Source organism: Suncus etruscus, chromosome 17 (assembly GCF_024139225.1).
Source record: "Suncus etruscus isolate mSunEtr1 chromosome 17, mSunEtr1.pri.cur, whole genome shotgun sequence".
Classification (NCBI taxonomy): Eukaryota; Metazoa; Chordata; class Mammalia; order Eulipotyphla; family Soricidae; genus Suncus; species Suncus etruscus.
Window position 1 is genome coordinate 44,113,296 of NC_064864.1, and position 142,446 is coordinate 44,255,741.

The window sequence follows — 142,446 nt, forward strand, 5'->3', positions numbered from 1 at the left end:
TGTTATGATAGTTTTCAGTGTAGTCATCTCTCCAACTGCACTCATCACTCTATGTGATGAGCTTCATGTCATGAGCTGCACCTACCAGCTCTCATCTCTCTTGTCTCTGAGATACTGTTAAAAATGTCTTTTGGGGCCGGCGAGATAGCATGGAGGTAAGGCGTTTACCTTTCATGCAGAAGGCATTCGGTTCGAATCCCGGCATCCCATATGGTCCCCCGTGCCTGCCAGGAGCAATTTCTGAGCACGGAGCCAGGAAAAACCTCTGAGCACTGCCGGGTGTGACCCAAAAATCACAAAAAAAAAATGTCTTTCATTTTTCTTAAAGCCCATAGATGAGTGAAACCATTCTGCATCTTTCTCTCTCCCTCTGACTTACTTCACTCAGCATAATAGATTCCATGTATAGGAAAATTTCATGACTTCATCTCTCCTGAAGGCTGCATAGTATTCCATTGTGTATATGTACCACAGTTTCTTTAGCCACTCATCTGTTGAAGGGCATCTTGGTTGTTTCCAGAGTCTTGCTATGGTAAATAGTGCTGCAATGAATATAGGTGTAAGGAAGGGATTTTTGTATTGTATTTTTGTGTTCCTCGGGTATATTCCTAGGAGTGGTATAGCTGGATCGTATGGAAGTTCAATTTCCAGTTTGTGAAGGAATCTCCATATCGCTTTCCATAAAGGTTGTACTAGACAGCATTCCCACCAGCAGTGAAAAAGAGTTCCTTTCTCTCCACATCCCCGCCAGCACTGCTTGTTTTCCTTTTTTTGTGATGTGTGCCAATCTCAGTGGCGTGAGGTGGTACCTCATAGTAGTTTTGATTTGCATCTCCCTGATGATTAGTGATGTTGAGCATCTTTTCATGTGCCTTTTGGCCATTTGCCTTTCTTCTTTTTCAAAGTGTCTGTTCATTTCTTCTCCCCATTTTTTGATGGGGTTAGTTGTTTTTTTCTTATATAGTTCTGTCAGTACCTTGTAAATTTTGGATATTAGTCCTTTATCTGATGAGTATTGGGTGAATAATTTCTCCCACTCAGTGGTTGGCCTTTGTATTCTGGGCACTATTTCCTTTGAGATGCAGAAGCTTCTCAGCTTAATATAGTTCCATCTGTTTATCTCTGCTTCCACTTGTTTGGAAAGTGCTGTCTCCTCCTTAAAGATGCCTTTAGTCTCAATGTCCTGGAGTGTTTCACCTACATGTTGTTCTATATACCTTACAGTTTCAGATATGATATCAAGGTCTTTAATCCATTTGGATTTTATCTTTGTACATGGTGTTAGCTGGGGGTCTGAGTTTGCTTTTTTGCAAGTGGCTAACCAGTTGTGCCAACACCACTTGTTGAATAGGCTTTCCTTGCTCCATTTAGGATTTCTTGCTCCTTTATCAAAAACTAGGTGGTTATATGTCTGAGAAACCTTTTCTGAGTACTCAAGCCTATTCCACTGATCTGAGGGTCTGTCTTTATTCCAATACCATGCTGTTTTTATAACTATTGCTTTGTAATACAGCTTAAAATTGGGGAAAGTAATGCCTCCCATATTTTTTCTCAAGGAGTGCTTTAGCTATTCAAGGTTGTTTATTGTTTCAAATGAATTTCAGAAGTGTTTGATCCACTTCTTTGAAGAATGTCATGGGTATCTTTAGAGGAATCGCGTTAAATCTGTACAATGTTTTTGGAAGTATTGCCATTTTAATGATGTTGATCCTGCCAATCCATGAGCAAGGTATGTGTTTCCATTTCTTCGTGTCCTCTCTTATTTCTTGGAGCAGTGTTTTATAGTTTTCTTTGTATAGATCCTTCACATCTTTAGTCAGGTTGACTCCAAGATATTTGAGTTTGTGTGGCACTAATGTGAATGGGATTGTTCTCTTAATGTCCATTTCTTCCCTATCATTATTAGTGTATAAAAAGGCCATTGATTTTTGTGTGTTAATTTTGTAGTCTGCCACTTTGCTATATGAATCTATTATTTCCAGAAGCTTTTTGGTAGAGTATCATGTTATCTGCAAACAGTGAGAGCTTGACTTCTTCCTTTTCTATCTGGATTCCCTTGATATCTTTTTCTTGCCTAATCGCTATTGCAAGTACTTCCAGTGCTATGTTGAATAGGAGTGATGAGAGAGGACAGCCTTGTCTTGTACCAGAATTTAGAGGGAAGGATTTTAGTTTATCTCCATTGAGGATAATATTTGCCACTGGCTTCTGGTAGATGGCTTTAACTATATTGAGAAAGGTTCCTTTTATTCCTATCTTGCTGAGAGTTTTGATCAAGAATGGGTGTTGAACCTTATCAAATGCTTTTTCTGCATCTATTGATATGACCATGTGATTTTTATTTTTCTTGTTGTTTATGTTGTGTGTTATGTTGATAGATTTATGGATGTTAAACCAGCCTTGCATTCCCAGGATGAAACCTACTTGACCAAAGTGAATATATCTTCTTGATGAGGCACTGGATCCTGTTCGCCAGGATTTTGTTGAGGATCTTTGCATCTGTGTTCATCAGGGATATTGGTCTGTAATTTTCTTTTTTGGCAGCATCTCTATCTGGTTTTGGTATTAAGGTGATGTTGGCTTCATAAAAGCTATTTGGAAGTGTTCCTCTTTTTTCGATTTCATAAAAGAGCCTGGCCAGGATTGGTAGTAGTTCCTCTTGAAAGGTTTGATAGAATTCATTCATGAATCCATCAGGGCCTGGGTTTTTGTTTTTGGGAAAATTTTTGATTACGGTTTTAATTTCCTCAATAGTGATGGGGGTGTTTAGATATGCTACATCTTCTTTATTCAACCGTGGAAGGTTATATGAGTTCAAAAATTTATCCATTTGGTCCAGGTTCTCATATTTAGTGGCATAGAGTTTCTCAAAGTATTCTCTGAATACCCTTTGAATCTCTGCAGTATCTGTAGTGATCTCCCCCTTTTTATTTCTAATATGTGTTATCAAGTTTCTCTCTCTCTTTTGCTTTGAGAGTTTTGCCAATGGTCTATCAATCTTGTTTATTTTTTCAAAGAACCAACTTCTGCTTTCGTTGATCTTTCGGATTGTTTTATGGGTTTCCATTTCATTGATTTCTGCTCTCAGCTTTGTTATTTCCTTCTGTCTCCCTATTTTTGGTTTCTTTTGTTGATCATTTTCTAATTCTATAAGCTGCGTCATTAAGCTATTCATGTATGCTCCTTCTTCCTTCCTGATGTGTGCTTGCAAAGCTATAAATTTTCCTCTCAGTACTGCTTTTGCTGTATCCCATAGGTTCTGGTAGTTTGTGTTTTCATTGTCGTTTGTTTCTAGGAAATTTTTGATTTCTTCTTTGATTTTATCTCAGACCCACTGGTTGTTCAGTAATAGGCTGTTTAATTTCCAGGTGTTAAATTTTTTCTTCTGTGTCCCTTTGTAGTTCACATCTAACTTCAGAGCCTTGTGGTCAGCAAAAGTAGCCTGCAAAATTTCTATGTTTTATCTGCCAGCACGTGGTCTATCCTGGAGAATGACCTATGTACGTTGGAAAAGAATGTGTATCCAGGTTTCTGAGGATGGAGTGTCCTATATATATCTACTAGGCCTCTTTCTTCCATTTCTCTTTTCAGGTCTAGTATATTTTTGTTGGGTTTCCATTTGGTTGACCTATCAAGTGTTGACAAGCCTGTGTTGAGGTCTCCCACAATTATTGTGTTATTATTGATATCCTTCTTCAGATTTGTCAACAATTGTATTAAATACTTTGCTGGTCCCTCATTGGGTGCATATATGTTTAGGAGAGTGATTTCTTCCTGGTGTACAAATCCCTTGATTAGTACATAATATCCATCTTTGTCCCTTACAACTTTTCTGAGTATAAAGTTTGTGTCATCTGATATTAGTATGGCCACCCCCGCATTTTTAAGGGTGTTGTTTGCTTGAATGATATTCCTCCAGCCTTTGATTTTGAGTCTATGTTTATCCTGACTATTCAGGTGTGTTTCTTGTAGGCAGCAGAAGGTTGGCTTCAGTTTTTGGATCCATTTCGCCGCTCTGTGCCTCTTAATGGGTGCATTTAGTCCATTGACATTGAGAGAAATAATTGTCATGGGATTTATTGCCATCTTTGTGTAAAAGTTCGGTGTGGTTTTTGTTCTGTCTTGTCTTTAGAATAGATCTTTCAGTTTTTCTTTTAAGGCTAGTTTTGACTCTGTAAAGTTTTTGAGCTGTTGTTTATCTGTGAAACCATGTATACTTTCTTCAAGCCTGAAAGTGAGTTTTGCTGGGTGCAGTATTCTTGGCGAAGCATTTATTTCATTGAGTTTTTTCACTATATCCCACCACTGCCTTCTGGCCTTGAGTATTTCTGGTGACAGGTCTGCTGTAAATCTCAAGGATGCTCCCTGGAACATAATTTCCCTTTTCTTTCTTTTTTTTTTTTTTTTTTTTTGGTTTTTGGGCCACACCCGGCAGTGCTCAGGGGTTACTCCTGGCTGTCTGCTCAGAAATAGCTCCTGGCAGGCACGGGGGGACCATATGGGACACTGGGATTCGAACCAACCACCTCTGGTCCTGGATCGGCTGCTTGCAAGGCAAACGCCACTGTGCTATCTCTTCGGGCCCGTAATTTCCCTTTTCAATCTTGCCGCTTGCAGTATTCTATCTCTATCTGTGGGATTCATCATTGAGACTATAATGTGTCTTGGGGTGTTTCTCCTGGGGTCTTTTTTAGCTGGTACTCTTCGGGCATGCAGAATTTGGTCACATGTTTTCTTTAGCTCTGGTAGTTTCTCTGTGATGATGTTCTTGACTATTGATTCTTCCTGGAGATTTTTTTCTTGGGTCTCTGGGACCCCAATGATTCTAAAGTTGTTTCTGTTGAGCTTATCAAAGACTTCTATTTTCATCTGCTCATATTCTTTGAGTAACTTTTCCATTGTCTGATCCTTTGATTTAAGCTTTGTTCCAATCTCTTCTGCTGTGTAATTCTATCCTCAGCTCCTTTTAACCTGTTGGAAAGCTCATCCATTATGTTCTTCAATTCGTCTACTGAGTTTTTCAGACTTGTTATTTGACCTGATATTTCAGTTTGGAGTTTTATGATTTCTATCTTCATATTCTCTTGATTTTTATTAGTGTTTTGATTTATACTTTCTTTGAGTTCTGTGAGCAACCTCCATATTTCTTCTCTAAACTCCATTTCTGAAAGACTGATTAGGTGGTTGGCCATTGTTGGGTCATTAGAGTTTCCATCTTCATTTTCTATGGCTGAAGTTGGTCTGCGTAGTTTCCCCATTGTCACGTTTATGCTGTGGGGTTTTCTACGTGTTGTGGTGGTATTCATTCGCTTCACGGCCTAACTCCTCTGCTTCTACTCCTTATAGGTAGGCTTAAGGGGGCCAGCAGACACACCTCAGCAGAGGCACGCCCTCAAGGGATTAATGCCAGAGAAGATCAAAGTTCCCAGGTTGAAGCAAGCTGGGGGAGGCCCCAAAATGTCTGCCGAGCCTAAGCAGCCTAGCAGTCAGCTTTATCCACAACTCCGGCCCGGAAACACTCACCTCAGCCGAGGCAAGCCATCAGGGGATAAATGCCAGAGAAGATCAAAGCTCCCAGGTTGAAGCAAGCCCGGGGAAGCCCCAAAATCAGAACTTGATAATTTTGTTTTGCCTCATCTTTCTATGTCATCCTTGTCTGGCTGCCTGGGCTGCCACCCCAGAAGGCCTGGAGGCTGGGGGCCAGCTTGGTTTATCAATACTTTGCAGCTACACTGCTTCTTCAGACCCGCCGCCTGGGATTGGAGATAGGGTATGTGGAGTGATCGATCTCACAATGTGGGATTTATTTTACAGTCAACCACATGCAAGATAACTGTTCTACCCACTGTACTATCTCTCTTGCTACCCCTAGTAATTAAAATAAAATTCCCCTCTCCCACTTCTCACCACTATTGTTGCAATTACAGGAAGACAGGGTCTCTTCTTCTTCTTCCTCTTCTTCTTCTTCTTCTTCTTCTTCTTCTTCTTCTTCTTCTTCTTCTTCTTCTTCTTCTTCTTCTCTTCTTCTTCTTCTTCTTCTTCTTCTTTCTTCTTCTTCTTCTTTCTTCTTCTTCTTCTTCTCCTCCTCCTCCTCTTCTCCTCCTCCTCCTCCTCTTCTTCTTCTTTTCTCTATCTCTGTCTCTGTCTCTGTCTCTGTCTCTCTCTGTCTCTCTCTCTCTCTCTCTCCTGGATGTGGTGCTTGTCAGGGATTGCACGTCAGGTTTTGATGCTCATCATGGTGCTTGCTAAAACTTGCTCAATGAGTGCTTTTATTGTGGTGCCTGTGCATATGCTGGCTGGGAGTCTTGTGTTTTCTGTGCTCACTGGCAGCCAATCTCTTTTGTGAGACCCCCATACACCTGGCTGTGGTGCAGCCAGAAATCAGTTGTGACCCAGGAATCACAGACAACTGAGCTATTAGAGTGTCACTTATTTCATGTGGGGCACCAGGGGTTTGGACTCATGATACTGTTCTTGCAAGGCAGGCATTTGGCACCCCTGTGTGACTCCTTCAGGTTCTCTGAGCTGCTTTTAATCTATTTTCAGTACTCAATGAAGGAAGAGTCTATACAGGACATTTTTATATAAGTAGAGTAATACAACTTGTAGTCTTTTGTTTCTGGTGGCTTTTACCTAGAACAATATTTATAACCTTCCTCTATGCAGTAGCAAGTATCAGTATTTCCTTCTTTCCTTCTCTTCTTCCTCCCTTTTTATTTACAAATAATATTGGGTCAATAGAATGCATTTTATTTATTCCCTAATCAAATAATAGACATTGTGTTGTTTTAATTTTTTGCCACTAATAACACTGCTAAGGCTTATTCATTCATAGGTAAGTTTTCATTTCTTTTTACAGTGTTGGGTATTGAACTGAGGTATTCACACATGCAAGGCAAGTGCTCTACAGCTGAGTCCCATTTCCACATATGTAAGATTTTATTGGACACATTTATTTTTGTGTTTTTTTTTTTGGGCCACACCCAGTGGCACTCAGAAGTTAATCCTGGATCCGTGCTCAGACATCACTCCTGGCAGGGGACCATATGGGATACTGGAAATTGAACCCAGGTCCATCCTAGGTCAGCCATGTGCAAACATCTAAACTCTGTGCTATCTCTCTAGCCCCTATTGAACACATTTTTAAATTCCCTTTAATGTATACTTAGGAATAGAGCTGATGGCTCATATGACAACTCCATGTTTAAACTTCTCACATGATTCTTGAACTTAGCTGCTCCACTTTACTGTCACATCTCCTGTCACATATGAGATTTCCAGTCTCTCTTCATTTCTGTCAAGACTTACTAATGTCTCTCTTTTTAAAAAAAAAAATGTTTAGGGGCCAGAGAGATAGCACAGCGGCATTTGCCTTGCAAACAGCCGATCCAGGACTTAAGGTGGTTGGTTCGAATTCTGGCGTCCCATCTGGTCCCTTGTGCCTGCCAGGAGCTCTTTCTGAACAGATAGCCAGGAGTAACCCCTGAGCACCGCAGGGTGTGGCCCAAAAACCAAAAAAAAATTTTTTTTAATGGGCCAGAGCAATAGTACAAAGGTTAGTGTGTTTGCCTTGCAAGCAACTGACCTAGGTTTGATCCTCATCACCCCCTTACGGTCCCCAGAGCCTGCCAGGGGTAATTTCTAAGCACAGAGTCAGGAATTATCCTGAGCACTTCTTAGTGTGGCCCCCCCCAAAAAAGAAAATTAAACAATATTTTGAGGAGTATATACCTGGAAGTTGCCATGAGCTACTCCCAGAAATTGTTGCTAAACCATGCTGGGAGGATCCCATGATACCTGGAATCAAACCTAGAGCTCACACATGCAAGGCAAGTGTTACTGTGGGGCCACATCCTTGGACCCAAAGTTTTTAATTCTGATGAAGTTTAGGACCAGATAAATAGTACACATTAAGCTTGAGATGAAACATTATTAAGCATTAAACATTAAAATGGAGATGACAAGAATATGAATATGGGTATGTGAATCTGGATTTCAAGAAAAGGTCTGTGAGTAGTTTAGTGGGTCCAAGAAGGCTTAACCTCTTTGAGTGATATTCAATTTGGGTTATATCATCCACATAGAATACATGGGGAATGGAACTTATACCTCTCCAAGAATAGCCTGTTTACTGTGTTCAAGAGAGCTGTCTTTACCTACTGAATAAATAGTCGAATAGCCATTACTATGTTTATTCCTTTCTTTTTTTATTATTTTTTTTTATTTTTGGCTTTTGGGTCAAACCCAGCAGCGCTCAGGGGTTACTCCTGGCTCTACGCTCAGAAATCACTCCTGGCAGGCTCATGGAACTATATGGGATGCTAGGATTTGAACCACAGTCCTTCTACATGCAAGGCAAACACCGTGCCTCCAGGCTATCTCTCCAGCTCCTATGTTTTATTATTTTTTAATTTTAGCATCCTACCTTCAATCTGTGACTGTTCCCAGGTTGTACCCATGCTAACACTTAAACTATTGCATCTTTGGCTCTCTTCTTACCATCTTATACCATCAAACTATGCTTTTGGTAGTTAATATTGTATTTTAACCACACAAGGAAGAGTAGGGTGCTTGTCTTGCAGGCAGTCAACCCAAGTTCAATCCTGATATGGTCCCCTGAGCCTGCCAGAAATAACCTTTGAGCACTATCAGGTGTGGCCCCAAAACAAAACAAAAATTCCCCATAAAATTTGCAATGATATGATATCATTTCTTATTATATAGGAAGTAACATAAATGCACTGTAAAATTATGTTTCAAGAGTATGTCACTAAAAAATCAACACATACAAATATTGTATTAAGTTTACCACTAAAATACAATTCTATCTACCATGCAATTACCCTCTTTGTCCCAATTTACACATCAACTGATAAAAACTGAATAACCACTAATTGATTTTGTAGTCTAAAGATTATTATTTTATCTGTTTTTTTTCTTCATATGTCATAAATGAATGAATTAATACACTGTCTTTCTACATCTGGCTTTTTTTTTTTTTTTTTTTTTGGTTTTTGGGCCACACCCAGCGTTGCTCAGGGGTTAGGCACGGGGGACCATATGGGACACCGGGATTTGAAACAACCACCTTTGGTCCTGGATCGGCTGCTTGCAAGGCAAACGCCGCTGTGCTATCTCTCCGGACCCACATCTGGCTTTTTTTTAATGACCATAATGCTAGCCCTCTAGGCTACCAAATCAAATAATCAAATCAATTACAGGATTTCATCTTTTGGGAGGGTTGTTGGGCTACACCTGGCAACAATCAAGGATTACTTCTGGCTCTGCACTCAGGAATCACTCCTGTCAGTGCTTGGGGCATTCATAAGGGATGCTGGATCACACCAGTGTCAGACCCATAGAAGGAAAGAGCCTTTATAGTTCTTGGCTAATATAAATAATGCTACAATAATAATCACAAGTTTTTTCTTAATATAGAATATTTTGGATTTGAGTAAACCAGTCTTTGTGACTTTAATATAGCTACATATGACTTGGGAGCATGATATAAGTGATGGCGATGCTATCTAAATAAGGCCCACATAAGCTCTTCTCTGTGAAGGTGGAAGGGATAGATCAGGGAGGGAACCACTTCGATGATGACAGAGGGAAGTGGTGACTCTGGATGAGGACTGGGTGCTTGAAGGAGGTGAAGTGACATGACATGCATGATATCCTTTCAGGAACAGTCTAGTAAACCACAGTGTCTTCAAGGAAAAAAGCAAAATTATAAAGTGCCTGCCATAGAGGCAGTCTCGGGGGTGGACAGGAAGAAAAGTTGGAGGCACTGTTGGAGGGAAGTAGACACTGGTGATGGGTATGCCTGAAGCTCAATCATGAGTAACTTTGTGACTTTGTCATTTATGATGGTTCAATAAAAACAATTGTTTTAATAAAAATTTAAAAATAAATCAGTAATTCCTATAGTCCTATATAGCACAGCAGGTGCTGAATTATATCTCATCAGTTCATCACTAGGCTAGACCAGAACATCATACTTATCTCTGTGTCCTATAAGACTTTTGAGCAAAGAGAAATATGGCACTATTTCCCCCATTATTTCCAGTAGCCCCAACTTCTTTCACAGGGAGTACCTATCTCCATCATGAAAAAAAAAAAAAAAGCTTCTTTTGTTTCCATTCATTTTTTCTCCTTTTGTTTTTTCTCTTCTGCTACTGCTTGGTAATGCCAAAGGCTTTTTGAAAGTTATTCCCAACAGGGCTGGAGCAATTCTCAATGGGTATGATTTTGGTCCCCACAAGACCACCAGAGCCAGAAATAACCCCTGAGTACTGCCAGGTGTGACCTCAAAACAAAATAACAACAAAGTTATTCCTTATCAAAACTGACCATTAGGGCCCGGAGAGATAGCACAGCGGTGTTTGCCATGCAAGCAGCCGATCCAGGACCAAAGGTGGTTGGTTCGAATCCCGGTGTCCCATATGGTCCCCCGTGCCTGCCAGGAGAGGAGCTATTTCTGAGCAGACAGCCAGGAGGAACCCCTGAGCACTGCCGGGTGTGGCCCAAAAACCAAAAAAAAAAAAAAAAAAAAAAACTGACCATTAACTCAGAGGAAATGCAAGATCCTTTCTCTGGGGTTAAGGGCCTGGGTAAACTCACACCTAGGTCTTTAAGGATTATATGTATCCTTTTTTTTTTAATATCTACTTTTTAAAAATAAATGTTTTGTTTGTTTCTTTGTTTGATTTTGGTTTTGGGGTTATACCTGGCAGCGCTCAGGGGTTGTTCAGAAATCACTCCTGGGGACCCGAGAGATAGCATGGAGGTAAGGCGTTTGCCTTTCATGCAGAAGGTCGATGGTTCGAATCCCGGCATCCTATATGGTCCCCTGAGCCTGCCAGCAGCAATTTCTGAGCATAGAGCCAGGAGTAACCCCTGAGCTCTGCCAGGTGTGACCCCCAATAAAAAAAAAAAAACAGAAATCACTCCTGGCAGGCTCGGGGGACCGTATGGGATGCTGGGATTTAAGGCTATACCTTACCTCCATGCTATCTCTCTGGCCCCCAAAATAAATGTTTTCATTGAGTCGATGTGAGATAACATTACAAAGTTGTTCATGATTGAGTTTCAGTCATACAATGTTCAACATCCTTTCCTTGTGCACTGGTGAGGGCACATTTCATGCCATCAATGTTCCCAATTTCCCTACTGTCCTTTATTATGCCTTCTATGACAGATATTCCCCCCTTTTCTCTCTTTTTCTCTTTCTCCCCCTCTCTCACATTTCTCTCATATTTATCTTAAGCCCACAGTGACCCCAACAATTTTGAAGTTATTCAAATCAATCCATATTTGGTTTCTTGTGCTTTACTGGCACTACTATCTCCAAAAGAACAGTGCTTTCTTTTTGTCAACTTATTTTTGCCTTCCAAATTTTAGAAGGAAGGACTAAAGTTTGTTGGTCCTTGTAATCTGATTTTATCAATTTTTTTGTTCAGTTTTTTTTTTTTGCAGGGGGGGGGGGCAGGCACACTCGGCAGTGCTCAAAGCTTATTCCTGGCTCTAAACTCAGGTTTTGCTTCTGGGAGGACTCGGGGGACTATATCCAGTACTGGGAACCAAACCTGGGTTGGCTACATGTAAAGCAAGTGCGCTACTCATTGTACTGTCTCTCGACCCCATGCCATTGCTTTTGAACAGTACTCTGTGGTTAATACAAGTTGCAGTATAAATCAACATTTCATCCCATTTTATTGCTGAGGAGTATTCCAAGTAACCAAGGTAACCCATAAGTTATTTTAGTTTGGTTTTGGTTGGTTTTCTTTTTGGTTTGAGGCCATATTTGGTGATGCTCAGGGGTTACTGGCTCTGCACACATTAATTACTCCCGGAGTTTTTCATGAGACCATATGGGATGCTGGGGATCAAACTTAGGTCAGCCATGTGCAAGGCAGATGCCCTACCTGCTATACTATCACTCCAGCCATCCCACAGTGTTTTAAGAATATCAAGCTTTAATAACAGAGTTAATCAGGAATACTGATTCTTCTGAACAACTCAACCTTTAAAAGGTATTTGAAGGGCCGGAGAGATAGCATGGAGGTAAGGCGTTTGCCTTTCATGCAGAAGGACGGTGGTTTGAATCCCAGCATCCCATATGGTCCCCTGTGTTTGTCAGGGGCGATTTCTGAGCATAGAGCCAGGAGTAACCCAAAAACCAAAAAAAAAAAAAAGATATGTGAACAGTTACTAATTTGGTGTTATTATAAATAAATTTGGTTTGAATACCTGAGTACAAACTGAATAAAAATAAGTCTTCATGGGGCTGGAGAGATAGCATGGAGGTAAGGCAATTTCCTTTCATGCAGAAGGTCATTGGTTCGAATTCCGACATCCCATATGGTCCCTCGAGCCTGCCAGGAGCGATTTCTGAGCGTGGAGCCAGTGACCCAAAAACCAAAAACCAAAAACCAAAAAAAAACAAAAACAAACAAACAAAAAAAAACAAAGCAACTCTTCATTTCTCTGGAATAAATCCCCAAGAGCAGAATTGTTGAGTCACACAGCAAGTGTGTGACTGGGCTGTTGTGTAAGTTTTTCATGTTGGACACCCAGGATCTGGTCCCCAGCACTGCAGGTTTCCCAAACACCACTAGGTGAAATCCCCAAAAACTGAGCCTGAAATAAATGAACATTAAACACCACCTGGTGTGCCCTCCCTCTCAAATTCCAAAAAATAATAATTCTAATTTCTTTTGTATCTATTTTTTCTGTTGTTTTTTTGGGCCATACCTGACTGTGCTTAGGGAAGGGATTATGGAACCATATGAAGCATTAGGGGGTTGGACTTGGGTAAGCTGTGTCCAAGTCAATTGCTTTACTTGCTGTTCTATCAGGTTCTACACATTCTAATTTGATTTTGTTCTTTGTTTTGGAGCCATACCAATACTTAGTATTCACTCCTGGCAGTGCTTGGGACCATATGAGTTGCCAGAAATAGAACCTAGGTTGGCCACGTATAGGGCAATCACTCTGGCCACCATGCTTTCTATCTCTCTCTTTCTCTCACCCCCGAGACTTCCCATCAAGTATCTTTGAAGTTATTCTCACATTAGACAGTAGAAAGGAATGAGCTATATAATTTGTTGCACTGTTTTTTTTGTATCTTCTAGGTCAGTGAACAATTTCCTCATGACTGGTCCAAAGGTAAGGAAAAAATGCTATGATTTTCTTGGTTTTCACTAATCCTAGTTTTGGCTAATTATTGTTGAGATGGTACATTTTCTTGTACCCACATTCTTTTTTTTAAGTGCTGTATATATTATAAATAAGTGAACCATATCCTAAGTCATACAGTAAACCAATGCCAGAGTCAAGCTAAGAACTTCAAAGTATGATGCTGAATGTGTGGGGAAAAGTTTCAGGTCAGAAAAGTCAACATCTTCTCCCAGTGTCTTTTATTTATTTATTTTGCAGTGCCAGGGATCGAACCCAGGGCCCCACACATGCAAGGCAAGTGTGAGCCACCTCTGTTGTAGCATTGTTCATCTTAAATACCAGAATTGTGCTGAGTGACCTTAAAAGATATTTCCAACTCCAAAACATTCTTTTCTAATCTAGTAATGAATGACAAGCTGATAAGTTGTGAATTATGTAATTTAGACTAACTTTTAGAGGGGTGGTATGGTGAATAGAAGCTAGTGGTATCTAATATCTGGTAAAACTGAGTTTCAGGGCCAAGGGTTTGCATACAAGAGGCCTGGGTTGATCACCACCACTGCCTGGTTCCTAGCCATCATCAAGAATAATCTCTGAGCATTGAGCAAGAAGAAGCTCTTAGACATTTCTTGGTGTGTTCCCCCCCCCAAAAAAAATTAAAATTAAAACACAACTTAGTTTTATTTCCAGTTTTACCATTGATGGTTTTGTTTTTGCTTTTGTTTGGGGACTAAACCCAATGGTTCTCAGGGCTTAGTCTTAGCTCTGAGCTCAAGTGGTGTCAGTGATTAACCTGGATTGACAGCATGGAAGGCAAGTGCCTTACCCATTGTACTATCTCTCTGGTCCCCTTAGTTCAACCATTTGCTACCATGAAACTTTGGAAAAACTGTTTTACTGTGTTCTCTGAAACCAGGTCCCACACTACAAAACAGTAGCTATTCCACAAGCTTATTTGTGAGGCAAAGTCAAACAGCATATTTAAAGTGCTTATTTTATTTAGCATTATGTAGGAGGGATGGGAGAGTGGGCAGGAAGAGGAGTACTTGACCACTGTAGGAATGCCTCCTCAGGTGAGTGGTTGGGAGGCTGAATCTTCAGACTGTGTCCCTGCAGGCTTACTTGATCTACTCCAGCAGCGTGGCGGCTGGGGCCCAGAGTGGTATCGAAGAATGCAAATACCAGTTTGCCTGGGACCGCTGGAACTGCCCTGAGAGGGCCCTGCAGTTGTCCAGTCATGGTGGCCTTCGCAGTGGTAAGAAAGGCCTCGGCTGCAGCTCCCAAGACCCCTGGCCACAGGTTAAAGCCCATTCTTCAGAGATGCCTCCCCAGGTTTCTATGTTGTCATCCACCCAGGCTCAGCTCTGTCCCTCATTCCTATGCAGAGAGCGTGTCTGCTCTCTCCCGCACACTACACACTACACTTTTTGGTGAATGGGTTCACTACACTCTCCATTCCAGTCCACCTTTGGCCTTGAGAGGTTAACAGCTTCCTCAGTCCCATTTTCTTACAAGGTACGTACGGGTCATGATACTTCATGCCTCTGACCCCCCTCCTACAGCAGACTTGACAAATGAGAAATGACCTAGACAACAGACTCCCAAGTTGCAGAGAAAGGGTGGCTGAACCAGTCCATCAGCACTCCAACCCCCATTAGCTTGCCTTTTACATTTCAGGGGCCTAGAAGGAAGTGGGGAGCAGCTCTTTACAACATGGCGTGTGCTTCATCTCCCCCACTTCTTCTGCAGGCTCTTTCCCACTAGCCCTCACCCAATTATGTCAGCACTAATCTAGGCCCCTTATTCTGCAATCGGTGTGTGGGAAAGAAGGACGGGAGAGTCACCCCATAACAGGACTACTCCTGAGCCTGGAAGAGGGCAGCTTAGACAGAGCTGGGGAAGGGATATAAAAAGAGGATGTCAGGTGAGGGGTTGGGATAGGGAAAAAAAAAAAAGAGGTTGTCAGTCTTGGGGATGTCAGTTCTCCCTCTAATGTGTATGGGGTTCTTGCCAGCTAATCGGGAGACAGCTTTTGTCCACGCCATCAGCTCTGCCGGAGTTATGTACACCCTGACCAGGAACTGCAGCCTTGGGGATTTTGACAACTGTGGCTGTGACGACTCCCGCAATGGGCAACTGGGTGAGTAGTTTGTGTGCTGAGGGGATGGTGTCCAGTTCATTCACAAAAGGAACTGATTGGGCTGGAAAACAAGTGCAGGGGGCTTAAGGTGCCTACCTTGCACATAGAGGGCCTCATTTCACCATATATAGTCCCCTAAGAATTGCCAGGGACACCGCTTTGCACGGAGTCAGGAGTATGCCGATCATACTTCTGTATGCCAGTTATAGCCAGACACCACACCACCACCACCACCCAAAGAATAAAAACTTGGTGAGCTGTTATATTATAACCTTCTAAATCTTTTTTTTAATTTTTAATTTTTAATTATAAAAACAAAGATGCAAAGAAAGAAGACAAGGTAAAGTTACAGTGGAAGGACAATCACCCATAACATAATTCTCAGAAGAAGTCCCCTTGCTGATATCTTAACTTTGAACTTTCAGCCAAAGAACATTAAGATAAATAAAACAGAATCCATGTACAATTACTTTGTCCCGCAAGTCCCCAGATTGTAATACATTATAATATTTCTTAACAGCACACAAGGCAATCTAAAGCCATAAAATTTACGTAACTCCTTAAACATTAGAGGCATAGTATTTTTTTTTTGTTTTTGTTTTTTTTTTGGGGGGGCCACACCCTGTGACGCTCAGGGGTTACTCCTGGCTATGTGCTCAGAAGTTGCTCCTGGCTTCTTGGGGGACCATATGGGACGCCGGGGGATCAAACCGCGGTCCGTCCTAGGCTAGCGCAGGCAAGGCAGGCACCTTACCTCCAGCGCCATCGCCTGGCCCCTGCATAGTATTTTTTACATTTCCATGTACATGCATATTAGCTTAAGTTAACCTCAAATTTTAAGTGTGTTTTTTTTTTAAGGATTAGAGTCAAAGGAGCACAGTAAAATCAGTGTTAGAGTGGCAATTGTTGTTTGCATAGGCCCACCAAAATATGAGGGGCATGGAAAGGAATAACCTTGGCCTAAATACAAAGAGACCCTACCCTTGAAGTTTTCTGGCATAAGACCAACTCTAGGCTCCAGGCAAGTTAGATCGTCCAATCCAAGACATTGTTCGTAGTGCCAACACACTTTTCACACAGTCTCTGTTGTTGGTATCATATTTCTGTATTAAAGATCCTGGAATCTGCATATCCTACATTGAAGTCAGGATGTGGAGCGTCCTCTCGTTTCACCTCACCATTATAGGGCAATGCAGGAAGCCCTGTCCTGTAAGCAGGTCGTTGTTGTTGTTAAGTCTTCTCAGTGTTAAGGGAAGTCTCTTTTGAGCAGGTCGATGTCTGAGCAGTGGCAGGGTCTTCCATGGTAGAGGATTGCTTCCAGGTGATGTTATAGACAAACCTGGATGTTTCGTGGATGGCTTCCCTGGTTCAGGGGTGAATGAAAAATGCCCTTTCTTCTGAGGCCTGTGCCACGTCATTATGTCAATGTTCAGGGTTTAAGGTCCCTTTGCACTACAAGATTTGTGTGTTCCAATCTCTATTATATAGGATCTTGTTTGTATGTATAGTATTTTCCCATTTTAATGTGCCTATGCAAAAAAAGCAATGCCACGTGGCGTTATTGGTGCATATGGGGGCCATAAGAACAAGTTCAACAATCCCCATGACATGGTTCAGTCATAAGGATTAAACCGGGGGACTCTTTCACCAAAATTCCTTGTTGAACAGCTCATAAAGAGAAGATAAAAAGTGGTTAGAATCGTCACTGTATAAGAGAATATTTAGTACGACATAGTTGTCAGAGAAAAAACACAAAATATTCTAAAGAAATACGTGTCCATTTTATGTTTTTTGAAACAGTTTGGGGTTGTTACACACAATGCACGGCTTTAGTCTGTGATTAGGATTGTGCAATACTGAAGTTAAAAAGAGTAATGTGGGTTAGTGATGTTTGAGGGGGGTGAGAGAGTTAAGGAGTAAAAATGAGCTTTGTAGGGGTGTGGGAAAGGGCAGAATACAAAATGGACATTCTGGATACACAAAACATAACATAAAGATAAGGAATACTCTTAATACAGCCCCCCCGCGCGGTTTTCCATATGCAGAGTGGTCAGAAATTGCCAGTGACAAACTTAGGGCAACCGAGCAAATCTCAGCACACCCCAAGTTAGGACCAACCATTTCTGGCCACCTGGGCTGCCACCCCAGAAGGCCTGGAGGCCGGGGGCAGAAGAAGGGAAGGCTGGGGACCTATCAAGGTTCCCAGCGCACCCAAGTTAGGGAGAAGGCCTTCCACATGGGGTCTCCCCCAACCCCATGCCGGCTAGAGCTAGCCTCCAGCTTAAGAGAGGATCGAGAGAGAGCTATAACCTTCTAAATCTAAGACAATCTGGGGCTATGGTGATAATTATGGAGTTAAGAGATTTACCTTGCATGCAATCGACCCTGACCCTGGTTTAATTCTCAGTACCAAAGGGGGCCACACCGCCACACCGCCTTACCCTACTTAGGACCTCCAGGAGTGATCCCTAAGCATGGAATCAGAAGAAAATTAGTGCGGGGAGCTAGTTGAACTCCAAGCACACAATGACAAACCAAACTACATGCGAAGTAGTCTAGGGGTGGGGTGAGGGTCTCCTTCCCCGGAGTGGGGTAAATCAGGAGCCCTCTCCACTTGCCTGCAAGTTCCATCTCCACCTGCTGCCAGGTTCGAACTCCTTCCAGCAAGAGCGGGCAGCCCTATCCCTGCTGCCCTCACCATCTTCTCTCCATTCTCCCTGCTCCACATCTCCACTCTTGGAGTCTTTCCACGCTATTTCCACTGTGCAGACCCGAATGCGACTGCACACGCTTGGCACAGTCCTCGTCCTCTCCCAGCACCCAATATGGCACCCCACAGCATGCTCGACTCTTGCTTAGCTTTAACAGCTAAGACGAAACCAGAAGTGCTGTAGGGGGGCGGGCCCATCATGGAATCTCGTGCAGGCGATTGGCTGAGGCCACTTGCGGGCGCCCAAAAGGCAGGAAAGCACCTCTAAACCTGGAATTCAACGGGGCGCCCGGGCCCTCGCCAACTGGATGTAGTCCCTCAACCAGTGAGGAACGGTAGAGGCCCCAGATGTCTCCTCATCTTCGACCCAACCACCCTTCCTCCCCTCTCCCTGCACTTTTCCAGGAGGCCAAGGCTGGCTGTGGGGCGGCTGCAGCGACAACGTGGGCTTCGGAGAGGCAATCTCCAAGCAGTTCGTCGATGCTCTGGAGACGGGACAGGACGCCCGAGCTGCCATGAACCTGCACAACAACGAGGCAGGGCGGAAAGTGAGTTCTGAAGTGAAGCCCAGGGGTTCAGGCACAAGAAGAAACTCTGGAAATACCAGGATGATAGGACTTTTGCCTATGACACAGACCCAATCCCCGCTGTAGGAAAGAAATGCTTCTGAAGCAACTTAAATTTTTTCTTAGATGAGAGCATATTTTGGATCTGTTACAGAAACTTTATTTTTGTTTTGTTTTGTTTTGGCAATGCTATTTATTGTTTAGATTCCCACAGATGGAGCCACTCTACAATGAGTCATAGTATTCATTCTTTTTTTTTTTTCTTTTTTGGGTTTTTGGGCCACACCCGGCGGTGCTCAGGGGTTACTCCTGGCTCAGAAATAGCTCCTAGCAGGCACGGGGGACCATATGGGACACCGGGGGATCGAACCGCGGTCCGTCCAAGGCTAGCGCAGGCAAGGCAGGCACCTTACCTTTAGCGCCACCGCCCGGCCCCTTCTTTCTTTTTTTTAATAATTTTTATTTTGACCAAAGTGGTTTACAAATCTTTCACAGTAATATTTTAGGTACATAGTGACATTTTAAATTAGGGGCATTCCCACCACCAATGCTGTCCTCCCTCCAACCCTGTTCCCAGCATGCACCCCATATCCCCTTCTGTAGAATTAAATAATTAATGATGGTGCTGGATGGAGATGAATGGATGGAGAGACCTTTCTCAGCCATTCCAGGCCACGTGTCTTCATCTCCCATTAAATGGTGGGTCTGTGGTCCAGGAAAGCGATGGGTATTGAACTCACTCACAGGCAGGCTTCAGGAAGCATCAACTTTATTCATGCCCTACATTTATGCATGCTATCCTTAGCTTGCCCTGCGTCTTAACTTGTCCGGCCATGTCTTTTCCTCATACCTCTCCATTCTGGCAGAAAGAGGCAAAAGGGCTAAAAGCCCTAATCCTCTCTGGTCAAAGCCTTATCTACCCCTTCCAAGATCCCTCCCAGGAAATGGGCGGGGTCTTGCAGGTATGGTTAACGTAACATCTGGTTTCCAAGATCCCGCCCAGAAATGGGCGGGTCTCAGGTAGATACATCTAAATCCAGGGTGGAGTCACATCCGCCTGTTTTTCTTTACATAAAGACAAAAGGCATAATTTATGTGACTTCCGCCTATAGCCCAAGGCGGGTCATATTTCTGTAGCAACAACGTAATAAAGTGAAAATTAACATACCAGCCCTTTTCAAAAACATAACATTTCTGCAAAATATACTATACACCTGTAACTTAAAATTTTCTTAATGCTTTTTACCAAGCACTATCCCGGAACTTTCATGTTCCTATACCTATTAACCTATTTTGAGGGAACTTTCTGTTCCTATTAACCTTCCCTACACACAAATACTACAGCATAAATGCATAACATACATTTTAAAAACAGGCTAAGTACATTAAAATACACCGTAAAATATTTTGCAATTAAAAATATTAACTATAAAAACAATAAGATACATTTAAATTATAAAGAAAATGACTTAATCAGGACAGTTAGATGCAGGCAGTTAGAAATCGATCTTTAAATGGGCTAAGCTGTTATTATTCCTCTTTTTTTTAAACCCAGGGTGGAGTCACACCCTTCCTTTGCCCCCCGGGGCTGCTAGCATAAGTGGTCCTCTCTGTGTCTAGCTTGTTAGAGATTGGGTATCAATTCTTATGTCGTTGGCTTTGGCTTTGGTGTTTAAGTCTGATCACTTTTTATTTCTACTCAATGTTCAGGCGACTGTTTGGTCTTGGTACCCTCCATTATTTCCCCCTCAATTTGTGAGGCAGAACAAGATGGTTCAAGTTATGTGGTTCTGTCAGAAGGAAGAAAAAAAGGGAGGGAATCAAACAAACAAAAAAATAAAATGGAAGGAGTCCTTTTAGAGGCTATATATGAGAGCATTTTTAACACAAATAAAATAATTTGTTAGCAGCTTTAAAATGTTGGATGAGTAGTTATAGGTCAAAAGCCCTTCACTCCCCGGAGAGATAGCACAGCAGTGTTTGCCTTGCAAGCAGCCAATCCAGGACCAAAGGTGGTTGGTTAGAATCCCGGTGTCCCATATGATCCCCCGTGCCTGCCAGGAGCTATTTCTGAGCAGACAGCCAGGAGTAACCCCAGAGCACCGCCCGGTGTGGCCCAAAAACAAAACAAAACAAAACAAAACAAAAAAAAAGCCCTTCACTCCTCACAGGAATCTTAAGATTTTGAGGTTTTGCTCTCTCTCCTCACTTCCTTCCTTCCTTCCTTCTTTCCTCCCTTCTTCCTTCCTTTCATCCTTCCTCCCTCCCTTCTTTCTTCCTTCCTTCCTTCCTTCCTTTCTTCCTTCCTTCCTTCCTTCCTTCCTTCCTTCCTTCCTTCCTTCCTTCCTTCCTTCCTTCCTTCCTTCCTTTTCTCCCTTCCTCCTTCCTTCTTTAAATTTGGTTTTGGGGCCATATCTGATAATGGTTCTCAAGGTTTACTCTTGCTTCTGTGCTCAGCAGTTCTGGCATTGCTCAGGAAGAGAATATGCAGAGCCAGATGTCAAATGGAGGTCAGCTGTATGCAAACCAAAATCCCTGTCCTATCTTCAATCCCAAAGAAATGAAGTTAAAAAAATAAAAAGATTTTGAGGTTTCTTCTCAATAATAGGCTGTTTGCCTCCAGAACCCCTGCGAGCTGTGGAGATGTGAAAAGGTTCTCCAGAGTCACTGAAGAAGAGATTGAGCCCTGAAATGATGCTCGAGCCCCGGGCCTGGCTCCCCCAGGTGCTGCCTCCCTGGCCCGCTAACTCCTGCCTCCCTTCCTTGTCTCCCAGGCCGTGAAGGGCACCATGAAACGCACTTGCAAGTGCCACGGCGTGTCGGGCAGCTGCACCACGCAGACGTGCTGGCTGCAGCTGCCCGAGTTCCGCGAGGTGGGCGCGCACCTGAAGGAGAAGTACCACGCCGCCCTCAAGGTGGACCTGCTGCAGGGGGCCGGCAACAGCGCGGCGGGCCGCGGGGCCATCGCCGACACCTTCCGCTCCATCTCCACGCGGGAGCTGGTGCACCTGGAGGACTCCCCGGACTACTGCCTGGAGAACAAGACGCTCGGCCTGCTGGGCACCGAGGGCCGCGAGTGTCTGCGGCGCGGGCGCTCCCTGGGCCGCTGGGAGCGCCGCAGCTGCCGCCGGCTGTGCGGGGACTGCGGGCTGGCGGTGGAGGAGCGGCGCGCCGAGACCGTGTCCAGCTGCAACTGCAAGTTCCACTGGTGCTGCGCGGTGCGCTGCGAGCAATGCCGCCGGCGGGTCACCAAGTACTTCTGCAGCCGCGACGAGCGGCCGCGTGGGGGCGCGGCGCGAAAGGCCTCGAGGAAACCCTAAGCGCCAGGCGCACCCCCTAGCCTCCCGCCGCTTTGCTTCGTTTAGACTAGAGACACCCCAGTACTAGAGGCACCTAGGGAGGAAGGGGCTCCACACTCCCGAGCCCGGGGGTGTCGCAGAGAAAGAGCTGTCGCCGTCGGCCTCGAGCTCGCCAAGGAACTGACTGTCCCTGCGCTCTGTTGGACAGCTGAAGGACTCTGCGGGTCCACATGTAGATCTGGAAAGTCTGGTCCGAGGCCCCCAGCTGTCCCCACAGCCGCGGGGGTTGACCTAGTGTTGCATGCCTGCTCACAGGCCAGCGGCGCCCATCCTTGACCTTCCCAGGACCAGCACCCCACACACCCCTTTACATTTTTCATTTCGTTTTTGCTGGCAGGGCTCCTCCACAGCGGGTCTTCTGAGAGCCCTTCGCCCTTTCTGATTCGCCTGCTAACCTGTTGTTACAGATGCCCTAAAAACCTTCTCGTCTTTCACTTTCTGAGAAGAAACTGGGGAAGTAGACCTGGGTAAAATCTTGGGGGCTGGTGGGAGAACTGACTTGAACCCAAGGGCTGATTACTAAGCCTTGTGGCCCCCTCTCTCTCTTCCTTCTATTTTTTAATAGGCCATGAAACACAACTTTATAATTTATAGTTCAGATCAAACTTTTTTTTTTTTTTCAAAATCTCCATGTATTCTTGAGATGTTTTCCAAAGTAGATCCTGAATTAGATTTTATTCTTCAATAGATCCTGGAGGAGAGCAATAGGATACAGTTTCTAATTCAGCAGCTTCTTCCAGGTCTCTTGTGATATTTTTTTTCCTACTCTTGCTGCCTGTTGAACAAGTAAGTCTCCATGCTGCCATCTGGAGGCCTTGGATTAGCAGAAGGAAACAAGATGTTTTCTCTCAGCGCCAGATTTCTCTCCAGCCCTGAACTGTTACTGAGATTTCCAATAAAAGTAGGTTCCAGAACTGGCCTGGCAGTCAGGGTACTGAACACAGATATGCTTTGCTGGTTCTCCACAGTTTAGTGCTGATGATCTCTGCAAGCCCCTCATTTCTGTGAAGATTATTTTTTGGCTTATTTGCCAATGATCTTCTTTCATTTCTTCTAGGAAGAGTTGCTTATATTTTCCCAATTCTGTTTTATTGCACTCTTCCTGAGATTTCATTTTGATGGATTCATGTTACAAAAGTTTAATTCGTTGCTTGTCATTTTCTAATTTTGTACTATGCAAGTCTTCCTGAGAAGTTTTCATTTTCAGTTCAGATTCCAGCTCTTTAACTCTGAGTTCCATTTGACTTCTCAATGAAGTATTATTATTCTCTCTGACCTTCTGAAGCCTCACTCAGGCTACTCCAGAACTGCCATCAGTGTTTGGGAGCAGGGCTAGGACAGCGCCACAGTTATTCCCAGTTATTTGGACTTCTTGTTTCCTCCTGACAACCAATCTCCTCACCCCACCCCACCCCCAAGGATCCTGATCTAAATTCCACACTTTCCATTCAGACCCATTTGCTCCTCTAAAGATAGGTAGAAGGAAGAAGGAAGAAGAACTAGGCGCATTCCTTTTCTGACTGGATTCTGGGCATTTCTTCCAGGACTAAACTTCCTGCAATGAAACTTGCTACTGAGAAGTTCAGCACTTTGAATCTTAATTTATTGCAGTCACTGTGGTTGAACTTCTGGGGGATGGTGGGAGGCAGAACCTCAGCTACTGCCTTGCCTAGTGCCTCACTCCTTTCTGGCATCACCACCCTCAACCCCTGTGGCTTGAGTAGTTATCTTGACCCAATGGAGGCTTAACCTTTCATGGATTATTAGTAAAATATCTACATAAATCTTTTACTCATAATCCCTTGAGTAACAGAGTTTACTACTTGTATTTAGGGCTTTTCAGGTGGTAGGCCAGGGCTTCTTGATGGACCTGGGAGCTTCCCACATGATTTCCTCACCCTCACTAGGCCTGGGGGTGGTGTAGAGCAGGTCCCCTGGAGCTGAGCTGCTCAGGCTTAGACAATCTCATCCCACCTCTCCAGCACAGAGGAGGTGCGGCTTCAAGGAGGTAACAAAAAAGCCCACCTGGGAGAGTGAAGGATGTGCCAGAGGTGTGGGTCAGGCCCCAAAGACCAGCCTCAATTCCTCCACAGCTTCTGGTCCTACTAATATTTTCTCTTCCTCCTTTCAAGACTCTTCCGGTGCCTCCAGGTGCTTCATTTGCCAATTCTGTCCAAAAAGCCTTTTGCTCCTTTCCTCAGCTTTGGGTTGAGCTTCCTCAAACTCCTAACTTGCCTAATCAAGTGGCAGAGACTGCTAGTCAACCTGCCTATCCTACTTGGCCAAATTTCTTAATGGTGGCCAGTAAGAAGTTCTAGAAAATATCAAAAAGATACCATTATAAAGGAAATCTGATTTCTCCAGCTGTTTTCTCAGCATATGGTGGGAGAATTCACTGTGGTACCTGAGGGACAAATCATAGTCAATATTCAAAAGATTTTTATGCTGCAAGAAAGTTCTTTCCTGGGTTATTGTTTTATATGCCTAAATGGATACAACTGCTATCAGATGATCAGATTTGCTTGAGTCTGACAAAGAAAAAATTACTGACCTGAACAAAGATCTGTATTATCTTTTTCTGCCTCTCGTATTAGTTCATTCATTCACGCATGCATGCATTCATGCATTTCACCTGCTGTGGCACTGAGTGCTGAATAACTCAGAGCCCAGCATGGAGGAAGTTTAGATTCTCTCTTAACACACACAATCCCCAGAGCTGGACTCAGTTGACCAGTGTGGACATCGGGAGAACACTTGAGAAGTGTTTGGGAAGACACTTGAGAGGTCAGCTTGCCAAGCCTTTTGTTCTTTTCCACAGATTAAACTGTTGCTGAGAACCATGTCTGGCTCATTCCATCAACTAGCAATTTGCCAGGGGGTGAGGCCTGGGCTCTGGCCCCCACCACCCCCCCTCGAGCAAAGCCCATCTGTCTTCAGCAGAGGACAGAAGCAGAGGGGGGTCCTGAGAAGTGACAGGGACACTGGCCAGGGTGGGCAAAACACTGTCTTCTTCCTGTCCCTGGCGTGCGAGCCTACACACAGGCAAGGCTTTATCTTCCTGAAAAGAATCCCAGCTGCGACTGGCCTTAGCAGCAGGTTGGGGCAGAGACAGAGCCAGGGTCGCGCTCGGCGCTGGTGGTGCGGGTGGTGGTGGGAGGGGAGGGCAGGCCAGGGCACTCGTCTATTGTGGGTCTGGATTGGATGCTTCCACTCATTCATTTCCTTTTAATTAACCAGCATTCCTGGAGGAGAAATATTTATGTTGGCTCCCATAGAGGCAATCTGCAGACTGGAAAGAAGGGGGAAGAAAGCCTGCCTTAGCAAAACAATATCTCTAAAGAGCTCAAGGAGAGAAAATAAGAGAACAAAATGCCATTAAAATAGCCTTCTACCCCCACTGGCGTCAATGAAAACTTCATTTCACATGCTAATCCCCACTCCGCCCCCTTCTCTTCTCACAACACCTTTCCGAAAGTGTTTGGGAAAAGTCCTCGCAGTCAGTACACAGCTCCCTGCCGCTCAGACTTCTCCTTGTGTTAGTTCAGGGCCCCAAGTGGGGCTCTCGCTCCAGCAGCGGCTTTTTTCTCCCCCACTTTAATTTAAACAAAGGCTCCGGAGTTCATCAACCTCCCACTGAAATTCACAGCTGCTGAACAAACTAATCCCCTCTCCCGGTCTTTCTTCCCTTCAATGGGCTCTTGGCTTCAAAGACACTTTGGGAAAGGACTTTGCTGGGGCTCACACTGCTTCATCAATAGAAGTTAGTGCAAGTATTGTCTGAAGAGCAAGTGGCTTTACAAACAAATACTGCCTAACAATCCCTTCCTCCCAAACACACACATCCAGCCTGCAGACATGATGGGATCTACAACAGGATTAGAGACAGTCCTTCGGGCTTCACACCCAGCCCCTTTGTGCAGCTAAGCTCTGCCCTGAAGTGGTGCATGGAAATGCCGGGAGCTGAGAGTCAGATATGCATGGACACACACACGCAGATACCCACAGCTGATTCCACAACCTCTCCACCTCATTCATGGGCACCCTCCTTGCTTCAACTCTTGATACCCCCAATCTATTCCCACTTTACTAGGGTGCAAGGGACTAGAACAGAGGCCCTGAGGTGAGAAATAAGGGCAGGATAGGACTCAATAGAGAGAGCAGTAGAGAGAGAGGCCTGAGGAAAGCATATTAACACAGTCTTACTGCCAACAGAGTTTATTGCCAAATGCAACCAACAGTCGAAGCCTCGAGGTGCCATGTAGGGGGAGGGGACAGTCTAAGGGGCATCCAGCCACGAAGGAACAGTACTTTTGAAGAGAATCTTTCCTGTCAGGGGCCTCCTTTCAGGATGGGATTTGTCACTGTAGAATGAAGAGTCCAGGGCCTGGGATCTAACAGATGAAGTGGGGGGAGGGGGGCATTCCCCAGAGATAGCAACTCCTCTGCTCCTGTCAGAGGCCAGAGTGCTTTCCTTCCACCTTGCGCCTACCCCCCAGTCCACCCTGATACACTGGCACATGAGAAGCTACTCGTAACCAGAGCCCAAATCTCTTCTCTTGGTTCTTTCTGCTTAGCACTCCTGGCTCAAGTCTGGCTCAAAGGGTGAACTTAGGTTTACCCCAGCCTGATCCAGGACTAGGAAACCTCAAGAAAATATAAGAGGGAAGAAGGGGAGAACAAAAATCACAGGAAGTCTGGAAGTAGCCATCCTGCTAGGCGAGCACAGACTTCTGTGGAGCGCCTAGAGCAGGTGTCAGGAGGGAGAAAGGGAAGAGGATAGGGGACCACAGTCCACATTTTGTGAAACCCTCCTGATCCCAGAGTCAAGGCACCTGAGGCCTCCACCAAGGAGGCTGCCCTAATCAGAGGCTCAGCTTGTGTGCAATGGTGAGAACAGCCTTCAGGACGGGCATGAAGCCGGACACCTCGCTGAAGTTGCTACTGCCCGCCACCTGCATGTGCACGGCAAGGCCCTGCTCGAAGTTTCCAGCATCCACACAGCGGGCCACCTCGTGGAGCCCAGCCAGTACCTGAGGCGAGAGCTGTGGAGGGAGGCCTGCCGGTTGGTACAGGGAAGCAAAGCCCACAGGTTGGTACAGGGAAGAGAGGTCCTGTGAGTTGGTACAGCCCCTCCCTGCCCCTTTCTTATGCTGGAAGGAGGCATCCCAGCTCTGGCACCAGTGTAACCCAGGGGACTAGAGGGGATATCCTGAGGAAAAGTGGAGTCACTTACTGTCCCCTCACAGATCTGCTCATAGAGACCTTCCAGCCTGCAGGTGGCCTCCTCCAACTTCCGCTTTGTTTTCTGCAGGGACCAAGAAGGACTTGACTCTAGTTCCAAAGCTTGATACTTACCCAGGACTGGAAAGAGCCACAGAACCCAGAGCTAGAGGGCCTCAAGTTTCCTTTCACTTCACAAGTGGAGCCCCCCCACCCCAGCCCAATCTCAGCATAGGTTTCCTTATTTCTGATTCCGCCACTTCCATGATTGCACCCAGTTTCCTTACTTCACTATGCTCAAGTCAAGCCCACCCAGAGCAACAGCTAAAGAGCCCTGGAAGCCCCCAGAGGCTGTGAGGGGATCTCGCTCCTGTCTCAGACTCACTAAGTCTGTGGCAGATGAGCAGCGCTGCAGAAGAGCCTCAAAGCTGGTCCTCAAAGACTGATGCTCAGGGGGCAGCTGCTTCTTTTCCTTCTTCTCAGGTGCTCGTTGCTGAGGAAGAAGCAACGGAGGCAGAAAAGAGATGAGCTAGTGTCCCTGAGGTCTCACCCCTAGGACTCCCTACTGCCCTCTCCCTCTGCAGGATACCTCCTTTTCTGCAGGCGGAACATGAATGTGGCCCACCTCTGCCATGAAGAAGGAGGTGCATCCATTATGTACCCCTAATGTCCTTCATCCAAGAAGAAATGAGAATGTAGTTACCTTTAGGCTGCGTTCTCTGGGTGTGCCTGAGGAAGGGTGACCCACACCTGGGATGAGTGGCTGTAAGGAAAGGCCCCCGTGTGGCTCAGGGAGAAGGCTCAGAACCGGAGCAGTAATTGGTGCTGGGGGCACAAACGTCTCTGGCAACTACAAAGAGAAATCCAGGCACATGAGTCCTAGCTGATGGGGCCTTGAGCCCTGGTTGGAAGGCATGGCAGAAGGATAAATTCAACAAGGAGACAGAATAGCCAGGGCAAAGCAGAAGTGGGCAGCAGGGAGGAGAGGAGAGAGAAGTTGGTGGGTAAGGACAAAGTGTGACCGAGAATGAGAAGGACCCAGCCAAACCTTGTATGAACCAATATTGTGCAACATTGGAGGGTGTACATAGATGAGGGAGAACACACACTGACCTGCTTCCTCTGAAGGCTTCCCTTGGCAACTGGAACATTTTTCAAGGAATCTGAAGGTCCTGTTTAGTATTTAAATACATATACCTAAATTATTCATAGTGGTGCTCAGGATAGTATGGAATACCTGGGGTTGAACCCATGTTGATCATGTAGAAGGAAACACTCTATCTACTGAACTATCTCTTTATCCCCAGTACTAAAATATTCTATGGGGTAAGAGAGATAGAACAGGGATCTAGACACTTGCCTTTTGTAAGGTCGACTGCAGTTGCAATTCCCAACACCAGTGGGGATCATTCCTTCTTAACACAGAGCTATAAATAGCCCTAAATACCACTAGGTATGGCCCAAAGATTGAAAAATTAAAAACTTTAATGGTATTTAAAGGTATAACCAGTTATACTGTTATATGTGGTATATGTTATATGTGGTATGAAGGCCAACAAAATGATTTAGTAGGTTCCATCTCATCCCTCTGTAAACCAAATTTCTCATTAATGCTCTCTCACCTATTATAGGCCCCAGCATTATATTGAGGAAAGACATTCCCAAGAAGTAAAAGGGGAGAGAATAAAGCCATTGCCCAGAGTGGAGAAGAAAATGTACCTGGTGGAGGAGCAGAAATGCCAACCTTGGGGAGGATGCTGAGGCAGGGAGTAGTGGGGCCTCCGGGGGTATGTGGCCCAGGGAAGCTGGCAGGAGGGGTGAAGGGCTGGGAACCAACAGGGTTGAGACCCACTGGCCTCACAGAAAGCGGCGAGAACAGCAAGGGAGTCTCTGAGAAGGAGGCGGAGCCAGGCTGCTGGAGGTCTGGGGGGGTCACCAATGGAGGCCACTTGCCAGTGACACCCACGGGGTGAGGAGCCTGTGCCCTTTGTCCCTCGAAAGGCTGCGGCTGAGGTAAAGCTGAAGTACAACAGAAACAGGTCAGTTGCCACCCAACTTCAGTCTGAGGGAGACCAACTGTGCTTCTGATGGGAACAAGGCCATAAAATAAATCAGTGATTCATGCAGGTGGATGGAAATCGACCATTTCCAGGGAGGCTTTACTAGACTTTTCAAAACAGTCCTGGGGAGCTGAAGAAATGCTCTGAGATTCCAAACAAAGGAGTAGAGAAGGTTCTTACTCACAAACACAAAGCTAGAAATTCACACAATATTGAGTTCTGAGACTTCAAATACCAGTTCCTCTCATAAGACATATTGCCTCCCAAATTCATGCCAATTGTTTCCCCAAAGTCTGATGGAAGGAGCCCCACCCACTCACCAGGCATTACTCCAGGGCCCAGGGGCAAAGACTGAGGTGCCTGGGGCCCCGGGGTTCTGTAGACACTTATATTCTGCATTCTAGGGTCCTGGTAAGGGTTGGGACTGGAGTGCATAAAAGGCATCACTAGTGGTGGCTGAGGTGTGAGAATCCTTGGGTGAGGAGGTGGGGCTGGAACCTGTGAAGATAAAAGGACCAATATCTGGAGGGGGATGTCAAGGGAAGTCACTGCCAAGAGAAACAGCAGAAAAGCCAATGACACAAAAATCTAGATTTTCCAAAAGATCAACAGTATTGATGTGTCTCAACAAAGACTGACTGGGATAAAAAGAGACAAGAGACAGACTGTCTAGGTTAGGGTTGTAACAGAAAATATAACAATTTTTATTAAAAGGATAATGAAGAAAAAGAAACGGATAATAAAAATAACTGTACCCTCATATATCTGAGAACTTAGAAAAAATGGCTTAATTCCTTAAGACTCACAACTAGTCAAAATTAGATAACCAAATAGTCTTATAACTATTACAGGAGTTAAATTTGAAATTTAAAATCTCCCACAAAGAGAAATATCTGGGCCTAGATAGTTCTACTAGAGAATTTGTTATTTTTTGGGGTCAAACCCAGGAGCATTTGGGGACTATTCCTGATTCAGGGGTCACTCCTGGCATGGTCAGGAGTACCAAAGATCAAACCTGGGTTGGCCATGTACAAGGCAAACATAGTACCCAATGTACTATTGCTCCAGCCTCTAGAGAATTCCTTTAAAAAATTGAAAGAACTAACAAGAATGTTTACACAATATCTTCTAGAAAACACAAGAAACATTTCCTAACTCATTTTATGAGTTCAGTACTATCCTCATACCAACACCAAAGAGCACAAATGAAAACTCCATAACACTATTTCTCTTGAACTTAGCCACAGAAGTCTTCAGGAAAATTTTAGCAAGTCAAATCCAACAATGTTTATAGAACATATACTATAACCAAGTAAAGTTATGAGCAGCTTGTTCAATATGTTTAAAAACCAACAAATATAAGCTACCATCACAAAGAATAAAGAATAAAAGAAAACATGGTCACATAAAGTGGTTCAGGAAAAAAAGCAGGTGACAGATTCAACACTGGTTTGACCCAATATACCAAAGGAAGAGGGAGAGGAAAGAAGATCCTCAGACCCACAGCTGACAGATCAGGGAAAGGCAGTGTGCTTTTCCCACTAAGGCTGGAAACAAGGCAAAGATGTCCACTCTCATTCTTGTTTTAATTACTCCAATAAATCATGAGAAAGAAAAAGAAGGAAGGAAGGAAGGAAGGAAGGAAGGAAGGAAGGAAGGAAGGAAGGAAGGAAGGAAGGAAGGAAGGAAGGAAGGAAGGAAGGAAGGAAGGAAGGAAGGAAGGAAGGAAGGGAGGGAGGGAGGGAGGGAGGGAGGGAGGGAGGGAGGGAAGAAGGGAGGGAGGGAGGGAGGGAAGAAGGAAGGGAAGAAAGAAGGGAGGGTGGAAGGAAGGAAAGAAGGAAGGAAGGGAGGAAGGGAGGGAGCAAGGAAGGGAGGGAGGGAGGAAAGGTGGGAGGGATGGAAGGAGTGAACCATTTGAAGATAATGTGACTATTCATGCATAATATCACAAGGAATCCAAGAAACACTCATGGAACTAGACCACTAAGTTCAGGAAACTCAGTAATACTGGAAAGTCACAGGATACAATACAAGATCAACATCACCAAATCCTTCACATTTCTATACACTGACAATGAACCAAAATTAATACAATTCCACTTGATTTCGGACTGTCAGGACAAAGTTAGATATTTGTGATAAACTGAATAGTCCTGTACATCAGTATCCATCTGATCAAAATCATAAAATGCAGATGGAGACAGAATTGGAGGGACATACAGTACCTTTGGGTAGAAAGACTCAACAAAATAAAGGTAGTTTTCCCCATATCAACCTATAGTTTTAATGCAATTCCTGTCAAAATTACAGCAAAAATTTTGTAGGTGAGGGGTTGCAGGACTAGCCCAGTGGCTTAGATCTACATTCATCAATATTTTTACACCTGTGGGCAGACATGTGTCCTGCACACACACATCAGTGACTGGCAGTTTTGACTAGGTGAGAAACCAGTGTCAGTTCCTTGGGAGTGCTTTAAACAATGACTATGAGCAATACTGACATGGCATAGGGTAGGTGTATATAAAGTTTCCCAATATGTTCCTTATAATTGTGCATTTAGTTAAGAACAGATAGTGAGGGGCCGGAGAGATAGCGTGGAGGTAAGGCGTTTGCCTTGCATGCAGAAGGATGGTGGTTCGAATCCCGGCATCCCATGTGGTTCCCCGAGCTTGCCAGGAGCAATTTCTGAGCATAGAGCCAGAAGTAACCCCTGAGTACTGCTGGGTGTGACCCAAAAAACAAAACAAAACAAAACAAAAAAAACCAACAAAAAGCAAAAACAAAAAACAAACAAAAAAACCCCACAAGAGATAGTGAGGGGACCGGGGAGATAGTGTGGAGGTAAAGTGTTTGCCTTGCATGCAGAAGGATGGTGGTTCGGATCCCGGCATTCCATATGGTCCCCCGAGCCTGCCAGGAGCGATTTTTGAGTGTAGAGCAAGGAGGAACCCCTGAGCACTGCTGGGTGTGATCCAAAACCAAAAGGAAGGAAGAAAGGAAGAAAGGAAGGAAGGAAGGAAGGAAGGAAGGAAGGAAGGAAGGAAGGAAGGAAGGAAGGAAGGAAGGAAGGAAGGAAGGAAGGAAGGAAGGAAGGAAGGAAGGAAGGAAGGAAGGAAGGAAGAAAGATAAGAAAAAAGAAAGAAAGAAAGAAGAAAGAAAGAAAGAAAGAAAAGAAAGAAAGAAAGAAAGAAAGAAAGAAAGAAAGAAAGAAAGAAAGAAAGAAAGAAAAAGAAGAAAGAAAATGAAAAAAAAGAAAGAAGAAAGAAAATGAAAAAAAGAAGAGAGTGAAAGGGGCACAGACAGTAGAGAGAAGGAAGAGGAGAGGCAGGGAAGGTGGGGAGGGAAGACAGAAGACTGAGTGGGAATTGAAGGTGAGACAGGATGAATCATCTGCTTCTACAGTTGCCCTGGATCTTGGTTTTCTAGTAGGTTCCTGGCTTTATTAAGTGCAAGTACCTATGGACATAATAAGTTTCTTCTTATGGACATAATGGCTTAAGTTCACAGACTATGTTTGGTGAACTATCATACTGTTTTAGGGATCTAACAGGCTGAGGGGATAGGGAGAAGGCTCAAAAGACTGGGGTGGGTGCTTTGTGCATGGGAGTCCCAGGTGTGATGCTCTGAACAACACTGGGAGTAGCTCCAGGTGCTACTGGGTATAGCCCCAAACACACAAAAGTCTAGGGGCCCAGGAGATAGGGTGTGGTGAGGACACATACCTGGCATGTGTCCAACCCAGGTTCAATATTCTGCACCACATAGCTCCCCAAGTGTTGCCAGGTGTGGCTTTATGGCTCCCACCATTGGGTGACTTGGGTATACCTGGCACTGTAGTGCCCAAGCAGCAGCATTAGGCCCAGTTCACCAAGAATTGTCAACAGACCTCCAGAGCACCATTTGGGAGTCTTCCAAAGAGTCTGGTAGTTGTTCAATAAACCACTATGAACAAATTTTTTTTTGTTTTTTTTTGGGGGGTCACACCCTGTGGTGCTCAGGAGTTACTCCTGGCTGTCTGCTCAGAAATAGCTCCTGGCAGGCACGGGGGACCATATGGGACACCGGGATTTGAACCAACCACCTTTTGGTCCTGGATCGGCTGCTTGCAAGGCAAACACCGCTGTGCTATCTCTCCGGGCCCTATGAACAAATATTTGATCTATGCTTTATAAATTAGAATGTTTATCACTGTTCATTAGTATATTCTGAGTGACTAGAACCATGACTGGCACTGGCAGACACAGGGTAAACCAAACGAATGAATAGGCAATCTTACCTGGTGAGAAAGCTGGAAGCCCGATGTGTAAGATGCTGTATTTTTAGGGTGAGGGGGAGTTCCCACAACAACTCGGGGGAAGGGGAAAGGGGAAGCCTGTTGGCCCAAAACATCAGAACCCTGGGCATGAAACAGCCGATCTTTCAGCTGCAAGGCAGGTGGCTAGAAAAGTCACAACAACGAGAAGCCATGTTAAGTAAAATGAAGTCGCAAGCAGAAATCCTCTCTTAGAAGCCTGCCCCTAGGGAACATTCAAACTCCAGTCTCTAATTCCTACCAATCCTCCCTCTTTGCTGTTCCTTCTGCCTACAGCACCCCAGATCTTCGAGGAAGCTACTTCTTAAAAGCAGAGCCACTGTTTTAGGTTTTACTGATCAAAGCCAGCTTCTTCCCCAGAGCCCTGAAGAGTTCCCAGGCTATTAAGACTATGCGTCATGAATGCAGAATCCCCTCCCCACTGCTGGAGGAACTAGATTACATATATCTCTGGAGTATTATTTACACAGTGTCTGGAACATGCAAGTTTGAGATGACTAGACGTGATGATTTACTCCCTCCATGAGGCCCCACTCACCTGAGCACAGTCTCTGGGGAGATAGCTTAGGGCAGCAGCCAAGCTGCCTTGGCCTGCCAGAAAGCTGGCATACTGGATGATCCTGGAGGTTGCAGCAGGGCCCAGGCTCACTTGTTCTGGTCCCCACAGTAGCTCGAGTCTCCTGTGAAGGACCATCACCTTCTCCATCAGGTCCTGCATACAGGCAGAACAGTCAGTTCTGGGAAAGCACCTCCTGCTTTTCCAGACAGGAGATCTGTTTGTCCCAGTATAAGAGCTTTGAGGAGGCAGTTGTAGGGAGGGGCTGCTGGGCCTCATCCCATGTGTTAGGATGGGGTTTGCCTGGGTCCATTATGGCCTTAGAATCTGACACTCTAGAACCTGCCTTATATCTCCTTGACCCTTTCTGCTCAAGTGGCAGAGATGTCAGACTCTCCCATGGCTTCATGTGTGTTTCTGCTCTTCTGTGAGTCTGTCACACACACCACCCTTTCTTGATCTAAGAGACAAGCTGACAATTATATCACATGCAGAGTCTGGAGAGCCACCACCAGAGTGGATTAGAAGGGTGCAAATGGGCGCCACACCATCGCCTCTGGCTGAAGCAGAGAGAAAGAAGTGCCAACAGGCCTCTGAGAGAAGATCCTGGACAAGGAGGCTGGTCTCTCTTGCTCATCCTCTCCTGCCTTTATGTCCCTGCATGGTCCTACCTCTAGCCTCTTGCAAGGGCTGGAGTCCTGCAGAGCAGGAGATACCTGGAGAGCCATGGGGGATGGAGCCTGGTGGCCTTTTGCCCAGCACTCCACCAGCCGTTCCACGTTCCCGGAGCACACGTAACAGAGCCTGGCTTCAGCAGCCAGTGCCCCGTTTCCCTCCTGCTCCAGGCGAGTGCCCAGCATGTCTGCAGAGAGGGAAACATCTCTAAGGCCCTATTCCCTCAAAGCTCCTCCTGGGTGGAAATGTGGCAGTCATTAGTTATGGACAGTTTTAAAGTCCCACTGAGACTTATGGTGAAGGGCCAAGTTTTTGTACCAATATGCAACAAGTAAAAACCCAGGGCCCATAAGACAGTTTGTCTTGCACATGCCAACCCAAATGGTTACTAGACGCTGCCAGGAGTGATTCCTGAGCTTGGTGACAGAAGTAATCCCTGAGTACAGCCAGGTGTGGGGGAAAAAAAATTCCAGGTGAAAGTGACCTTCGATAAAGACAAGGCACAAGGCCCTGATAACATGGCCTACCCTTAGCCCCAGGCTCAGGCCCATCCCTCAGTGTGGTGACTGTTCACACTGGTGTCATCTGCCTTTGCACTGTAGAGGTCACCTACCACAGAGTTCAGGGAGTCTCTCTGGCACTGAGTAAGTCAGAAGCATGGCCAGCGCCTCCCTCCAATTCTTCAGGCTGCAGGCACCCACCAAGGCCTCCCAGTTCTTTTGCACGACACAGGCTAGAAGCTGGGTAGAGAGAGGGGAGGGCTGTCGGCTCTCTGTCCCACTCTCTGCAGATCCTGCACCAGTGGAACCAGGAAGGCCAGCCCTGCCCAAACCTCCCTGAGACCAGACTCAGGGCCAAGAGGGAAGCAGAGTGGTAAAAGGGGAGAAAACAGTGGGGGCACAGGCAGAACTTCTAAATCAAGGCAGTGCTTCCACCTGGCAAGACCCCCACCCCCTTCTTCCTCTCTCAACAGGGTGGTTACCAAGGAAATGTTGTCATATTGGGGTCACATCCAATGGAAATCAGGGGCCATGAGCCCTGTTAATGCTGGAGGTGTGGGAAGAGGGGGCAGGAACCATGTGTAGTACTGGGGATCGAACTGGGAACACTAATGTGCAAGACAAGTACCTTAACCTTTGTATTATGTTCCTGGCCCTACCGGGGAGATTTTTGATTTCCTCTTGGCCAAGTAGCGCTTCTGGGTTCGCTTTAAGAGGTCTGCACCCCCAACCTGGGCCAGCAGGATGGCCTCTGTGAAGTTCTCTTCCTGCAGACACAGCTCCACAGCTGCTTCCAGCTCTCCCAGCAGGAGCGCCCGGCTCAAAAGCCCGTCAGCATCTGCGGGGAAAGTCCTGAGTGTGAGCAGGGCTCCAACTTCCCATTTTTCCTGCCTGAGGCTCTTCCATCTCTATTACACTCCCTCCTGAGACCCATTGCTACTCCCAAGTTCCATTCCTTGGTAGCAAAGCATAGCAGGGCTATCTTGGGGTGCTCAGGCTAGTGGTCATTCTCTAAGTTGAGAAAGACTTATGGTGGGATCACAGGTATGATACACACCACTGAGCCAGGACAGCCACAGTCCTTTCAGTAAGAGGAAAGCAGAGTTGAGTCAAATCTGTATGGCTACAGGCAATGGGCAAGCAGAGCCCTGCAGGGCTCTCCCACAGCTAGGCAGAGGAGCAGGAGGCAGAGGCAGGGACAGAGCACCCACATTTTCTAATCCACCAAGAGTAGTTATGTTTTCTCTCACTCAGATACCTTCAGTGACTGGGATCTCCCAGGGACCCAGATTCTGGGGGAGCAGCTCATCAAAGAAGGCGGAGGAGGCAGTGGCTTTCTCAGAAGTCTGTCTGGGGGTCTGCATGAGGAAAGACAGAGGTGGTGACTTGGAAATGCATCCTGAGACAGAGAAGGCTCAAAAGAGGAGCAGGCCTAAAGGGGGAACAGGTTCGAGGGAAGTGTTACTACATGGCCCATAATGGATCCATCTAAGTGAATAATCAGGGAAGGTCTGAAAAGGTGCCTTGCCCTGGTTAAAGACAAGACAGCTGAACTCCTAGCCCTGATGCTTAGACTCCACAGCTCACTGTGTCCAAGACTCAGTCAGTGAGAGGCGTGAAGACCTCACAGAAGCTGTGCTGTGAGAGATTGGAAGACTGGGAGCAAAGCAAAGGAGGGGCTGGAGCAGTGGACACCGAGTGCACCCTGACATTGCACCTGGCTGCAGAAGAGTCGTTGCTCGGTGATCGTGGGTGTGTCCCCCTTGGGTGCAGTGCTCTCTTCAGGCTGCAAGTCCTTCTTCAGCCACATGGCCACCTGCCGGGAGAGCCCTCTGAGGACCACTCGGACAGAACTCAGGAGATCTGACACCTTTGTCCCACTTCTGCACTACACCAACTGGACTCACTCAGACTAGCTATTCTCTCAGCATCAAGTTTCACTCCAGAAGGAAAACCACAGGGAAGCATAAATATGTCCTAGGAGGTTTTCTGCAACCCTTTCTTGTTTTGATTTTTGGAGAGGGGTCAGGGGGGCACACCATATGATGTTCAGGCTCTGTGCTCAAGGATCATTCCTGACAGGGGACCATATGGGGTGATGAGATCAAACCTGGATCAGTCACATGCAAAGCCAGTGCTCTTCCTGCTACACTTTGGTTCTGCCCCCTTGAAAACCCTCTCAGCTGGCAAGAGCCCCTTCTCTACACTGTATGTGTTTCCAGTGGGAAAGTGGCTTACCTTGTCCTGCAGCTCCTCCTTACTGTGTCCTAAGAGCTTTAAGAATTTCACTCTGGAGTCTTTCTCTAAGGCCACCTAAGGAACCACAGAACACAGGTATCTTTCATCCAATGAATGCAAGTGGTCTTCCATGGGACTCCATGCTGGAGTATTAGTCCTCAACAGCACTTTTTGTTCTATCACTAGTGCCCTGTTCATTTCTCCCACTTTATGCTGCAAATTCAGTTTGTGTTGTGCAGTAGGTACAGTGTGAACAAGACCTCTTTTTGCTTCTGCAGGAGAAGAGAAATGGGCTCTGGGAGATTTCTAAGCCAACCTGAGATTGGCCTGAGATTTCTAAACCAACCATCTACTAATGTCCCTCAACCATCAAAACAAGTCCAAGGGAACTGAAGACAAGACAGATTCTAATCTGCTGCATGGACTCCACATAAGAACTATGGCAAGGGCCCAGAGAGATAGCACAGCGGCATTTGCCTTGCAAGCAGTCGATCCAGGACCAAAGGTGGTTGGTTTGAATCCCGGTGTCTCATATGGTCCCCCGTGCTTGCCAGGAGCTATTTCTGAGCAGACATCCAGGAGTAGCCCCTGAGCACCGCCAGGTGTGACCCAAAAACCAAAAAAAAAAAAAAAAAAAAAGAACTGTGGCAATGGTGCCTCTGAAGTTTGAGTTCCTCCCTATCCCCTTCTGAGGAAGCCAAAAACAAGTCTGCAGACACCTTCTAGTTGTAAATATCTGGGCAAGAAGATCCTTGGAAGGGGCTACACAGGAACAGTGCGTGAAGTCACTCTCTACACCCAAGTGCTGGGTGCTGAGGCCCCCAGAAGCTCCAACCTGATCTTGCAGCAATGGGCCTTCACTTCTCCCACCATTCTATGAAATCTGCCAAGTATCTTTCTCCTTCCCTGCTTTTCCCTTGACAGGTCCACCCAGCTCCGCCTTCAGGACTCTTACATAAAGAACAACACATGGGATGGCTTTTCTACCAGCCACCTCCTCCCCTCCTTTGCCAAGGCAGAGTAGAGAGGGGACTTATGCTGACCCCCTTAATCCTTCCATCTCTTTACCATATACCATTTCTGGAGCTATGCTGTTATCCTGCTAGAGCCAAACCTGCATTTTTTCCTTTTGTCTCAACTACATCTTTTCCTAGTTTCACTCTGTAGCCAATGGGCTTTCTCAGATTGCTAATATCTACTTTATAAATTCTGAATCCAATGATTCCAACTCTTTTGGGTCCCTAAAGATAGCTATTTTATTCTATACACCTCTCCACACACCCAAACTCAAGAGACCCTTTCACTGCCTGTTCAGCCAGGTAATAATACCCTTTCTGCCTTCAGCTCTCTCCTCTCAGGGTTGCATTTTCCCTCTGCTGGGCCCAGCTTGTCTCTCTCCTTTTGCCCAGGGTCAAAGTTTCTGTGAAATGAAGGGCAGCTGGACCTAAAGGATTCCAGAGTCCTCAGGGGGTGAGCTGAGTCCACCACAATAAGTGACTTTGGGCTGCTTAATACAGACTTAAATGCTTCTCAGGACATGGACACCCCCTTTTAGCCAGTCCTTCTCCTGCCCTCTGTGATGGCCTATAAGAGACTTCACCTTGGTTTTGGCAAAGCATCTGGGATATCAGTATTAGTAGCCAAAAGCACAAACGACACCTATGTTTCTGCTTCCCTCACAGCAAAGGGTCTCTGGGCCTCTGGGTAAAGGTAAAGATCTGTGGTCACAGAGCAGGTATCACATAGAGGCAGAAACCTAAACCTAAGAGGCTCCAGTGTGCTTGAACACCTCTGAGGGTGACAGAACTGGGGGCCTGACTCTGAGGAGGCCCCAGGGGCTGACTGCCATGAGGCTTCCTACCTTCAGAAACTGCCAGAGCAGCTTCTCACTATGCCCTGGAGCCTGCTGGATCTTGTTCTGACAGAAACTCGAGAGGGTCTCGGCCCCCAGCGCCTGGCGCAGCTCCGCTGCTCGCTGTAGAAACTCTGTCTCAGTGGTGACTTGGCTGATGAAGACGAGGCGGGGGCAAGGCTGCCTTCTCTGAGGACCAGAGTTGTTAGGAAGGCCAAAAGTAACCAGCTTCCCTCCAAACTGGAGAGAAAATAAGAAGGGTCAAGATCATACCTGCAAAGCAGATGTCAACCCCAAGTCAAGATTCTGGGAGTTCCCAGTCAATAGCTAAAGAGGAAGTCAGAGGGAGAAGCTCCAGATGGGCCAACCTGAGAATCTCAGTGGGGAAATTTTCCTCCTCATCTACCTTCTCGGCAGCCTCACCTGTTAGGGTAGCACCGTTCCTTCCTGGACAGCCCTGAGCACCTCCATTCTCCTCTAACCAGGACCTAACCTGTGGTCATACCACAATCTTCACACACCCCACTTTCTCGTCCATGCTTGGCCTCAGCCTGGATCTCTCAACTCAGCCTGGCAGGCCATACTGCCCACTAGTCACCCTCCCCCAGCTAAAGCCTTAGTTGCTGCCTTCCATGGGTGAGTGCCCAGGAGCTTCGATTGTCGCTTATACCCCACAGACCACCCCAGTCCAAAATCCTCACAAGACAAAGCCAGACTAGCTGTTGCCACCCCTAGAGCACCCACCCACAGCAGAACTTGCACAGATTCCTTCATCTAGAGCTGCTTCAGCTGGCTGTGGCTGAGCACTGAGTCCCCCACTCTCAGTGCTCCCCAGAACACTAGGCCACTCCAAGCAATAAAGCCTGACTCTCTGGAGAGGGCACCCAGGTGGCTGGACTTCTAGAAAGTTCTCCCAGTTATTCAAGCACAGCCAAGGCTGACCCTCCACTCCCTACCTAAACTTCTCACACTTACTTCTCTTAGGAGCCCCATTCCTGAGAACTCTCCCATTTTAGATTCTCAACTCCCAAAGCCCTAAATTCTTCTGAATAAACCCTCCTGATGTGTCTGGAACTTGACAGTTTGACAAAGTGCCAGATTCACTAGAGTAAGGTGACAGGAAGGGGAGGGGGGTACCATTTCCCTGTGTCATAGAGACCAGCTCTCAAATCCCAAGTTCAAACATGCAAGGGAAGTGTGCTGTCACTGACCTAACCCCCCAGCTCTGTACTGCAGAATTCTTTATTCCACTGCCTGTTAAGTGTATTGGCTCCCTGGCAAAATTGTTAGCTCTGAAATTAAGAGGTTCTGCTTTTGAGAAGTCAGGAGATGACTCTGAGGACTGGAGCACATGCTTTGTACTCAGGTTTAATCTCCAACATTGCATTGGGTCCTGAGGATCATGCCATGAGGCAAACCCTCAGCACCGCTGGATATGGTCCCTCCAACAACAAAAAGGATGCTTCATTTTTTTTTTTTGTTTTGTTTTTGGGTCACACCCGGCAGCACTCAGGGATTACTCCTGGCTCTATGCTCAGAAATCGCCCCCAGCAGGCTCGTGGGACCATATGGGATGCTGGGATTCGAACCACCGTCCTTCTGCATGAAAGGCAAATTCCCTACCTCCTCCATGCTATCTCTCCGGCCCCAGGATGCTTCATTTTAATGTTTCTATTATTTTTGGTTTTGCTTTTTATTTTTTGAGACATACATGGTGGTGCTAAGGGCTCCTGGCTCTGTGTTCAGGGATCATTCCTGGTGGGCTTGGGGGCCAAGGAGTGCCAAGGATTGAACCTAGGTCATCCATGTGCAAGGCAAGTACACTACCCACTGTGTTATCTCTCCAATCTTGCATCAATATTTAAATTCAAACTTGTATTTAAAACCTTATGCTGGCGCCTCAGGACCACGCTGCTTCTCTGATCAGCAAAAACAGTGGCCTCTTTGGCTCTGCCCAAACCAAATGACCCAGAATTTGAACCTGAATCAAAGACTCAGGTGGTTTGTATTTATGTTTAAAGTTTGAAAAGTACTTACTGCTTTAGGGATTAAAGATTAAGAACCCAGTCTCTGCCCTCTCGGGGTCTATAATTGAAGGCCTCCAAACTGGATATAAGTAGCATAGTTACAATGTACCATTTCCAGGAGTTCCGATCTGGGGATTAAAGAACTGAGGTGGAATCTGATGGGTGGCACCAACTAGATGGTATTTAAGAGGGACCTGGCAGGGATGCCCTAGAGAAAAGTTGCAGGGAAGGGCCTGGCAGATGGAGCAGAAAGGAGCCTCTGGAACCCACACAGAAAGGACACACAGAGAAGGACAAAACCCATAGAGGTTGGAGGAGTCTCTGGACATGTGGCCTTAAGTTGTTTTTTTTTTATTTATTTATAAACCACCTTACACATACTTAGAATAAATGAATGATCCGCATAAAGTCCCAAAGCAAATCAAACTCATACAGACCAGACACACAGCAAATGAGCTCGCTTCACATATGCACATACACACAGAGAATGTAAACCACCTTTATACACACATAGAGCATATGAAACTCCTGCATGCACACACATTTACACAAATAAAATACCTACACACACAAAGAGCAAATGAAACACCTGTATACACACACACACACACACACACACACACACACATACTTACAGCAAATGAGACCCCTGCTGGTCTTCTCATCCACTTGGGTGGTTTCTTCAGGGGAGGGATCAGTGAGGCCTGGGCCAGCTGCTCTGGCACCTGCAGTGGGGGAAGAGACTAGCCTTTGCTGAAGGACCAGGAGATCTGGGTACACAGGTCACCTGTGTTAGCACCTGAATCATGGCTCACTAGACCCTACAGGAAGAATCCTTGTGATGCCCACTCCAGCCCACACTTCAGGGCATGGGCACAGAACTGGGTATGTCTACAATGAAGTGGAACAAAATGGACCTATGAGAGAAACAGAGGGATGGCAGCTCATCCTTCCAAATCATCTGTCCCAGCAGACCTGAGACACTGCAGTACCATCCAAAGAGAAGAATTGAGGGCCAAAACAATAGCACAGTGGGTAGGGTGTTTGCCTTGCATGCGGTTGACCCAGGTTCTATCCCCAGCATCCCATATGGTCTCTTGAGTCTGCCAGGAGTGATTCTGAGCACAGAGCCAGGAGTAACCCCTGAGCACCACCAGTTGTTCACCCCCCCCAAAAAAAAACCCACAAAAGAATCAAGATGAAGGTTTTGTTTGCAGTGTGGTAGAAAGTGCAGCCTCCCAGCAGAGGGGCACTGGAACAAGGGCAACCCTTCTGGACCCTGGCCTCCTCCCCCTTCTTCCAAACCCCCACCTTGTAAAGATAGCTTCTGCCCTCCAGCACTCTCCACCGAGCCCAGCAAACCTTGTCTGCTTGTCTCATCTGCTGAACTTCCCAGCTCCTACCCATCACAGAGTAGAGAGTGATCCAGCCATCGAAGGAGGTACCAGAGAACACTGAAGGGTCCCGAGGGCACCACTGCACGTCAAAGCACCAGCTGCTTGGGGTGGGCAGCTGACAAACCACCTAGTGGAAGAGAACCACCAGTAGGAGACCACAAGTCTGGGGAACACAGCTGAGGGCAGCTGGGCTTCTCTAGCACTCCTCCAGCCAGTACACTATCAAAGGGCCAACCTACATCACCACTCCCCAGGTCCCAGCACAGGATCTGGCTGTCCTTGGCACTACTCAGCAGCAGCTCGGCATCAGCCTGATTCCATGACACAGACAAGATCCCCCTGAAATGATGGAGAGAACAATGAATGCTTGTAGAGTGTCAGTGCTCCAGAGATACTAGGAAAATCACATCTCTGTAAATTGACCAGCCTGGTTCAATTTGACAAATGAGGCAATGAGAATTTGGAAAGCTGAGGAACTTCCAGCAGCCCTGCAGCCAAATTCAAGCCACATATGAGAGACAGTGCACCAGCCCTTCAACTGGCTGCTTCACCCCACTCAGAGTAGGGACCCTGAATCAGTCCCATGACTGTGGCTACTTCCAGCTCAGGAGGCCAGTGAGAATTAAACTCTCAAAATCCCTGAAGGACTCAGCAGCTGACTTGACAAAGAAAATAGGGCCTGGGTACCCAGAAATTCTACTCTGCCATTGAAAATAGGGACATTGTGGCAGGGGGATGGTTTAGCGAGCTGGACCACAGGCTCTGCATCAGGAGGCCAAAGTTCCATCCTCAATACCTCCAGGAGTGACCCTCAAGCACTGAGCCATATAGCTCCTGTATCCCTTCAGGTGTGACCCCAAACAAACCAAACAAACAAAAAAATGCAAGTGAATGTGCCTTTAGAGACAAAATAGTTTCTAAGTGCCTGTGCTGACTATGTCAAGTGAAATAAGTCAGGTAGTGAAAGATAATGACTAGGTTATCTCTCTCAGATGTATGATATAAATAAAGCAGAGTCAGGAGCGATGTGCAGTGGATAGAGCACTTGCTTTGCACACAGTTGACCAAGTTCCATCCCCAACACCTCATATGGTCCCATGAGCACCACCAGGAGTGATTCCTGAGAACAGAGCCAGGAGTAAGTCCTAAACATTGCCAGGAGCTAGCAGGATATAAATTTCTTTTTTCTTCTTTTGACAATAATGATTTAAGCACCATGGTTACACAAATGTTTGTAGTTGGGTTTGGGCCCCAAAAGCAAATAAATAAAGTAAATAAACTGGCAAAACAACAATAAAACTCCTAGACTTGGTAAAAACTGTTATATTGCAGAGGAAAGTGGGGTGGGAGATAGGAAAGGGAAGAGGGGCATTTTGATGATTTGGGGCACTAGAACTTTGGTGCTGGTCTAGACTATTAGAGAGGAATTTAATTATATCCTGGAAGTTCTATAAAATGTAAAAATAAAAATATAGATACAGGAGTTCCATAGCATAGATTGCAAACTATAAATCAAAAAAAGAGAGGGAAAAGGGAAAAACTAAACAAACAAAAACCCAAGATAGCATACAGGTAAAAGATACCCCCCCCCCCCCGCCGCACAGACTGGGGGCTGGGACGCAGCTCTGTAAGCCAGGCAGAGTTGGCTGATCCCCAGACAAGCTAATTAGGGTGAAGTCTTGAGGGAGATAACACCATCAGCCATCAAAGGGCACCTCGCACTATCAAAGGACCATCCTGGGTTCACACAAGGCCCACGTTTTCTGGTACCCATCCCTGCCTTCCGGCACCTGGGGCAGACAGAGCTTCTCCCAGGCCTATCTGCAAGGCATCTGGGTGGAGCAGAGCCCCTTAAGCTAGAGTCAGAGAGGCTGGGAGCAAAGCCAGTCTGCATTGCCCCTTCACCCTCCTCTGCCAGCGTGGATGGGTCTAGACTGCTACCTGCTGTGGCTCTCCAAAACCTTCATCGGGGAAGAGGCAAAGCGCAGGTCCCACAGCTGGATCACAGGGAGTGCATCTTCTTCCGAGCACAGCACCAACTGGGTGGCGATGTCCGGGTGCCAGGCCAGGCCTGAGCAGTGCATCTGGGGCAAAGCAGAGCCCCCTGAGGAACATGAAGCTTGGACCCACATGGTAGGTGGATCTGGGGCCCCTTCTGGGTGAGAAGCACCAGTTAGGGCTAGGAATAAGGAAGGTTGCATCAAAGCTGCACCCTGGGTTCTGTGTGACTTCCCAAGTGATCTTTATCAAAGGAAGGATCTGGGGCAACATGGGGCAGAAGTCCCAGCTAGTAGACCCATGTGGAGAACTCAGCAAGGAGCAGGGATCCTGCCCCACACTCACCCTGCTGCTGTGGGCGCTAACTTGGATGATAGGTTCGTTCTTCCTGAGGTCCCACACCACTGCCTTGCCACTGGGGTGAGCTGAAGACAGAATGTGCTGCACTTGCCGGTTCCAAGAAAGGGCCTTGATGTCTTCTGGAGGCTGCTAAAGGCAGGATGATGATGATGATGATGATGATGATGATGATGATGATGATGATGACTCTGTGTGTGTGTGTGTGTGTGTGTGTGTGTGTGTGTGTGTGTGTGTGTGTGTGTAATGTATATAGGACAACTTGTCACCTCCTGGACCAAGAGACATCTGCTGCTTTTCTTGTTTGTTTTTGGTCCACACCCGACAATGGTCAGGAGTTATTCCTGGCTCTGAACTCAGGAATCACTCCTGGTAGTGCTAAGCCAGGAGGTGGCGGGAGATACCATGTGGAATATTAGAGATCGAGCCTGGGTGAGCTGTGTTCAAAGCAAACTCCTTACCCACCGCAATATCCTTTAGTTTGGTCCTGGCACTTGCTGTTTCATTACTACCAGCCACCTCCAAGAAGTCTGTGGGCTTCCTAAATCCTACCTCAAGTTGCTGAATGTGGAGTTTTCCCTAGAGATTCCTCAAGAATTCTAATGTGGACACAGAGGGTACAGCAAACACACCTGGGTTTTATTCTGACACCTACATGCTCCAGAGAGGACAATCATGAATTTGAAAGAGACTTGAGCAATTGTATAACACTTAGGCTACGTGCCTTGCACATCGTCAACCTGTATTCAATTCCACCTGACATCTCATATGAGCACTACCAGGAGTAATTACTGAGTGCAGAGTCAGGAGTAACCCCTGAGCATCACCAGGTGGGTGAACAAAAATAAAAGAATTAGAAACAGGGTCAGAGTGGCCGGAGAGATAGCACAGCGGTGTTTGTCTTGCAAGCAGCCAACCCAGGACCTAAGGTGGTTGGTTCGAATCCCGGTGTCCCACATGGTCCCCCATGCCTGCCAGGAGCTATTTCTGAGCAGACAGCCAGGAGTAACCCCTGAGCAACGCTGGGTGTGGCCCAAAAGCCAAAAAAAAGAAACAGGATCAGAGTGATAGTAAAGCAGATACAGAGCCAATACAAGTTTAGTCCTTGGCACCACATATGGTCCACCAAGTCCCACAAGGAGTGATCCCAGAGCACAGAGCCAGGAGTTAATCCAGAGAACAGAACCAGGAGTGACCCCAGAATGCAGAGTCAGGAGTAAGTCCTGAGCCATGAACCATCCAGCCTGCATAGCCAAGCCAAGTATTGTTGGGAGTGGCCCCATGACCCCCTCATCATTGCTTGGGAGGCCCCCTCAGACCCACCCCAATAAAAAGCAGTTCTCTATGACAGAGAGCAGAAGGTAGGCAAAGGAGGGAAGGACAAAGACCTCTGAGAGAAAGAGGCAGAAAGAAAAGGTGCTACTGCTTTTTTTTTTTTTTTTTTTGGGTCACACCCGGCAGCGCTCAGGGGACATTCCTGTCTCTACGCTCAGAAATCGCTCCTGGTAGGCTTGATGCCAGGATTCGAATCACCGTCCTTCTGCGTCTAAGGCAAACGCCTTACAGCTGGTACTACTGCTTTTAGGGTATAAGAAGCTCCAAGTCCTGTTGAACTTACTTCCCAATCCTGCAAGGGTAAAGCAGAAAATCCAGGGAGCAAAATGATGGGCCCATTAACAGATTGGTACAAAGTGGTACAGTGAGCTGGAAGGTACACCGTCTGCCCCCAGCACATGGGGATCCAAAGACAAGAACAGTCCAGAGGACACAGGGTATCTTTGTTCCTCTCAACCAAAGCCTAAGGCCACACTCAGCCCGTCTAATGCTACACTATACAACACGCACTGAGATCTATAGTGTGTTCTTCAAAGTCTTCTACTCCAACCTCTTACGCTCCACATTTTCCTTCTAGAATTTCTAGGCTAGTTTCTGACCCCCACCCCCTTGCCTCCCTATCCATTTCCCCCTTCCATGAGCGGCCTAGGAGTTTTGGTCTGTAGAGCTTTAGTGCCCTCCAGTGGCCAAATCTGTAATCAACTGTTCTTGGGTTGCCTCCAGAATTCCAGCTCTTCCTTGGGGAAATTGCGGTTGCATGGTGGGGGAGGGAAAGGGTGATTGTCAAGAAGTAGTTGGCTTCAGGAGCTCCTCACCTGTGACTTTGATCCAGGGGTCATTGGCGTGCTCAGATTATTCAAATCCCAAATGAAGATTTCAGAATCGCTGGCCCCTGAGGCCAGGAGGTTGGCCTGTGCAAGGAACAGGTTTTGGAAACATGCAAATGGGGGGTGGGGGGGAGACACACACCACACACCGGGGCCGGCAAACCTCCCCTCTCACCATCTGGGAAGGCTCTAGAATACATCTTTTCAGACCCGTGGCGCCCTGGTTTGGCCATATGTGACCAGATGAAAGGCAGTACCTGGAAAGGGTTAAAGTCGAGGGCTCTGACAGCCCCCGTGTGCTTCTGAGTTTGGGCAATCACAGGTTCCTTCCCAGTAGACAGGATGTGGGTCACGCTGTATACTGTAATCGTTCCATTGTCCCCACCGCCTGCAATAGCCCCGGAGCCTTCTAGAAGCCCATTGCCAAAGCTCCCCCAGATCAGCTTGTGAAACCTACAAAGAGGAGGAACTGGCATCAGCATCAACTCTGGTCAACAACTTCCAACAGAAGGTGCATCTCAGCCAGCCTCTGCCATCACCTAGCCAGTGCCCAGCCACAAACAGAAGTTTAAACTGGTACTGCCCTTTTTTATTGCATTTTTTGGGGGGTCACACCCGTCAGGAATAACTCCTGGCTCCACGCTCAGAAATCGCTCCTGACAGACACAGGGGACCATATGGGATACCGGAATTCAAGCCACCGTCCTTCTGCATGCAAGGCAAATGCTTTACCTCCATGCTATCTCTCCAGCCCCTGGTACTGCCCTTTTTATAGGAAAAAACCACATCCATATTATGCTGGAACTTATTCAGAACTGTGCAGGGATGCTCTGGGGCAGGGGTGTGGTGTTGCTAGCTCACACCTAGCAATGCTCATGGGAGTTTTCTAACTTTGATCCAGAGTGATAATAGGTGCTGCTCAGGAAACTAATATATCCTGTCAGAGATCAAACCTGGATGGACTATACAAAGCAAGTGACTTGCCCCTGTACTGTCTCTCTGCACTAGGGATACTTTTTGTTTGGTTTTTGGGTCACACCCAGCAATGGTCAGGGATTATTCCTGGTTTAATGCGAAGAAATCATTCCTGCTGGGGCTCAGGGGACCAGGTAAGATGCCGGAGATCAGACCTGAGCTGGCAGCATGCAAGGCAAGCGCCCCTACGCACTGCACTATGGCTCCAGCTCTAAAATGTTTTTTTTTAGAGGAAGATTCAAATCCTTCCCCACCTGACTTAAGTGGGGTTCCCTAGACTAAGAACTGTTGTCTCTCCTTCCCTCTCAGACTGGCAGTGAGAAAAGCCTCGAAAGGCCCTCTATGCCTCTCCACCTAGCTGCTGCCCCAGAGATGCCACATAGGATCAGTGGCTGAGAACAAACAAGCTTCGTGGGCTTCTCAGGGACACAGTGAGTGAGGTCTAATCAGTGTCTCATACCAGAGAAAAGTGGAACTCCTGCAGGGAACTTGGATGCTCTGCAGAGCCCCAAGGGAAAGTCCCCTTAAACCCCTGGGCCTCAAAAGTTGTCTGTCTTCTACTTCAGAGCTGCAAGCCAAGGACATTATCACAACCTGGCAAAGATGCCTGATTTCACAGTGAGTGATGTCACAAGATCCCACCCAGAGGGCATTAAGCAAAGCACTCAGTGGGGTGACTGGACAGAAACCAGTCTGACCAGTGGTTAGAGCAGAAGCAACCTGTGAGAAGAGCTAAACCAGAGTTCAGGCCAGGTCAGCATCCAGCTGAGGCAGTCCTGGCTGAAAAGCGGCTGTCAAAGAGGCTTTGTTCTCAAAGATGGTGTTGATCCTAAGAAGGCAAAAGATTGCATTCTAGGAGCACTAGAAGCCTGAAACCTTCCTACTAACAGCATTGGAAATCACAGTGCCGATGTAAAACCTAAAGAACGATTTAACTTAGTTAAGTATAATACTTGAGAAGAAACCACAAGCACACGCATGTATAGAATTTGCAAAGAAAGACAGTGTGTTCCATTTGCATTTCACAAGGTAACAAGAAGCTCCCATGTTGTCAGAGGATTCTGTCTGAGCAAATGGCAAGTCCAAAGCAGCCAAACTGGACAGAGGCTTGTCTGGACAGTGGAAAACTAGTAGAAGGACATGACATACAGACCAAAGTAATGTCCCTGAGACCTTGGGGGATGGGAGGTGCCACCAAATGGTCTGGAATGCTGGATGGGCCAGTTCCATCAAAAAAGGCCTCACTGGGGCTGGAGAGATAGCATGGAGGTAGGGTGTTTGCCTTGCATGCAGAAGGATGATGGTTCAAATCCTGGCATCCCATATGGTTTCCAGAGCCTGCCAGGAGCGATTTCTGAGCATAGAGCCAGGAGTAACCCCTGAGCACTTGCCAGGTGTGACCCAAAAACCAAAAAATAAAAAATAAAAAAATAGAAAGGCCACACTAACAAAGTCAGGATATACAATGAGATCTTTGTCAGCAGGAAGAAAGCACATCCCTGCCACCAACCACTGTATCAGAGGAGGCGACACTGGTGTGGAAAGGGGCTAGGGTAGAGGGCAACTGGGAAATTGGGAGCATCTAGCACATGCCATGCAGGAACAGGGACCTGCTCACTCAGGTCCATCAGGTTCACAGTGTCCATCTTGTCTGGAAAGAGACAGGAAACAAGGGGTGGCGCTGTGGGTAGAGTAGAGAGTTTATAGACAAACAGGATGCTAGAGAATAACGAACCTAAGTGAAAATTGAGTGAGCTGTCCTTAACCTTTGTTTAAATATTTTTTTTTGGTTTTTTTTGGGGGGGGCCACACCCATTTGACGCTCAGGGGTTACTCCTGGCTATGTGCTCAGAAATCGCCCCTGGCTTGGGGGGACCATATGGGACGCCGGGGGATCGAACCGTGGTCCTTCCTTGGCTAGTGCTTGCAAGGCAGACACCTTACCTCCAGCGCCACCTACCCGGCCCTTGTTTAAATATTTTTAAATAGGGTTGGTTTGTTTTAAGAAAAAGATCTAACAATAGGAACAATTTTATTTTCTCTTTGGTGGGTCTTTGGAGATAGTGTTCGAGGGTGCTGTGTAGTGCTTGGGGGCTTTGAACTAGGTTTATGAACACCATAACTCCTGTACTATCTATCTTTTTGTATTGGAGCAAAATTATTTAAAAAGAAGAATATATATACATATATATGGAGAGAGAATGGAGAGAGAGAGAGAGAGAGAGAGAGAGAGAGAGAGAGAGAGAGAGAGAGAGAGAGAGAGAGAGAGAGAGAGAATACAGTTAAGGCTCTGGGTTAAGTGAGTTAAGGCTCTTGCCTTGCAAGTTGCAGATTATCATTCAATCCCTATCATTGCATTGTTCCAAAGCACTGTTGGGAGTTCCCCCCTCAATCCCAAAACAGAACTGGGAGAACTGAGGGTAACTATGAAGTAACCCTCGTATAGCGCTGGATGTGCACCAAAACACACACCCCTAAAAGAAAGCCAAAGAATAGGGAGACTCTCTGTAGAAGGTAAAAAAAAAAAACTTCAAAACATGAGCTAGGATGAAATCTCTCTCCAGGATGATGACAACCATGAGTTTATAGAAATCACAGAAGGGTTGTTGGAGTCAAGATAACTCTAGCTCCCCCCACCCCAGCAGAATCCCAGGGACAGGCCTTCAGAAGCAAGTTTTTTTGTTTTGATTTTGGTTTTTCGGTCACACCTGGCAGTGCTCAAGGGTTACTCCTGGCTCCACGCTCAGAAATCACTCCTGGCAGGCTCGGGGGACCTGGATGCCAGGATTCAAACCATCATCCTTCTGCATGCAAGGCAAATGCCCCACCTCATTGCTATCTCTCCGGCCTCCGAAGAAGCAACATTTTGACAAGAGCCTGTAGGTGTTTCTAACCAAGAGACAGGGTTGAGAATCACAGGAGGTTCATAAGACTACATGCCAGCCTCGAAAGTAAGAAAAGTAGGAGCCGAAGTGATCACACAGTAGGTAGGGCATTTGCCTTGCACGTGGCAGACCCAGGGTTCGAGCCCCAACATCTCACAAGATTCTCTCAGCCTGCCAGAAGTAATTTCTAAGCTCAGAGCCAGGAGTAGTGCCACCAGGTGTGACCTAAGAATCAAAAAATAAAAAACAAAACAAAACAAAAAAAAGTAAGAGAAGCAGATCAGCAGCACAAAGACTGAATCAGCCTGATTATCAGTTAGCTCATGGCTATGCCTGTGGCAGAAAGGACAAACTGCAGCAGAAAAAAAAAAAAAGAGTGATCTCTGTGTGAGATCAAAACCTTGAGCTGGTCATGAGCTGCATCCCCAGCCAGAGGTCACACCTGGGTGTGTTGTACAAACCCTCTTCCACGACAATGCGTCTCTGTTTCAGGCTCCTACTGTATTTTCTTAGCCAGCTTCCTTTTGGAAACTCACCTCCATCTCATGTTAGTTAACTATAGTCCGAATTCAGGCCAAAAATCCAGCTCCAGAAATCAAAATGTCTTAAGTTGAACCAAGCGGTAAAGGAAATATTTTAAATTGGAGAATGTAGGGACAAGAGCGCAGTTTCTTCTGAGTGCCTGCCTTGCCCCCATCTACTTTGAGCCTTCTAGGGAACACAGGCCTACAGCAGAGAAAACAGAGCCAGCGAAGTTCAAGGTTGTGGCAGAGAGGAAAACAAATGGGAGAGTTGGGATTGGAATCCAGATGAGCTCAAAGCCCATGATCGGTCTGCTCTGTGATCTTTTTTGTTGTTGTTGTTGTTGTTGTTTTTGGGTCACATCCAGCAGTGCTTAGGGGTTACTCCTAGCTCTGCACTCAGAAATTGCTCCTGGCAGGCTTAGAGGACCATATGAGATACCAGGAATTGAACCCATGTCCGTCCTGGGTCAGCCATGTGCAAGGTAAACGCCTTACTGCTGTGTTATCACTCCAGCCCCTGTTCTGTGATCTTGGTGCCTTATAGAGAAGGCAAGGAAAACTTTGCCTTAGGAAAACTGAGGACACAGCTGTCTCTCTTAGATGGGCACGCAATGAGAGAGCACAGTGTTCAGCAGGGGTCCTGAAAGAGTTTGCCTAGGACTGGAACCTAGGAGAGTTAAAACCTTGGCTGAGGGAAAGGAAATTGCACTTTGGACTCGTCCATCATTCACTCCCAGCAGCCAAGCCCTCAGTTCGAAAGTCAATGAAAAACATAAATAATGTATTTCCCCTCAGAAACCTTTCTTCTTAAGTGAAATTCATCTTACAAACCAAACAGCGCTTGCTTCGGTGCACTTGCTAATCCAGATTGATCATGATTGTACCAGGAGGCATTTTTCTCTACACTCTTGTCAGTCTAGTTATAACCTGCGGCTGTTCCTTATCTGCACCCTTCCTGGTATTTCAGGACGTTTCATTTTCAGGTGGGTATGTCTCAACAGCTATCCCTCTAAGGCACTGAGACTAAGTTCAGCCCTGGTTCAGGCATGTGACTAGTGCAAAGGCAGCTGAAGGAACAGGGAGTTGTTGACTATATGTTTATTTAGTAATGAGATGAGTATGAATTTTAAGGAAAAAGGAAGTGAGACCAGCCTAGAAATAAAGAAAGAGAGTAGAAAGGCCTAAATTCGGAACTAGGTAGGTTCTTAGAAGTCATCTACAGTGGAGCCAGAGACAAAGTACAGTGGTAGGGTGTTTGCCCCATATGGGGCCAATTGGATTCAACCCCTTGGCATCCCATATGGTTGCCAAGAACTGCTAGGAGTAATTACTGAGTACAGAGCCAGGAATGGCCCCTGAGCACCTCCAGGTGTGGGCCAAAAATAAAAGCAAAAAAAGTCATCACAATCTCTTTTACATATAAGGAAGGAAATTAGAGACTAAATCCAGAGCAAACCCAGAGGTACATAGTCTTATGAGTCTGGCAGTCTATGATGCAACCTAATCCAACTGTGTTTTCCAAGACACTTTGCAGATGATATCAAAAAGAAAAGCAGAAGAGCAGGGTCAGGGAGATAGTACAGGGTTTAAGACTCTTGATTTGCATGCGGCTGATCTGGGTTCAATCCCTGGTACTACATATGGTCCCCTGAGCAACACCAAAAGTGATATCTAAGCACATAGCCAGGAGAAAGCCCTAAACATTGCCAGTGTGGCCCCCAGACCAAAACTGAACACGCAAAAACTAAAAAGCAGAAAAGCAAAAAGCAGAGAATATATAGATCTCTATATGATACACATAACTATAATACAAAACTTTGGAGGCAATTGATTTTGAAAATAAGCCCCTTACATACAAAATCTTATATAAGAACAGTTGAATAATGGAAAGAAGACAGGTTCTGGAATAAGACAATGAGACTTAAATTCTGATTTTGGGGTCTTTTCCCTGAATAAAAAAAAAAAAAAGAGGGGCCGGAGAGATAGCATGGAGGTAAGGCGTTTGCCTCTCATGCAGGAGGTCATCGGTTCGAATCCCGGCGTCCCATATATGGTCCTCCCGTGCCTGCCAGGAGCAATTTCTGAGCCTGGAGCCAGGAATAACCCCTGAGCACTGCCGGGTGTGACCCAAAAACCACAAAAAAAAAAAAAAAAGAGGGGTATAATGGTATTCATGGCCCAGGCTCCCTTTGAAGCATAAACTCAATAGGCAGAACTCCTAGCACAATGCTTGGCACACACACCAGTACCCAGTGGCAAGAAGCCGACTAGAACCAGGAAACGCAGGGGAGCCGATCCCAGCCTGACAGCGATGAGAGGACCATGCACTCTCCTCTATTGTCAGAAAAGGAAAATATTGTTCAGGCTGTTTTCTTTTTTTCTTTATTTGTGTGTGGGGAAAGAGGGAGCACACTCAGTGGTGCTCAGGGCCTATTCCAGGCTCTTCACTCAGGGATTATTCCTGCAGGCCCTTAGGAGGATCATATGGAGTCCCAGTCATTGAACCCAAGTCAACTGAGTACAAGGCAAATCCCTCCCCACTGTATTATGCTCCAGTCCCAAGGCTGTTTTCTTTACAGGAGCCAAAAGAGGAAGAAGCAAAACATCTGCGTTCAGATAGAGACAAAAGGACTTTGGGTGCTGTCATTGCAGGAGACTTTGCATGGCCTGATTAGTTTTGGGCCACACCTGGCAGTGCTTAGGGATTACCCCTAGTTCTACATTCAAAAATCACTCCTGGAAATGCTTAAGGGAAGATATTTGGGATATGGTTTTGTCCCCATGCAAGACAAGTGCCCTACCCACTGTACTATCCCAGCCTGACACTGCTGCGGGCTGCCACTGCCACAGAAGTGGGCGTGGGGGGGGTAATCAAATCCTTTTGCAAAACATAGCCAAAGTTAGCTTCTTTCTAACTTAGAGAAGATTCTCCCCTTTGTCACCTCAAGACTCCTAGAAGCAGTCCTTCCCACAAGAAAACTCATCAGTGGTTCAGACATGGTACCTGCTGGAGACAGAAAGGACTCCCTTGCATTTCAAGTCCAAAGAAGGGTCCCTGAAATCAACTTCAAAGATCTCCAAGGTGCCATTTGTGCTAAAGGAGGCATCTAGCTGCTGGGCAGATGTTCCTAGGCATAAGAAAAGTCAAGAAGAAGTATATGAACAAAAGAACATGCAGAGAATTGGGGCATAAATGGTTAGGGGGTAGCACAAGTGGGGGTGATGACACAAAAAGTAACACACCTTTTCCCAAAGAAAGCAAAAAAGCATGAAGTGATTAAATCTGTGCCATATTCAAGGTTGCCCCCTTGGTGCAGGGGAAGGGGAGGGGGAGGAAGGACACAAACACCACATTTTCCCTTGCTAAACCCACTTTCTGGGACATAAAAGCTGTCTCTTAAGCACAGCACAGCATTCTAGGTATTTGGCTCCCCTCTGACCTGTTTTCTGTGCGTCCTAATCCACAACTACACTGTACCTGTGGCCAGATACGCAGGATATTGGCTGGCTGGGCTCCATGCTTGGACAGCCGGCTGCTTCAGTTCCTTCAGCTTCATGGTCATCTTGTGGTGGCAGAAGACAATATGCCCACAGCCCACTGAAAACAGAAGCCAGGTAGTTCAAGGGAACCCTTGGACACAGATCCTAATTCTCTCTTTTTACCACTGGATGAACTTTTCAAAGGCAACACAGACCATCTTCAGATCTGCTGAGACAATTTATTTGGTCAATTACTGAAATCTAATGAAAGATACTCAACTGCATTTGCTGTCAGATTAAAACTATCAAACAAAATTATCTTAGTGATTTTGCCCATTCACTTGACTTTATAGTGAATCATCTGCTAGTTGCAAGTGATTCCCAAGTTGACAAATCTCTTTGTGCTCAAAGTTACGATATACAACTCCAAATAGAATTGCTCCACTTGCCTATAGCAAAGGCACCTAAAGCTTAATCTAAATGAATTATCTATTCTACCATCTCTTCTGCTCACCTCTGTTCATGTCAATAAATGGTTCCACAATCCACACAATGGCTCAACACAGAAACTGGAAGCGCAACCTGAGTTTTGCCTTCTTCAGTTCTGGCTACAGTATATTATAATTTACTTTTCTCCAACATGACTCCCCCCACAGGTGGATTCTACCATCTCCCATTGGGACTTAATAACCTGACTGATCCTCTCTTTGCTATTCAAACTACTACCCAAGTCAGTATGTAACAGCAAGAGCCAATGTTAAAAGAAAAGGGGGGGGGGGTGAGGCTCTTGGTTATTCTATTTGCTTCAAATATTCCAATAGGGTTGGAGAAAGCTGAGGCAGAGTGCATGTCTAGTACATTCCCTACCCTGTGCTACAGCCCACCACCATGTGTGGCGAAATATTGAAAAATATTTCAATGACTTCTATTATCCTCAGAATAAATTTCAAACCTCTTGTTATGGAATGTTAAAGGGCTACAGTCAATCACTTTTATTTATCCCTTACTCCTCTCTCCCCTCTTCACACTACTCTAGCTGCCATCAGCCATTGGTCATTTGCTGGCCTGTTCTCACCTTATTTTATAAATGGTTTTCTAGCCTGATATTCTTATTTCTCTTCTCAGCAGAAGGGACTTTGTCTCCCATCTTTCTGACTCATTTTCTCACCTTCCTAGACGTGAGACATCCCACCCAAGGCTTTTATTCTTAAGATTATGTAACTACATTTCCTGTTTGATCTCTTCATGCAAACTCTACAAGACTTAGAAACTAAATCTGCTTTAGTCACATGCCACAGACAGCAGAAAAACTGACTGTACATACTAAGTAATCAATAATATCATTGCATGCATGCAGACAACCCTTTTTTATTTCTTGGGTAGGGGTGGGTAGAGGGAGTGCTAAGTGCCAGGCAGAGTACAGAGGGAGGTCACACATGGCTCTAGGAGCCAGATGATAATACAGTGGGTACTGTGTTTGCCTTGCACGCAGGCAAGCCAACCTGGGTCCAATCTCTGCACCCAATATAGTTCCCAGAACCAGCTATGAGAGCAGAGCCAGGAGTAAGGCCTCCCAGCACTGCTGGGTATGGCCCCAAAGTAAAAACAAACCCCAATATGGTTCCAGCCCTTTGAGCTCTCTCCCTACCAGAGAAATTTTAACAGCTTTTTCCCACTCAGTTCTACCACATACTGCAGGGCCAATCCCAACAGGCCAGCAAAATAGCAAGAAAGTCATTGGATGGCCTGAAGAGTTAGTACAAAGGTTAAAGTGCTTGTCATGCAGATTTTAGAAAAGGTTTGTGGTTCATGGAAGCCCCTCCAGGAGTGACTCTTGAGCACAGAGCCAGGGACAGCCCTTTAGCACTCACGGTTAATCTAAAAGCCAACAAAAACAGAAAGAAAAGTTGTTGGGTTGTTGTTGTTTAAAGTAGCACTAGAGGAAGCATAGGACGCATTGGGTCCTGCTGAATGCATACAGGTGGGCCTCGTCCAACAAAAAAACAGGAGATACTACTATTACTTAATCTTGAATGTACTTTCCAGAGTGCAAAACGTGTAAGGCCCCCGAAGCTTCCAACAATTCCGGTGGAGCCCTGAGGTGAGGCCAGCTATAAAGATCTCTCCAGCACATAAGCGGCAGCCACACGCCACAGTGACCAGTGAGTGCCACCTGCTGGCCACGGTCATCTTCGCGTTCCTGGGGGCGAGGGCGCATGGGGTTGGGAGCTCTTGGATCACAAAAAAATAAGGAGCGATGGCTCAGCGGTAGGGCCTTTGCCTGGCACGCGGCTGACCCAAGACGGACCTGGGTTCGATCCCCCGGCGTCCCATATGGTCCCCCAAGCCAGGAGCGATTTCTGAGCGCATAGCCAGGAGTAACCCCTGAACGTCACGGGGTGTGGCCCAAAAACCAAAAAAAAAAAAAAAAAAAAAAAAAAAAAGGTAAGAAGAGCTGGAGCGTCTCTGACCCTCTCTCTCCCCGGGCTGCGGAGAAGCAAACTGCTATCCACCCCGCAGTTCGGAGAGAAAACTAGCCAGGCTGGAAGTGAGCCCGGGACACTGCAAGGCCCCGCAGGGCGCCCCTGGCCTCGTCTAAACAGAGCCGCACCAAGAGTTTCTAATCCTGGACGGTCTGCACGCTGGGGCAGGGCAGATGAGGCCTCCGATGGCAAGCCCGGCTCCCCGGGGTGGGACCCGGCCGCAGCGCGGCTGGGAGAACCGGGCGGAGACGACCCGGGCCGAATGGGCGGCGCGCGCTGCCCTTGACCGCGCGTCCCTCGGGGCGCCCAGCACCGCAGCTCCAGGGTTGTCCCCGGAGCGCAACGTGCGGGGACAGCAAGGCCGGGACCTCCCCGCCCCGCAGCACGCAGCCACTAGGGTCCGGGTCCGGGCCAGGGAGGACGCGGGGGTGAGTGGGTGAGTGGGGTGGACGGGAGTGGGGGAGAGCCCCTTCTGGGGTGAGCGTCAGGGGGTTCCCAAAGGGACAGCTGGAGCAGAGAACACCTTGGGGGGATGCATGACACCCGAGTCTTAGGGGTCCCAGAGAGGTGGGGCACACCAACCTGCGCGGAGCCCAGGTCAGGGGTCAGGTGCCAGCTCCCTGCAAGGGCTTTCGGGCTCCTTGGGGCGCTGTGACGGCGGCCGGGGTAGGCCAAAGCAGTTGCGCCCTATCCCGGTGACCCACCTCGGACTGTCGTGTCCGTCCCCCGTCCCCTCCCCCAGCGAACGTTTTGATTTCCAGCCTCTCCCCTCCCAGTCCTGGCGCCCTGGGTCAGCGGCTGTCACCACTGACTTAAGGTTCCTGTCCCCGAAGAGGACGTCTGAGCCAGACTCAGGGGCAGGAGACGAAAAGAAGAAAATTTAGAATTCATGATCTACTTATCCAACCTGGTCCAGGAGCGCTCAGTTGGAATCCACTTAGTTGAAAAGGTAAACAAGCAAACAAACAAACAAGTTGGAAGTTCTACTTAGCGGTGAGTGACGCTCGGAAGGGCATCTGGAAGTGTGGTTGAGCTAAGTAAAGGCTGTTCTGTGTGCCCAGGGCTGCTTGCTCTAGACCCGGACTGCCCACGATGTTTCAGAGACCCTGCCTTCCACTCCTTGGAGCTGCAAGCAAAAAAGGGGCCGAGCAACCCGAAGGAAGCGGCCCTGCCAGCTGGTAGTTCCAAGTCTGGGAACTACCATGTGATGGATGAGAGGCATTGCAAGATTGTACACTGAAACCAGTTCAACTCGGCAAGCCGGCGACCAGGAGTCAGTGTCCATTCTGGGTCGGTAGCAGTAAGACTGCATTTTGAGACGAGAAGGATAAAAAGAGACAGGGATTAAAATTAGGAGGAGCCGCTAGAACCATCCAAGCACCAGGTGATGAAAATGCAGTGGCAATGACCATAAGCAGGAGCTGGACGGACTCTTGTGACTAAGGAGTTAAAATTTTTTATGGCTTAAGCATGATGAGACTGGTAAAGCAGGGATCTGGAGGAAGTGGGGAGATAAAGATGAAAAGGACTTTATTGTGGCCAGCGTGATTGATAGTACTACACCGGGTAGAGTGCTTCCCTTGCACGCGGGCAACTGGGGTTCAATTCCTGGGACATTGGTTGGTCCCCAGCCAGTAAGGAGTGAGTCATCCCTGATCACAGAGCCAGGAATAAGCCCTGGGCAATTTCAGGTGTGGCTGCAAGACCAAAAAAATTTTTAAGTATACACACACAGGAATTATGTACATTTCCAAATAAAAATGTTCAGTAGATAGCCCAAGCTTTTCGACCTAAGTTGAGTCCAAACTTGGATCTAGCAAGACTTATCACTCTGTATTGTGACAAGCTATTGTGATGCAACTAGATTTCCTTTTTGTTGGACTTGGCAGGACAGAAGGTAATTTAGGGCATGGTCTGTACCTTCCCGCTTTATGTTAAAGGTGTTCAGTGTTTCTTAACTTCTTAGCACAAAATAATAGATGTGGAGGAGAGAGAGACAGAAAGGGTTGCAGCGCCAGGGCTGTAGTTCAGCAGTGGAGCACAAATAGGAGGTCCAGCTCCAGCATCAGTGAAAAGGGAGGTTGGGATAGAGTTAAAAGCAAATCTTAAACTATACCCCAGATTAGGGAATGAGACCGAAGTTTTATTGCCGAGTGCTCTGAAATGTTAAGGAATGGCATAATGGGTTTCACTCAGCTCACCTGGCTCAGAAATTCTTTCACCTTGTGTTGTAACTGTCAGCATCGTACTCTTCTAGGTAACCACTTGAAGGGAATTATTTTGTCTTGCTCAACTTTATATCCTCAGGGCCTATCTGATATATTTAGACACACAGATGTTTGTTAAATGACTATCAAGTGCTCAAAAGCAGCATTTCTCAACGGGGGCCATATGGCCCTCTGGATACTCCAAGGAGACCACAGGTGCAAATGGGTCCAATGTGGAAAGGGAGCAGGTAGGGTGTTTGCCTTGCACGTGGCCAGGCTCTGGTTCAAACACAAGGAGTGATGTACAGAGCCAGGAGTAATCCCTGTACACTGCTGGGTGTGGGTACCAAACAAAACCCAAAAACCTACCTACTGTGCTATTGTTGTGTCTCCTCTCAAACATTATTTTTATTTTGGTTTTTGGGTCACACCCAGCAGTGCTCAGGGGTTACTCCTGGCTCTAGGCTCAGAAATCGCTTCTGGCAGGCTCAGGGGAGCGCATATGGGATGCCAGGATTTGAACCACCGTCCTTCTGCATGCAAGGCAAATGCCATACCTCCATGCTATCTCTCTGGCTCCTCATACACAATGTTTAAAAACAAAAGATTATGAAACTAAAAAAATTTAACAGTCTGAGATACATGCAGGAAGCCCAGGTTTGATCCTTAACAAGTGGTCTCCAAATAAATCAATGAAGCACATTGAGACCCTCAGAAACAGTATTTTCCTCTTTATTAAGTCATTATAAGATTTTGAATGTATCATTAAGATTGCAAAAGCTGGGCCCGGGAGAGATAGCACAGTGGCGTTTGCCTTGCAAGCCGCCAATCCAGGACCAAAGGTGGTTGGTTTGAATCCCGGTGTCCCATATGGTCCCCCGTGCCTGCCAGGAGCTATTTCTGAGCCGACAGCCAGGAGTAACCCCTGACCACCGCCGGGTGTGACCCAAAAACAAAAAACAAAAAACAACAACAACAACAAAAGATTGCAAAAGCTATAAATACATTCAGTAACTCCTTGAACTGCCCCCTAATTTCTAAATACAATCGATGTCAACTTTTTTGTTTGTGTTTTCTTGGGCCACACCCGGTGATACTCAGAAGTTACTCGGGGCTATGTGATCAGAAATCGCTCTTGGTAGGGGCTGGGCAGTGGCGCTAAAGGTAAGGTGCCTGCCTTGCCTGCGCTAGCCTTGGACGGACCGCGGTTCGATCCCCCGGTGTCCCATATGGTCCCCCAAGCCAGGAGCAACTTCTGAGCACATAGCCAGGAGCAACCCCTGAGTGTTACCGGGTGTGGCCCAAAAAAAAAAAATCGCTCTTGGCTTAGGAGACCATAAGGGATAGTGCAGATTGAACCTAGGATTGTCCTGGGCCAGCCACTGCAAGGCAAACGCCCTACCACTATATGTCTCTCCGACCCTGACGTCAACTTCTAAGCACTGGACTCAGAAGCTGCCTTGGAGTAAAGGGCATGTTGCCACAGCCCTGAGACAGCACCAAAACATTCTCTATACCTGGGCGCATGTGAGGAAAATCTGGATTTTCAACTTAGCAATACCACAATTTCTGTGGGAAATACATTATATTACAACTTGGGACATCAGGAACCTTGTTCTTTATTCCTACCCTAGAAATGGGAAAAGGAGCCCCGACACACTTGGAGGCCTCAATCCCCAAAATTCCTAGGAGAACAAGTCCTGTGCCTCCCTGCCCCCACCTGCCCGGCCCTCCAGTAGGGTATGTGTGTGTGTGTGTGTGGGGTGTCCAGGAGATAGGAGCAAAGGAGAAAGATGTGGTGCTTTAGCACATTGGCTATTGTTAGGGAAATGAGGCGAGGAGACCGTAGCACTAGGTTTTATTAGGGATTCCACTGAGATGGAACCTCGAAGAGTGAGAAGGAAAGGAGGAGGCAGAGAGCCCAGGAAGCCTCCTCAGATCTCATAGTGAACCACCGGCTCTGGCGTTTTGGTAGGATCACCGCCTCGTTCCAGGTACAAGTTATTATAAGGATACTGCTTTGGACCCTAAAGGGAAAAAAAAAATACATGTCAGCAAGAACCACTGCCTTAGAGCTAAAATCACACTCACTTGGTTAAAGATGGCACAAACCCAAGTCAGCTAGAGCAGAAGAAAAAGCACCCCTCTTCCCGGTTTAGAGCAGGGCAGACTGAAAACCTAAGATGTCTGAGAATTGTTGCTGGCAGATAGTGGGGAGAAAAAGAGGGAAAGAAAGAGAGAGGGGAGGAGGGGAAGTGGGGGGGGGGGGAGAGAGAGAGAGAGAGAGAGAGAGAGAGAGAGAGAGAGAGAGAGAGAGAGAGAGAACCATGCAAGAACAACCCCCAAGAGGGGGCAGAGGGAGGGAGGAGGATGAAGGGGAGGAAGGGACAGAGAAGAAGGAAGGAGGAGGGGGACAGAGGGACAAGAGCAATCGCACAAGCTTTCTAAATGAGATGATGCATCCATCCATCCCACTCTCTCTCGGGGTCGAGACAGACTCAATCTCCTTTAAGTCACTCAGCCTCTAATGGTTCCACCACTAAAGTGGCCTAGCAAATGAGGCGTGCAGGAGCAGCAGTGGGGGAAAGCACAGAGGAGACACGGCTGGGACGTGCTTTAGGGGCTGCTGGCTTTACCAACAAACAGCTGTCAGAGAACACCGCTCAAGGGGAGGAGAAAGGGTGATGTGCTTACAGAACTGAAAAATGGAAGAGCCACACTGTGTTTCTTGCTCTCCTGAAGTGAAGTTAGTGCTCACACCAGCCCAACGTGCACGCTGTAGCCCGGAGCCCCTGAGGCTTGGTAGGAGGTTTGTCAGCAGCTCGTACCAGTGCACAAAGAGAGCCCAGCTACCTCAGGACACTGATTATCTCCACAGAGGTAGCACTGGGCAGCTAACTGCAACCTCGAGTCCCCCTGTGTTCCCCGCCTTTCCTCACTCCATTGTAGGGTGTACCTTCAGATGCACATCCTGGGAGCCTTTAAGATCTCATTCTTCTGTTCAGAAGCCCCATTTAGCTCTCAAGTGACTGACTCGTCACTGTGCCCCAACACCTAACACCTTTTGCACCTGCCATATAGTAGGGGGTTTCATGACTAGTGTTGAAATTTTGGAAACCATGGTGTTTAAATTAAGTAAAAAAAAAATAGTGTTGAATTCATAGGACAAATCTCTTGCCCATGCTATAATTTTTATTTCTTATTTGGTTTGGAGACTACACTCATATCATTAAAGCTGTCAGCCTAAGCGATCAAATCACTGCTCTATAGTGCACAGTGATTTCCAGACACAAAATTTCCCTGGATATTAAAGTTACCTGGGAACATATGTTTTTGTTTTGTTTTGGTTTTTGGGCCACACCCGGTCACGCTCAAGGTTTACTCCTGGCTATTCGTTCAGAAGTCGCTCCTGGCTTGGGGGACCATATGGGATGCCAGGGGATTGAACCACAGTCCATCCTAGGTCAGCCGTGTGCAAGGTAAACAAATGCCCTACCACTATGCCACTGCTCTGGCCCTAGAACTTGGTGTTTTTGTTTTTTTTTTTTTTTGGGGGGGGCCACACCCGTTTGACGCTCAGGGGTTACTCCTGGCTATGCGCTCAGAAATTGCCCCTGGCTTGGGGAGACCATATGGGACGCCGGGGGATCGAACCGCGGTCCTTCCAAGGCTGGCGCAGGCAAGGCAGGTACCTTACCTCTAGTGCCACTGCCCGGCCCCTTGTTTTTTTATTTTTAAAAAATTGAGTCTAGGGATACATGTGACGGACCCTGGTGTGACCCCTGAACAAAGAACCAAAAGAAAGCCCTGAGCACTGCTAGGAGGCCACCCTCTCCACAAAGTATGTGGATTCTAGGGCCAAGAGATGGTGCAAAGGACTGGAGAACAGGCTTTGCATGAGTCCCAGGTTCCATCCTCAGCCTCACAAGGTCCACTGAAAAAAATTGAGAATGATCCCTGAGCACTGAGCCAGTAGTAGTAGACCTCTCCTGACCTTCCCCAGTCAAACAAAAAGACTGCTTCTAGAACCTCTCCATGAAGCTAAAATAGGTTGCACTAGGAGTAGAGCCCCCAGGAATTTGAATTTTTAACTCTCCAGGTAACCAATGCACTACTATCCAGGAAATTAGTTTTAGGTGTTTGGGGCCAGATGCTCAGGGGTATTCCCAAAATGGTACTCAGAAGTGCTCTGGAACCCTGGGTCAGCCGCATGCAAGTTAAATGCCTTAACCACTCCCTAAACTACTGCTTTGGCTTTGTTTGTATTTTGGCTTGTGGGACACAATGGTTGGTGTTAAGGGGAATACTGCAGCGTTGGGAGATCAAACCTGGGATTCCCTTGCATGTATTCCAGTTTTTTGAACTAGTTCTCTACCTCTGAGAACTAGATCTTCTGCCCATCTACTTCAGTGAACGCTCTTTCCTTTTCTGTCAGTTCTTTTCTCTTGTCCTAAATGTACTCTTCAAATTTCCCACCACTATTCAGTCTATGTATTTTTAGTATCTAGTATAACCTCTCTCTATCATATCCTTTGAACAGTCACTACACATGTATATCACAAAAACTGTATCTATTCAACTGTGGCTGGCAAGTGCAAAGGCCTGCATTTGATCCTGGCCACAACATGTCCTCCACGGCCTGATATGGCCCCTGGAAAAAATTTAAGATTAGCCTGCAGGAGGCTTTGATTGAATCCCTATCATCACATGTCATGTTCTCCTGAACACCACCAGGAACAAATATACAGTCAGGAGAAGTCCTGGAGGATCAGATCAGTGCCAACCCCCACCCCCAAGAAAAAAGTGAAAGGTGCCATAAAGATAGAATAGCAAGTAGGGCACATGACAGACTGGTGTGTCTGGTACCAGTCAATACTAAGCCATACCAGGAGTGATCCCTCAATACAGGAGTAAGTCATGAGCACTGCCAAGTATGGCCCCAACAGCAAAATAAATAACAAACCACTTTAAAAGAAAAAAAAAAAAAACTCTTGGGAATGCTGAAGCAGTAGCACAGCACATTTTACTTGCACACGACCAACCTAAGTTAGATCCCAGGCATCCCATTTGGCTCCCTAAGCATGCCAAGAGTAATTTCTGAGCACAGAGCCAGTAGTAAGCCCTGAGCACAACTGGGGGCAGCTCCAAAACAAACAAACATTCCCATACAAAAAAAAACAAAAAGCGGGCCCAGAGAGATAGCACAGCGGCGTTGGCCTTGCAAGCAGCCGATCCAGGACCAAAGGTGGTTGGTTCGAATCCCGGTGTCCCATAGGGTCCCCCGTGCCTGCCAGGAGCTATTTCTGAGCAGACAGCCAGGAGTAATCCCTGAGCACCGCCAGGTGTGACCCAAAAACCAAAAAAAAAAAAAAAAAAAAAGAAACCCAAAAAAAACAAAAAGCACTTGCTGAGATACTATAATATTCAAATGGAATCTAGAGGTTAGCTGCCTTGCACATTCTTATTCCTCACCTAGTCCTAAACTATCTCTTCTTGACACTGATCCCAGATGCAAGCATGGTGCGCAGCTGTTATTTATGCCACACCCGTGGGGGTCAGCTAAGGCCTTACAAGAAAGGCAAGCTTGGAACAAGATGGCCAGCTTCTTAAATCAGGGACTTAATTCCCTCAAGAAATGGAGTTTAGTAAAGGTATGGAAGGGAGTATTTCTCAGATACTTACCACTGGTTGGTAGGTGGGATAGATCTCACCCAACCAGAACATGAACACCATGAAGGCCACAAAGCCGAACAGATGCTTACACATGACATCAAAAGAAACTTTCGTGGGGGTGGTGTCCACACGGTTCCTGATATACATGTCTAGGTCCCAGTGCATCTGAGGCAGAAATGCAGACAAGTGTCACATACCAGCTGGCCAATCCAAACAGTTCAAAGTGTCTGACAATGCTTGACAAAGGCTTACTGCTGCCCCAGGAAATATTCTGAGAGTGTGAGATACTCTCACAACCACAAAAGTTCCCAACTTTCCTAACAGGAGCTCAATTATTCCCAGTCCCAGTCCATGTGCTGGACAATGGGATCGGTGGGAATTGCATTCCTTCCTACATTACTTAGAGAAGTGCCTGTGGAGAGACAAACAATCTCCAGGAAGATATAAGGGAGAAAGGAGGTAGGTCAAGGATTCTCTCACCGGTTCACCCCAGTTCAGCCTCAGGTCTGTGTGGTCCCATTCATACCACGGATCTCTCTCTTGCTGAGAGCGGTCAGGAAGCTTCGGGTAGTCGCCATACCTGAGAGAGCAATAACTTCTGGGAAGGGGCTCTGAGCAGCCTCAAGACAATTCAATCTCCTTATTCCAGATAAGAAACCAAGTGAAAGCTAACTGCCTCACTATGGACTTTCCAATCAAGATCTCAAGTTCTGGTGACTAGACACAGAACTATAGACGTTCAAATTCTAATTACTAATCCTGTCAGGAGCTGAAGCAATAGCATAGTAAGTAGGGGTTTGCCTTGCACGTGGCTGAGCCAGGTTTGATTCTCACCATCCCTATGGTCCCCCGAGCCTGCCAGGAGCAATTTCTGAGCTTAGAGCCAGGTGTGGGCCAAAAACCAAAAATCACAACAAAACCAAGACAAAAACAATACAAGTCCCTGTCAAACTGAAACTTTTTCTTTCTTTTGGCTTTTGGGCCAGACCTGGTGGTTCTCAGGGTACTCTTGGTTCTCTGCTCAGGGGTCATTCCTGGTGGTGCACAGGGCACCATACGGGATACCAGGAATCAAACCCAACTGTCATGTGCAAAGCAAACACCTTACTCCCTGCGCTATTATTCCGGTCCCTAAACTCTGAAACATTTTATTAGTTCTTGCCTTCCCTCAATACCAATACCAATACCAATGCTATACTTTTAGTGCTGGAAGGGATTTTTAGCAACTAATCTGATACCCTCATTATAAAAAAAATAAATAACAACAACAGCAAAATCTTTTCTGTCTGAACCCACAGTCACCCAGATAGTTGAAATAAATACAAAAAGGGTAGAGCAATAATACAGTGGGTTGGACACCTGTGAGACATAAGGCTTATGGGGTTTGATCCCTGGTACCCCAAATGGCCCCCTGAACACTGCCCAAGTCAGTGTCTAAGCAGTGACTAAGTCCTGAGCACTGTTGTGGGTACCCTTCCCCAATGGATATATATTACAGACAGATTCTTTTCATAGCAGCTTATTCCTCTGGTGCCCAATTGGTACACACCTCAGAGTCTCAAGCACCACCTGGAATAGTGTTTCCTAACCTGGGTTTCCCTCCAATACATCCAGACTCAATGACACAAACTGTTGCCAAGGTTGCTCTTGTCCACCACAAAATAAGAGATGTGAAAAAATGAGGACAAGCAGATCTATGTCAGAGAAAATGAGTGGCAAACAACAAGAAGAATAGGAGCTGCTGCCAGCACGATTGAAAGAGTGATGCTAGAACACAAAATGAAGGTGTTGCTGATGACACCATGTCATTAAATCCAGGAACACTGTGTGGCTATGAGGAGGGAAGGTAAACATCAACTAAAAGAGTAGTTTAGTCTGCATAACGGTTGCTATGATCGCCACAGCCCCAATAGCAAGATGTGTTTTGTTTTGAATAGAGGTAAACACACAAATAGAGGGCACTCCATCTACAACAAGCTTCTCCTGACAGGAGTCCAGCTTCCAGCGCGATCACGTGCGGGGATGACAGCACCTGCGCCCGGCAGATGCTCAATCTAAATGAAGCCCTGCGCTCTGGATGGAGCCCAGGAAGGTTCCTGCCATTCAGGGGGTCCTCGAGGGAGCTATTAAAACCTCGGCTTCCTCATTTGAGGAAACAGCCCGAGCCAAGGAGAAAATTGAAGTGCTCTCAGCTGCAGCTGCTGCTCGAGCTTCCGCCACCCCCCAACCCCACCTCTGAGAAAAAGCTCCAGTCCCTTCGATCCCAAGAGTCAAAAACAAAACAAAACAAAACAAAAACAAGTTCAGGGTCGGACCACCTCCATGTAGCAGTGCTTCTTCCATTACCAGGGGGTGACCCCAGCTCACCCCATGCCATCATCCGGGTAGGGCTCGTAGTCTTCCACCCGCATATTATACTTCTTGGCAGCGGCGGCCCGTTCTTCGGGGGTCTTGGGGTAGGGCCCGGGGAGCATGTCCTTAGTCATATGGAAGGCTGCATGCAACATAGAAGAGGGCAGGTCAAAAGCAACCCGTCTCTTCCTGCCACCCCCGCGATGTCGAGCTGCAGCGGCCACGGAGGCCCGAGAACAAGGACCTCCATCACCTTTGGGAGACTATGTCACCAGGCCCACCTGCACGGCCATCGAGGAATGCACCCTCCCCACCCACTCCCGGCACACTGAGCTTCAGAAAACCCACATTAAAACCACATTAAAACCGCGAGAGATAGCACAGCGGCGTTTGCCTTGCAAGCAGCCGATCCAGGACCTAAGGTGTTGGTTCGAATCCCGGTGTCCCATAAGGTTCCCCCGTGCCTGCCAGGAGCTATTTCTGAGCAGACAGCCAGGAGTAACCCCTGAGCACCGCCGGGTGTGGCCCATAAACAAACAAACAAAAAAAAAACCGCGCCTCTTCTTGCAGACCTGTCCGTGAACCCAATGGCACCGCGCTCCGGACTGCCCTCTGCAGCCATCGGACTCCCAGGGCCCCGGCCATGGCCGCCGCCATCTTGACCTTCTCGCCGGTTCACTTCGCACATGCGCAGTGGACCCTGCTACGGCGGCCGATCAGGGCCAAACGCGCGCGTTGGATGCTAGGGGGGAAAGTCCTTAGGGGCGAAGTAAAAGGTGGAGCTTTAATGGCCTTAGAAAGCTGGAGGGCAGGTGGACGGACTGACGGGGGTCGGGGGGGGGGGGGAGATGGAAGTGGAAAACTCGCAGGTCCTTGATTAGATGTTTCAGAATGTTTTTTTCCTCATCAACTCATTCGAATGCATCTCAGCATAATGGGGAAAACTCAGATATCTGAGTATCTCATGTGTGTGGACAGCTCCCCAATTGTCCAAATAAAGTGAACTGTCAATCTCTTTCCTTGCCTTTTCCCACTTCTTCATCGATATTTTCTTCTGTCACTTGCCTTTCCACCGAATGACAGTCCTTCAAACCTAGCTGTTGACTTGGCTTTTTCTTTTTCTTCAAGTTGGCTGACTTCTTTCACCTAGTTGCGGTGGTGCAAAAGTACATATCAACTCCAGTTTTTGCTTCTGGATGGCAAGTCATGTTTACACCCAGTCACTCAAGTCATCAGATTTCAAACTAAATTCAGCATCAGAGGCAGCTCTATGTAGGCAGCCCAAATTCTCAGACTTGCTAGAACTTGGGTAAATAGATTTTAAATGGAACTATGTTGATACAAACACTAGATTCCCATAAGGAGAGAGGACACCATGAAGTTCATATTAAGGTGATTTCACTTCACACAGTGGGATGTGCAAATTTCTGAAGCATTTAGGGTGATCACTATTTTGAAGCACAATCAACTATTTTAGGGGCGGAGAGATAGTACAGTGGTAAGGCCTTGGACTTGGCAACATAGGATTGACCTCAGTTCAAATCCTGACGTCCTATATGGTTCCCTGAGCCTGTCAGGAGCGATTTCTGAGTGCAGAGCCAGGAGTAATTCGTGAGCGCCGCCAGGTGTAACCCAAAAACCAAAAGAAAAAGAAAAAGAAAAAAGAAACATTATAGCTTCAAGTGTGTGAGTGTTTGTGTGTGTATACAAACACATACATGAAAGCAGTAAGAATGGACATTCTCCTATTCAATATAAACGTTTTTTGAGAAAATTATTCATAGCAATTTTCCCTCATAAATGTTTTTGAAAGAGTTAGGATTTAATACTTTTTTTTCTTTTTTTTTGGTTTTTGGCTCACACCCGGCAGTACTCAGGGGTTACTCTTGGCTCTATGCTCAGAAATCACTCACTCCTGGCAGGCTCGGGGGGACCATGTGGGATGCTGGGATTCGAATCACCGTCCTTCTGCATGCAAGGCAAATGCCTTACCTCCATGCTATCTCTCCGGACCCAATTTAATACCTTCTATTAAAAAAATTTTTTTTGTTGTTGTTGTTTTTAGGTCACACCTGGCGACACTCAGGTTTACTCCTGGCTCTGCACTCAGAAATTAGTCCTGAGGGGCCAGAGAGATATCATGGAGGTAGGGTGTTTGCCTTGCATGGAGAAAGATGATGGTTCAAATCTTGGCATCCCATATAGTCTCCTGCACCTACCAGGAGTGATTTTTGCATGTAGAGTCAGGAGTAATCCCTGAGTGCTGCCAGTGTGACCCAAAAAAAAAAAAAAAAAAGAAGGAAAAAAAGAGAAAGAAATTAGTCCTGGCAGTCTTGGGGGACCATATGGGATGCTGGGAGCTGAACCTGGGTTGCAACATCTAAGGTGAACACCCTACTTGGTGTCCTATGCTCTAGCCTCTTTTTGTTATTTTTCTTGTTTGTTTTTTTTGGGGGGTCACACCCAGTAGCATTCAGGGGTTACTCCTGGCTCTATGCTCAGAAATCACTCCTGGCAGGCTCAGGGGACCATATGGGATGCCGGGATTTGAACCACTGACCTTGTGCATGCAAAGCAAACGCTTTACCTCCATGCTATCTCTCTGGCCCCCTCTTAAAATATTTTTAATTTATTTGTTTTGTGGTGGAGACCGAGGAGTACTCTGGGCTTACTTCTGGCTTTATGCTTAGGAATTACTCTTGAGGACCATATGGGTTGCTGGGGAATCTAGTCTGAGTTGGCACATACAAGCCCTATTCACAATACTATCTCTTTGGCTCAGGATTTAATACGTTTAAAAAAATGTTTGGCAGACTTCACCAATGACTTCTTTGATTCTGGGATTGTCTGTCTAGATTTTTTTATTCCTAATCAATTCTACTTGCTATAAGACTGGAGTGTGAATGTGGGGGATCAAGCCAGGGGATATACATGCAATTTACATACTCTATCATTGAAATATACTCTGGGATCAATTTAAAAATTTAAATGTATTCTGATATCAGTTACAATATTTTGTACTTTCTTAGTAATTTTTCTTTGGCAGAGTCACACCTGCTGGTGCTCAGGAGTTACTTCTGGCTCTGTGCTCAAAAATTGCCCTGCAGGCTCAGGGGACCATATGAGATGCTGGGGACTGAACCTAGGTTCGTCCTGGGTTGGCCACATGCAAGGCAAACAACCTACCACTGTGCTATTGCTCCGGCCCCAGTAATTTATCTTTTTTAATCTAAATCACCTAATTTGGAATAATATAATTGTTTATATTATCCTTTTAAACTTTATTATTTTTGGAAAGTCACTAATTTGTGTAATTTTATTCTTGAGTTTAGTAATTAAAATATTAATTTCTTTTTAACTCGCAAAGTTATAAAACACTATATTCTTTTTTTTTTTTTTTTTTTTTTGGTTTTTGGGCCACACCCAGCGGTGCTCAGGGATTACTCCTGGCTGTCTGCTCAGAAATAGCTCCCGGCAGGCACGGGGGACCCTATGGGACACCGGGATTCGAACCAACCACCTTTGGTCCTGGATCGGCTGCTTGCAAGGCAAACACCGCTGTGCTATCTCTCCGGGCCCAAAACACTATATTCTTGTAAAAATTCAAACATCACAGAAAAATATGACCCATTGGTTGGGATCCAGTTTACTTTGAATTGCTCAAAACTAACCTCATGACCATTTGGTGCAGTATCAGTTGATTGCTTCATATTTCCCGTGAGTCAGGAGTCTAAGCACAGGTTATCTGGGTCCCAAGTCAGTGTAACAGGCTGAAATAAAAATTGGGACTGCCAGCTCATCTGAGGCTATTGGACATGTTTACAAACTCAGTGTTTTATGATAGAATCCAGTTCTTTGTTTTTACTGTTGTGGATATGTTTTGTTTGTTTGTTTACCAGGTCAGTTGTGCTCAGGACTCAGGCTTCTGACTCTTGAGGGTGTTGAGGGACCATATTAAGGTGCTTGCTTTGCATGCAGAAGGATGGTGGCTCGAATCCCCTGCATCCCATATGGTCCCCCGAGCCTTCCAGGAGCAATTTCTGAGCATAGAGCCAGGAGTAACCCCTGAGCGCTTGCCAAGTGTGGCCCAAAAACAAAGTAAAAAATGGAAGGGGGACAGAGATAAAGTACAGCAGGTAAAGCTCTTGCCTTGTACATGGTTGACCCAGGTTCAATCCCGACATCCCACATGGTCCCCCAAGCACTGCCAGGAGTGATTCCTGAGTGCAGAGATAGGAGTAACCCGTGAGTATCTTCTGGTGTTCTGCTCTCCCAAAAGGGAAGAGAGCTGAAAGAGAACAGAAACAGGATTAAGGTGCTTACCTAGTGTGGGGGGTGCCTGATTAGATCCCTGCACATGTTCCAGAGCTGAGGTTAGCCCCACAGCACTACCAAGTAATGTGCCCCTCCTCCAGAAATAGGCAAACAAACAAAAACAAAACTGAGTTTGATATTATAATAATTCTTTTGGGGGACCACATCTGGTGACACTCAGGGGTTACTCCTGGCCCTGAGCTCAGAAATCGCCCTTGGCAGGCTCAGGGGACCACATGGAATGCTGGGAATCAAACCTGGGTCCATCCTGGGTCGGCTGTGTGCAAGGCAAATACCCTTGCACTGTGCTATCTTTTCGGCCCCAAGATATTAAAATAATTCTATATTATTTCCTCCATAGCGATCTTTACTCCCTATTCGATGTCTAATTGTTTTCCCTTCTAACATCGCTTTCCACCTTAGTCATGAAGGTAAAGTTCACTAGCTAGCTCATGTAACTTTGCTTTCTTCTCTATCTCTGGTGTAGGCCAAGGCACACAGAGGCAGCATTCAGCACTCATATTTTGTGCATGAGTTAACGACAAAAGGTGAGGTTAGCTCAGAGGAAGCGTAGACCTAGCAACTGATAATGTGTATTTTTTTAAACTTTATTGATTGATTAGTTTTTGGCCACACCCAGTGGCCACTCAGGGGTTACTCCTGGCTCTGCACTCACACCCCAACACTGTGCCATCTCTCCAGCCCGGATGATGACGTTTAGGTAGAAAGAGTCTAACTCAGATCTTCCTTAGGTGTAGAACCGTAGACTACCTGTAGGAGGCGCGCTCCTAAACCCTGGCTCTGCAACTCTGGGACTCTCTCTCAACTTTCTTTTTTTTTTTTTTTTTTTTTGGTTTTTGGGCCACACCCGGTGACGCTCAGGGGTTACTCCTGGCTATGCACTCAGAAATCGCCCCTGGCTTGGGGGGACCATATGGGACATCGGGGGATCGAACCGTGGTCCATCCTACACTAGCACTTGCAAGGCAGACACCTTACCTCTAGCGCCACCTTCCCGGCCCCTCTTTCTTTTTTTTTAAATATATTTTTTATTTAAGTAACATGATCATAGTTGGGTTACAGTCATAACCAGAACACCCCCCTTCACCAGTGCAACATTACCCCCTCCACCCTTCCCATCCCCTGCCTGTATTCAAAACAAGCATTCTACTACAGTTATTTGTTTTTAAGTTCAGTAAGTTGTATTTTTTTTCCTTAAAGGATAAGAGTAAAAAAATATAGTAAAGGTGTGATAGTGACAATCTCCGTTGTTTGCATAGGTCCAGAAAAATGGGGAAAATGGAAAAAAATCCTTGACCTGATAACAAAAAGGCCTCACCACAGAAGTTTATTGGCATAAGACCGACTCTGGGTTCCAGGCATACCAGTCCGTCCAAATCGAGTCATTCTCAAGGTCCCGGTGAAACTTTTTCACACTTTAGCTATTGTTGATATCAGATTCTTATATTTAAAGACTCTGGATACTGTGCATTTCTTTCATTGATGTCAGGCTGATGTGGAGCATTCTCTAGTTTCAACATACCATTAAATGCGGAGCGATCTGCCCTGCATGCAGACTGTTGCTGAGTCGTCTGGGTGTTGGGAGCACTCTTTGGAGTAAGTCAGTGCCAAAGCAGTGGTAGGTCTTCCCTGGTAGAAGCTTGGATCCTGGTAATATTATAGACAATTGTGGTTATTTCCATAGATGGTATCCATTGTTCAGGTGTGTGTAGCAATGCCCATTCTTCTGAGGCCTGAGCCAAATTATGCCAGTGTTCAGGGTAAAAGGCCTAATTACGGGCCCGGAGAGATAGCACAGTGGTGTTTGCCTTGCAAGCAGCCGATCCAGGACCAAAGGTGGTTGGTTCGAATCCCGGTGTCCCATATGGTAATTACATTACCAAATTTGTGTTCCCATCTCTATTAGATAAGAACTTGTTTGTATATGTATTCTTTTTTTTTGGGGGGGGGGGTTTAGGCCACACCCGGCGGTGCTCAGGGGTTACTCCTGGCTGTCTGCTCAGAAATAGCTCCTGGCAGGCACGGGGGGACCATATGGGACACCTGGATTCGAACCAACCACCTTTGGTCCTGGATCGGCTGCTTGCAAGGCAAACACCGCTGTGCTATCTCTCCAGGCCCCTATTTTCCCATTTTAATGTGCCTATGCAAAAGAGAAGTAATTCTACAAGATATTGTTGGTGCATCTGGGGGCTGACGAATAAAGTCCAACATTCCCCGTAACTTGGTACATACAAGAAATCTATAAGAGATACTCTTCTACCAGTATTGCTTATAAAACAGATCTCAAAGGGGGAAAATCAAACAATCAAATAACAAATCCAGTAGGCAAAATTGTCACTATATGAGGATATCCGAAAAGTTATAGATGTTAGGGGAATACATCTGAGATATACAAAGGAGATGCACATGACCATTTTATGTTTTAAAAAGTCAAGAGGGAGGGGGTGTGTCCGAGACACCACTTTGGTCTGTGATTTGGACAAGCGAAGAGAGCATGGAGCCGTGTCCTCCCCCTTGCTGCCTGCTGAAGTTTAGGACTCCCTGAGAGGCGTTTGCTTCCTAATTGCTGGAAGTTGAAAGTTCACCAGTCCCCTCCCAGCCCCTTGTAGGAACAAGGAAGCCTGGGGTCTCTTTTAAATTGCACCTCACCGGAACCCACTTGCTGGGACCCTGAGCAGTTGTCCAGGAATAACCGTGGGGATGGGGAGGAAGGAGAGAGAAGGCTGTGGGGGGCAGCCGAGGCTGCATTTTCACCTTATCTTGGTCAAAAGGCCTACAGCTTGGAACCTTGCCCGGAAGCATTGCCTGTTGAAGCTTCAGACTCCACCCAAAAAATTACTGCGAAAGATATGTAATCCACCTTGGCCAAAACAAAAATCCTTAGCACAGAAAAATGGTTAAATGTGGGCTAACAAGAGATGAGAGAGAGGAAGTAAAAGAATAAAACGAGCGCCTGGACGGCGTTCAGATAATGAGAAGGAGATGAAAAACAATAATACCAACCTCCTATAAATTTCTTTTTTTTGTTTTGTTTTTTTTGTTTTTTGGGTCACACCCGGCAGTGCTCAGGGGTTACTCCTGGCTCCATGCTCAGAAATTGCTCCTGGCAGGCACGGGGGACCATATGGGACGCTGGGATTCGAACCGATGACCTCTTGCATGAAAGGCAAACGCCTTACCTCCATGCTATCTCTCCAGCCCCTCCTATAAATTTCTTAATTTGAGATTTCTATACCTTCTTAGAGTTGGATATTTATATAGATTAGTATTTTTAAATCTTTAAATTGCTTAGAAATGAAGAGATGCTAAATATCATATGAGTAATATTGTAATATACATTATAAATAAAATCAATAATATCTGAATGACATAAAATGAGTTGAAAGTACTGGGATATTTTTATTATATGATCTAATCAGAAGTACTGAAATATATCTTTGGCCAATGGCATCATTTAAATAAAATGCAGTATTGTGAAGGGAAAAAAAAACAATAATATCCATATATTTCTCATAATGTTCACAATGGGCAGGTTTAATAAGAAAAATACCCTGGTAAGCCCTAATGCCAGAACCTATTGTGCTGCTATTCCCACCGCGCTGTCTTGCCCAGCCATGTGGCCAGGCACAGCCCTGGAGTACCGAGGAAGGAGGTAGAGGGGTGCTGGGGTGACCCAGGTCCCGCACCCCTTCCTAGGCCTGTTTACAGAGGCCATGCTGGCAAGACCTCCCGGCTCGGCTCCCAGGAAGGACAGAGTCAACTTTCATCTCTATGGTCCTCGTGTTTTTCCGACCCGGAAGAGAGAGAACTTCCGGTTCCGGTGGGGCCGTCCCTGGCGGCGGAGATGGCGGCGACCGCGGCCGAGGCTGCGGCCTTGGGCTCCGGCGAAGCCCGGGAAGAGGCCGAGACCCCCAGCCCTGCCTGGGACGAGTCTCAGCTGCGCAGCTACAGCTTCCCGACGCGGCCCATCCCGAGGCTGAGTCAGGGCGACCCAAGGGCGGAGGAGCTGATCGAGAACGAGGTAGGGGGCGGGGCCGCGCGGGGGGAGGGGAGGGGTGAAAGGCCAAGTGTCTGGCTCTGGGGCCTGGCCGGCAGCTAGGGGCTTCGGTTTGGGGCGGGGGATGGAGAAGGAGGCTTGGAGAAATGGGACGCGAATGGAAGAGTCTGAAGTTGAATAGGGAGATCTAGGACATTGGTGATGGGAATGCTGCACTGGTGAAGGGGGGTGTTCTTTGCATGCCTGAAACCCAACTACAATCATGTTTGTAAACAAGCTGTTTAAATAAAGATATACAAAAAAAAAGAAAGAGTCTGAAGTTGGAGATGATATATATATATTTTTGTTTTTGTTTTTGGGTCACACCCAGCAGCACTCAGGGGTTCCTCCTGGCTCTATGCTCAGAAATTGCTCCTGGCAGGCTCGGGGGACCAAATGGGATGCCGGGATTTGAACCACCGACCTTCTTCATGCGAGGCAAACACCTTACCTCCATGCTATCTCTCCGGCCCCTGGAGATATTTTTAAACTTTATTTATTGATTGGTTTTGGGGCCACACCCAGCGGTGCTCAGGGTTACTCCTGATTCTGCACTCAGAAATTGCCCCTGGCAGGCTGGGGGACCTTATGGAATGCCGGGAATTGAACCGGGTCCTTCCCGGGTCAGCTGCATGCAAGGCAAATGCCCTACCTCTGTGCTATCTTTGGAGGAGATGATTTTTTTGTTTTTGTTTTTGTTTTTTTTTTTTTGTTTTTGTTTTTGGGTCACACCCAGCAGCACTCAGTGGTTCCTTCTGGCTTTATGCTCAGAAATTGCTCCTGGTAGGCTCAGGGGACCATATGGGATGCCGGGATTCAAACTACCGACCTTCTGCATGCAAGGCAAACACTTTACCTCCATGCTATCTCTTCGGCCCCAGGAGGAGATGACTCTTAAGCAACCCTTTTTTTTTTTTTTTTTTGGTTTTTGGGCCACACCCGGTGACGCTCAGAGGTTACTCCTGGCTATGCGCTCAGAAGTCGCTCCTGGCTTGGGGGACCATATGGGACGCCGGGGTTCGGTCCGTCCTAGGCTAGCGCAGGCAAGGCAGGCACCTTACCTCCAGCGCCACCGCCCGGCCCCTAAGCAACCCTTTTCTAAAATGCTGCTCGTGTTTGCGCCTTCTTTAGGAGCCCGTGGTGCTGACGGACACCAACCTGGTGTATCCTGCCCTGAAGTGGGACCTCGATTACCTGCAGGAGAACATTGGCAATGGAGACTTCTCCGTGTACAGTGCCAGCACCCACAAGTTTTTATACTACGACGAGAAGAAGATGGCCAATTTCCAGAACTTCAAGCCCAGGTCCAACAGGGAGGAAATGAAGTTTCATGAGTTTGTTGAGAAACTGCAGGAGATACAACGACAAGGAGGGGAAGAGAGGTAGGTGCCTGCCTGGTTTCTGCACTGGCTCCAGTGTTTGTGGCAGAATGGAGAGCTTTCTAAAGTGACTGGGGGGATTTGGGGCCAGCTGGAAGGGAACTGGGGTGCTGCCTTGCCCATGCTAGCCTAGGACAGATGATCCCTCGGCATCCCATATGGTCCCCCAAGCCAGGAGCGATTTTTGAGCACATAGCCAGGAGTAACTCCTGAGCATCACTGGGTGTGGCCAAAAAAAAGGAAAAAAAAAAAGAAAAAAAAAAAAGATGACTCCCCTGGGAGTGGGCTACCAGATGTTTAGACTTTCATTTTTTAAAACAGAGGAAGTCAGAAATCCAAGATATTTAGGGGTTGGGGATTCACACAGGGTGTTCAGAAGGCTCCATGCCTTCCTGTGTTAAAGCTTGTGTTTCAGCCACCGTTTAACTCTATCTCACACCTACCTCGTTCTCTATCAGCTCTGAGAGTAACAAAGAAATGAAGAATTTTAGAGTTTTGCTTCAAATCCTTTAGATTTTTTTCAATGTGGCCACTAGTTACTTTCACTTTTAAATGTCAAAAGGGGTCAGAAATGTTATTGGGGCTGAAGCGGTGGTGCAAATGGTAGGGCGTTTGCCTTGCAAGCGCTGACTTAGGGCGGATCGTAGTTCTATCCCTCGGCATCCCATATGGTCCCCCAATTCAGGAGCACTTTCTGAGCGCATAGCCAGGAGTAACCCCTGAGCGTCACTGGGTATGGCCCAAATATCAAAAAAAAACAAAAACAAAACAAAAAAAAAACCAAAACCAAAAAGCAAGAAACCATTAAACTAGAGACAGTTAAAATAAGTTGTATAGTTTGTTGTGAGTTGGGGGAATGAAGAGGAGCATCCTCTAGTTTAAAGGTGTGCTAGTGAACAGGGCATGAAAAAATTCTTTTTTTTTTTTTTTTTTTTTTTTTGGTTTTTGGGCCACACCCGGCGTTGCTCAGGGGTTACTCCTGGCTGTCTGCTCAGAAATAGCTCCTGGAAGGCACGGGGGACCATATGGGACACCAGGATTCGAACCAACCACCTTTGGTCCTGGATCGGCTGCTTGCAAGGCAAACGCCGCTGTGCTATCTCTCCGGGCCCATGAAAACATTCTTACCTGCTTTTTTATTTTATTTACTTACTTGGTTGCACCCTGCTGTGCCCAGGGCTTACTCCTGACTCTGCACTCAGGGATCACTCCTGACTGGACTCAGGTCCTATCGGGAGTGCTCGGGGAATATGGTTCCTGTCAACTTGGTGCCAGGCAGAAGATCTACCCACTGTACTGTCTTAAGCTTTCTCTCCACTTTTATCCCTGTTTATAAGGAGAGGCTCTTACATAGATCAGATATAGCAATAACTCTCACTCTCACATCACCCCTGGGAGCTGCTGTCACTAGTTCACATTTGATGCCCAGACTTGGAGGGCTTCTCTCTAGTTTTCTGCCTTATTTCTCTTCCTTACTCCCTCATAGTAGTATGGGATTGAATAAGAGGATTTGTCCTCTGGTGTTTGAACCACATCTGTCAGTGCTTGGTGTTTTTTCCTACCTTTGCACTAAGAGATCACTCCTTGTTGCATTTCTGGTTTGCCATGTATCACCTGGGGACAATTGTGAACAGGCAAACTCCTTAATCCTTGTACTATTTTTCTCTTTTCCTGGTAACAGTAGTCATTGTCATAGAACTTGGACCAAAAGATTTCAGTTTGGTTCATTTGTATTTTGGACTCAGTGGTGTTCAGGGGCTCTCAACATAAGTACTTGAGAGTTGATTCTGATGGTGCTTGAGCCACCGAGTATCACTGGGAATCAAATCTGGGCCTCCCCACATGTAAATCCTAGTTTTCAGGCCCTCTCCCTGGACCACTTTAAATTTCTTGCCTCCTTTTTTTTGTTTTTGTTTTTTTTTTTTTTTGTTTTTGGGTCACACCCGGCTGCACTCGGGTTACTCCTGGCTCTGTGCTCAGAAATCGTTCCTGGAGGCTCGGGGGACCATATGGGATGCTGGGATTCGAACCACCATCCTTCTGTGTGCAAGGCAAATGCCTTACCTCCATGCTATCTCTCCAGCCCTGCCTCCTTTAAAAACTTTTGCCTCCCTAACTCTGCTATATTTCAAGGATAGCTTTTTACTGTTTATAGGGTTTCCATACCAGCTGACTTGAGCACGAACTAACTGTATAAATTGTTTTTGTTCTGAGGTAAGGTGTATTAGGATCCTTTATGAGTTCTTTGAAGCATTTACTCAAAACAGTAATTATTTCAGGAATTCAGTGCTCATGCTTGAACAGTGAGTTGCCTAAGAGTTACTTGCAAATTTTTGTATATGAATATGTGTATTTGAGGAGAGACTAGTGTTGCATTGCAAATCTTAAGGATTGCCAATCTTCCCAAAATGATAGCCACGAACTCCAGCTTACCAAAATTTCTAGTTCATATTGTCTTTAAGTGTCAGGATTGAGTCTTTTGACATAATATTCTCAGGATGGTTGCTTCTGTGTTGTTTTCTGCACTTAACATCATTTGTGGGATAGGATCAAATATATTGTATTTTTATATCATGTAAATTATTCCTGACCTTCTCAGATAAGTTAGCAGCCCTGGATCTGTAGGAAGCCAGATGAGGTACCTTCAAATGATCTTCAGGCTGTAACAAGGAAAGGTGGCTGAATCAGACAGTTAAACTAGACCCAAGCCATAGGTGATACTCAGATGACAAAGGTATTTTTCTCTCTCACCTTACTTGTTTAATATGGGTCACCTTGAGGCTGTGCTCTTACTCTTTCTGGTTTGGGGACCCAGGTTGCTCCAGTTTTTATTACCTGAAGTCTTTATTTGCTGTGCAAATAAAGAATAGTTGTCATGGTGGCGCCAACTCTTTCACATACAGCCTGGAAGGAAATAACTCGATTATGTGAGCATTTCAATGGCCAAAGCAAGTTAAATAAGCAAGGCCAGTTTCTAAGGTGCACAGAACTCCCACAGTGAGGGATCTAGCTCTTGGTGAAGTGTACCCAAAAGGTACCCAAGAGAGATAGGGATGATTTGAGTTCTGGCTTTCTGGAACAAGGTTAATTCATCTGTGAAGGGTGTGGTCTGTGGATAGGCTTTTATGGATAAGTGAGATATGGATAATGTTCTGTGTATATATGTCCTTTTATAGGCGCACTCTATTTGGATTCTGTTTTGAGGGTATATCACAATAGGCTGCTCAGGGTTTACTCCTGGCTCTGCACTTAGGAAACATCTTGTTAGGCTTAGGAGACAATATGGGATGCCAAGGATTATACCTGGGTTGGCCCTGTGCAAGGCAAGTGCCCTATCTTCTGTACTATCACTCCAATCCCTTTAGTTACATTCTTTTTTTTTTTTTTTTTTGGTTTTTGAGCCACACCCGGTAACGCTCAGGGGTTACTCCTGGCTATGCGCTCAGAAGTTGCTCCTGGCTTGGGGGACCATATGGGACACCGGGGGATCGAACCGCGGTCCGTCCAAGGCTAGTGCAGGCAAGGCAGGCGCACCTTACCTTTAGCGCCACCGCCCGGCCCTAGTTACATTCTTAAAGGATTCATATATTAACCTAGAAATCACCTCTTTAAAAATGTTCACATCATGTATCAGATAGTCATTCACTGGGATATATAAATAATTAAAAACCCAGAGCCAGGCGATGACATGGTGGAAGGGCCTTTGCCTTGCATGTGACCCCAGATACAATTCCTGGCATCCCATAAAATACCCCGAACCTGACAGGAGCAATTTCTGAACTCAGAGCCAGGAGTAACCCCTGAGCACTGCCGGGTGTGGCCCAGAAGCAAAACAACTACAACAAAACCCTCAGCAAAGGGCCAGAGCAATGGTACAGGTTGCACACCAACCTGAATTTGATCCCTGCCATCCCTTATGGGCCCCCAAGTATGCTAGGAGAGATTCTTGAGTGCAGAACCAGGAGTAAGCCCTGAATTACCACCAGGTGTGGTCTCCAAACAGAAACAAAACCCAAAACTTAACACTATAAACAAATGTTTATAGTTTCTCCCAAAAAATGTAGAAGAACTAAATAGATACTTTACCAATGAAGACATGCAGATGACCAACAGGCACCTGGAAAAAATGCTCATTGTCACATCAAGGAAATGGCAAGTCAAAATGATGGTGAAGATGCCAGTTAAAGACTTGAGAATGGCTTATATCAAAACAGACAAAAACTTATATCAAAACAGACAAAATAGACAGAAACCTGGCAGGGATGTGAAGCAGAAGAAACCCTCCCTTACCCTTGCTTGGATACAAATTAAACCATCTTCTATTTTCGTGGGGCAAGAGCGATAGCACAGTGGTAAGGTTTTTTTACCTTGCATGCTACCAATACAGGACAGACCCCAGTTCGAATCCTGGTATCCTATATGGTTCCCTGAACCTGCTAGGAGTAACTCCTGAGTGCCGCCGGGTGTGACCCAAAAACCAAAAAAAAAAAAAAAAAAAAGGGAAAAAACTGGAGAGTTTAAAAAAATTTAATAGAGGCACTAGAGAGATTGCTAGAGATTGCCTACTAGAGTGGGCTGAGTGTATTCTTTGCATGTGAGAGGCCCAAGTTCCCTTGCTGGTATTTCATGGTTCCTTTAACATTGCCAGGTGTGTTCACCAAACAAAAAGCACTGAAGCTGCTATATGATATAGCAAGTTCACCTCTAGGTACCTTTTCCATTAACACAAAAACATTCATTGGAAAAGATAGATTTATACTTACAATCATTATAGCACTGTTTACAATAGCCAAGATCTGTAAACAGCCCAACTGCCCAACAACAGATCAGTGGATAAAGATGTGGGATATATAAATAATGGAATATTGCTTAATTGTAAGAAGAGGAGCTCTTGCCTATAAGAAGGCTGGAACTGGAGGGAGTTACGCTAAGTGAAGGAAGTCAGAGGAGAAACTATAATTTCACTCCTGGTATAAAGAACACAATGGAGGAGCACCGCTGGATGTGCAGGCCCCCAAAGGAGGCAAGGAAAGAGTCTGTTTAGTGAAGGCACAGATGCTGAAGTGGATTGAAAGTGTCTAATAAATGGTGATGGACAGAGTGATACTAAAGTGACCCTGGTATTGGTATCATTTTACCCCCAAATCAAGCATTTACATTATTGCAGGGTTCTCAAACTCAATTTACCTGGGGGCTGCAGGAGGCAAAGTTGGGGTGATCTTTGAGTGCAAAGTCAGTAGTAAACCTTGAACATTAGGGGGTGTGTGACCCAAACAACTAAAACAAAACAAAACAAAACAAAAAAAGATTCCTCTAGAGCAGGGCCACAAAATGTTGTACTGAGGGCCGTTTGCGGCCTGTGGCGAGTTTGAGACCCCTGCATTATTGTGAACCAGTGGTCTCTTACAAGAACTTGTGTGTGTGTTTATATATTATAGGGAAACTACTATATTTTTTGAGGGGTGAAGATTGGTACTGAGAATTAAACACAGAACTTCACATTCAAGGCAAGTGCTTACCACTGAGTCACATACCTAGCCCATACCTTTTATTAAACATGAAATTTGGCTACTATTTAGGGGCGGCGACTTGTAATGCTCAGAGAATCTTGAACCCTTGATCATACCCTCACCTCCAGCATGCAAAACTCTGGTCTTTTTTGATCAATTTCTCTAACCCCAGAATCTCCTTTTTAAAATATAAGAGGCGCTGAGGAGATAGCCCAAGTGGCAGGGTACATACATGTCTGAATTGAGAACCTGGCTGCCCTTAAGTACCACAATCCTTGGCCTGAGCCCTGCTGGAGGTGATCCCTATAGAAGAATATTTTCACTTATATATATTTTGGGGGTGATCATACCAGGCAGTGCTCGGTGATCACTCTGGTGGGACTCTGGGAACCATCTGGGATGCTGGGGATTGAACTCAGCTTGGCTACATGCAAGCTACCCATTGTACTCTCTCCCTCCACATTTCTATTTTCAAAGATTGGTGTTGAACATAGCACAAAGAAAGATTCATAGGAGTCACTTTTGAGAATGTGTTATGATTTGCATGGCTGTAACTGTTCTCTGTGAGACTATGGGTCTGGATTTCCAGGTATGGGGAGAGACCATGCCAAGCTACTGTGTGTACATGCACTAATGAGATTTTCTTCTTGGGGAACATAGGTTGTACCTGCAGCAAACACTCAATGACACTGTGGGCAGGAAGATTGTCATGGACTTCTTGGGTTTTAACTGGAACTGGATTAATAAACAACAGGGAAAGCGTGGCTGGGGGCAACTGACCTCCAACCTGCTGCTCATTGGCATGGAAGGTAAGAAATCTTTCAGAAAGCAGCATGCCTTGGAGTCATACAGCTTCCACCATTCATTCGCTCCATGAGCTTGAACAAGTCACTTAATTTTCTTTTGGGGGTGATGGCGGGGAGAAGCCTCCCAAGCAGCCCTGAGGAGCCTTAGAGTCACTCTTCCGTACTTGGCCAACTAAGCTGGATCGTTCAGTGATTGGGCCCAACATTTGGACACAGTGATGCTGGGTGCCACTAGAGCCTTACCTGGTGGTACTTGGGGGTCATGTGTGGTATATGAATCAACCTTTGCATGTGCAAGTCATGCACCCTGACCCCAAGCAATCTCCCTAGCCCTTCACTTAACTTGCTTAAATTTTATCCTCCTGTTTAGTGGAAGGGACACAGGCTCTTACAAAGAGTTGAGAAAAGGTGGCCAGTATATATGGTCTGTAAGCAAGTTTTTCTGCACTCTGAAAAGAAAGTGGGTTCCCTTTTTCTTATGCAAGTGCATATAATCAGATAAAAGAAAAGTCTTTCTGAAATACAGCTTTCGTCTACTGGATTTGTCTGTATTCAGAACATTTTTAGCCCAACAGTAAGAGGTATTTACTTTTTCTTTTTTCTTTTTTTTTTTTTTTTGGTTTTTGGGTCACACCTGGCAGTGCTCAGGGGTTATTCCTGGCTCCAGGCTCAGAAATTGCTCCTGGCAGGCACAGGGGACCATATGGGGCACCGGGATTCGAACCGATGACCTCCTGCATGAAAGGCAAACGCCTTACCTCCATGCTATCTCTCCGGCCCGGTATTTACTTTTTCCATGGTAGACATTAACTTTTCTTTTGAGAACACATTTGTAGGGCTAAAAATCAAAAAGTATAAAACCCAAGATAGTAGAGCAGGCAAGATATTTGCCTTGCACTTAGCCATCCTGGGTTCAGAACTGACACTCCATTTGGCGTGATCACTGAATATAGAGCCAGGAGTGAGTCATAAACACTGCCAGGTATGGCCCCAAAACGAAAAATTGGAAGGTATATTTAAAGGGCTAGAGCACATGGTGCCCTGGATTTGATTGCCAGTGTTGTGTGTTCCTCCAGGATTGATACCTTGAATCATGCTGGTGCCAGCACCCCCTCCCCATACAACACCCTCCTTTTCCATATAACCCCCCATTTCCACCCCCACTTCGTCCTGTTGGGTTTGGCCTAAAACAAGCATATAAATGGATCTTAGTGATAAATGTCTTTTCTACTCCTTTTTCCCCAGACTCCAGGTTTTTTTTTTCTTTTTTTTTGGGGGGGGGAGTTCCCACCCCACAGCACTCGGGTTTCTCCTGGCTCTATGCTCAGAAATCACTCCTGGCAGGCTCAGGGGACCATATGGGATGCTGGGATTCGAACCACTGATCTTTTGCATGCAAGGCAAAAGCCTTACCTCCATGCTATCTCTCCGGCTCCCAAACTCCAGTTTTCTTCCTTGGAGTCATGCATGCATGTTTTTAGTTGCTTGTGAATCTTAGAAGATTTTATATGTACACAAATATGTGATTTTTTTTTTAAGTATGGTTTATATTTATTGTGGGGGAGTTTGTATCCACACCCAGTTGTTTTTGTGGTCTACTCCTAACTGGTCTGGGAATCATGCATGCCAGAGATCAAACTGGGTCAACTGCATGCAGGGCAAGTGCTTTAACCTTTACTATCTCTCTGTCCTTGTTTTTTGGTGGTGGAGGGAGGAGGGAAATTGGGTCACACCTGGCTGTGCTCAGACTTACTCCTGGTTCTGTGCTCAAGGATCCTTGTAGGGGTTGGGGGAGGATGGGGAGGACTGTATGTGGTGCTGGAGATCAAATCAGGGTCAGCCATGTACTTGGAAAGCACCTTACCCGTATACTGTTTCTCCTCACCTTGTTATTGTTGATTTAAATAAAAAGACCTCTGAATGCAATCAGGAGAGTTAGAAGATTGTCTTATTTTTTTTTTTTTTTTTGGTTTTTGGGCCACACCCAGTAACGCTCAGGGGTTACTCCTGGCTCTGTGCTCAGAAGTTGCTCCTGGCTTGGGGGACCATATGGGACACCGGGGGATCGAACCGCGGTCCGTCCAAGGTTAGCGCAGGCAAGGCAGGCACCTTACCTTTAGCACCACCGCCCAGCCCGATTGTCTTATTTTTATTCCCATCATTAATTCAGTCCCAGGCCTATCGTAGGTATTTTGTAAAACTTTCCAAATCAGATTGGATAACAAAGCAGGTACTTTTGTTGTCATGCAACACTTGACTTTAAAGCTGCATTTTCCCCTTTGATTTGCCATTCTTAAAATTCAGCTCCTTTACTGCTAGTATTAATGGTTTTTAGTATTGCTGCTTAAGAATTGACCATTAGGACCGGAGCGGTGGCACAAGCGGTAGGGCGTTTGCCGTGCATGCACTGACTTAGGACAGACTGCGGTTCGATCATCCGGTGGTGTCCCATATAGTCTCCCAAATCAGGAGCGATTTCTGAGTGTGACCCCCCAAAAAAAAAAACAAAAATAAAAGATAGAATTGGGCCCGGAGAGATAGCAGAGCAGTGTTTGCCTTGCAAGCATCCGATCCAGGACCAAAGGTGGTTGGTTCGAATCCCGGTGTCCCATATGGTCCCCCGTGCCTGCCAGGAGCTATTTCTGAGCAGACAGCCAGGAGTAACCCCTGAGTAATGCCGGGTGTGGCCCAAAAACCAAAAAAAAAAAAAAAGAGAGAGAGAATTGACCTTTAAGGGCTTGGTAGTCAAGCTCATGCCTGACTTTGTCAAGGGCCCAATTTTGATTCCCAGCACTATATAACCACCAAGCACCTTTAGGTGGGCCTCTGCACACCATTGAGCTGGCCCTGAGTTTCCTACCATGCCTGGGCACAAAGCATACCACACCATCAGGCCCTGTTGAACCTTTTAGCCTGGTTGATAGTATGGCTAGATGTGGCCTTGAGCCCCATGAACACTGATCAGAATGCTCCCTTTGTCTCCCTATGCTTTTTTTTTTTTTTTGACCCTTTATATCCTTGCAAGAAAGAAAGAAATACTAATATTAGTGTAGTTTTTTGTTTTTGTTTTTTGTGCTTTGTTGGACCATGCCTAGTACCACTCAGGGATACTCTGCACTCAGAAATCACTCCTGCTATGCTCGGGACTATATGGGATGTGGAGATCCATCCTGGGTCGGCTGCTGTGCAAGGCAAAGACCCTACCCACTATGTTATCGCTCTGGGCTGCTATTATTATTGTTTTGGCAATGTCAGTACTCAAACCCAAAGTCTCACTTAATGCAATTGCTCTGTCTGACCCTATCCTAAACTATGTATCTTTGAAGCCCATTTTTGATTGGCCTGCAAGAGTCAGTTCTGGCTTTTTTGCCTTTTTCATATGTGGTCAAGTACAGGGAAGCTGAACCCTCTGAAAGACATGAGTAAGCAAATATTTGAGGATACACATGGACTTTAAACACTTAAGGCAGTGTCAAGGTGCTGAAGAGATAGTACAGTGGGTAAGATACTTGACTTGCATGAAACAAACCTGGGTTCTGTCTGCAGCACCCAAGATGGCTGGGAACACAGCTGGGTGTTAACCAAAAAAGAAGCAAAACAAAAAGAATAGCCATCCAGGCCTCCCAGAGACCTGGGAGTGTTTCTTAAACACTGTGTCTTGATTCCCTTTGGCTGTCAAGGATCATGCATGGATAAACAGATGTGCCCGAGCTATGTAGAGTAAGTAGATGGAGAAAGCATACACAGGGGCAGAAATAATTCAAGATGATACTTAATTTTTATTCAAATTCTAGAGCACTCTTGCTCTTCCCCTGAGAATAATCAAAACCTCCTTGTTAATTTAAGAAGTGTTGCATCCTGTAGAAGTACTGACATAGGACTGCAAATTTTTCTCCAGAAAAGCTATCCTAAACATATTCATGCAACTTCAAGCAATTGGTTAACTCCAACAAGGAAAATTAATACTTCATTGATACCAGTCATTTCAGTTGTTCTCACTCTAGTTTTGCTGTCTTTGAGTTCTTGCTATAGTTAAAGTGTATAAGTGGGCTGGAGCAATAGTACAGCATGTAGGGCGCTTGCCTTGCATGTCTTTGACCCTGGTTCTATCACTGGAATTACATAGGGTCCCCATGCACTGCCAGGAGTGATTCTTCAGTGCAGAGTCACAAGTAAGCCCAGGAGTGACCCGGGGTGGGGTGGGGGTAGAGTACATAAGCAGACCTGATGTGTTGCTTGGTCTTGGAGTCATTTGGATGTGCCATTGCTTCCAGTGAGGGCAGCAGCCATAGTTTTCAAGTCTACTTTATTAAAAGAAAAAAACTCTTAGCTTAATAGAAGAAAATGTTGGTCACCAGAGGGCTTGTGGATGTGGTAATGGAATTTAAACTTTTATAAATGATCTTATCTATCTTTATATATGTTGTATTATAATGATTCTTTTACAGTATTATATACATGTTACTACAATTCGTCTTAAGAAAAGAAAGTCTACTTTGCTAATTGATAGTGAATCCCATAACCAGAGGGTTTTTTTTAATGGTTTACTACCCACTAAAAGTAACACTTGAGACCAGAGGAGAGCTCAGTTGGCTGATCACATGCTTTGCAAGCAGGAGTCCTGGGTTCTATCCATGGCACTGTCTGATTCCCTATATATCACCAAGAGACCCTGACCATAGAGCCAGGAGGAATCTCTGAGTACTGCCAGGTGTGACTCTCCAAATCATTAGAACAGTGCCAGAGAGATAGTTGGAAGGACTAGAGACCATGCTTTGTATGCATGCTGAGTTCGGGGTTCAGTCACTTGCACTGAATACTGCATGATACCCTAAGCACAGCTGGATTGTCTTCCCCCTCTACCCCAACACTACTCGGTATGGAACCTCCCAAAACAAAACCCTAAAAAGTATAACATCTTATTTGCAGTCTCCCTGTTTCTCTCTGACTTTTTGATTTGGAGCCTTAGGCTAAGAAGGTGAACTGAATTTCTCTACAGCACTGGGGCCTGAGTTTCAACCTATGCAATATAGCTTCTGCTCTGTATAAGAAACTCTCTTTTCTCCTTCAGGAAATGTGACGCCTGCTCACTATGATGAGCAACAGAACTTCTTTGCTCAAATAAAAGGCCACAAGCGATGTATCTTATTTCCCCCGGATCAGTTTGAGCGCCTTTACCCATACCCTGTTCACCACCCTTGTGACAGACAGAGCCAGGTGAGCATATGTGACATGCCAAAGACATGGGGCTATTTGGGGATCCAAAGTTGGATCCTTCCTTGGTGGTAGTGTGTCTGATTTGGATAAACTCGGTAATTGCAGTATAACTTAGTTCATAATCTGTGGTGACCCAGATGCTTAGGAGTCTTACAGCCCTTTAGAGTTCATTCTGGAGGGCTGACTCTATTTTTGTTGGACTTAGGCTACCTTGTTTGAGTGACTTATTCCAGGTTTTTAGAGTGTCTTGTAAGTGAAACACAATGGGGCTACCTCTGTTGGATTTAATCACTATTACATTGTGACGTGGATGCTGTTTTTGATAGAAGGGTGCATAGAATTGAAATATGTTCTTTAATGTCTTTCCTGAAAATATGTGTGATATATGGCTGCTTTGTTGTCAGAGGGGTCCACTTCTTTTTTGAGAAAACTGCCTGGTCACTCCACGGAAGCATTTGCTGAGTAGAATACATTTGGGATAAAGTTCTGGAAGGTTTGGGTGAAAGATGGGTCTTGATTCCTCATATCTGCAGGCCTTGAATTGGCTCTCTGACTTGTAAGTTGTGTTGATGGGCCTCTGACCTGTGGAGCACTAAGGCCTAGTTCTTTATCACTTTTTTTTTTTTTTTTTGGTTTTTGGGTCACACCCAGCAGTGGTCAGGGGTTCCTCCTGGCTCTAGGCTCAGAAATCGCTCTGGAAGGCATGGGGGACCATCTGGGATGCCAGGATTCGAACCACCGTCCTTCTGCATGAAAGGCAAACGCCTTACCTCTATGCTATGTATTCTCATTTCCCTTCCTTCTGCGAGAGAGATGGGACTGAGCAAGGTTGGTGTGATCAGTTATTTGGGACAGAATGAGAAGTTAGCTATCTCTTGACTTGATTCCCAGGATTTTTGGTAGATGAAGTGGTGTGAGATTAAACTGTTTTTTTTAAAAAAGGATGTTGGGGGGCCGGCGAGGTGGCACTAGAGGTAAGGTTTCTGCCTTGCAAGCCCGGTGTTCCATATGGTCCCCCCAAGCCAGGGGCAATTTCTGAGCACTTAGCCAGGAGTAACCCCTGAGCATCAACTGGGTGTGGCCCCAAAAACCAAAAAAAAAAAAAAAGATGTTGGTACTAGGAAAATGTATCCATGAATATATTTATTAAATATATTAGCATTCATAGTTTCTGATACAGATTTGGCAATTGACTAATTTTTCCCCCTTTTTTTGAACCTCTCAGGTGGACTTTGACAATCCTGACTACGAGAGGTTCCCCAATTTCCAGAACGTTGTTGGTTACGAGACCGTGGTTGGCCCTGGTGATGTTCTTTACATCCCAATGTACTGGTGAGGCGGGGACTAGGACTGGGAAATTGTGGGGAGTTTCTTTCCCATTCCCTGCAAAGCCTTGTCTCTGTCCCTCCTCCTGGTTTGTGGCTGGGCTGGTCTTATGTGGTCACAGGAAGGTTGTCATACCCTGATATAAACAGACTAGTTATGGGAAAATGACAACCCCAGCTCAATGATATGATGACAATTCCTGCAGTTCAAAGTGGTCCCAGCGGAGGCTGAGGTGGGCCAACCTCTTAACTCCTTGACATTTGAGACTAATCGGTACTTGCTGCCTTTTGCCTCTGGGTGGATTTGGCCGATTGAGGGATTGAGGGTAAAGATACTGTGTCTTCATTGTTTCCCTTAGCTGGACTCTGCCAAGTCTTCCATCCTTCCCTTTGGATATTAATGGCAAACAGGAGCCTATTTCTTTTCTTACAGGTGGCACCACATAGAGTCACTACTAAATGGGGGGATTACCATCACTGTGAACTTCTGGTATAAGGTGAATATGGGCTGTTTCTTTTTTAGAGATGGGACTGCATGTGGTAGGTGGTGGTAATGGATTATTTGGGGTTAAGTGGTAGTGATGGCGGGGGGGGGGGGGGGGGGGGCTTGATTATCTCTGGATGTGACTCCAGGTCGTTGGGGAAATGGAGAGGGATGGGAGGATGGTTCTGGGAACGTGGATGATGTTAAAGCCTGAGCTGCTGCTTCCTTTGCAGGGGGCCCCCACCCCTAAGAGAATTGAATATCCCCTTAAAGCCCATCAGAAAGTGGCCATAATGAGAAACATTGAGAAGATGCTTGGAGAGGCCTTGGGGAATCCACAAGAGGTATGTGACTGTCCCAGGGTGACACTCCTGGGGCTACCCAGTAGAGTGACCAGGGGAGTCAAGGTTGGGTCACATTCTCTCTCCTTAGCTTGTGTCTCTCGGTATCCAGTGACCTCCCTGCTCATAAAGGTTATGGGGATTTTTAGAAAATCCTTGTTTTCTGGTAAGAGCTGGACTTGACTGGCGGATCAATTATAATCTGTTCCATGCTAGTGGTAATGTTCCCCATGGGGCATTTATACCAGCTGGGGACCCCTGAAGGGATTCTTCTGGAAAGGGAAGTGAGCAGTAAAGCTTCTCTTCATTTTTCCCAGCTGTGCCAAGGCTGCAATAGGTAATGTTGAGACCTACTTCACACTCAGGTGTGGAATGCGCTTATGACCCATTGGGTAAGTGGGGGAGGTCTTTGTTAGTAAAGCTCCCACACCTTCCTGTGGGTGAGCATGTATCCAGAGGCCCTGTGAGGTTGGGAGATGGCACCACACCAATTACAAGTGACCTTTTCAGGATGAGGGAGACCTGACACCTTGAGGCATCCTTAAGGAACATGCAGATAATGCACTGTTGTGTGTTCAGGGTTCATTAGCTCCCTGACCTTCTGTCTGTCAGTTTGCTGCAGGCTTCCAAGCACAAGGATGGTCACACAGTATGGACCCCGAGAAAAGGGTCATGCCCCAGAATACTGGGTAGTCCTCTAGGAAGAGATGGATTAAAGGGTTTACTAGACCATGTGAAAGCCTTGCTCCTGTTCTTTGTTGGATGTGGATTTGTCTCTAGGTGCTCCTTGTTTGGCTCAGGTCCTGGGGCCAGGCCATTCTGACTGGTTCCTTATATCTCTTCACAGGTGGGGCCCTTGTTGAACACAATGATCAAGGGTCGATACAACTAGCCTGCCAGGAGTTGAGGCCTCCTGCCAGGCGACCGCTAACCCGTCCACACCGCTTCATTGATGAGGACAGGAGACTCCAAGCACTAGTATTGCACGCTGCACTTAATGGACTGGACTCTTGCCATGGCCCTGGAGTTAGGTGTTTGGGGCAAACAAGGTGGCTGGCACTCTGCTCCTGTTTGTCTTCCCAGCACCTCCTCCCTGCCTCCCCTCCCCCCCCCCCCGAAAGTCCTGTATTTAGTGTGTGGTGTCCCAGCTTATGGCCATCATCATCTCTGTCTGTTGGTCTGTCACTCTTGGGATGTGTGTGTGCATGTGGTCTGCACGAGCACATGTGCGTCTGTTCCTTGCTCCCTCCTTCTGGGTTAGGGTCCCACTCCTGGCTGTCCTGTCTCCTGCAACCTCAGTGCCTCAGCCTGAGAGAGTAGAGGAAATGCTCTTGGCTCTCCGTAACATCTGGTCTGCAGAGCCACCAGTGTCCCACCTTTTGGGTAGTTAGCCTTTGCTATGACAGTTCTGGGACTCTAGCAAGGCCAGCAGGATGGGGGGCTGCCTTTGAGAGAGATAGATGGGCTTTAGCTGGTCCTTTAGGCTCAAGCCATATATAAATAGCCTGGGACACGAAGGAAGGATTGGGCCTAAATTCCAAATTAGAGACAGGGCTTTTCTCTCTCAGCATCAGCTCTTGCTCCCTCTGCTGGGTGCCAGAGGAGTTCTAGCAGTGGTTTCTAGGTTCTAGGGGTGCAAGCCTCTGTGTGAATGTGTGTGCGTGTGTGTGCATGTACATGTGTGTTCATGTTCACACTGGCCTGTCTCTCTGTTTACCAAGTTTCTTCACTGCTTAACCTTGTTGATTGGGATAGCAGGAGCCCCCAGGAAGGACTTGCCTGATCTGACCTAAGCTCTCAGACTCCATTTGAGCCATGTGGTGAGTCAGCTTTGCCTACAGCCTGCCTGGGGCTGCCGGGCTAGAGCCTCCAGGTCTCACCCTCCCTGCCCAGGCTATATGCTGGATTCCTACAGAGCTTCCTGGCTGAGCAGGTAAATTGGGGTCCAGCTTAGGCAGCTAATTCACCACCTGATACCCACCTTGGAGCAAGAGCAAAATTGGAGCCTTGTCTCTTAAAGCCAGCACCTCTACCAGATCCCGCTACAGTGTGCCACATACCCCCAGCAGGATTTGTGGTGGAGCACAAAAGTGGGATTTCCTTTTCTGTTCCTAGCTGCTCATAGGAACTCCCCCTCAGGACTGCAGCTTCCATTTGAACAGCTGGGCACTGCCCAACTCAGATGGCCATTTCGTCCATCCATTGGACCCCAGAATTGGATGGTGTGGGAATCTGTCTTCTCACTGCCTCTTCTCCTTGCCCCTCCTCTGGATGAAACGAAGAGTTTAAGTTTCTGGGCTTTTCTTGTTTTGTTTTTTTTTGTTTGTTTTTTTGTTTTTGCCTTTTTCTTTCTTTTTTTCTAAAGGTTTATTTTCAATCTCAGCTGTGGCTCTTATTTCCCTGTAACTCAGTTTACAGTTACAGTGCACTGATGGACTGAGTGTGTGTATGTGTGCATGTGTGCTTTTGTGCATGCCTTTATGGATTTGGGGAGGGGTATTGATTTTTAGGACCCCATCCTGGGCTCCTCTGATGCAGTGTGGGTGTGCAAACCTGATACTTTCTCAAGTGGAGTGCTTTCAAATATACCAATGCTGGAAAACGTAATTGCGGTGATCCCCATCCCTCCATCTTTTGGAACGAGAATCACAGCTCAGAAACAAGGCATCTGGAGGAGTCCTTGAGTCTAGATACTGCAGAGCAGGTTGCTGTCCTCGGGGGTGCCCATTACCTGCCTTAGCAAGCCCAGGTCTCACTGGTTGCAGCTCTAGGGAAGGGGCCTTCACAAAGTCATAGAGCAGTGAATGACCCCTGGTATGTGCCCAATGCTTTTATCTTTTCCTCACAGTCCTGGAGGTAGATGCAGCTGAAAGAAGAGGCTTACGGTTGATTTGATGAGTTGTGAGAGGGATTCCACCTGAGCACTATTTGTTTGTTTGTTTATGTTTTTGGGGTCACACCCGGCGATGCTCAGAGGTTACTCCTGGCTCTGTGCTTAGAAGTTGCTCCTGACAGGCACAGGGGACCATATTGGATGCTGGGATTCCAACCACCGTTTGTTCGAATCAGCTGCATGCAAGGCAAATGCCCTACCGCTGTGCCCGAGCACTATTTGACTGCAGCACTGTACTCCCTCATCCAATGAACTCTGCTGGTGCCTCTGTCCTGTCTTCTCTCTTGCATTGTAGAGCATCGTCATGTTTTCCTGTCCTGGCCCATGTCTGGTAGGGTGCAGAAGATAAAGCTGAGAATTAAAGCTCTGGTGGAGGGCATTTTGGGGAAACACTTTGAATTAAGGGTGCTGGGAAGAGCTATGAGGGATCTGATTCCACGATCTCATTGCCTTGTGTTCCCTAGCGTATGCCCTATAATGTATCCAACATGCTCCTGTAACTAGTTGAAAGTTTTGTTCTCAGAACCTTGGTTCATGTTCTGCTCCTTTTTCTGCCAGGAGGAAGTGGAGCCACTTCCCTTGCCACGTGTGCACAGTTCATGCTTCTCAGACTCAGCTTCTACAAGCAGTTACTCTCTTGCTGTCTCTTTTATCTTAGCCTACCACACACCAAGGGAAGGGCCTGTATGGAGACCAACCATAGAGCAAACCCCCATTTTTTATTTTTAACACAATTGGGTAGAGGAAATGACTGTTGTGAAGTCAAATATTTGTTGGGGCGGGGCCGGGTAGGTGGCGCTGGAGGTAAGGTGTCTGCCTTGCAAGCGCTAGCCAAGGAAGGACCGCGGTTCGATCCCCCGGCATCCCATATGGTCCCCCCAAGCCAGGGGCGATTTCTGAGCACATAGCCAGGAGTAACCCCTGAGCATCAAACGGGTGTGGCCCAAAAAACCAAAAAAAAAAAAAAAAAAAAATATATTTGTTGGGGGGGTTGGAGTTTGGGTGGGGGAGGGGCGGTTCTGGTTATCAGTTGAGCAGATGCCCAGGATGCCTGGGGGAGACCAGCTTCCCCTACAAATCAGAGCTCTAAATTACAAGGTTCTTACCAACGCGAACAGTTGGGGGACGTCGTCTGCTCTCATTTGCGTAATGGTTTCTGTCACTGGTGATTAGACACAGGATGAAGGAAAAGAAATTTGACAATTAGGAATGAGCGATCATTAATCTGAATCTGTTAAGAGACAGAGAGGGGAAGGCTCCTTATCAATGGGCCATCCCAGTGTGGAGAGACCCTCCCTCTGTCTGCCCCACACACACTCTGACCACAGGCTTCTTTGGTGCCCACAGGCAGGCTGAGTTGCGATTGCTTAGAGGCTCCGTGGGTGGACCAGTCCGAAGCTTGAAAGAGATAATGAAGAGACATGTATGTCCACAAGCCTGCAGGAGAGAGCTGGGGGTTAAATGCAGACTATAGGGCAAAAGGTGAAAGAAATGTTTGGGCGTGTGCCTGCTGTGTGGACAGTTGTTATTTCTGTAATACTCCCTAAAGCCCACCTGTGACAAGTGTTACTACATTTCAACACTGCAGAGTAGACTAAGCCTGCTCTTTATCCTCCAGAAGGTTCTACTTAGTTGAAGAGGAAACCTAATGAAAAAACTAGAATTAAGTTCAGGATGGTACACACTGTGAGGACAGGGTTAGAGAAGCTGAGGAAGGAGATCAGGAGAGGACAACCACCTGCCTGTAGGATTCTCTGAGGCCCTGGCTCCTGGGAGAGCTCTTACCCCATTACTGCTTGTGTAGCTGTTTGGAGATTACTGAGCTTCCCATCTGGAAGTGGGGAGTGCTTCAGATCTAGAGAGTTCCACTCTGGGTCACGACAACTTCAAGTGACTTCAGATCTTCTTTCTCTTGAGACACCAAGAGCAATATCCAGAATCAGTGCCCCTCTTGGTATTTTTTTCTTCTGGTGTGCATCTTTTAAATCAGGTTCCTGCTAATGGTAGGGCCTGAGGGTGGCAATGGTCGCCACAGAACATGATTTACCTGTTCAAGAGGATTTTTGTCCTGACTGGTAAAAGCCCTAACTTGGGTTTTTTAGCTTTCGAACTGTGCAGAGCTCTGAAAGGCTGTTAGGGCCAGGTTTCTTCGGGTGAGCTAAGTGCTGGGATATTCCTGCCAGTAACATAGAGTTCCTGAGGTCTGATCATTTAGCCCAGGCCCTCTCTCCCTGTGGCTTCCAGCAACTTGTTCGCTAGTCCCTGCCTGCTCTCTGGTGTTTTTTGCCAGAGCGGTACTGGTTTCTCCTCAGTTGGCCCTCCCTGTTTTCAGTGGCCCCTTAGCTTGTCATAAAGGTTGCTCAGCCCACTCACAGTACTGTTCCGAAGCTTCCTAGCTGCAGGTATTGGAGCAGGCTTGTCTCTTGGACCCTTTGTCCTGGGCTCACCCCTCTACATCTTCAAGCCACCTTTCTGATCTTTATGAGCTCAATTGATGGAGCTGATGCTTGTCCCTGTATCTGTCCGCTTTAACTTCTAAGCTTGGGATCCTTAGTGAATCCTAGTCAGCACTTTAGTGCTTTCCTATGGGCAAAGCTTCAGATAGTGGCAACCTGGGTTCACCGAGCCCTCCAGAGATGGGTGAGGAGAGAGTTTCAAAGAGCAATGGACACTAGAGGAGACAGCTGGTGTGGGCCAGGCCTGCCAGCACAGGTAGTGGTTGTGTCCCTGTCTAGGCTGTCTTCCTTGGACTTTAACACTTCATGTCTCCTTATTTCCTTCCGGTCTGGCCATTCTCCAGGGGACCACATTCAGCTGACCTTTACATCTTAGTGGTTGCTAGAAGGAGATCAGCAGATGGATAGTCAGAACATCAGGGGCGGAGGTGATAAGAAACCCTGGAGACTGGGAGAGCAGAGAGGTCCCAGCAGTCAGCTCATGCTTGGACAGTCTCACCACGCCTGCAGCCTGATAGCTGACTGAGACATTTAGAAGACTCAGATCTTGATGCCTTCTCCTAAAATTGGGTCCTCGGGCAATAATTTGGCAAGGACTTTTTTCCCCTTCCATGTCCATGTGAAACCGTCTAGCATAGTGTTTAAAAGTGTGGATTTGGAGTCATGAATTTGGTTCCGGTTTATAGCTGTGCTACTTACCAGCTGAGTGTGACCTTGCTTGATTCTCTTGACCTCTCTGAGCCTCTCTTTCCTCAACTGATCTGTGTTTGGGGAAAGGGAGGTGTTGAAAATAACTACCTCAGGGTTATTGGATATACCGAAACATTGTAAAGCTTTAGCACAGTGCTTAGCAAGCACTTAATAAACGGCTGTGGTTGTGGTGGTGGTGGTGGTGGTGGTGATTATTCACAACTCGCTCAGAAATTTGATTTCACTGACTTCCAACCAAATTTCCAGTGACATCTCTCCTCCAGAAAACTCCAAAGAGGAATAAGGGCACACTTAACTGACAATGTATCTACCCCCACACATTGAGTTGTGGGTAGACCAAAGAGCTCTGATACTAGAACCTGTCCTTGAAGAAGAGAAGCAGGGATGTCCCCGCCTTCTCCACCTCTTCATGCAGACTGTATTCCGGCCATGCCTCCGGGCCCTGGTAGATTAGCCCTGTAGGAGATAGGCTTGTGTGAGGGCTGAGGGCATGTCACACCTACAGAAGCTCTTGCCACCTCACACATTCTACAGCAATCAAATTGGTCCCCTTGGTCCCATCTTATTCATGACCTTCCATGATGTTATGATTGTTGGAGGATGTAAGGATATACATACAGAGACAACTTTAGAAAACTAAGAAGGGTTGCAGATGTAGTTCAGTATTGGAGCATTTATCTTGGATGTCAAAATAATGTCAAAATCTTAGTACTGGGGGTGGAACCCAGAGTTTTGTATATATATATACATGGCATGAGCCCTGCCACTGAACTACATCCCAAGCAAACCTGAAGCCTTGTGCTTGTTTGGGGGCCACACTGGTGCACAGGGATTATTCCTAGTTGGATTAGGAGACCAGATGGGGTGCTAGGCATTGAACTACGTCGGCCATGTGCAAGGCAAGTGCTGCTGTACCTGCTGTACTATCACTCTGGCCTGGGTTGTAATAATATTAATGGCCCTCCCTAAAAAATTTCTGTTCTAGTACCTATATCCATATCTACCTCTGACTTGGGTCACTGAGGGAGGTAAGTGAAAGCAATCCCGGAGTCAGTGAGTGTTCGAGGGTAGACTTCCCATTAGAAGTGACTGCCTCAGCAGCTATCTGGGAGACAACCAGAGACTCTTGCTATCTTCCTCCAGTCTTAAAATAACACTGCCTTTTTTTTTCCTTTGGTTTTTGGGCCACACCCATTGACACTCAAGGGCTACTCCTATCTATGCACTCAGAAATAGCTCCTAACTTGGGGAACTGTTTGAGACGCCAGGGGCTCGAACCAAGATTTGTCCTGGATTAGCCGTGTGTAAGGGAAACGCCCTACCACTGCGCTATGACACTGGCCCCAGCACTGCTTCTTCTACATTAAAGGTTTTTGTTGATTTGGAAACCCAAATAAATAATTTTGTTGCACATGCTTTACTTTTAGAGCTGAGACTGGTTCTCATGGTAGGACACAACTTTGCTTGGAGACCCTAGCACTATGATTCCTGAAGCTCTAACACAAAAGCAAAATCAGTTTGGTTCTGGCATAGATTGTTCTGAGGGGAAGGTGGTTTAAATGTGTTCATTTATGGTTTTGTTTTGTAATGAGTTACATGGAATGATGCTTGGGGTTGCTCCTGGCAGTGCTTGATGGACCATATTGGATGCCAGGGGTCAAATCTGTGTTGGTTGCATGCAAGACAAATGCCCTACCCACCATACTAGCACTCCTGCCCCAGATTTGCTCAGGTCTCTTGAGCCTACCAAGAGTAAGCCCAGAACACTACCAGGAGTAGCCCCAAAGCAAAAAATATTGCTCATCTCGTCCTGTCCTCTTCCTCAGCAGGTTTTACGTGTGTTATCTGGAGCGGTCCTGCCATTCTCCTTAGACACGTCCAGTCCAGTTTCTCAGTCTGATGACCCACATTTCTTGGCCCTTTGCACATAGAGGTCCCATTGAATTTAGATTCATCTCCCACCCACTGTTATCCCCCCCCTCCCCCATAACTACACTTATCTGGCCCTTGCTCTGATTGCCAAGAGAGACGGGAACTTTGGTTGTGCCAGGCTATACTGCAGCTGCCCTCTCATCACCTTGGATTCACCTCTTTGCTTCTAAATTGCTCTGGTTCTGGGCTTTAGAAGCTTCTGGTCCCAGAAGATTTTTTCAGTTTGCTGAAAATTGACTGAATTGAAGTCCATTTTGTTCTTCAGGGAAGATGTCCTGCAACTTAGCCCCAAATTGGAGCTATACCCTGTGTTTCTTTTACTTGACTCTGGTGTTTAGGCAATAGCCAATGATTGGACATGAGGACTTGGGACAGAGCTTTCAGTCTTCAAGCTGTCTACCTGTTGCTGTGCAGACTGCTTGAAATCTTGATTTGGAGAGAACATTTCCTCTCAGCTCAAATGAAATAAATGTAAAGAGAGAATCAGCAGAGTGACAGGTCCTGCTTTTCACTGGCTTCTAGTTGCTTCTACACTTCTGAGCCTTTAGTCTCTGCCAGTCTCACTTTCGGATCAAGCCAGTTTCTAGTCTCGGCAAGTTGAATTGTGGGCCCTTGAGCATAGCAGCAGCAGCAGCAGCAGCAGCAGCAGCATAACTTAACTTCACAGTATTCCGAGTCATAGAAGAATTACTTGGCCATAGCTGGAGAATGACTGCACCAATTTTCTATCCTATTAAAATGCCTGAGCCACAGCATCACCAGGAAGCAAAGGCACCAGCCCTGCTGCTGTGGGACAGTGCGAGGCTGCCAGGTCAGACACACCCAGGCTTGAGAAGTATTGGAATTACTTTTGTTGCTTCGGGGAAAGTTTGTCCATATTATCAAACTGATCACTGTTCTCACTAGTGTTCCTGTGATGTTTTGACAAGAATGAGGATGTAGTGTGGTATGGTGTTGTGATTCCTGGATATGAATTCCTGTTGACCACTTCCTATATGCCTATCTTTGAGGGAGTGAAGATTTTGAGCCAGCCAGCCACTCAAGAGGGTCTTTAGGTTTTCGAGAACCTTTTCAAGAATCAGCAATGGTACTCAAGGGCTTGAGTATCTGAATCTAGTGCAGTCAAGATTCTGATCCTACTCTGCCGCTCCACATGAATCCACATGAATCATAGTGAATGACTTGGGCCAAGAGAAGTAAAATGGAAAAGAGAGGCTGTAGTAAAGCTTGAAAGGCAGGGCAGTGGGAAAAAAGGGTTTTGTTTAGGATGGAGGTCTTGAGGGACAGAGGAATGGTTATTATCCTGTCCCTCATACTCCAGTAAGGGAAATGGGTCAGGAGTGTATGTCCGCTTGTGGAAGCTGCAATGTAGCGCAGGTTCAACTAGTGAGTGGGCATTTTCTTGTCTTTACTTCATTATGTAATATCAGCTTCCCTGCAGAGTTGATGCGATAATTGTATATATTGAGCACTAATATTATTTGACTGAGCATTTGGAGGATTTTATCAGAGTTGGTGTATCACAGAATCAGGAAGTTTAGAGAAAATAGCTTCCCACATTTCCAGCAAATGGAAAGCATCCACCACTCTTTGCCCCTGCCAACAATTCTGATTTGTGAAGAAAGATGTGTGGTGAGAAAGCTGTGTCTGGGTTACGATGCTTGAACCCTAGTTTGACTTTCCCGATATTGAGGTCAGATTATTTACTGTCTCAGCCTTGATTTCAAAAAGGCATCACCTTAGGTAACTTAGATTTTTTTTGTTTTTGTTTTTTGGGTCACATCTGGCAGCACTCAGGGCTCACTCCTGCCTCTATGTTCAGAAATCGCTCCTGGCAGGCTCTGGAGACAATATGGGATGGCGGGATTTGAACTACCATCCTTCTGCATGCAAGGCAAATGCCCTACCTACATGTTATCTCTCTGGCCCACCTTAGGTAATTTAGGAATGAATGAGACACGCAAGTAAAACAGCTTGGTGCCTAGTAAGTGCCCAGCAAATAGTAATTTATTTTCTTTCATTCCCTTCCTCTGCCACCCTCCCACCCCCAAAACATCTAGGGATTAGATGAAACTCTTTTATCTTTGAATATCAACAGCTTCCCCTTTCTCCAAAAGAATGTCAGTGAGGTGGGCTCAGAGAGAAAAAGGGGAAAGACCCCTGCACTGGAGATGGGCTAGGAATTCTCTGGTCATTAAGTAGGCATGAGGGTGGGGCAAAAAACTGTGCTGGTGACGTTGAGAGTTTGAAAAGGTGGGTGCTGAGCATAAAGGGAGGAAGCCGGTGGAGGAAGGGCAGTAATGAAGGCCAGTTGTGCCAAGAGAACTTTTAACATTGTAGCTACAATTCCAGCTGTAGGAGGACCGCACGGCCAGCCAGTTGCACCTGTGGTCCTTCCAGAAAGGCTGAAAAGAATGCAGCAGTCACAAGATGGAAGATTTTTAGTGGGCTTTTTGGTTTGGTTTTGATTTGGGGCCACACCTGGCTGTTCCCTGGAAACCATATGTAGTGCTGCAATTTAACAAAGTGTGTGCAAGGCCTATATGTGGTTTTGAAGTTTAAGAAATATAGCCCCTGAACAAGGTATAGAGCAGCCTGAAGAGCATCAAACTGGGCAAAGTGACGACCGTCTCTTTCAGATGCCCAAATAGGACTTTATGGATCCCTTCTGAAAATCTTGTCAGTAGCCTGCTGTGGAGGTTTGTGGTGGTTTACAAAAGGTCATCTGAGAAGGCAGCCTGCAAAGTACATGGGGCAGTGCCGGTTGTTTCTTGATAGTAAAGCAGTGGTTTTAGGATCTGGATACCTGTGGCTCTGCACCAGACTTGAGTTTTATAGTTGAAAATCACTGTACTAGCATCAAGCCCACGACATTCCCATGTTGGCTTTACAGAATCACAATTTGTATATTAAGGCTTTGATATGTGAAAGAGGATTTGCCTGTTTGCTTAGTAGGTTGGTTGATAATTATAATAACAACTGAAGGGTGTTGAGTTGTTTTTGGACCACATCTGGTGATGATCAGTGGTTACTCCTGGCTCTGCATTCAGAAATTGCTCCTGGCAGGCTCGGGGGACCGTACAGGATGCCTGGTATCAAACCTGGGTTGGCCACATGCGAGGCAAATGCCCTACCTGCTGTGCTATTGTTCTGGTTCCCATGGGTTTTCTTTTCTTTTTCTTGATGGTTATTTGTTTTTTGATTTTGGGCCACACTCAGCAGGACTCAGGGATTACTCCTGACTGTGCTGCGCCCATAAATTACTTATGGCAAGCTCAGGACCATGTGGGATGCTGGGGCTTGAACCTGGGTTACCTGTGTTCAAGGCAAATGCTCTACCTACTGTGCTATCTTCAGCCCCTTATTTAAACTTTTAAGTTGAAATATTGCTAAGTTCTATATTATTTTTCTTTAAGTTCTATATTATTTTTCTTTGGATCCATATTTGGTATGCTCAGGGACTACTCACGTCTCTGTGCTTAAGATTCACTTCTTTTTGTTTTGGGGCCACACCCAGTGGTGCTCAGGGGTTACTCCTGGCTCTGCACTTAGAAATCACTCCTGACAGGCTCAGGGGACCATATGGGATTCTGGGGATCGAACCTGCAAATGCCCCGTTCACTCTGGTCCCATGGAGTTACTCTTGGCAGTTCTTAGGGGACCATGTGGTGCAAGGCCTCTCAGGAAAGCAAGCATGCTTTGTAGCTCATTGCTGAATTCTTTCTGGACCCAGTTTTTATGTAGTTTGGAGCATTTAAGATATACTGTATTAAATCTAGGATTGACTAAGATAAGCTGTATTGGGCCAGAAGGATAGTATAATGAATAAGACATTGTTCAGCTAACTCAGGTTTCGTATCCAGCATTCTATAGGATCCCCCAGCCCTGCCAGGAGTAACTTCTAAGCACTTCTCTGGGTGTAGCCCCCAAACAAATAAAAAAAGATAAGCTGCATTACTTTAGAGGAAAATGCTGAATTTATATTTAACTTATTAGATATATAATAATTATGAACATGGTAAGGTATATTTTAGCCAGATAAATGAAAAACTTAAGTCAAATTTATTTAAAAAATTAAATTCCCTTGTTCTTTAGTTTAAAATAAACTAAGATGAACTTAAAAACAACTATACTTTTCGATTGGTACCTTTCAAATTGAATTTCAATATTCAAATTGATATGCTGTCCAAAATCAAAGTAATTTTTGTATTATTAGTGCTGTGCACAAAAATCATGGTTAAAAGAAAAGTTGTGTATGTAGTATTAATACAAATCCAAGTCACTTAGCCTCTCCAAACAAAACTAGCAGTAGTTAGAGGGCCATCATAGCATAGACCAGAACTACACTGTTTCTGAGCTTTTAAAAATAATTAGTTGACAACATTTAAGATAAAATTTCAGGATGGGGTTGGAGAGAGAGCACTGCAGTAGGGCATTTGCCTTGCAAGCAACCGATCCAGGACCGATATTGGTTGAGTCCTGGCATCCCAAATGGTCCCCTGTGCTTGCCAGGAGCAATTTCTGAGCACAGAGCCAGGAGTAACCCCTGAGCGATCCTAAATCCAATCCCTGGAACCACATCTCCCCCCAAAATAGTTTTTCTTCCATCTGAAAGGCTATATGTTTTTGGCATTCTGGAAAATGGAAAGGTTTTCTAACAATTAGATACATTACCAATGGCACCACATGAAGACTTAAGTAGCAGCCCCCTTTTGGCCTTGTTCCTTACAGTTTTTGTGACCTGTTTGGTTGACAAAAGGCTTGAGTGACCTTGAATTGGAAATACTCCAAGGTTCCTGGTTATGGATTTACAGCCTCACAGAAAAGTACAAGCCCCATTCTTTGATCATCACCCCCATCCTATCAGCATTGATTCCAACCCTGCCTGAAATATGTAATACATTCCCAGAGCTGTCCATGTCTGCTGCCCCTGTCTGTGGCCAGCCCTGGGCCACGTCTTCCATTGCCTACATAATTTGACTTGACTCTAACCTCACTTTTCAGTTCCTGCAAACTTCCTGATCACCCTGGTTTGACCACAGCCTCACTTTGGGATGGAAGATTCCAGGCCCTCTGCTCTCTCTAGAAAGCTCACATACCTAATTATACCTGAGCTCTTAGGGTTGTAAATCTTCTGATGCAGACTTTTAAACCCTGACCCTATCTTAGCCATCACTGTTCACCGTATGGGCAGCTGTGGCTGGTCAGCTGTGGGCTGGAAGCCAGATTCCTGAGGATTCCAGAGACATGGAGCTGAGATGGGAAGTGTTTGGCTCTTTGAGAAAGGAGAGGCAGAAGCCTGACTACATTGAAGTTAGCAAGAGTAGAATGCTTGTTAAAGGAGGCCCTCTGCACATACTTGAAAGCAAAAAAAAAAAAAAAGTGGCAGAAGAGGACCGGAACAATAGTACAGTGTCTAAGGCACTTACCTTGGATGTGGCTGACCTGAGTTCAATCTCCCAGAATTCCATGTGGTCCCCTGAGCCCTGCCAGGACTGATCCCTGAGTGCAGGGCCAGGAGTAAATCCTGCCAGAGTGAAAAGGAAAAGAAAACAAAACAGGCAGTAGATCTCTGAGGAGGCACAGGCTGATGGGATAGGAAAGAGCAATAATTAGTAGTCCCTGAGAGATCTTTAAACTCAGACACATCTTAACACTTCACGAACATTCTATTGCATTCACTTCACGAATGCAATCGAGGCATCATTTCAAGTCTACATTTCCTTCAAGTTACAGTTAAGTAGATCATTCTAGGAATTTGAAGAACAGACATGGCATTTAGGCCACATCCGTGGCAGGAAATATTTCCAGCAATGCAGTATCTTTACACATAGCAGGAACCTCTGAACCAAATGGTCAGGAATTTGGTGAAGAGCCAGACCCAGTGAGGGTTGATTAATGAATCCGTGTCAACCTAGACTGGAGGGAAGTCTCCATCAGTGTGCCCCAGGGCTCAGTTTGGGCCTGCAGCCGGGCTGACGTTTTTATTGACAAGTGACAGAGGCAGCAGGCTCATCAAGTTTGCAGATGAGTGAGGAGGGGCTGCTAATACTTTGCATGAAAGAGTCAGGATTCAAAACGATTTCAACAGGCTGGAACACTGGGCTGGAACCAACAAGATTAAATTTAACAGGGATAAATGTAGAGTCCTGCACTTAGGTTAAAACAAAATCAATGACATAAGTACCGGGTGGGGGGGTGGGCCTAGCTTGACAGCAGTTCATGAAGAAAAGACCTGGGGGGTTTAGTTGACTGCAAGCTCAATATGAGTCAGCCATGTGACGTGACTACTAAACCTCTCACACAGTCATGAATTGCATCAGCCAAAAAGGAGCAGCCAGGTCAAGAGAGGCACTTACCCTCATGCTTTCTGAAATTGTTAGACTGCCTCTGGAATACTGGGCTCGACTTGGACGTTCTTTATTTTAAGGAGGCCAGAAACAAATGAGAATGTTTTGGACAAGCAGCGTATATACCAGAAGGCTTAAACTCTGTCAGCAGTTCCACAGTGCTGAGTTTCTGGAATGAAAGGCAAGAAGAATCTGCCTTGAGGCAACTATGGTTGTATCTGAACCTTTCCTGGGATTTGGAAGATAACGGAACCTGCATGACTTCAGTTCTGGTGGGCACCTAAATGCATCAGTTTTAAATCTCATCTTAGAATCCCCTAAAGGGTAGGGAGGGTGTTAAGGGGTTGCTTACGGTTTCGGGTGGCTGCCATGTGAGTGGGTAGAAGGGACAGTGAATTGGGAAGTGTTGTATAACAGCCCAGGACTCGAAATTTGTACCGCAAAAACTAATACTACCATGCTGATGTACGTGCTGCCTCCTCCCCCGGCCTCCCCACAGCACAGACTCACTAAAACACGAAGTTAGTTCCTTCTTCTGGCACAGTGTGGCGCCCTCGCTCCACGTGGGGAGCCAGCCCCAGAGGAGGGTGCTGAGCAGTACCTGCCGGAAGCTGCTTTTCTCCTCCTCCCCACTGTGGGGAGCCCGTGGGGCCCCTCTCTCAGGCCTGCCCTGTCCAGGACTCAGCTATGTTAAGAGGATGACCACAGTGTGGAGAAGCTCACTTGAGGCAGGTGGGTTCCAGATGCGCTTCTTGTCAGGGCTGATCAGCAGACTGGCCTGCTTGCTGTTCCTTCACTGGCCTTTCTCCACCCTGGCCCATGGTGGAGAAAGAGCTGTTCTTCTGGAAAGCGGTTTCCCTTGCCTGAAGAGCTTTCCTCCCTGAAGAGTCGTAGATGAGACCAAATGGTCCTCCACTGGCCAGCTCCAGACCAGTTCCCTGAACTGAACTCTGAAGAGGCTGGATCCTGAGCTGAAAGCACTGGGCTGGAATGAGTCAGGCATGGCGGGGAGAGTCCTGCACTGCCGCAGGAAACTCCAGAAGAGTTGATGAAATATAGATTATTCCTCACCAATAAGTAGCTTGTAATAAGAAAAGCATTTTCAGCAGCCGAAGCGATAGCATAGTGAGTAGGGCTTTTTTTTTGGGGGGGGGGGACACCCGTTTGATGCTCAGGGGTTACTCCTGGCTAAGCGCCCAGAAATTGCCCCTGGCTTGGGGGACCCATATGGGACGCCGGGGGATCGAACCGCGGTCCTTCCTTGGCTAGCTCTTGCAAGGTAGACACCTTACCTCTAGCGCCACCTCGCCGGCCCCATGGGTAGGGCATTTGCCTTGCAAACAGTCAACCCAGGTTTGATCTCGGCATCCCATATGGTCTCCCGAGACTGCCAGGAGTGATTTCTGAGCGCAGAATCCTTGAGCATTGCTGGGTGTGGCCCAAAACCAAAAACCAAACCAAACCAAAAAAAAAAAAAAAACATTTTCAGGGCCAGTGATAGTACATTGGGGAGAGTACTTGCTTTGTACTAAACCTTGCTAGGAGCAATCCCTGAGCACCACCGACATTTCCTAGATCAGAATTTAATAATGTTTAAAAGTTGTGTATGAAGGCCAGAGAGAAAGTATAGCAGGACATTTCCCTTGCATGGGGTAAAACCATGTTTGATCCCTGGCATCCACCAGGAGTAATTTCTGAATGCAGAGCCAGGAGCAAAAGTACAGCAGGGTGGCACTCCTGAAAATATTTACGTATTAAAGCAGTTTTATTGTCTTCATAATTTTATACTAATAATATAGGTAATAGTTCAACATTTAATTTAGTTTTTTGTTTAGGTTTTGTTTTTTTGTTTCTGGGCCACATCTATTGGTGTTTAGGCTTATGTCTGCCTCTGTGCTCAGGGACATAATGGGGTATCAGAGATCAAACCCCATTTAACTGCAAGGCAAGTGCCTTACCTGGGGTATTCTCACTCCTGCCCAGTATTTATATTTTTATGATCACAGGAAATAAATGCTTTTTGAAAATTATTTTTGTGTAATATGATTCCTATAATGTTTTTGTTTTCGACGTATAGAGTTTAGGTAACATGGTTCCTATAGTGTTTACATTTTTGATGTATCAAGTTCCTGATCCTCACTCACTGTTGCCACCACCGGTCTGTAGTTCTAGATGGATGCAAGAATTCTGTCTTTTTTTTGTTTGTTTGTTTGTTTTTTGTCTGTCTGGGCCACACCAGGTGGTAATGCTGAGGAATTACTCTTAATGATGCTCAAGGTATCGGATTCGGATCAACTCTATGCAAGGAAGCTATACTCTCCCTCCAGCCCAGGATTCTGCCTTTTTAACCAGATCTCCAACTGTCTATGCACCTATCTGATCCCATTTCAGAATCTATCTCCAACTGAACATCTGAAGAGGCTGACCTAGAACCTGCTGGGCTCCTAGTCAGTGTACACTGGTTCTCTTCCTTTGGTCAGGAGGGACAGTGACAGTCTATAGGGTCCAAGAGGTAAGGAAGCATATGAGGATAGAGCTCAGAATGGATGTTGGAATGGGACAGGGATTAAGAGGTACTTGGGGCCATAGGAGTTGGGCTATTTGTTCCTATGGATGGGGACACTTAGTGCTAAGGGGTTGGGATTGGAATATAGTGTTTAATATGGGAAAGAAGGGGCTGAAAGATGGGGTAGAGTGACATTGGTGTTCCTTTGGGGGCTGGAGATAGGATGTTTATGTCAAAATGGGGTACAAAGAAGGGGTGATGAAGATTGTGATGCTCAACAGAACCCCATGGGGGCAGCCATGGTTTGTGGTTTTGTGGCATTGAGTCCAGACATCTGGCTTCTCTGAGGAAGAAAGAGTAGTTGTGAGTGTTGAATGCAGGGGATACTCCATAAGAGCTTCTGGGGGACTTTCTGCCCTCACCAGCTTTCAAGGTTTCCTAAAGCCCCTGAATGTCCTGAGAGGGAGTATCTTCCAACACTGCTTTTTCCTTACTCCCCACAACTCCCCCCACAGTATTTGATTTCTGGCCTTGCCATGTGCCCAAAAGGCTGGGAGGTCATGATATGTGACTATCTGCTACCTGAAAGGCATGCAGGAAACTTGTTGGCTTTTTGAAGGGAGGGGCCACACCTAGTGGTGCTCAGAGGTTATAGTACTCTTGGCTCAGTGCTCAGGAATTATTCTTAGTGGGCTCAGGGGACCATATAGAATGCTGGAGTTTGAACCCAGACTGGTTTCATGCAAGGCAAACACCCTACCCGCTATACTCTTGCTCTGATCCATTTCAGAAACTTGGAAACCCTCAATTTCTAAATCCTTGAGTACTATAGCAAGAAAGGAACTGAGAGCCCATCAGAGGCTGAGAAATAAAGGCTTGGAAATGGGGGGCCAATGAGGGGCTCACTGTATATAAGGGATATAATTCTGCCAGAGGGGCTCCGATTGGGGAGTCAATCATAAGGAGGTGCAAAAAAAAAGAGCCCCACAATGTGCTCTCTAGTTGAGTGCCAAGAAAGTGGCACTCTGGAGGCCTCACCTGCTCTGCTTGGGTTCCTGCCATTGCTCCTGTGCAAGGATTTCTGTAGAAGAACATCCTGGACATGTGGATAAGGTGAGGGCAGCATACAACTGTCTCAGCAAGAGATGTTCTTCTCCCCATCGTCCCTCCCTCCCCCTTCCTTCTTTCCTTCCTTCCTTCCTTCCTTCCTTCCTTCCTTCCTTCCTTCCTTCCTTCCTTCCTTCCTTCCTTCCTTCCTTCCTTCCTTCCTTCCTTCCTTCCTTCCTTCCTTCCTTCTCTCCCACCCTCTTCCCTCCCTCCTTCTGTCCCTCTATTCCCTCCTTCCCTTCAAAGTACTCAGGAGTTACTCCTTGCAGAGGACGGGGTAGGGTAGGACCTATGGGATGCATATAGGGTGGAGCATATGGGAACTGAATCAGGTCTGCCACCTGCAAGGCTCCATTCTCAATTGCTCTGTCTCTGTCTCTGTCTCTGTCTCTCTCTCTGTCTCTCTGTCTCTCTCTCCCTCCTTCCCTCCCTCCTCTCCTCCTTCCCTCCCTCCTCTGTTCCCTCCCTCCCTTCCCCTTTTAGGCACCCTAGTTTGCAATACTGTCCTGAAAGAGTATCATGCAAAATCACAAAATCACTTTACCTTCTTTCAAAACCCACTTATTGTCTAGAGCAATGGTCCTCAAACTACGGCCCGCGGGCCACATATTGTATTTATTCCCATTTTGTTTCTTCATTTCTAAATAAGATATATGTAGTGTGCATAGAAATTTGTTCATCATTTTTGTTTTTACTATAATCTGGCCCTCCAACAGTCTGAAGGACAGTGAACTGGCCCCCTGTTTAAAAAGTTTGAGGGCCCCTGCTAGAGTTATCACATCCCACAGTCCTTGTCATAGTAGTCCTTTATCTGTCCTGACCACCTCCCCAACCTTGTGGCAAGCTTATTAAGGACCAGTCTTCCTGGCCTTCATTTTTTTTTGTTGTTGTTGTTGTTACAAAGAAATCTTTGGGATTTACCTCCTGACACAGAAGAGGCAGTTCCAGAACTTGGAGTACCTCAGGAAAGTTGCAGATTGTTTGAATGAGTTTGGCACTCAAGAATCAGGCTTCCCACAAAGGTAGGGAGGGTACAACCTAAAAGGCCAGGCAGAGGTCTCAAGGTCCCTGTGAAATGGGAAAATGAGCTGTGGAGTTCTGGTCTCAGGATGTGGCTCACCTCAGCAGCCCCAGAAGTCAGGGAGGGGCAGGGTCTGAGGACCTTTGGGTCAAACCAGTCAGTGAAGAGGACTTAGGAGCCAGACTGGGTTTGGGTTTGGAGCTTGAAGATCAGGTCACACTGAAGGACTTTTTTTTTTTTTATAAAATTTGATTTTGGAGGGCAGGACCACACCCACAGTGCTCAGGACTTATTCCTGATTATGGCAGCACTCAGGGGACCATATGCCTTGACGGGGATAGAACCTGGTTGGCCACATGTAAAGTCACCCTACTCTGTACTATCACTCCAGCCCCTTTTTTGGTTGATTTGATTTTGGGGGGCCACAGTAACAAAGCCACTTTGTAGGTTGCCCCACCTCAGAACTGAGGTGAAGGGTTCTGTTCTTGGCAGTGCTCAGTGGACTCTCTGGTGCCTGTGATCAAATCCAGGCCTTCAGCATACAAAGCTTATACTCCAGCCCATCTGCCATCTCTTGGGCCCCAACAAGAGGGCATTTGAAGGAAAACTCCCAAAGTGGTGATGCATAAAGAGAGAAGACAGGACTGGATGTCGCTGACACATGATCCCAGAAGGAATTCTGGGGACTCAGCGATTCCAGAGAATTGGGGGGCTGGTGGAGAGTGTGGAAGGAGGTTGGGGTGCAGGGCTGAGAGGCTGGAAGTACCTATTCAGGAGTCATTCAGCCACACCTACTGAAACTCCAAAATCTCATTACACAGAAGATAGAAGGTCTCTGAGGGCCCCTCTTTGGGCTGCTGGTGGGGTGTGAGATGAAGGCTGTGGAGAAGTCATCAGAGGGGAGAGGAGCATGGGACATGCTTGAAATCTGAAGCTTTAGCCAGGGCAGAGGGGGTGGCCAGAGAGGAGGGAGGACAAAGGACTTTGAGAAGAATCTTGCCCACACCAGGGAGCAGAGATAAGTCCAGCTCCAAGGAAGTGACTGCAGAGCAGAGGCAGAGTCAGAAGGCCCAGGGTCTAGCAGAGATGGAGACAGAGTAGTAGGTGAGGAGAGGCTAGTGGCCTGGAGTTGCTTGGGATTCGAGGCCAGTGGGAGAAGCTATGGAGGGAGGGGAAAGAGACCAAGTTGTCTGAGCCACAAGTTCCTGAGGAACCAGTCAATGTACTAGGCTTCTCTGGTCTCCGTTCTCTGCCTCTCCTACTACCTTGTTCAGTTTAGGCCAGCTCCTCTGCCCTGACCTCAAGGACCTCAAAGGAAATCTGCCCGGTAAATATCCTAATTTGGGCTGGAGATCTAGTTCAGGGGTTGAGGCACTGCCTTGTACACTGACACACTGGTTGAAGCCCCAGCCTCACTGATGTCCCCAAGCCCACCAGGGTTCCCTTCTGTATGCAGAGCCAGGAATAACCCCTGAGTATCTGCTGATGTGGCTCAGCTGGCCCCGACCCCCAGGAACACCCGCAACAAACCTTTTCATCTGTTTCTTTTCCCACCCTCCTGGCCCTGCACCCTCAGCCTTCCACTCCTCAGGATCAAGCATGGGTTTGTCCTTTAGCTCTTCTGGGTGCTGTGGCTTTGCAGGAACCTAGTGGACCACCCTGAGTCCTTCACTGGCCCCGCCCCTTTCCTTTTCCCCTGCAATTCAGGCCCCACTTGTCATGTTTGGGCTCTGGCTTTGATCACAGCCCCTTGGGGAAGTGGTGCCCCGTCCACTCCTCCTGCTTTCTCTGAGTCTGTCACCAGAGTTAGGAATCAGTAGAGGATGATGAAAACTCCTCTCCTCTCTGAATCTTTCTCCAATTGGGCTCATTCAGTTCTTATCGCTCCTTTCCTCTTTCATTCTGCAGATGGGGAGAGAGCTGCAATTATAGATAACTTTACAGATAAAAGAGATAAAAGATAGAAAGCTTGGGGCTGGAGAGATAGTACAGGTAGGGCGTTTGCCTTGCAAGTGGCCAACCCAGGACCAACAGTGGTTCAAATCCCGGCATCCCATATGGTCCCCCCCTATGCTTGCCAGGAGTGATTTCTGAGCACAGAGCCAGGAGTAACCCCTGAGCACCACTGGGTGTGACCCAAGAACAAAAACATAAAAGAAAGAAAGCTAGAAAGGGAACATGTGCTCCACTGTCTGACCACAGAGCCACACTGTGGAGGAGAATGGAGGTCACCCGGTCGAGGGTGCTGAAGAGTCGCTGAAGTTTTAAAGGTTTTTTTGAATTCAGGAATACACAGCTCTCACATGTGCATGCTTTCAATCACAATCACACACAGTCATAATCACACACGCAAACACATGCACACATACACATTCATTCCCATGACACATGTCACATACTCACACATGCTCATACATACATGTATATTCACTCATGCTTACACATATCTGGATGCATGTGTGTGCATACACATTCTCACATATACGCTCACACATGCATACTCAAAAACACATGCTCAGGGCTGGAGAGATAGCATAGAGATAGGGCATTTGCCTTGCGTTCAGAAGCACAGTGGTTCGAATCCCGGCATCTCATATGGTCCCCCACACCTGCCAGGAGCGATTTCTGAACATAGAGCCAGGAGTAACCCTGAGCACTGCTGGGTGTGACACAAAAAAAGAAAAGAAAAAAAAAAAAAACCACATGCTCACACATAAAGGCTCAAGTGCTGTGGCTGAAACTCATCCTTTCCCCGATGCTATCAAGAAGCCAGCACCTCTGCAAGGTATGTTCTTAGTATTCCGCACCTTTTTTTGAGGATGAGAAGACAAATGAAGGGACTTGCCATCATCTTACAGCAAAAATGGAAACTCAGGATTTGCCCAAATTCTGGCAGCTTTTGGGACTTATTAAGTTCTCATTTCTTTATGTTTTGGTCACTCTCGGTGGAGCCCAAGAAACCATATGTCATGCCAGGGATTGAACACGGATCTGTTGTGTATAATGCAAGTGCCCTACCTCTGTACCATCTCTTCAGCCCTGAGATATGCTAACTTCTAACAAAGCTCTCTCTAAAATGTGCTTGTGTCTTGTTTTTCATTCATTCATTTAGCTTATATTTGCTCAGTACCTATTCTCTGCCAGCTACTAAGTCCTCTGAACAGCTAGGTTTGATGCTCAGGGTCAGTAGAAACAAGACAATTTTTACATTTGTGGTGCTTGTAGTCTCATGGTATGCTCAGCAAAGCTCACCCTGTGCAGAATGACATGAAGGAGAGCTCCATGGTGATTGAGGAAGGCTTGTAAGGAGGGTGCTTGTTCCATTGGATAGCCTGGAGTGTGTGTTTATATATATGTATGCGTGTGTGTGTGTGTGTGTGTGTGTGTGTGTGCGTGCGTGTGCGCTTACTATAAACAAGTGCATGTCTCACAGTTCTGGAAGCCAGGAAGGCCAAGATTAAGGTGCTGGCTGATCTGGTGGCTAGTGAGTGTTCATTTCCCATCCCAGGTCTTCCCACTGAGCTTGCAAGTGAAGACTCTCATTAGGGCATTGCTCGCCTCCCAAAGGCAGCTCCTCCAATACAGCTCATTGTGGTTTGGTTTTAATATCAGAGTGTCGGGGGTGAGCAGAGTGATAATACAGCAGGAAGGGCATTTGCCTTGCACATGGCTGACCCAGGTTCAGTCACCAGCATTCCAAATGTTTCCTTAAGTTCCTCTAGGAATGATCCCTGAGTGCAGAGCCAGGAGTAACCCCTAAGCACTGCCAGGTGTGGTCCCCCCAAGAAGAGTTTGAAGGAGTGCAGAGTGTGGTGCAGATTACTGCAGTTCAATCCTTGGCATTCCCATATAATTCCCAAGTCCCACCAGGAGTGATCCCAGAGCACTGTTGGGCAGCACACATATAAAAATGTTTCTTGGGCCATATTCAGTCATAGCACGGGAATATTTTAACCTAGCTGGGAAGGGAGCTGAAGCCAAGACCTGAAGATAATGAAAGTGAGGAGTAAAAAAAAAAGACAAAAACGGGGCCAGAGAGATAGCATGGAGATAAGGTGTTTGACTTGCATGCAGAAGGTGTGGGGTTTGAATCCCAGCATCCCATATGGTCTCCAGAGCCTGCCAGGAGCGATTTCGAGCATAGAGCCAGGAGTAACCCCTGAGTGCTGCTGGGTGTGACACACACACACACACAAAAAAAAAAAAAAAGAGAGAGAGAGAGAGAGAGAGTGAGGACTATCCTGGCAGCAGGAGCAGTGCCTCAGCCCTGTGGAATGGGGTAGAGAGAGACAACAGGGCCAGGGGCAGCGGGTAGAAAGGCTGTCTCCAGGATTGGGTATCTGGGAGTCCTCTAAGGATCAGCTTGTGTGTGTGGTTGCTGTTGTTTTAGTTTTGTGTTTTTGCCACAACTGGTTGGTACTCTGGGCTTTTTACTGATTTTGTCCTCAGAGATTACTCCTGGCAGGGCTCAGAACCCATATGTGGTACCAGGGATTGAGCTGGGATCAACTGTGTGTAAAGCAAGTGCCCACATTCTGGACTATTTCTTTTTTTTTTTTTTGGTTTTTGGGCCACACCCTGTGACGCTCAGGGGATACTCCTGGCTATGCGCTCAGAAGTTGCTCCTGGCTTCTTGGGGGACCATATGGGACGCCGGGGGATCGAACCGCGGTCCGTCCTAGGCTAGCGCAGGCAAGGCAGGCACCTTACCTTCAGCGCCACCGCCCGGCCCCTGGACTATTTCTTGACCCAAGCCTGGGCTTGAAAAGATGCCTCTAGTTGCCAAAGGTAAGTGTCCCTCTCCCAGCTCTGCCCTGGCTGGCTTCCTTTCATTTCATCTCCTTGATGTGGCTGCATTTTCTCTATCTCCCTCCCTCTTTCCCACCCTCCCTCCCTCCCTCCTTCCTCCCTCCTTCCCTCCCTCCCTCCCTCCCTCCCTCCCTCCTTCCTTCCTTCCTTCCTTCCTTCCTTCCTTCCTTCCTTCCTTCCTTCCTTCCTTCCTTCCTTCCTTCCTTCCTTCCTTCCTTCCTTCCTTCCTTTTCAGAACATGCATCTACTTTTAGGGGCTCGAGCACTTTGGGTTTCTGTGTGTATGTGATGTGTGAGTGTGAGTGCTGTATCATGCATCACCGTACAGCACTATCATATGCCCCTAGGAACCGAGAGGCTGTCCCAGGACTGTTAATGGGCACCCAATTGTGTGGGTTAGCATGTGTCCCATTCATGACTGTCACCATAGTGGGTGCTGTGTGGATGGGCTCTGGGTGATGCCCATGTGTGCTGGCTTGTCTGTGTGTGTGTGTCACTGTGGGGGTCATGTAGCCAGTGGGTATGGCTGAGTTGCAAGAGTGAGTTGGGTACATGGCCATGCCATAGGACTGGAGCACTGTGCGCCTGACCTGAGTGGGCCTATTGGTAGGGCGTGTAGATAGGACGTGTTGGTGTGTGTGGTTTAGCCCTCACACACACACATACACACACACACACACACACACACACACACACACACACACACACACACACACACACACACCTCTCCTGCTGTAAATCCGGTGGAGAATGAGCTCTCTGGGGCCTGTTGGAGGTGCTCACCATGGTGCCCCGATGATTGATGCTGGCAGCAGAGCCTCTGCCTGGGGAGGCCCTGGGATGTTGAGGAGCCAGAGCCTCCCCCACTGGTGCTGGCGCTAGAATGGAAGGAGAGATGGGGTTGAGGCAACTGGGTGGGTCCAGCCAGACAGGGCCAGTTTAATAAAGAGGGACCCAAGGGAGGGCAGGCAGGTCTGGCGTCTGGGCGGCTGAGATGAAAGTGGCCTGCGGGCGGCCGGCAGGTGGCCTCTCCCTGGCCCTGTCAGCACTTTTTAATGTCCCCTGGTTAGCGTGTGGGAGGAGGGCGGGCAAGTGGGGCTCACCTTTCCCAGGCCCCGCGGGGGCGGGCGGAATGTGCTCTTGGGTGTAACTGAGAGCCCGGGACAGCGGCTGACCCCGTGTGCCCGGGAGCGGGCCAAGTGCGGGACTCACACATCCCACACAGGGACTGGTGTTCCGGGGGCTGTCCTGCTGCCTCCCACAGTTGTGCATCTCCAACCGCCAAGCCCGGGATGAGGGGGGTTCCACAGAGGGTGTGGTGTGCACAGGGACGAATAAGTGTCTGACTGGAATTCTCCGAGAAGTGGCCCTGTTAGTGATTGCACGGGCAGTGGGTGTGTGGGGACCTCAGTGACTCTGAAAGCAGATGTGTGGGGACAGAGCGGGTGTGGCCCAGTGTCAACTCTGTGTTGGGATGTGATGGGTGGTTTCCAGGTGCCCAAGGCATTGTTGGCCATTTTCAGGAGGCACACAAGCCGGGGGTGTGGATTCCCAAGGGGCAAGTGTGTGTGTGTGTGTGTGTGTGTGTGTGTGTGTGTGTGTGTGTGTGTCTGTGTGTGTCTGTGTGTGTCTGTGTGAGGCCGGGAGTGTGTGGGTGCAGTGAGGCCTGAGTGGCTCGGCGGGGGGCAGCGGCCACAGCTCCTGGGGTGTCTGCAAGTCACCCCACTGGCTGAGATGCCGCACACAGTGCCTCGGCCAGAGCGCGGTGAATGTGCCTTTGTCTGGGCAGCCTGAGTGTGACGCGGGGGCCTTGGTGTGGCTGTGTGTGGCAGCGTGTGTGTGTTTGGTGAGCGGCTCTGCTGCCTTAAGCACCTTTCGAATACATTGGCCACAGCTCATTGAATCCTTTAACAATCTGACTCTGCTCTTCCTTCCCCGTTTTTTCTAATTCAGTTCCTCTTATTACAAAAATAAAAAATAAAGCTCTGCCCCTTTCCAGTGGCTGCCCCGCGGAGCCCCCGCCTCGGGACCAGCCTCGTTTCACTCCATTTCGGAGAAAACGGGAAGTCGGTAATTTTAAAAAATATTTTCTACTTTATTTGGGATTTAATGTTCTTACAGAATCCTGCTGCCTCCCTCGTTCCCCCTCCACCCCCAGCCCCGCATGCAAGAGGCGTAATGGCCCGTTCAGCATATTAGGGGGAGCTGGGCGCGTGCTCGTGTATGTGTGTGTACGCACGCACACGCACTCTCTCTCTCTCTCTCTCTCTCTCTCTCTCTCTCTCTCTCTCTCTCTCTCTCTCTCTCTCTCTCTCTCTCACACACACACACACACACACACTTGGGTAAACACACATTGGAACACACAGCAGCACAGATGTACTCAGACCAGAGGTCTAACCAAGACACCAAGCCCCACAAAGCCAGTCCTGCTGTTGATAAACGGCAGGGTGGGGGGACCCTCTGGGATATAAGAGGAGCCAGGCAGGCGGAGTAGGGAAAAAGAAGAGAGTCGTGCTCCCCACGAGGGACAGACAGAAGCAATTTTCCCTCATGCAGTGAGTAGGACAGTTGTAGGGAATGCCAGGGCGTTGGTTATTTCCATGCCAGGCACTGCTCCTTTGGTTCAAGGGAGGACACTTTGTGGTGGAGAAATGATTGCTGAAGGTCAAACAGAGGGTCAAGACCATCTGTGGAACTGAAATAAGCATCCTGCTATTGGGGTCTCAAGCAGTTAACGGGATCCGTATGTGCTGCAGAAGTTAGAGTATAATAAGTGTCATCCGTAAATGTCTCTAGAGCTGGCAAAGCCTCCATGGCTTTTGTGTCTGAGATTGACTGTGCACTTGCTGGGGAGACAATGACATGGTTCATACATTTGGGCAAATGTGGCCCACAGTAGGTCCTCTCAGTGTCTGTTCATGAATGAAGGAATAAGTGGATTTGCTCCAGGGGCTCAGATTATTCTGAGAGCACCTGTCAGAGACCATCGGCAACCTCTGGGAAAGCCCCTGGATCGGGGAGTTGGATCAGCCTGAGGTGACAGGATTGGAGTCCCGATCACCTTTCCTGATTACTCTTGCTGGGAGACATGGGCCCTTTGGACTGTGCTCTGACCAGGGCAATGTGTTTCAAGACTTACTCAGACTCTGCTGTGGGTGGGGATAAATGAGTGATCCATTTGTTAAGTCCAGGACAGGTGAGGGAGAGAGGGCAGCAGGGAACAGAACTCAAGATGGATGAGTGGACCAAGTCAGAGAGATATACTGACTACACGCATACACTGATGAATAGATTTATCTATAGACAGACCAAAAGACAAATAGGGACCCCAATAAATAGACGAAGAGCTCGACACACAGCCTGGCAAGAATAGGCAAGCGGACAGTCTCCAAGAGCATCTGACAGACCAACAGACAGACAGACCAGTCGATAGAGATGGATGGACAGCTAACTGCACGGGGACGATGGATGTGACAGCGTGGCAGATGGAGTGTGCCCGCCCGATAACGCTGTCCCTCATTCCAGCCTCTGTCCTTGCTAATGGAATCACTCTCTTGTTTAGTGTTTGAGACCAAGTGCTCTGTGGGGAGCTGAAGCTGTCCCTGGCCCCAGGGGTGAATCTTAGTCTAGAAAAATAAGCCACTACTTCTGCCCTGCTCATCTTCTCCAGGATTGCAGGCAGCTCTTCACAGAGACCTTCCAGATTCTTGGTTTCACTCCCTTAGCAGCCCCTTGTTGTCCTTTGAATTATGACCCTTGACCTATCCCTTCGGTCTTACTTCTTACCAGCCACATAGAACCCCTTCTTTTCTCCTCACTGTTCCCTCCCTCTCCATGCTCACAAGCTTTCTGGAGAGCTTCCTGTGTGCAGTGCTCCTCCCTCTCTCAGACTTGCACATGCACGAAGGGCCACTGCCCAGCTACAGAGGGGAGGCCAGTTCCGGGTTCTGGCTCCTGCTCTGAGCACAGACACATCACTGATCTTCTCATGCCACATTTTCTCATCTGCGAAATGAGTTTCATGATACCTCCCAGGATCATCCAGACCATGGCGTGGTTCTGTGTATGATGCATAAAAGAGTTCCTGGCATGTAGGATTATCAGCATGAGAGGAGATAGTCTATTATATGTCTGGCTTTGGGGATTCAGGAGCGCCAGGTTTAGGGCAAGAGGCCATTAGGTCTGTACAGCAACTTACCTCTGTGCTCTTGAGTAGCTTACTTGGGGTATCTTGTTGCTTTGTGTTGGGGGAACCACACCTGGTGCTGTTATATGGGATATCTTAATTAAGAAAAAACATAAACTAGTGAGAAATAAGCATATCACATATGAAGACCAAAAAAGTCTGCACATGAGGAAGTAAGACTTTCTGGAGCAGAGGTGATAGATAGTCCAGTCAAGTTAGGAGGGGATGATGCTTGGGAGTCAACCTTAGATCTGCTTAATTCCAAAGCTCTGTCTTTTTTAAAATGCCACACTATTTCTTGGATTTGAGGATCAGGAGATTAAGAATTGTTCAATAAAGGATGTGAGATGGAAAGGGTTAGAAAGACAATACAATGGATACAAGGTTGCTTTGTATGTAGTGACCTGGATTCAATCCCTGGCAACACATAGGTTTCCTGAGCCCTTCTGTCACCCCACCCCACATCTTCTACATAACTTTACCTTAGGGTAAGGCCTGCCCATTTCTGTAAGGAGTCTTATAGAGGTCTTAAAGGTTTGGCTGAAGGCCAGGGTGGGAGATGAGAAATTGATTAGAGGAGGAGATGGAGGATAGAGGGAACAGGAGGAGAGATGGCTGAAAGAAGCTAAGACGCAGGGCAAGCTGAGGAGAGCATACTTAAATAGGTTTAAGATTGTAGGCCACACATGTGGTGGCTAGGGCCTGGAATAAAGCTGATATTTCCTGAACCCTGACTGCCTGTGAGTTTTCTCCCCACCGCTATCCTGAACTTGCAGACCTGCCGGCTGGAGGGGGTTGCATATATGTGGTCCTGGGCTGGAGGAGAAAGGCCTCTCATTCCTCCATCTCCATCCACCACCATCCAAGCCCATCCAAAAGGCTTTTGTTCTACATCCTTCCAGGAGTGATCCTTAAGAGTAGAGCCTTGATTAAGCCCTGAGCATCACTGGGTTTGGTACCAAAACTAACCAAGCAATTTAAATGGATGTGAGGAAGCAAGTGCTGTTGCTTTGTGGGTTCCTGTTGTGTTGCTGGGGACAAAATGAGGCACTGGTTTCAGGAGTGTTCATGTTACAGTGTGTGACAATACTGATCGGGCCATACATGCCACCGTCTGCCCTCTGAGACCAAGATTTGGACTCACGTTGGATTGTGGGGACTTAAGGGTGGGGTATCCAAGTAGTACCGGGGACAGACAGCAAGTGCCACCAAATTAATGACCCACCCGGGGTCAGGAAGTCCAAGGCCACCTGGAGATGAATTATCTGGTTAAGAAGCCATGACCAGGTGGATCAATGACAACAGGGTTTATCACAAATAAGTAACACTTAAAGAGCTCCTGGGACAAGAGCTCAAGCCCCTGCTGCTAATTCTTTCCAGTAGAGGCCAGGCCTTGGGTCCCCAAGTCCCCAGGGTGCTAGAGAATAGCTGTAGAGATCTCAGTGCCAAGCACTTCCCAGGAAGCCTTTGCGATAGCAATTTACAAACCAGATGCTGTTGGCTCAAACCAGGTTTCTCTTGGGCTAGAAGCTGGAATAGGAGAGAAAGGCAGTGTGGGGCCTATAAGGGCATGTGTCAATTAGAGAGGCCCCCCAAACTTCCTGGAGTTGGACCTTAGTTTTCATGTCCCCACATTAATGGGCCTTGGGCCTTAGCTCTCCTCTGGTGCTGTGCTTCCAACAGGAGTGGGCAATAGACGACCAACAACTGGAGTCAGTTGCCATCAGAGGGCTCCAGGCAGTACCTCGTAGGGTCTGTCCCAACAACACCCCGAGTGGACAGCAGCTGCCCACTTGAGGAAGTTTCATATTTGAAATCATGCCTGAGCATTTAGGTGAATGAGGGGGTCTGAAGACCAAAACATAAAAACAAAAAGAGGATGGAGTATGGAGGAGAAAAGAGGGTTTGAAGAAAAAGAGCAGCATAGCTGGTTCAGGGAGGGAGGTGGGTCCCGATCTGAGAGCTGAGGGTCTGTGGTAGGAGTTTGCACTCCTAGTAAGGGCTGGGGAGGCTCTACAGATTTTAGGACTATCTGTGGCATAACTTAAGATTGTGAAGTGTTGGGCCCGGAGAGATAGCACAGCGGCTTTTGCCTTGCAAGCAGCCGATCCAGGACCAAAGGTGGTTGGTTTGAATCCCGGTGTCCCACATGGTCCCCCGTGCCTGCCAGAAGCTATTTCTGAGCAGACAGCCAGGAGTAACCCATGAGCACTGCCGGGTGTGACCCAAAACCAAAAAAAAAAAAAAAAGTTTGTGAAGTGTTAAAAAAAAGAAACAAACAACCCCCAAAGATTGTGAAGTGTTATGAACAAATGATTTGACCTCAGTGTGCTTCAATTCCCTGACCTGTGAAATGGGATATTAAAAGCTTCTGCCTCCTATGGGGTTGTAAGGATGAAATGTGATGGTGGGCAGGAGGCCAGCATATGGTAAGCCTGTGGTGAAGATCAGATGTTGCTGTTGACAATGAGAGGCTGGCTGGTCTGGGGTGGAGGAGACCAGAGGAAGGAATGGTGACACGACCACAGTCAGCATTCAGGAAAGATGGACAGAATGCAGCCAGGCAGCAGCTGCAAGAGTGGGAAAAGGGGCCATATAAGGTTTTTCTGATACTTATTTGGGGGCACAGGTGTTTTAGGGGTCCATGTATATCAGGGATCTTATAAGTGGATCCGTTGTGCAGAGCATGCTCACCAGCCCTTTGAGCTAGCTCCTCAGTCTACAAATTTTTTATTGGAAAGGAGGCATATCCAGCAGTGCTCAACTCCTGACTCTGTACTCAGGATTTACTCCTGACTGAATGCTCATAGATTACTCCTAAATATGTATTCAGGGATCTTTCCTTCCTATGATGCCAAGATTACACTTCACAAAGAAGTTATAATCTAGTAGAGGAGGAAAATAGGTAGAGAGGAAATGGTGAGAAACACCAGAAATTGAATTAGACATGAAGAGGCTGGGAACAGCACCCACAAAGACTGCCTTTGGACTGGCCCAGCACTGACCTCCATGAATAGAGTCTGTCTGTCCATCTGCTCAGCGATAGTAGCACTCGGCTTCATCTCTGTTCTGCCCACTGATCACTGCTGGAGTTTCTCCCCAACCCTCAAAGGAGCCATCTCAGTAAAGCCAGAAGGAAACTTTTGCCCTCGCATCACACTCTGTCCCCTTTATCTTTGCCACCAACAGTGGGACACTGAGCTGCGTTTGGGGGCTGCCTGGGCTTCCCTTCCTCTATCAACATTCATTCCAATCCACATTACATTCCTTCTTCCTTCTCTGAGCTGTCTTCTGTTCCCTCTCAAGCTCCTTTTGTTTAAGAATAGAATAGTGGGTAGGGCATTTGCTTTGCACAGGGCCAACCTGGGTTTGATTCCTGGCATCCCATATTGTCCCCTAAGCCTGCCAGGGGTGATTTCTGAGCTCAAAGTCAGGAGTGACCCCTGAGTGCTGCCAACCATGACAAGAAAGAAGGAAGAAAGAAAAGAAAAGGAAGGAAAGGAAGAAAGAAAGAAAAAAAGAAAGAAAAAAGAAAGAAAAGGAAAGAAAGAAAGAAAGAAGAAAGAGAAAGAACAAAAGGAAAAGGAAGGAAGGAAGGAAGGAAGAAAGAAAGAAAGAAAGAAAGAAGGAAGGAAAGAAGGAAAGAAAGAAAGAAAGAAAGAAAGAAAGAAAGAAAGAAAGAAAGAAAGAGAAAGGAAGAGAAAAATAGAAGTATGTGTATATTTATTTAGATCTAACACTCAGATTTGGACCACTGCTTGACAGAAATTGAGCCTGACTGTACTTGGGAGCCACCAGGGCAGCACTAAGTCACTCTTAACTGGTCAAAACTGGTAAACTGGGGTCAGGAGAGATAGCATTGGAGTTACTGGTTTTCAACCTATTCAGGATATTTATTTTTTTGCGTGTAGGTTCCACCTGGGCAGAAAGAACGACTGGATTGGCCCCTTGCTCCTATCTGTTCTCCACCCATGGGGGTTGTCCTACTCTTCCCAATAAAGACCTTGGGGTTAGAGAGACTTCTTCTGGTTTGGGCCCAAAGCTTGCCTATCTGCCTGATGGTGTCCTTTTACCTGCTGGCAGACAGCTATGGTGGAAGTTCTGGAACCTGTTTTATCTCCCTAACTTGTGTGGATTATTTCCTGTGTTGGTGTCGCTTCCAGATCCAGACACAAATCCCCCAATCCCCACATGAGGCTTCCTCTACAAGGTAGTACAGGGGCTAAGGTGCTTGACTTGATGTTTCCAACCCAGGTTTGATCCCTGGCACCAGATGAAACCAGAGATGGGATGAATAGTGCTCACAGGGTTTCCCAGGGCTCCAGTGTGGGTAACGAATTCTAGGACCACACACTGACACCAAGAAAGCTGCCAAAACATCAGCTACATGAGTAAAGGGACTTGTTGTGTCCTGCCCAGGTGTGTTCACTGATCCTGGGCTCTTCAAGAGGCTGTGCTGGTGTCTGAACCCACCTGCAAAGTGAGTTCACTAAAGTGTATGGGCTGGAGCAATAGTACTCCTGGCTATGTGCTCAGAAACCGTTCCTGGCTTGGGGGACCATATGGGATGCTGGGGGATGGAACTGTGGTCCATCCTAGGCTAGCACGGGCAAGGCAGATGCCTTATGACTTGCAACATTGCTCCAGTATCAGAAATTATAAAACTGATATACAAAAAACTCCACATATTAAAAGTAAATAATTTGGTAAGTTTTGATCCAAATTCATGAAACCAGCACCATACCATATCAAGACCATACCCCAAAGTTTCTCTTAACAATCTCTTTCCCTTCCTTCAACCTTCACCCCATCTCCTTAGGCAACCATTAACCTGTTTGTGTGTCTGTAGTGTAGTTTACATTTTCTAGAATTGTATATATTGGGTCATAAAATATGCACCCGTGATGGTTTTTGGCTATTTCACTCAGCATAATTATTTCAGTTTTTGTCCATGTTGTTGCATTGATCAATAGCTCATTCCTTTTTATTACTTAGTAATAGTCCATTGTCCGAATATACAACAGCTTGTTTCCCCATTCATTGAGCTGATGGACACTTGGGTTGTTTCCAGTTTGGGGTTTATTACACAAATGCTGCCAGGGACATTTATCTAAAAATCTTGTGTTTTTATTCCTTTTGGAAGTGGAATAACTGGGTCATATGGTAAGTTTGTGTTTAACTTTCGAAGGAACTGCCAGACTGCTTTCTAAATTGATTTTGCTATTTTTTACAGTCTCTGGAAGTGTTTGAGATTTCCAATTGCTCCACAATTTTGCCAATATCAGGCATTAACAGAGTTTTTTTATCTTATAGTTGCTATGTAGTGGTATCTCATTGTGATTTCCAATTGTATTTATTTTAAAATGAATAACGTGGGGCCAGAGCAATAGCACAGTGGTAGGGTGTTTGCCTTGCACATGACCGACCTGGGACAGACCCAGGTTAAATTCCCGGCATCCCATATGCTCCCCCAAGCCTGCCAGGAGCAATTTATTTTTCTTTCTTTCTTTCATTTTTTTTGTTTTTTGTTTTGCGTCACACCTGGCAGCACTCAGGGTTGACTCCTGGCCTCCTGGCTCTCTGCTCAGAAATCGCCCCTGGCAGACTCGGGGAACCATATGGGATGCTGGGGTTCGAACCACCGTCCTTCTGCATGCAAAGCAAATATGCTATCTCTCCAGCCCCTCTTTCTTTCATTCTTTTTTCTTTATTTATTTATTTTTGGATCACACCCGGCAGCACTCGGGTTACTCCTGGCTCTCTGCTCAGAAATCGCCCCCGGCAGGCTGGGGGGACCATATGGGATGCCAGGATTAGAACTACTGTCCTTCTGCATGCAAGGCAAACACCTTACCACTGTGCTATCTCTCCAGCCCCATCTTTTATTTTTTATTTAAGTGAATCTTTATTTTTTATTTAATAATATATTTAAATACCATGATTACAAATATGTCTGTAGTTGGGTTTCAGTTATAGAAAAGAGCACCCTCCTTCACCATTGTAACCTTCCTACCACAATGCCCCCATTTCCTTAAGCACAAAAACAGAAGTAAGCCCACCTCAGCATTTGAAAAAATAGGTTTTTGGGAGAGGCATATCAACTGTGCTCAGGGCTAACTCCTGGCGCTGCACTCAGGGATCAGTCCTAGTGGGCCTCAGGGTACTTCGTGAAGTTCTTGGCGATCAAACTCAGGTGGGCTACATGCAAGACAAGTTCCCACTGTACTCTCTTCAGCCCCTCATATTGTTAACTCTGACTCTTGAGTTTCAAATTTATTAAAATATTACTAGCTGTCTTTTCTTTGTTGGGTGTTTTATAAATTATTTCAGTATATGCCTTATTATTTTATACATTATCTTTTAATGATATTTAATTTTTTTATTTTATTTTAGATTTTTGTTTGTTTAGGTGGGAGTGAAAGCACCTTGGTCAGGGTGTTTGCCTTGCACATGGCTGACTCGAGTTCAATTCTGGCATCCCATATGATTTTCCAAGCCTGCCAGAAACGACTTCTGAGTGAGTGCTGCCAGGTGTGGCCCTGAAACAAAATATCAATATAACTTGATCATCTTTTATTTTATTTTGGGACCACACCCAATAGTATTCAAGGTTTACACCTGATTCTGTTTGGATTGGGGGCATATGTGGTGCTGAGGGTATTGAACCTATGTTGGCTTCATGGAAAGCAAGCACCCTGCCTAATATTCTCTCTCTAGCCCCTAGTAACTGAAGATTAAAAAAGTTTTCCATTGGGGCCGGAGAGATAGCACGAGGTAAGGCATTTACTTTGCATGCAGCTGATCCAGAATGGATGGTGGTTTGAATGTTGACATCTTATATAGTCCCCAGAGCCTGCCAGCAGTGACTCTGAGCACAGAGCCAAGAGTCACCCCTGAGCACTGCTGGGTGTGACCCAAACACAAACAAACAAAAAGAATTCTGTTCCCCGGAGCTGGAGCGATAGCAAAGCAGAAGAGCGTATGCCTTGCATGCAGTGGACCCAGGACGAACCTGAGTTCTATCCCCAGTGTCCCATATGGTCCCCCAAGGCCAGGAGTAACCCCTAATCATCACTGAGTGTGACAAAAAAAAAAAGTTCACCATAAAATCTGCTCTTTGGGACTGGAGAGATAGCATGAAGGTAATGCATTTGCCTTGCATGCAGAATGCCAGTGGTTCAAGTCCCGGCATCCTATATGGTCCCCCAAGCCTGCCAGGAATGATTTCTGAGCATAGAGCCAGGAATAATCCCTGAGCACTGCCAGGTGTGACCCCCACAAAAAAAAATCAGCTCTTTTTGTCAAAGAGCTAGTAAAAGGCTAGAAAAGAGGTGTCCTAGCATGGTCACTTTTAGATACTAGAGAGTCTACTGGGTTGGAGAGAGAATTCTACAAGAAGGAGCACTAGATTAGCATGCAGGAGTCTCAGGTTCAATTTTAGCACCTTATGGTCTCCTCAAGCACTACCAGGAGTGGCCCCAAGCACACAGTCTGAAGTGAATCCTGAGCACAAAGTATATCCCTCCCCAAAATAAAATAATCACTCGGCTCCAGGCAAACACAGCAAAAAAAAAGTACCACTCTCACACCTGCCAGAAAGGATGGAGGATGAACCTAAATTTCTCCCTTCATCAGATTATATAATGAGACAACCACATTTCCTCCAGGACTGTGTCATAGAAAACCAAGTTAGGTGTTGGACTTGGATTCTCATCCTCTTCAGTGCTAACAAGCTCCTCACAGTCAGTGGAGATCAGTGGGGAGCCTGGAATTCCATCCCCACCAACTAATAATGCAGCAACCCTTCCCCCTCCACATTGGAGTGGTGTCAAAGGAAGCCTCAGATAATATGAACTTTCATTCCTCCACCCTGGTAAATGGGTAACAGTAACAAAAATATTTCTACCTTTTTGCATTCAAGGGAGGTATTAACAGGGACATAGGGGAAGGCTGGACTTTTACATCTAGACTTTCTTTTTTTTTATTTTTTATTTTTCGGGCCACACCCATTTGATGCTCAGGGATTACTCCTGGCTAAGCGCTCAGAAATTGCCCCTGGCTTGGGGGGACCATATGGGACGCCGGGGGATAGAACCATGGTCCTTCCTTGGCTAGCACTTGCAAGGCAGACACCTTACCTCTAGCGCCACCTCGCCAGCCCCTACATCTAGAATTTTACTCTACCTTGTTCTAACAAAACAGTGTTCTTCCTTCCTCTGCTGGAGTAGTGCCAGAGGAAGATGGTTACACAGGTTTGAATAAAACCAAGATTCAGGTACCATAGCATCTTTTTGTTTTGTTTTGTTTTGTTTTGTTTTTGTTTTTTTTTTGTTTTTGGGCCACACCCGGCAGTGCTCAGGGGTTACTCCTGGCTGTCTGCTCAGAAATAGCTCCTGGTAGGCACGGGGGACCATATGGGACACCGGGATTCGAACCAACCACCTTTGGTCCTGGATCGGCTGCTTGCAAGGCAAACACTGCTGTGCTTTCTCTCCGGGCCCTCAGGTACCATAGTATCTTAAGTGTCCAAGTACCAATAAAAAGTCATATGCTGTAGCTAGAAAGATGGATCAGGGAGATAGAGTGATGCTTTGCATGTAGGAACCCTGGAGTTTGATTCCTAGCACTTTCTTTTTTGGGTTTTTTTTTTTTGGGGGGGGGGGGTTGGGCCATACTGGCAGTGCTCAGGGGTTACTCCTGGCTATCTGCTCAGAAATAGCTCCTGGCAGGCACGGGGGACCACATGGGACGCTGGGATTCAAACCAACCACCTTAGGTCCTGGATTGGCTGCTTACAAGGCAAACGCCTCTGTGCTATCTCTCCGGCTCTCCCTAAAACCTTCTAATCCTCCAACCACCTCTGGGAACAGGCTGTAAGAATTGCTCAGTCTGGGGCTGGAGAGATAGCATGGAGGTAAGGCGTTTGCCTTTCATGCAAGAGGTCATCGGTTCGAATCCCAGCGTCCCATATGGTCCCCCGTGCCTGCCAGGAGCAATTTCTGAGCATGGAGCCAGGAGTAACCCCTGAGCACTGCCGGGTGTGACCCAAAAACCACAAAAAAAAAAAAAAAAAAAGAATTGCTCAGTCTGCACACCCCATATATTCATTTTAATTCCTAAGAACAAGAGTCAGGAACGTCTCATAACAATAAATGACACCAAGTAGATAACAACACTGAGAATAGAAATGTCAAAAAAATTTTTTTGCCTTTTTTTTGGGGGGGGGGGCATACCCTGTGACACTCAGGGACTACTCCTGGCTATGCGCTCAGAAATCACTACTGGCTAGGGGAACCATATGGGACGCCGGGGGATCAAACCAAGGTCTGTCCTAGATCGACCACGTGCAAGGTAAATGCCCTACCACTGTGCTATCGCTCAGGCCCCCAGAATTATTATTATTTTAAAGCAATCATCACAAATTGCCTGAATGTTACAAATACACTTTTAGCATTCTGGAAAAAAAAAAAGCCCTGAAAATCTCAGTGAAGGAAGGAAAATACAAATAAAAATCAAATAGAATTTTAAAATTCAAAATTAATAATAGAGCTAAAGTTCTCCATAGCATAAAGTTCTCAAAGCATAATGGGGAGAACAGAGGAAAGAATCAGTGAACTGGAAGATTGAAGAATAGAAACAGTCAATATGAGCATCAAAGAAAAAATAAGGAAAATAAACTGCAGTAATATAATGAAAAGATCTTCAGGAAGTATGTGAATTGTCTAACACTGGGGAAAAGTACTAAAAAATAGCAGAAATTCCCCTAAATTTGGCAATACAAACAAGCACATAAGTGTGATATACAGATCCAAGAAGTTGAGTAAGTTACCAAAAGGATAACCCCAAAATAAGGATAAACTTATGCTAAGTCACATAATCTAAATTTTAAGCACTGAAGAAAATAGAATTTGAAATTCGAGAGAAATTACACCATACTTATGGTGATAAATAATATGCAGGAGAAATCTCAGAAGCCATAAAGACTGGATGGAAATGATACAACATTTTTTAGGTGCTGAAAGAAAAGAACTATCAACCCAGAATACCTATAAAAAATTTCCTCCAAAAGGGAACATAAAATCAACACATCTTAAGATGAAGTAGGGTCCGGAGAGATAGCACAGTGGCGTTTGCCTTGCAAGCAGCCAATCCAGGACCAAAGGTGGTTGGTTCGAATCCCGGTGTCCCATATGGTCCCCCATGCCTGCCAGGAGCTATTTCTGAGCATAGAGCCAGGAGTCACCCCTGAGCACCGCCGGGTGTGACCCAAAAAAAAAACAAAACAAAAAAAAAAAAGATGAAGTAAAGCTAAAAGGATGTGTTGCTGATAGACCAACTTTAAAAGAATGGCTAATGAAATTCTCTAGAAAGGAAGTAAAAAGGCAGGAAATTTGGAACATCAGAAAGGAAGAGTAGGACAAGCAAACATGAGAAAATATATTAATCTTTTTCTTGAGTTTCCTACATAGTGTTATTGAAGCAAAATTATATGTTATATAGAGAAAACAATGATAATATAAATGGGGAAATGTTAAAGGGATATAAAAATGAGATGAAACATCTATACTTTAACTGAAAAATGATGACACTAGTAGACTATAATAAGCCATGTATTTGAGACATTACCCAAAGAAGGTCGGTTCCCTCAGAAAAGTAGAAACTTCAGGAGGATCTAAGATATGAAAAGACATCAAAAATACAAAACTTTCTCCCTTAACAACACCTTAGCAATGGACTCACCAGGCAAAAGCAGTTTGGAAGAATTCTTACTCTAGAACCAACTTCCTAAAGGCTGAAGGATTCATTTTTCACCCTGGAGATTGGCCCATATCCCAAGTTGAGATGTTTGCTCTCTACTCCCCTTAACCCCCAGGAGTCCATGTTCTTTTTGAATACATCTCTTTTTCTCCTCTTCTTCTCCCTCACATTTCAATTAAGGAATAGCAGTTTCTGGGCTGGAAAATTTGTACAGCTGGTTGGGCATTTGCCTTGTATGCAGCTGATTCAAATTCAATATCTGCCATTCCATATGGTTCCCCCAAGTCCACCAGGAGTAAGTACCACCCTGAGCACCACCAGGTGTGACCCAAAAAGAAGAAAAGAAACCACTTACATTATACAAAGAAATAGTCAAAATGCCTTAGAAAAACAATTCTAAAAATAATGTAAGTAAACTACAGAGGGAAGAGAAAAAGAAACTAACAAACAAAACATAAAAACATACACAGAGAAGGAGAAAAGGTAAAACAATTTTGTTTTTGTTTTTGTTTTTGGGCCATACCCAGTGGCGCTCAGGGGTTTCTCCTGGTTTTTCACTCAGAAATTACTCCTGGCAGGCTCAGGGGACCATATGGAATGTTGAGAATAGAACCGTGGTCTGTCCTGGGTCGACCGCGTGCAAGACAAATGCCCTACTGCAGTGCTATCGCTCTGGCCCCCAAAATACAATTTAAAGGGCAGACTTAAGTTGATAATCTAGCACATTGATCATCATAGTAAATGTAAATATTACAAATACACAAATAAAATGGCATGGAACTTATGGATAGTGCAGTGTTAGAACACCTGCCTTGCAGGCATAAGGCTTATAAGTTTGATTCTAAGCATGTGAGTGCCATCCTGGTGGCACTGCCAGTGGTGATCCCTGGCATCCAACCATGTATGTGCAAGCACCACAGCTGAAGTTTGAAATCCCCTGATGAGCACTACTGTCACATGTGTGACCACAGTTAAACTATATGCGTGAGTACCTCAATCAAGTGTCCAATTCCAGTTACCACAGCACTATCATCAAAAACAAAGAGGGAAGATGGGCAGAATTATTAAAAAATCATGACCCAGTAATATACTGTCTACAAGAAACTCACTTCAAATTATATAAATCTTTACTTATGTAATAATAATAATTTTAATAACTAGAGCCTGGGTGGTGGTGCAGAGCGGTAAGGCATCTGCCTTGCCAGCACTAGCCTAGGTGGGACTGCAGTTTGATCCCCAGGTATCCCATATGGTCCCCCAAGCCAAGAGCAATTTCAGACAGGAGTAACCCCTAAGCGTCAATGGGTGTGGCCCCCCAAAACAAACAAAAAACTCAATAATAATAATTTAGTTAAGCATATACTACATGTATAGGTAGGTAGAAACCAAAGAATAGAAAATATATGAATGAATAAATTAATGAAGTCATTAATTTAAATCAAGAAGTCACATGTCAATATTTATGTTATTACTAGAAAAAGAAGACTTTTTTATTGAGACCATTGTGAATTACAAGCTTTTCATAGTTGTAAAAAGAAGACTTTAGAACAGTGTTCTTCAACTTTTATACACTGTGGACCAGGAAACTAGAACTATTTTATGGACCAGCTGATATGAAATGTTCCAGCATGCAGCATTCTGCTATGGAACAGTGCAGTACCGAAACCATCCACAGTAGCCACTGCCTGACTGGAGGGAAATTTTTGATGGACCAGTGACTTTCTATAGACCAACACTGGTTCATGGATTTGGAGCAAAGACATTAACAGAGAAAGATGAGATATAATGATTAAAGGGCCAATCCATTAAGAAAAACAAAACAAGGGGCCGGAGAAATAGCATAGAGGTAAAGCATTTGCCTTGCATGCAGAAGAATGGTGGTTCAAATCCCGGCATCCCATTTGGTCCCCCGAGCCTGCCAGGAGCGATTTCTGAGCATAGAGCCAGGAGTAACCCCTGAGCGCTGCCGGGTGTGACCCAAAAACCAAAAACCAAGCCAAAACAAAACAAAGAAAAACAAAATAAGAGGAATCTGTTCACACGATTTCAAGTCCTATTACATAGCTACAGAAACAAACACTAGTAGAGGTACAGAAATGTAGATCAGTGGAACAGAATAGAAAATCCAGAAATAGGGGCTGGAGTGATAGCACGGCGGTAGGGCACACCGCTGATCCAGGATGGACCTCAGTTTGATCCCCCACTTCCCATATGGTCTCACAAGCCTGGAGTGATTTCTTTTTTTGTTGGGTTTTTTTTTTTTTTTTCGTTTTTCATGCCACACCCATTTGATGCTCATGGGTTACTCCTGGCTAAGCGCTCAGAAATTGCCCCAGGCTTGGGAGGACCATATGAACACCGGGGGATCGAACTGCGGTCCTTCCTTGTCTAACGCTTGCAAGGCAGACACCTTACCTTTAGCGCAGGGGTCTCAAACTCAATTTACCTGGGGGCCACAGGAGGCAAAGTTGGGGTGAGGCAGGGCCTTTTTCACAAAAAAAAGGCCTCATGTCATTATTAACATTTTTAATTATTTCTTCTGAACATGAATAGAACATTGAATGAAGATCATGAACAGTTCTTCTGAACATGGCATCTTTTGCCTATTCCTTGCTGCCAGAGACTTGACAGCGCTTCTTCTCACAAATCTGAACCACATTTGGCTTTAGAGAGGAAGCAGTTAAGATCCTCACTATGGCTTGAAGATGATCATCATTAAGTCTAGACCTGTACTTTGACTTATTGAAGTTCAATGTGGAGAATAACTTTTCACACAAATATGTGCTCCCAAAAAGGCACATGGTGTGCTTGAATATTCGGGAAAGCTCAGAGAAGCTGGGGGAAATTCTCTCAAAAATTGCCCACGTATGTCTGCTTTTCCACTAATCTCCCTTAACTTGGCTTTGAGATCAGTGTTGCATTGCAGGTCAATGAGCTCCATTTGAAGCACAGGAGGGGCATCTTGTACATCAAAGGAAAAGGGGTCCACAAAAATTTGGAAAGTGACTCTGTGCTTTTTGAAGTCTGCAAATCTGTGATCAAATTCCTTCTCTAGCTTCAAAATAGCATCAACATATTTCTCGCCACTGAATGGTATGCCTGCATTCACAAGTTCCTTGCATGCTGGGAAATGGCAAAGGTTTGTCTGAGAGAGCTGGGATTTCCATAACATAAGTTTTGTGGAGAATGCTCTCACGTTGTCATAGGCAGCACTGATAAGCTGCCCCGGGTCTTGTAACATCTTGTTTAGAACATTCAGTTTATGTGTGATGTCAACAAGAAAAGCTAAGTCCATGAGCCAATTGTGATCACTCAACTCAGAAACAGCATTCCCATCCTTCTCCATGAAGGCTTTCACTTCTTCTCTCAACTCAAAAAATCTTTTCAGAGCGATATGGAGATTCCTCCAAAAACTGGAAATCGAGCTCCCATACGATCCAGCTATACCACTCCTAGGAATATACCCTAGGAACACAAAAATACAATACAAAAACCCCTTCCTTACACCTATATTCATTGCAGCACTATTTACCATAGCAAGACTCTGGAAACAACCAAGATGCCCTTCAACAGACGAATGGCTAAAGAAACTGTGGTACATATACACAATGGAATATTATGCAGCTGTCAGGAGAGATGAAGTCATGAAATTTTCCTATACATGGATGTACACGGAATCTATTATGCTGAGTGAAATAAGTCAGAGAGAGAGAGAAAAACGCAGAATGGTCTCACTCATCTATGGGTTTTAAGAAAAATGAAAGACACCCTTGTAATAATAATTTTTAGACACAAAAGAGAAAAGAGCTGGAAGTTCCAGCTCACCTCAGGAAGCTCACCACAAAGAGTGATGAGTTTAGTTAGGGAAATAACTACATTTTGAACTGTCCTAATAATGAGAATGTATGAGGAAAATGGAGAGCCTGTCTAGAGTACAGGCGGGGGTCGGGTGGGGCGAAGGGAGACTTGGGACATTGGTGATGGGAATGTTGCACTGGTGATGGGTGGTGTTCTTTACATGACTGAAACCCAAACACAATCATGTATGTAATTAAGGTGTTTAAATAAATTTAAAAAAATTAACAAAAAAAAATCTTTTAAGGACATTTCCCCTGCTGAGCCAACGTACCTTGGTGAAATAGAGCACATCTCCATATTCTGACTCTGTTTCCTCTAAAAAAGCACAGAACCTCCTGTGCTTTAAGCCCCTGGATCTGATTTGGTTGATGCATTTCACAACAACAGACATCACATTGTCACACGGCAGGCATTTACTGCAAAGGGCCTGCTGATGGATAATGCAGTGAAGAGCAATGGCATTCTTTACACCCTCCTCTTCAAGTGTTTTTGAACAAGTGCCACCAGTCCATTTTTCCTCCCTGTCATCGATGGCGCTCCATCGGTTCTTATTCCAACAAACCTCTTCCATGACAAACCTGCATTCTCAATGGCATCACACAGATGCCGAAATATCTCATTAGTGGTGGTCTGGCCATGCATTGGAATTATTGTGAGCAGCTCCTCTGTCAATTCAAAATTGCAATCAACACCACGGACATAAATTGTGAGATGCACAGTGTCTGTTATATCTGTGCCCTCGTCAAGAGCAACTGAATATGCATCAAAACATTTGGCTTTCTCACACAGTTGATGATAAACGTCACTTGACATGTCAGAAATGCGCTCTTCCACAGTGTTGGCAGAAAGGCTGATTTTGCTAAATTGACCTTTCTTTTCCAGACAGATAATACTTGCAGCCTATAACATGCATTTTTCGACAAAGTCTCCTTCTGTGAATGGTTTCCCTGCCTTAGCAATCATCTCACTAATCATGTAACTAGCTTCAACTGATACAACATTCTCTTTGGTTGCTTTCTTGAAGAAATCTTGTTGCCTCATCAGATATGCTTTAAGACTGGCAACCCGCTTGGCTCTCTCATTTCCTTGATATTTTGCACATTCCTCAGCATGTTTAGTTGAATAATGGCATTTCAAGTTGGATTCCTTGTGCACTGCAACTTTCTCTGAGCAAATAAGACATGTGGGGATGCCCCTGTGCTCAACAAAGAAATACTGCATCTTCCACTTTTCCTGTCTGTGCTCGTCATCAATCTTTCTCTTCACTGCAGACTTTGATGAAGTCATGATGAAGGTATGACAAAATCTAATTCTGTAATAAACTTCTCTCCCTTCTCTCCCTTAGGCAAGGGAGAGAATGCAAGGGACAGCAGGCAGGAGCAGCGGAAATGAAGTCTGCACTAGGCGCAAAGTATTCACGATTATTCGCTTATCGAAGATTCGCAATAAAAAATCTCATTAGTAAGAAAAAAATCGCATTAAATATTTGCATACCCCAAATGGAACTGCTCAGGGTATGCAAATGTTTAATGCGATTTTTTCTTACTAATGTGATTTTTTTTGTTTTGTTTTTGGGCCACACCCAGTGATGCGTGATGCTCAGGAGTTATTCCTGGCTGTCTGTTCAGAAATAGCTCCTGGCAGGCACGGGGGACCATATGGGACACCAGGATTCGAACCAACCACCTTTGGTCCTGGATTGGCTGCTTGCAAGGCAAACGCTGCTGTGCTATCTCTCTGGGCCCACTAATGCGATTTATATTGCTATTATTTGGTAAGCGAATAATCACGAATGCTGTGATATTTAAAGGCCTGCCACAGGTCACAAAATGTTGTACGGAGGGCCTCGAGTTTAAGACCCCTGCTCTAGCGCCACCTCACCAGCCCAAGGAGCGATTTCTGAGCACATAGCCAGGAGTAATCCCTGAGCATCACCGGGTATGGCCCAATCCCTCCACACACACACACACACACACACACACACACACACACACACACACACACACACACACAAATCCAGAAATAGGCCATACCAAATACCCAAATAGTTTTGGACAAAAGTGAAGCAACTCAGTGGAAAAAAGATGGTCTTTCATCAAACTAGAGCAAGTAGGTATCTAGAGGTCTTTGAAACAAACAAACAAACAAACAAACAAGGTTATTTCACCTAAGGTTTTACATTTATTTATTTATTCATTTATGTTTTAGGTCACACCTATGATCATTCTTTACCTGTTCTCTCCTTCTAACTTTACTCAGCATAATATTCTCCAGATATAGCCATGAATCTGCAAATGGCATGATTTCATCTTCCTTAATAGCCAAGAAGTGTCCTTTATGTGTATGTACCATTGTTTCTTTATTCAATCATCTGTTCTTGAATACTTGAGTTGTTTCCAGGTTTTGATTATTGTGAAATCTCACTTTTTATACAAAGAATCACAGCGTTGAGTATAAAAATAAGACCATAAAAGACATATAGAAAAAAACATTGGATAAAATTTCCAGGACTAGGTAGAGTTCTTAGATTTGACACAAGGAAAATTTGGTTAAGTTGGACTTTATCAAAATTTAAGACTTCAGCTCTCTGTAATATCCTCTTAAGAGGATGAAAAGAGGGCCTGGAGAGATAGCACAGCGGTGTTTGCCTTGCAAGCAGCCGATCCAGAACCTAAGGTGGTTGGTTCGAATCCTGGTGTTCCATATGGTCCCCCGTGCCTGCCAGGAGCTATTTCTGAGCAGACATCCAGGAGTAACCTGAGCACGCCGGGTGTGACCCCCCAAAAAAAAGACAAAAAAAAAAACTATAAACGGGTTAAAGTATTTGCAGCCATATATCCAACAAATGATTAGAAAATACAAAAACTCTTTAAAAACTAATTTTTAAGAAAGGGTGCAGAGACATATTACAGCGAACAGGCCACTAGCCTTGCATATAGTCAACCCACGTTCAATCACCAGCATCCCATGGGGTCTCATGACCTGAACAAAGAGCCAGAAGTAAGTTTTGGGCACCTCTAGGTGTGCCCCCAAATAGTTTTTGAAACTTCCAAAACAAACAAACAAAAAACAATGAAAATAGGCAATCTAGTTATAAAATGCGCTATTTGGGAGGTACTCAGGATGTCCATGGGGCCTACCTGTGATTCTTGGCCAATCAGGATGCAAGGTCAAAGTTATGGTGCTCATAACTTCCAGTGCTATCCCAGCAGTGCTGGGGCCTCCAGGACTGCATTCAGGGATGCTTAGGCACAGTGTATTGAGAATTAATCCCAGTAAATACTGTACTGTACTAACATGGTCTCTATTAAAAATTAGCTCTAAGGGCCGGGCGGTGGTGCAAGCGGTAAGGCCTTGCCCTAGCTATCCTAGGAGCGACCACGGTTTGATCCCCTAGCGCCCCAAGCCAGGAGCGATTTCTGAGCACATAGCCAGGAGTAACCCCTGAGCGACACTGGTGTGACTCACTCCTCCCCCGCAAATGAGCTTTACACTTGAAGAGAAGTATTTTGTTGAAGAGGAAAATGTTTAAAAAAAAGGAAATACAAGGAAAGATCTAGGGTCAGAGAGACCGTAGTATAAGGGTTAAGGCTCTTGTCTGGCATGTGGCTGACCTTGTTTCAATACTGAAGCACTGCTCAGGAGCAATCTCCTGAGCTCAGAACCAGTGCTTTAAAACAAAAGAACAAACAAACAAACAAACAAACAAAAAACCCAAATAGGTATCCAGATAAATCAAAATAAAAAGTACAATGAGAGATCAATCAAAATGACTTTTTGGTCTCCCAAATGGTGCTCAGGAGGCCTAAGAGCCACTCCCAGCAATTCTCAGCCAACCTGGCAGGGCTATGTTGTCAGGAATACTACATCTGGTGGTGTGTGGAACATCCAGGGTTATTCCCAACTGTAACCTTGGTGCCAGGAATCAAACCAAGGTCAGATGCACACAAAACATGTATCCTACCCACCATATTATGTTCTGGCTCCTTAAAATTATTCTTCTAAGTCACAATATTAAAGGTCTGGGAATAGCTCAGTGTTTGAGCACCTGCCTTACAGGCATGAGGTGGAGAGTTCCAGCCCCAGCTCTGCCCATATGCTGAGTAGAATCCAGGTGGCTTTGCCATTTGGGATCCCTTGTGCACCGCAACCAAGTGTTGTGAGCACCAAGCCAAGCATGCAATTCTCCATCTCTGAAGAAATAACACAAAGGAAAGGGAAGGGGAAATAAAGATCATGTCTTTGGGATGGGGGATCACAGGAGGTGCTCAGATGACCCCATGGCTGCTTCCCATGATTCTCAGCAAACCAGACCTTGATTCAGTGAGAGCCCACAGATGCCAAGCAGCTCAAGGCTGCAGTATCAGGGCCATCAGGGCCACCTGGGGGGCTCAGGGCTCATCCAGGCTGCATCTGTGGATACCTGGACAGTCGCACAGTGCTGGGCTAAAACAGCCAGGTGCTTTCAAGGCGCCCTAAACCCTTGCTATTCTGCCTTTGGAATGTTCTTATATATTTTGGATTTGGGAGCCATGCTGGGCAGTGTTTGGAGTCTGGGTATACTCTTAGCTTTTTGCCGACCTCACCTTCTTGTGGGATAGACCCACTTCTTCCGTGTCCCGCATGCCCTAAGCACGTTCCTGCCAGTGCAGGGAGAGCAGTCTGTGATCCCTGTCACCCAAGGGGTTTGGGGTTGCATCACAACCAAGTGTGTGTGAGCGCTACTAATAGGGAAGCAACTCCCAACCCTCCTGCATACACACAAGCACCAACCAGAAAGATATGTGAGCACCACAGTCAGGATGTGTGACCTCTGGCAAGCACGTGTGCAAGTACAGAGCTGTGCACTCAACCCCAGATTTGAGCCCTGGAGCTAGGGTCAAGCACTGTGCCTAGCGGAGCACCAATCTGCGGAGCATCCTGGCCTGATAAAGCTGGCGATCAAGCACTGTCACTCTCTAAGCAGCCCCGCTGAGCACCACAATGGAAAATGTGAGAGCAGCGTGGCTAGATACATGAGGAAGCCTGGACACATAACAACAAAGGGAAGGAGGGAATTAAAACAGATAAGTTGAGTACAGATAAGTTTATGATCCCCTTTTCTAGTTGTCTTGCCAATTTATACTTTGAAAACAAAAAATTTTAGTAATATGATATCATGGAGTCTTTCCAATTAGCAGCGTTATTTTTTGTTTATTTTTGCTTATTTTGGGGCTACACCTGGCAGTGATTAGGGGTTACTCCTGGTTCTGTGCTCAGACATTACTCCAGGTGGGCTTGAGAACCATATAGGTTATCAACAATCAAACCTGGGTCGAATTCATGTGAGGAACACCCTACCTACCTACTCTGGCCCAGCAGCTTTAGTATTGTACTTAGAGTTTATTAGTACTTAATATTGTACTTATAGTTTATTAGTTTCTGTAATAATTTGCTAAATTATATAATAATTCAGCAAAATGGTGGACTGGTTTACCACTAGCACAAACAGGTTGAATTAAAAAACCAAATGACTGGGCCAGAGAGATAGCACAGTGTATAGGGCATTTGCCTTGTATGTGCTGACCTAGTTTCTAACCCCGGCATCCCATATGGTCCCTCGAGCCTGCCAGGAGTAATTTCTGGGTGCAGAGCCAGAATAACCCCTGAGCACTGCCAGGGGTGGCCCCTCCCAAAAAATGGACAGTGTGGGATTCAATTCCGAAGGGCAAGTAAGGGAACTCAGGAATCTGGACTGGAAAGTGTAGTGAGCCCTGAGTGCCATCATTATGTCCCTAGAAGGACTGATGATGTCACTCAAGTCTACTGTTTACATAGGTTGGATGATGTGTTGCTTAATACTACCAGCTGTAAGAACTCAGTGAGCACTTACTCTGGGCCTAGCAGCATATGAAACGCTTCTACATGTGTCTCAATTACTCATTACCAGAGGAAGGTATAATCACCAAAAAATATAATTATTTTGGAGGGTGGATTTTTACCCACACACCATGCTGCTCAAGGACTATACCCAGAACTGTACTCAGGAGTGACTCCAGGAGGCATTTGGGGGACCATATGCAGTGTTAGGGATCAAACCAAAGTCAGGCATAATTAGTTTCTGTAATAATTTGCCTAGAAATCATCCCCAATTTTCTAGACAATGAAACTGAAGTTCCATGAAGTTTCTTCGCTCAAGGCCTCCTTGCTTCTAGGTGGGAGAGCAGGAGAGAATTGTCCATTTCCCAGATTCAAGCTTTGCAACTCATTGAACATAACATTTCTAGTATTTGTCTTTTTTGCTTATTTGTTAATGAGAGGCATGCCCAGTAGCACTCAGGGATCATTATTTCTGGCAGTGCTTGGAAACCATATGGGAGGCTGGGAATCAGACCCAGATCAGCTGCATGCAAGGCAAACGCCCTTCCTGCTGTGCTCTTACTCTGGCATCTCTAGTATTTGTCTTCATGAACGAATGGATGCAGATCTGGAAAACCTTTCATTTTGGGGAAAGTGTCCCTGGTGGACAGACTGGTTCATTTTTGGCAGTTGCCTGAGTGCCAGTGTAGGGCTTGGATCTCTCAGATGCTAGGGGTAGGGGAGGCTTATGGAGGTGATGGAGGAAGTGCCTGGCTATCCCAAGTCAGATCCAGTCCATTCTCTAGGTCTTTTCTATTTTCTCACCATAGAGTCAGAGGATCTGTTCTGTATAACGGAGGCCTGGGATTGGTCTTTAGACCACACAGTGTCCCAAGCACTGACCTAAAACACAATAGTAGACTTCTACTAAGTAAACTTCTAAGCATCGTTGCCATGAGTATGATCTCATGGTTTTCATCACCACCAATTTCCTTTAGTTCAATCCCACTATCTTTTATTTCAGTTGAATCTACTGAATTAAATTAAATTTTAATTACAATATTAGGGTTAACAACAAAGCTGTACTCCCAATGTCTGAATTCCTGATTCAGCCCATACTAGCAAACAAATTTTGTTGCTGAGGATTATGGACCCCAAACCCTTCCCTTTCCAACTTTTCACCTCAGCTCTGGTGGATGGCTCAAGTTGAGTGGGTCGACTTGACAGCTGTAGCCAGGCCTGCGGACCAGTGCTCCTCCAGACAGTGCTCCCTTCCACACCTAAGAGCTGCCATCTCAGAGCTGCCACTCCTCCAACCATCCCCAGTCCTCAGCATCCTGGGAGGACTTTTGGCAGTGCTCAGGAGCTAATCCCAGCTCTGTGCTCAGGATTGCTCCTGGCAGTGCTGGGGAGATACACAGTACCATGAATGGGACCCCAGAGAATAAGTGCTTAGGCGGTTGAGCTCTGCACTGGCCCCTTCCGGGATGACTCTTGTCCTTACAGGATTCCTGCTCTCAGGTCCTCTTAGATCCTTCCACTAAACACAGATTGCCTCTTGTTTGTTACCTGTTACTGGTTAGAGTCGGGCTTATTTTGGAGGAGCCTCCCCAGCAGTTTTAGAAGACCCTGTGCCCCTTTCTGGCACTTCTCAGTCAGCCAAAAACAGAAATTCTATGTGAGACCCCAGGATGCAAAGCTACTGGTGTCCTGTGTTGCTGAGACCCGAAGGGCCATAGCTAGTGGAGTTCAAGGGACCATATGAGGTGCCAGGTATCGAACTGGGTTTGGCTACATGCAAGGCAAACACCTTCACCCCTGTCCTATGACTCCAACCCCTGCTGCTTGTTCTCTTTATCCTTGCTGAGATTTGTTTTTGGTTTTTTGTTTGTTTGTTTGTTTGTTTGTCTTTGGGTCACACCCGGCCTGGCTCTACGCTCAGAAATCGCTCCTGGCAGGCTCAGGGGACCATATAGGATTGCTGGGATTCAAAACACCAACCTTCTGCATGCAAGGCAAACACTTTACCTCCATGCTATCTCTCCGGGTGCCCCCCTGCTGAGATTTGGATCCTGCTGAGGCTTGGGCCTGGCCTCTTCTCTGCAGGGGTCTGGAAATGGTAAATGCTCCCTGGTGCTCCATCTCTTGCAGGCTTTCATCCTGGGCTGGAGCAGGTTCCTTACCTCCAGCAAGCTGTTCCTTCTGCTTAGAATATTCTCCGGTCCTTCCTTAGATGGCTGGTATGAGAAGTTACTTTGTTTTTGTTTTTGTTTTTGTTTTTTTTAGCAGGGGCAGGGGAAGACCAACACCCACTTCTGCTTGAACTCAGGTTACAAGCAGTGTTTGGGGAACCATATGCGATGCTGAGGATAAAACCCAGGTCAGCAAATGCCCCACCTGCTCTACTATGGTCCAGCCAGCTGTTACGATTTTTAAATTATTAGTTTTCCAACAGTGCTGGGGATTAAACCCAGGACCTCGTGGCTTTAAGGTGTGTGCTCTGCCTGAAGCACCTCTTCTACTATGTTCTGGTACATATATATATATATTGGTTTTGGGGTCACACCAGGCAGCGCTCAGGGATTACTCCTGGCTCCACACTCAGAAATAGCTCCTGGCAGGCTCCGGGGACCATATAGGATGCCGGGATTCAAACCAATGACCTTCTGCATGAAAGACAGAAGCCTTACCTCCA

At 46.3% G+C, this 142,446-nt stretch overlaps 4 protein-coding genes across 4 annotated transcripts; 2 read left to right on the forward strand and 2 right to left on the reverse strand.

Moving 5' to 3' along the window:
* The first annotated feature begins 13,131 nt into the window (after nucleotides 1–13,131).
* Nucleotides 13,132–21,915, forward strand: WNT8B (Wnt family member 8B). The gene is made up of 5 exons (XM_049764376.1): nucleotides 13,132–13,167; nucleotides 14,296–14,434; nucleotides 15,194–15,319; nucleotides 18,435–18,577; nucleotides 21,370–21,915. The coding sequence occupies exons 1-5, from the start codon at nucleotides 13,153–13,155 to the stop codon at nucleotides 21,913–21,915; spliced, it is 969 nt and encodes a 322-aa protein (XP_049620333.1). The 5' UTR covers nucleotides 13,132–13,152.
* A 4,797-nt stretch (nucleotides 21,916–26,712) lies between these two features.
* SEC31B (SEC31 homolog B, COPII coat complex component) lies at nucleotides 26,713–59,006 on the reverse strand. Its single transcript, XM_049764383.1, is given in 26 exon segments — nucleotides 26,713–26,996; nucleotides 27,188–27,259; nucleotides 27,560–27,667; nucleotides 27,878–28,024; nucleotides 28,288–28,346; nucleotides 28,894–29,193; nucleotides 29,555–29,732; nucleotides 33,511–33,672; nucleotides 34,085–34,258; nucleotides 34,819–34,964; nucleotides 35,391–35,517; nucleotides 35,937–36,115; nucleotides 36,536–36,635; nucleotides 36,995–37,093; nucleotides 37,516–37,590; nucleotides 39,377–39,607; nucleotides 42,030–42,164; nucleotides 42,757–42,918; nucleotides 43,031–43,130; nucleotides 44,733–44,875; nucleotides 45,135–45,278; nucleotides 47,297–47,392; nucleotides 47,566–47,761; nucleotides 54,697–54,820; nucleotides 55,171–55,290; nucleotides 58,563–59,006. Coding segments are annotated over 25 exon segments (3,522 nt in total). The 5' UTR covers nucleotides 55,256–55,290; nucleotides 58,563–59,006; the 3' UTR covers nucleotides 26,713–26,816.
* A 2,697-nt stretch (nucleotides 59,007–61,703) lies between these two features.
* Nucleotides 61,704–68,588, reverse strand: NDUFB8 (NADH:ubiquinone oxidoreductase subunit B8). The gene is made up of 5 exons (XM_049764353.1): nucleotides 68,460–68,588; nucleotides 67,903–68,029; nucleotides 66,016–66,115; nucleotides 65,545–65,700; nucleotides 61,704–61,889 (listed from the first exon to the last, which is right to left on the reverse strand). The coding sequence occupies exons 1-5, from the start codon at nucleotides 68,542–68,544 to the stop codon at nucleotides 61,797–61,799; spliced, it is 561 nt and encodes a 186-aa protein (XP_049620310.1). The 5' UTR covers nucleotides 68,545–68,588; the 3' UTR covers nucleotides 61,704–61,796.
* A 7,470-nt stretch (nucleotides 68,589–76,058) lies between these two features.
* On the forward strand, nucleotides 76,059–92,487 carry HIF1AN (hypoxia inducible factor 1 subunit alpha inhibitor). The gene is made up of 8 exons (XM_049764312.1): nucleotides 76,059–76,246; nucleotides 77,393–77,643; nucleotides 83,811–83,959; nucleotides 89,028–89,173; nucleotides 90,399–90,505; nucleotides 90,932–90,995; nucleotides 91,216–91,326; nucleotides 92,171–92,487. The coding sequence occupies exons 1-8, from the start codon at nucleotides 76,070–76,072 to the stop codon at nucleotides 92,213–92,215; spliced, it is 1,050 nt and encodes a 349-aa protein (XP_049620269.1). The 5' UTR covers nucleotides 76,059–76,069; the 3' UTR covers nucleotides 92,216–92,487.
* Nucleotides 92,488–142,446: the final 49,959 nt, after the last annotated feature.

What these genes read in the sequence shown, in the direction of transcription:
- WNT8B (XM_049764376.1), top strand. An exon ending in TCATGGTGGCCTTCGCAGTG is followed by an intron (nt 14,435 to 15,193) that starts GTAAGAAAGGCC and finishes GGTTCTTGCCAG; the next exon opens with CTAATCGGGAGACAGCTTTT. An exon ending in ACAACGAGGCAGGGCGGAAA is followed by an intron (nt 18,578 to 21,369) that starts GTGAGTTCTGAA and finishes CTTGTCTCCCAG; the next exon opens with GCCGTGAAGGGCACCATGAA.
- HIF1AN (XM_049764312.1), top strand. Translation starts at nt 76,070, where the DNA reads ATGGCGGCGACCGCGGCCGAGGCTGCGGCCTTGGGCTCCGGCGAAGCC. An exon ending in AGGAGCTGATCGAGAACGAG is followed by an intron (nt 76,247 to 77,392) that starts GTAGGGGGCGGG and finishes CGCCTTCTTTAG; the next exon opens with GAGCCCGTGGTGCTGACGGA. An exon ending in CGACAAGGAGGGGAAGAGAG is followed by an intron (nt 77,644 to 83,810) that starts GTAGGTGCCTGC and finishes TGGGGAACATAG; the next exon opens with GTTGTACCTGCAGCAAACAC.
- NDUFB8 (XM_049764353.1), bottom strand. Translation starts at nt 68,544, where the DNA reads ATGGCGGCGGCCATGGCCGGGGCCCTGGGAGTCCGATGGCTGCAGAGG. An exon ending in GCCATTGGGTTCACGGACAG is followed by an intron (nt 68,030 to 68,459) that starts GTCTGCAAGAAG and finishes TGTTGCATGCAG; the next exon opens with CCTTCCATATGACTAAGGAC. An exon ending in ATCCCACCTACCAACCAGTG is followed by an intron (nt 61,890 to 65,544) that starts GTAAGTATCTGA and finishes TTTTCCCTTTAG; the next exon opens with GGTCCAAAGCAGTATCCTTA.